Source organism: Carassius carassius, chromosome 36, assembly GCF_963082965.1.
Source record: "Carassius carassius chromosome 36, fCarCar2.1, whole genome shotgun sequence".
In the NCBI taxonomy this organism is placed as follows: Eukaryota; Metazoa; Chordata; class Actinopteri; order Cypriniformes; family Cyprinidae; genus Carassius; species Carassius carassius.
Window position 1 is genome coordinate 15,113,630 of NC_081790.1, and position 106,228 is coordinate 15,219,857.

At 38.8% G+C, this 106,228-nt stretch overlaps 8 protein-coding genes across 9 annotated transcripts; 4 read left to right on the forward strand and 4 right to left on the reverse strand.

The window, feature by feature from the left end:
- The first annotated feature begins 14,926 nt into the window (after positions 1 to 14,926).
- caln2 (calneuron 2) lies at positions 14,927 to 54,848 on the forward strand. 2 transcript variants are annotated; one of them, XM_059526432.1, is made up of 6 exons: positions 14,927 to 15,383; positions 22,708 to 22,829; positions 34,044 to 34,187; positions 36,315 to 36,427; positions 50,598 to 50,754; positions 52,612 to 54,848. In XM_059526432.1, the coding sequence occupies exons 2-6, from the start codon at positions 22,715 to 22,717 to the stop codon at positions 52,737 to 52,739; spliced, it is 657 nt and encodes a 218-aa protein (XP_059382415.1). In that variant the 5' UTR covers positions 14,927 to 15,383; positions 22,708 to 22,714; the 3' UTR covers positions 52,740 to 54,848. The 2 variants fall into 2 exon arrangements, with proteins under 2 accessions (XP_059382415.1, XP_059382414.1); XM_059526431.1 differs by lacking the exon at positions 14,927 to 15,383 and adding an exon at positions 15,990 to 16,265.
- A 2,025-nt stretch (positions 54,849 to 56,873) lies between these two features.
- Positions 56,874 to 59,011, reverse strand: sdf2 (stromal cell-derived factor 2). The gene is made up of 3 exons (XM_059526434.1): positions 58,798 to 59,011; positions 57,516 to 57,712; positions 56,874 to 57,419 (listed from the first exon to the last, which is right to left on the reverse strand). Exons 1-3 carry the CDS (start codon positions 58,970 to 58,972, stop codon positions 57,123 to 57,125), a joined length of 669 nt encoding a protein of 222 aa, XP_059382417.1. The 5' UTR covers positions 58,973 to 59,011; the 3' UTR covers positions 56,874 to 57,122.
- A 334-nt stretch (positions 59,012 to 59,345) lies between these two features.
- On the forward strand, positions 59,346 to 71,311 carry supt6h (SPT6 homolog, histone chaperone and transcription elongation factor). The gene is made up of 37 exons (XM_059526433.1): positions 59,346 to 59,487; positions 60,202 to 60,312; positions 60,455 to 60,610; positions 61,377 to 61,450; positions 61,532 to 61,712; positions 61,819 to 61,900; positions 62,030 to 62,285; positions 62,415 to 62,516; positions 62,609 to 62,722; positions 62,806 to 62,895; positions 62,986 to 63,128; positions 63,208 to 63,356; positions 63,438 to 63,548; positions 63,848 to 63,977; positions 64,095 to 64,245; positions 64,633 to 64,787; positions 64,893 to 65,088; positions 65,190 to 65,329; positions 65,563 to 65,680; positions 65,788 to 65,864; positions 65,953 to 66,088; positions 66,186 to 66,323; positions 66,680 to 66,847; positions 67,018 to 67,145; positions 67,251 to 67,458; positions 67,612 to 67,759; positions 67,922 to 68,064; positions 68,147 to 68,287; positions 68,417 to 68,612; positions 68,695 to 68,933; positions 69,236 to 69,349; positions 69,491 to 69,615; positions 69,697 to 69,809; positions 69,895 to 69,969; positions 70,068 to 70,249; positions 70,352 to 70,548; positions 70,687 to 71,311. Exons 2-37 carry the CDS (start codon positions 60,213 to 60,215, stop codon positions 70,874 to 70,876), a joined length of 5,166 nt encoding a protein of 1,721 aa, XP_059382416.1. The 5' UTR covers positions 59,346 to 59,487; positions 60,202 to 60,212; the 3' UTR covers positions 70,877 to 71,311.
- A 2,619-nt stretch (positions 71,312 to 73,930) lies between these two features.
- Positions 73,931 to 75,331, reverse strand: rab34b (RAB34, member RAS oncogene family b). Its single transcript, XM_059525606.1, is given in 8 exon segments — positions 73,931 to 74,228; positions 74,311 to 74,392; positions 74,468 to 74,519; positions 74,595 to 74,659; positions 74,742 to 74,762; positions 74,764 to 74,835; positions 74,975 to 75,040; positions 75,287 to 75,331. Coding segments are annotated over 8 exon segments (534 nt in total). The 5' UTR covers position 75,331; the 3' UTR covers positions 73,931 to 74,096.
- Positions 75,332 to 78,234: 2,903 nt separating this feature from the next.
- On the forward strand, positions 78,235 to 80,100 carry LOC132116582 (uncharacterized). Its single transcript, XM_059525454.1, has 2 exons — positions 78,235 to 78,843; positions 79,066 to 80,100. Exons 1-2 carry the CDS (start codon positions 78,361 to 78,363, stop codon positions 80,098 to 80,100), a joined length of 1,518 nt encoding a protein of 505 aa, XP_059381437.1. The 5' UTR covers positions 78,235 to 78,360.
- Positions 80,101 to 86,584: 6,484 nt separating this feature from the next.
- rpl23a (ribosomal protein L23a) lies at positions 86,585 to 88,781 on the forward strand. The gene is made up of 5 exons (XM_059526435.1): positions 86,585 to 86,736; positions 87,427 to 87,607; positions 87,876 to 88,052; positions 88,386 to 88,455; positions 88,720 to 88,781. The coding sequence occupies exons 1-5, from the start codon at positions 86,712 to 86,714 to the stop codon at positions 88,732 to 88,734; spliced, it is 468 nt and encodes a 155-aa protein (XP_059382418.1). The 5' UTR covers positions 86,585 to 86,711; the 3' UTR covers positions 88,735 to 88,781.
- A 1,968-nt stretch (positions 88,782 to 90,749) lies between these two features.
- On the reverse strand, positions 90,750 to 94,807 carry tlcd1 (TLC domain containing 1). The gene is made up of 4 exons (XM_059525608.1): positions 94,136 to 94,807; positions 93,323 to 93,405; positions 92,831 to 92,913; positions 90,750 to 91,381 (listed from the first exon to the last, which is right to left on the reverse strand). Exons 1-4 carry the CDS (start codon positions 94,339 to 94,341, stop codon positions 90,998 to 91,000), a joined length of 756 nt encoding a protein of 251 aa, XP_059381591.1. The 5' UTR covers positions 94,342 to 94,807; the 3' UTR covers positions 90,750 to 90,997.
- Positions 94,808 to 98,818: 4,011 nt separating this feature from the next.
- On the reverse strand, positions 98,819 to 104,453 carry nipal4 (NIPA like domain containing 4). The gene is made up of 6 exons (XM_059526437.1): positions 104,166 to 104,453; positions 101,536 to 101,799; positions 101,180 to 101,236; positions 101,005 to 101,095; positions 100,018 to 100,178; positions 98,819 to 99,936 (listed from the first exon to the last, which is right to left on the reverse strand). Exons 1-6 carry the CDS (start codon positions 104,203 to 104,205, stop codon positions 99,335 to 99,337), a joined length of 1,215 nt encoding a protein of 404 aa, XP_059382420.1. The 5' UTR covers positions 104,206 to 104,453; the 3' UTR covers positions 98,819 to 99,334.
- Between the last annotated feature and the right edge of the window lie 1,775 nt (positions 104,454 to 106,228).

The following is a 106,228-nucleotide window of genomic DNA, read 5'->3' on the forward strand; positions in this document are numbered from 1 at the left end:
AGATTGTGGTTAAAGTCATGGGATAAGTGTGTACAGTTTTGAAAACTGTGTTCAAGCTATGAAAAACGAACTAGAGTTTGGTCCACATGAACTGCTGCTCTGCAGACTGTAGTTAAAGTTTTGCACATGTGACTCCAGTTGTGCCCACTGTCGTTTAGCAATCGAAAAAAACTAATATGAAAAAATAATTTTTTTAAATGAAATATATATTTTGGAAAACATGTTTTACTCTAAAACTGTGTGAAAATCAAAGCTAAATAAGTTAACTTCCCATTAATTTCCAGTGCTGACATTTATGACTGTGAAGAGTACAAGTGTATCTATTTTTGTCAGGACCATTCAACCTCTTCGAATCAGGTTATTGCTTATTTGTGTGTGTGTGTGTGTTGCAAAATCATAAGTTGCAAAACCTTTACCAAGTTTCGTACTATTCCAATAAATCTAAAACATTACATTTTCTGGTAAAAAATTAGTGAATATCACCAGAGGGTTAAACATATATTTATAACATACAGCATAACATATAGTTTTAGTTAGCTTTATAGTTCTGTTTCAGTTGGTCACTTTCGATGTCACATCGATGACCATCGAATTGAGAAGCTGGCCAGAGAGACCAATCTACTTTGAGTGTATACTAAACGAGCCAATGGACATTGGCATGTGATAATTGCATAAAGCTGCCGCTCATCAAAGCACGAACATAAATGGGCACTAGGTGAAATGCATATTCAACTTTTCGCTTCAGAGCTGGGTGGGTGTAATTATTCTGCTTACCAACAAGCTTCAGTGTCTGAGAAGTCTCTGAGAGAAAGCCTCTGTGCACGAGTTATGGTGCTGCAGTGGGTAGTTGGATTCTTCATTGAGGGGGTGCACACTACATACTGCATCACCCCCTGTAGCTGGATTTGGTCGAACAGACAGCACTCCTCACAGAGTAACATGCTCAATCGGTGTTGAACTGCTTGAATTGCCACTCAAACTATTTCCGAGGCTACTGGGGCATATGGCAGCTGCTTTATATCAACTTTATATCAACTTTTCAACTTTATATGAGCCTGCTTCAGCACTGGCTCCATGGCCCGAGTTCCAAGAGGGGCGTGGCAACATGGCACTCATCCAGTGCAAATCACACCGGCCTGCCACCAAACTTTCAACTCGTGGTCAGACCTTGTGTTCCTTTGGGCAGGAGTGCCCCTAGACCAAGTGTACAAGCATACTGTGGTACACACAAATGAACTGTGTTCCCCGGATGTTCCAGCTGATTTGGAGACGTTTCAGAGCCGCTCAGGTAGGCTTGTTGCCTCTCCAGAAACCTCTCACTGCCAGCTGTTTAATTCCCTGACCGAGGGAACACTCAACACGGATGCTCTGGCATACAGCTAGCCTGAAACACAAGAAGCCTGCGCAAATATGCATTCCCCCCAGTGAGCCTCCTTGCACAGACTCTGTGCAAAGTCAGGGAGGATGAGGAGTAGGTCCTGTCAGTGGTGCCTTATTGGCCCAACCGGACCTGGTTCCCAGGATTGATACTCCTCATGGCAGCCCCTCCCTGGCAGATTCCTTTGAGAAAAGATTTCGTGCAGATTCATCAGAGACAGGGCACCCTATGGCATCTGCGTCCAGACATCTGCAAACTCCATGTTTGGTGCCTGGATGGGACACGGAGGTCCTAGGTGACCTACCCCAGGAGTTAGTGGACACCATCACTTAGGCATGGGCATCATCTACAAGACATGCTCACACCTTGAAGTGGAACCTGTTCATCAAGTGGTGTTCTTTTCACTGAGAGGACCACCAAAGGAGCTCGATCAGAGCCATGCTTTCCTTTCTGCAGCAAGGGTTGGATCCCTCCACCCTTAAAGTTTATGTTGCTGCGATATCTGCCCACCACGACCCTGTGGATGGTAAGACAGTTGGGAAGCTTGACCTAGTTGCCAGGTTCCTCGGGGGATGAATCCTCCTCCACCGCCTTCAATACCCTCTTCGAACCTGAGTCTGGTGCTCAGAGCACTTCAGCAGGTCTCATCTGAGTTCTTGCAATCAGTCGAGCTTAAGTTTCTGTCAGTGAAAACTCTGCTCCAGGTTGCTTTGGCTTCCATCGAGAGCGTAGGGGACCCGCACGCATTTTCAGCCAACGAATCATGCCTAGAGTTTGGGCCAGCTGAATCCCATATATATCTGAGACCTTGGCCCGGCTGTGTACCCAAGGTTCCTACCACTCCTTTCAGGGATCAGGTAGTGAACCTGTAAGCACTGCTCCTGGAGGAGGTAGACCCAGCCCTAGTTTTGCTCTGTCTTGTCCGTGGTTTAAGACTGTACAGGGGCTGGACACAAAGCATCAGGACCTCAGAGCAGCGCATTGTCTGTTGTGGAGGACAGCAGAAGGGGAAGCTGTCTCCAAGCAGAGAACTGCCCACTGGATAGTGGACGCCAATGCTTTGTGGGGTGACCCCCAACACATTCACTAGGTTCTATAGTCTTTGTGTTCAGCCAGTATCCTCTGGAGTTCTCACCTCAAACTGCTGGGCAAACTCTTATTAGCTCCGCCATCACCCTCGCCCAGCCAGATGTGGAAGAGCATTTGGCACCAGGCCTACACTTTATTTACAGCCGTATCACCCTGCAGCACATCACTGGTTGCCCACTGAAGCTAAGCAGAGTTGTGCTTGGTTAGTATCTGGATGGGAGACCTCCTTGGAAAACTAGGTTGCTGCTGTAAGAGGTGTTAGTGAGGCCTCACTCTGTGATCTGTGTGGGTACTAACAAATTCCCTCAGCAGGCCCTTGTAAATCATTAGCCTCTTAATAATCCCCATCCACTGAATTGGCTCTATTACTCTCTCCTCTCTTTCTGTAGCTGGTGTGTGATTTCCCAGGCAGTCACATTCTGCCTTCCCTGTACAGAAGTTTGAACCACCTTAACATCTTCCATATGAAGAGAGGCCCTAAGGGGTTATCCCATATGTGTAAGTGCCAACTACAACCCACCCTCAGGGAGGATGTGGCTTCCACAACGTTCCCTTTTCCACTGGTAAGGGCAAGTTTTCCCAGTGTAATCAAACTCATACTGAGTGGGTCATACACAAACAGCAGTGATTGGCCTTCCTCGCATAAGCCCTGTCCCATATTCTAATTAGGGATACAGGAGACTTGTACTGACACTGGAATGGGCAGCATCCACGGTGCTTCATTGTCATCGACGTGAGACGTCATCAATGTGACGTCTCCGTTCCCTCCTTCAGAGAACGAGGGTTATGTAACTGAGACATTATTGTTCTTTGTATGAAAGTGCCATAACTTTTTTCTTTTTAATTTCCTTTTCTCTTCTGAATGCTGAAATTATTTTTTGTGGTAATCAACATTGTGCCACAAGTGCTGTTGACTTGTACTGAACCCAGAATATTCCTTTAAGATCTTGAGATGGACAACTGAGCCTCTGTAGTCTAACCACAATATTACCATCGACTTAATTTTTTTCCTTTTGCAAAAAAAGCAGCATGAAAGAACATTGCCAGAGCTATTTACCCATGATCAGACGGTCAGTCCCAAGATAGTCTCTTACAATTATAAGCTCAACAAGACCACATGTCTGGTATCAGTGCACTAATTTGTCATCTTCTTCATTTCTGTAAAGAAGGCGTGACACAGGACAGCTCGGAGGGGATTTAAAAACATTGCCTGACAAGCAAAGTCATTTTGTCATCAAAGTTTGTCTTCATCTGCCACCTCAAAGTGAACAAACAGTGAGAGAGAGCCATTATTTATTCAGAAGGCTTTAGGTGTAAAACTAGCTTGAGCTGTTTTATATTTTAAGGCATGCTGCTTTGATTTTTTAGAGCTGTACGTCTTCCCTAACTGATGGCTCAGTGCCGGATTATAAAACAAATTTTACAACTATACAAAAGTAATTTTACAGCAAACTTGTTCCTGTGAGTAATCTTTCATGTTTCTTGCACTAAACAAACTTTTTTTTTTATTCATTTTTATTCATTCAGTTTTATTCATGCTTGTTATGTCAATTTGTTTTTCAAATTTTGTGGTCATAGACAGTTCATTTAATTTTGACAAAGACAGATCTTTTTTTACCCAAAGATATGCAATCATAAAATTTTGATTATAGCTAGAATCATGAAACTACATTTGTGTGGTATCTCTTTTTCAGTTGTCTCTCTAAATAATAGCAGCTTCTGTCTATCATTTAGCATTCTTATTAACTCTTTATCTTATGTGTTTAAACTTTCATAATATTTTATTGCACATGTAATCAAATAAGTATTAGTGAGAAAGTGTGATGAGGCATGTTCTTCCATGTGAGCAATGAAAAATGTTTTGAGGATAAGAAGGCTATGAGTATATGTGCAGTAGATAATTAATTCAGTTTTCCAATTAAAGTTCTCAGTGGGAGTTTTTCCCCTCAGGGATTTACAAGCTTTAAATGAAGTAGGTAGTGAAGTGTAACTAAATCTGATGGAAAGGTTGACGTATTTTACAAGTGAGAGCACTGAAAAAATATCTGATAACATTTTATTGGCAATACCACAACACTTTAACTTAATTGTTAAAAAAAGATTAATGGAGTAAATGATTGTAAAAAATTAGGAGTTTTAAAAAAAGATTTAAATTCTGTTTCTATTGCATCTGAAATGATGATGGTTTTTGTAATTCTATAGCTGTTTTTATTTTAAACGCTTCCTTTTTTCACTTCTTTTGCAATGAAAGTGATGTATGGCCAAGTATGGTGTGCCAGACTGCTGTGGCACCCAAGGAGCAGTTGAGGGTACAGTCCCTTGCTCAATGGTCTCACCTGAGTCATAGTATTGAGGTGGAAGAGAGCACTGGTCATTCACTCCCCACCGCACAATTCCTGCTGGACCTGAGACTCAAACCCACAACCTTCGGGTTACAAGTCTAACTCTATCCAATAGGCCAAGACTGTGAATGCATCACATTTATATTCTGGAGGCCTAGAAAGAGTGACCCAATTTTCTAGGTCATGCAGCATCTTAATACTGACTGACATGTGGTGCCTGGAATTCTGTGTCACTTGTTGTTCACAGTATTATGATCTGAAATGTTTCATATGTGAATTGTGCGGCTGATTGATCAGCAGATCAGCACAGTGCTCAAACAACAGATTTTTGGCACAAACGCTAAAACTAAACTTTTTGAAACTGGAATAATACTACAAAAAGAAGACTTTGCCTCCCACTGCCAGCAGCTTACATTCCGGAGACGGGAAAACAACTGCCTACATTCAAACAGAAGAGAGAAAAAATGCCTCCTGTTGGATCTACTTGTTGCATGAACTGCTGCAAACTTCTACAAAGGATTGTGATTCTTGAAACAAAGTTATTTGCTGGACTTCCAAAACAGACGGAACACTTAGCAGACCGTCGTCATGGACCCAACAGAATCTCAACAGTTTATACCAAGTGTAGAGGAACAAGCCGAAACTGATCGCCACACTAATCGATGGCACAAACAGGGAGCGAGACCCAAAGAAACACGAGACATCAGATTGTCACGAGTTTCTCGTATTGCTGCCGTAGCTTCCTCTACCCCAGATTCGAGTATGACAAGGCTTGTGAATACTGGCATTCAGCCACCCCCTATACATCTTGAGAACAGATTTGAAGCATTCAGTGAACTCTTTGAAACACTTCGAAGACTCAAAGTTCAGTCGTTCATCAGTGGACCACTCCCAGCAAGGGGAACAAATATGTTTTCACGGTTGCTTGGGCTGAACACATGGCTACAAAGAATTTCATTGACAACTTCAATCTTTTCTGGGGCCATAGACAATTGTTTAAACCGGATGGCCTCCACCCAAACAAACTTGGTGCTAGAGTGTTTAAGGACAATATCTACTTTTCCCTCCGTCATCCTTCAGCAGAGTGTGTCAATCCATTCAGCACACACACACCGGGTCTGAGTCAACATGTGGTTGACATATCCCACAAGGACACTGATAACACCATGCAGCCAAAACAAGCACTGCTAGACACTATCCCGGCTGAGCCCTGCCCACAGAGCTCCTCACAGACTGACTGTGATGTATCAAAACAGCTACAAGATTCAGCACCCAGGGATGACTTTCTGGAAAACAGCCAGGGAAGCCAGGACAACATATCACAGCCACCGGAAACACCAGAGACACAGCCCATCTCACCAGACACATTATCCCTTTCTCCAGCATCTCCACTTCTGTGCTTTTCACAGAAAATGGAGGAATTGGTGTATGCTGGGACTAAACTCTCTCACTCATTTGCTGCAAGCCCGCAGATATCAACAAAAAAACGGCGGGCCCCACAACCACCAAAGCCTGTGGTCCCTGCTCCTGCGAGAGCTCTTCGACCACTGCCTCAACGCCAGGACCCAAACCCTCTTTCTGCTGAAGGTGAACCAAAAACAACTGATAGCAGCTCTCAGTGATATGTGTCGGGTCCCCGCTAAAATAACAGCAACATTCACAAATGCCTACAGAACAAGCGGGAACCCAGTCTGCCTGTAGCTTTCTCTATTTCAGTTTTATCACGTGATAGAAAGTCTAAGGCCATCTCAAGCCGAAGGCCAAACTCATCTAATCTGCGGCCTATTATGCATCAAACTAAGATTGATGTAAAGGCACAAAGCACAGCCATCAAGTTAGCATCTTTAAACATTCGCTCACTAAAAAATAAATCATTTCTAATCAATGACTTTATAACCACAAACAATCTGGATTTTATGTTTCTAAACGAAACATGGCTTGAAGACAGCTGCAATGCAACAGTCCTCAATGAAGCAGCCCCTCTTAACTTCACTTACATGAGTGTCTGCAGGATTGTTAGGAGAGGTGGGGGTGTAGCTGCTCTATTTAAAGATGTCTATCAATGCAAGCAAGTGTCATTTGGTCAGTACTTGTCTTTTGAATATCTAGGGATTGTGCTGAAAGGTGCTCCACACATTCTGTTTATTATTATTTACAGGCCTCCAAAATACTCTCCAGCCTTTGTTGAAGAGGTCACAGAAATGTTATCAATGATTTCCTTAGAGTTTGACTGTTTTGCTATTGCATGGGATTTTAATATTCACATAGATAATGCAGAAAACAAAACTACAAAAGAAATGATAACGGTTCTAAACACTTTTGACTTGACTCAGCATGTGCATGGACCCACACACAAAGGTGGACACACTCTAGACTTAATCATCAGTAGGGGTCTAAACATTTCATCCATTGTTATTAAGGACATAGCGCTATCTGATCACTTCTGTATTTTCTTTGATATTTTGATGTCTGCTACAACTGAATCTAGATCGGTCTCTGTCAGAAGGAGATGCATTAACGAGAGCACAAGTGTACTATTTATGGAGGCTATATCTTTAACACCAAGCATTTCTGCAGACTCTGTTGATACTCTCCTTGATTCCTTTAACTCAAAAGTTAAGAATGTTATTGATGATATTGCTGCAATAATAGTCAGTAAGAAAACAAACAGACAGAAATCAGTTTTGTAGAAGATCAACAGCAGTTCAGACTATGGAAAGACAATGCAGAAAAGCAGAGCGGATGTGGCGGAAGACAAAACTTGAAATTCACTATAGCATCTATAAAGACTGCCTTCATGCTTTTAATGTGAAACTAGCCACAGCTAGACAGAATTTATTCTCAAACCTTATAAACAGTAACTTAAAGGGTTAGTTCACCCAGATAGCAAATTTATGTAATTAATAACTTACCCTGATGTTGTTTCAAACCCGTAAAACCTCCGTTTATCTTTGGAACACAGTTTAAGATATTTTAGATTTAGTCAGAGAGCTCTCAGTCCCTCCATTGAAGCTGTGTGTACGGTATACTGTCCATGTCCAGAAAGGTAAGAAAAACATCATCAAAGTAGTCCATGTGACATCAGAGGGTCGGTAAGAATTTTTTGAAGCATCGAAAATACATTTTGGTCCAAAAATAGTAAAAAAAACAAACAAAAAAAAAACAAACAAAAAAAAAGACGACTTTATTCAGCATTGTCTTCTCTTCCATGTCTGTTGTGAGAGAGAGTTCAAAACAAAGCAGCTGGATATCTGTTTCGCGAACGAATCATTCAGTTCACCAAATCGAACTGAATCGTTTTAAACGGTTTGCATCTCTAATACGCATTAATCCACAAATGACTTAAGCTGTTAACTTTTTTTATGTGGCTGACACTCCCTCTGAGTTCAAACAAACCAATATCCCAGAGTAATGCATGCACTCAAACAGTACACTGACTGAACTGCTGTGAAGAGAGAACTGAAGATGAACACCGAGCCGAGCCAGATAGCGAACAAAAGACTAACTGACCCTCTGATGTCACATGGACTACTTTGATGATGTTTTTCTTACCTTTCTGGACATGGACAGTATACCGTACACACAGCTTCAATGGCGGGACTGAGAGCTCTCTGACTAAATCTAAAATATCTTAAACTGTGTTCCAAAGATAAACTGAGGTCTTACGGGTTTGAAACAACATGAGGGTAAGTTATTAATTACATAAATTTGCTATCTGGGTAAACTAACCCTTTAAATAACACTCGTACTGTTTTTGCCAATGTTGAGAGACTGACAAACCCCCCAAGTCAGATTCCCAGTGAAATGCTCTTAGACAGCAAATGCAATGAGTTTGCATCCTTCTTTTCTGAGAAGATCATCAATATTAGGAAGGCGATTAGCACATCCTCAGGTAATGCAGAGGTCAGACATATTATGCCACAATATCAAAAAGATATTATGTCTATTTTTGAAGAAATTGATAGCAAAATTCTGGAAGACATAGTGCAGCACCTAAAATCGTCAACCTGCTATCTCGACACACTTCCAACATCTTTTTTCAAAAGTGTGCTTAACTGCTTAGAAGCACTTCTTTCTGGGACATTTCCAAACTCCTTAAAAACTGCAGTTGTTAAGCCCCTCCTGAAAAAGAGCAATCTTGATAACACCATTCTGAGCAATTTTAGACCAATATCTTATCTTCCTTTTATAGGCAAAATTATAGAAAAGGTAGTTTTTAATCAGCTGAACAAATACTTAAACTCAAATGGATACCTGGACATTTTTCAATCTGGTTTTCGACCGCATCACAGCACAGAGACAGCACTCATTAAGATAATAAATGATATTCGCTTAAATTGTGACTCTGGCAAAATATCGGTGCTGGTATTGCTAGATCTCAGTGCTGCATTTGACACTGTCGATCATAACATACTACTAGAGAGACTGGAAAACTGGGTCGGGCTTTCTGGGATGGTACTCAAATGGTTCAGGTCATACTTAGAAGGGAGAGGCTATTATGTGAGTACAGGAGAGCATAAGTCTAAGTGGATGTCCATTACATGCGGAGTCCCACAAGGGTCAATTCTTGCACCGCTCTTGTTTAGCCTGTATATGCTCCCACTAAGTCAAATAATGAGAAAGAACCAAATTGCCTATCACAGCTATGCTGATGATACCCAGATTTACCTAGCCAAATGACTACAGCCCCATTGACTCCCTCTGCCAATGCATTGAAGAAATTAATAGTTGGATGTGCCAGAACTTTCTTCAGTTAAACAAGGAAAAAACTGAAGTCATTGCATTTGGAAACAAAGATGAAGTGTTCAAGGTGAATGCATACCTTGACTCTAGGGGTCAAACAACTAAAAATCAAGTCAGGAATCTTGGTGTGATTCTGGAGATTGACCTTAGTTTCAGTAGTCATGTCAAATCAGTAACTAAATCAGCATACTATCATTCAAAAAACATTGCAAGAATTAGATGTTTTGTTTCAAGTCAAGACTTGGAGAAACTAGTTCATGCCTTCATCACCAGCAGGGTTGACTATTGTAATGGGCTCCTCACCGGCCTTCCCAAAAAGACCATTAGACAGCTGCAGCTCATCCAAAACGCTGCTGCCAGGATTCTGACTAGAACCAGAAAATCTGAGCATATCACACCAGTCCTAAGGTCCTTACACTGGCTTCCAGTTACATTTAGGATTGATTTTAAAGTACTTTTACTCGTATATAAGTCACTAAATGACTTAGGACCGAAATATATTTCAGATATGCTCACAGAATATAAACCTAACGGAGCACTCAGATCATTAGGATCGAGTCAGTTAGAAATACCAAGGGTTCACACAAAACAAGGGGAGTCCACCTTTAGTTACTATGCCGCCTGCAGTTGGAATCAGCTTCCAGAAGAGATCAGATGTGCTAAAACACTAGTAACATTTAAATCTAGACTTAAAACTCATCTGTTTAGCTGTGCATTTATTGAATGAGCACTGTGCAATGTCCGAACTGATTGCACTATATTTTCACAGTTTTTTTATTTTATTTCATGTAAAATCATTTTCTAACTGTTTTAAATTCATTTTAAATAAGTAAATTTTTTAAATAAGTAAAGTTTTAAAATTGCTTGTTTTATTCTTGTTATTATTTTTCTTCATTATTATTTTACTTTCTTTTATGTAAAGCACTTTGAATTAACATAAATAAATATAAATAAACTTGCCTTGCCTGCCTTGCCTTTCATGAAGTAAGTCACATGTCCCAATGTTTTGATCAATTAATTGGTTGAGGGAATGATTTAATCACTCACTCATAAAGAGTTTTTTTTCTTTGCAACAAATGAGTACATGAAATTAACAGAATTTAATGCTTTTTTTTCCGTTTAAGTAAGAGGTTAAGTGCATCACCCGAGTATTCAAAGTGCACATTTTAGGGGTGTATTTTTTGCATAAGTATGCGAATTGGGACTTTATAACAATTGCGAAGTAATTATTCAAAGGAAATACCTACTCAGACAGTACACAATTTTTATATAACCAATGTTGCTACTTACTCATGTTACAATGTAGCCTGCAGAAAGAGTCCATGAATATCCTATTAGTTTATTTTTAGAATAAGGATTAGTTTATTTCTAGAATTTCCGTTTGCGGCTCAAGCCCCTACCCCTTTAATCGCCAACACTAAAGTGCCCTTGTGGTCCTGTCTGTGTGCCCCCAGATTGGAATTTTGACTGCAACTGTGCCCTAGCAACATGGCTTAGACCCTGCCCCTCCGGAGGTCTGTGCACGTCTGGGTAGAAAAACCAACTCAGTGTTTACAAAGCAAACATGCAAAGAAAGTCAAACAACCTTTACAAAAAACATAAAACAGCGATGCTGGACAATTCTGAAGTTGGAGGAGAAAAATTATATAGTGTTTTTTGCCCTACCCTTCCTTTTTGAAATGAAGTTAACTACTAAACACGCATGACCTTTCCAATGTGATTATGCAATGTGTGAAGTCGCAGACACACATCGCAGAGCTAGTGCAAGATGAGCATTTTTTTTTTTTATGTTTCATCTCACAATTCTGACTTTTTTCCTACATTTCCAAGAAAGAAAAATCACAATTGTGAGAAAAGGTCTGAACTGTAAAAAGTCACAATTCATTTGTAAAAAAATTTATCTCAGTCCTTACAATTCTTGCTTTTTTCTCTAAATTGTGAGTTTACATAAAGTGATGTCATCTTTATCCCTAGAAAGTGGCTTGTGTAAGGATTAATGTTCCATTCACTGGGAAGAGATAACTTTCATCTAAGAATTATTAATGCCCCTGATGACTATATTTAGCTATTTATGTATTTGTTGGTTTGCTTTTTTACCCTCAGCCAGTCCTGCCGCACTTTGTTAGTCATTTGATACATAATTCATTTATGCAACATGTATATGTGTTGAAGCAAGTCAATTGAATTTTCTGGCTCAAGGACAAAGGCTCAGCAGACTTTCTTCTGTGCTGAATCCAGGCAAATTCATTTCAGTGATGGCAGTAAGAGTAAATAAACAGATGGATCTTGTGGTGATCGTGAGTGGAGTAGAAACAAAAGGAGAAGGGCCTTCACAGTTGGTTTGCGAGTGAAGAGAAGTTGTCAAGGGTGTTGTATAGGGCTCTTATGTGCAATGACTTTCTGTATATTTTATCAAAAATCCAAGCCAACTTCCTGTTAATGCCCCCAAAAGGAACATTTGGACCCTGGCCCAGTTTCTAAAACACAAACAAAGCGAAAATAAATAAACAGGGTTACATGTAGTTCAAGTATGCTGGAATGCTATGGAGTCAGGATTGCATACACTTAAGAATTGAAAACCTAGAAGTGACACTTCCTGAAATGCAGAGATGCTGACCTGCCACTACAAGATTGCTCCAAAGAGACTTATGCAATAACTGTAAATTGCTTTAGATCTGCTAAATTACAAAGATCAGTAATTAACAGTAGAAAACAGGTATTCAAAGATGTTGTAAATAGTTTAAATTCATTAAAAAAATGTAATTTAATAATCAATTATAATTAATTTAAACACATTTTCCTTTAAATTAGTTTAAAAATGCATGTATTTGAATATTAATTTGCATGTTTGATTTAAACATGTTGGCACTTGAAATGATGATATCATGATTTTTTTTAACTATCTTTCTTTTCGTTATTCTTCCACAATTCCCGTGAAAACCTCTAGAGATCTCTTAAATGTTGTCACTTTATCTTTTGCAGTGTGCTTGTGTCATTTTTATTAAGTGACAGCAACAAGACCCACTTTCACAAGATTAAAAGGGATCCATAGCAAATATTGTTTTTTATGCTCTGTATCATTTTTGTGCTCGACTTTACTGGCAGAGATGGATAAAGAAAAGAGAAATGGTGCATTTGCTAAGATAACTGTCTTCTTGTTTTAAAATGATTTTATCTTTTCATTGTAAATTCAAATTTATGATTAACATTATTGTTGCATTTATTTGTAAAATCTGGCTTCGTGAAAAATCTTCCATTCATCTTTTGTACTGAGAGGATCTCATTCTGATCTTATTAAACAGTTTACTATGCTCAGGGATTGAAGATTAAGTGTATATAATGCAAAGAGAAGAACAGAATATATGACTTGCAGATTTAGCACATTTTTAGGAGGGGTAATTTCCATTCCAAAGGCCTTGAAGCATTTTAATGAAGCCTGGGTGAATTGAATTAGACCTGATCTATGAGGTAATGACAGCATCCATATGTTACATCTTGTTTTATGCAGCACATTCTTCAACTCCAAGTGTCATTTACAAACATTTAGTGTTTATGGTGTGTGTGATGGAATGGGATGGAATGGTCTACGTCAAACCAACCATGACTTTTCATTCACATGGAGTCTTTCAATACAATACAAATCTTAAAATGACCTCATGAAATATGCAGGATAGATTCTCTATTGAAGCTTCAAACTTCTTGATGGAAGCTTGACCTAAATGTGGTGAATCAATAACTGTGTAGTCAATTGAAACATTTATTGTTTAATTTATCTTAAAATACAATTTTTTGAGGAACTTTTGCAAAATCTAAAGAACTCTTTCCCTCGCTAAAGAACCTTTAGTGCAAGGTTCTTCATGGAACCATCAATGCCAATAAAAGAACTTTTATTTTTAAGAGCATCGTTCTGTAGTCAACATTCATATGAAGAATAGGTTTATCTTTTCCCATCTGCAGTAGTAGCAAGCACTTCAATGCCATCTCAAGGTCATTTGTGATGCTGCTGTTGAACTGATTTCTTCATGCCAACATGGCTTCAATTGCCAATTAAACAGATAAAAGCTAAATATTTAATGCATTTGTGTCGCTTCCTTATAGGTTCTCAGAGGACCAGATACATTTCAAATAAACTTCAAGTGAGAAAATAACTAAAGTAATTATCAATGACATTCATTCACGCTTCTGTTATCTTTTCCTTTTTTTTGTCACAAACTATTAAGCAGTGCATGTTTACCCTTTGAGACTGTGTTAATGGTCTTATTTTTAATTAGTAAGAATACACCATAATTGAAAATGCATGATCACTACACCTTTGGGCAATGCAGCCACAGGCTATTGAGAATAAAAGAAGGATAATGAAGTAATTCTGCCACTTTTGAAAGAAAGAAAATACAACATAAAATTCTCACTTTGCTAAATCAATCTTTCAGGATTAAAAATGAGGTAGTTTGTGTCCGACAGGCAGCCACTGTGTCATCAAGACCTTGCAGTGTTCAACAGGTAGAATATATATATACATATATATACACGAGTCCGTAATGAACCGCACAATGGTCAACATCATCAGTTCGACATTGTTTCTGTTTTTTGTTTTTTGCTTCTGAATGCCATTTAGCAGAAGAACTGCCATTTTTCAACCAAAGCATGCTCATTATATGAAATTGCAGGGAGTTGGCTGCCCTGTACTTTTCAAACAGTGAACTATCTTCTCTGAATGATTGTGATAAAAATTGGATGCTATGAGTAAAGTGGTCTATCCTCCATGTCATTTATACTGTACATAAAGGTGCAAGAACATGTTGAACACGTTCCTCCAGCTTTCACACAGTAAGCCCTATAGATTTAGGAGTAATGTAACCTGACTCCAAGATATCAAAATTAACATGTGGTTTAAAATGTGTGATTATTTTGATGAAGGTATAATGAATAAAAATGATCACAAAATGATGTCAACTCTCTCTGACACCTGGTCTCAACTTGTCAGCATAACAACTTACACCAAATAAATACTGAAATAGTATACCAAATTTGCAAAAAAAAAACAAACAAACAAAAAAAACAAAAAACAAAGTTAGACACTCGTCTATGTGTTCATTCTGTCAAATTACAAACCTCAGTAAATAAACACAGCAGAAATGTGGGCATTTTGTCTCTGTCTGCTAATAGTGATACATTACTGATCTATTTTTAACTCCACCCTACACCACTCTCTCTGACACACCTGCTAGATCTCTGAAGGAGGGAAACATTCTGGAGCAGATCGGCTGTACTCCAGCCGTTCAATGGCTGCAGGGCAGCGCGCCCATCTCAGACGTTATCGGCACAATAGATTTATTGCGACATAAAAGATTGGGTTTTTTTTTAGCGTGTTTCCGCAAGACACACACAAGTGAAGGGGGACTCCATTTTTAAGACGCTATAAATCTGCCCGGGTGCATTCGGCAAGGACTTTAAATGCAACACACCCTCGGGTGCGCGGCGGAGAACGCCTGTTACGCACGATGCGAGCGCGAGACGGGGGCATTTCCGAGCACATCTATTAAATGGTTGAACTTTAAAATATACGACAGTGGCTTTTGGAATGAGCAGTTCACCTGATGGATCTTCAAAAAACTCTGCCGCGGTGGCAATGGGGCTGCCACATGCCAACGCGACCGAGAGGAGATAACTGGGGCAACTGAAAATGTCACTGTTTTTCTTCTGAATTAGTCTGTACAGCATACTACATATGAGACCAACGACAACCGTAACTCCAACCGAGAACATTTCACAACACTGGCTTTATAAACGCCCTGAGACTTTGCGAATTAAGAAACAGAGTCTTTGAGGAGGTGAGTGCAATTCATAGGATGTCTACATGCCTAGATGCAGGTGTAAGGCGAATAAAAACGGGGTTATATGATGGCACCTGTTGTGAAAGCAATAGGGTCCAATAAACAGCGTAGAGGGATATTCAAGGGACGATCTTTGGCATTTTTTTCTCAAGGAATTCTGCATCAAAAAAGTTAGTTTGGTAATAAATACTCTAATAATGTAAATTTGGACAATTCACTTGAATCTTAGTTTGCTTTTTTGGCAGTAAATATAAAACTTTAGTAGTACACGGCTTTCTGGTCAATCACGAAATAGCAATAAAATATTTACGAATCTGATCGCTGTACCAGGAAACATTTGGATGCTTTATATTCGGTCTCGATAATACTGTATATATTGTCTTATGCATAATTAAACCTTATCTAATTAACGTCCACATTTAAATTTCGATAATAAAATATTGACAATAAAATGCCACCCAGTGATGCTTAACCTATTTAAATAGTGTTGGTGGCCGGGGCGTTCATTCACGGTAAGAGCAAGGTGATATTTGAAGGACTAGTGATGTATGGCACGAGTGAGTTATGGCTTGTCACTCCAGTCTCCAGGGGCGAGGGGACTGAAGGCTACAAGCCCGCACTCCGAGCTCTTCGCCTGGGCTGTCCGTGGAAACGCAAGCGGCAGGGATTTCGCTCGAGTTTTGCTGGGACGTCAGCGTAAAACGTTCTAATAGTCCAGATATTTTCTTCAATACTACCGATATTATAATAAACGATAATGGGTCCGGAAAAGCATGGGTTAGAATTGCTTTTGCCCAACGTGGATGTGTCCGGTCCGTGTCCAACTTACGGAGAAGAGGAAACGGAGCTGTGCGTCCAGAGTCACTCAGAGCCGTGGAGGTAACGGAGAGGCGTCTTGGGCTCACAGCATGTTGTTTTTAGGTTAACAGAGTTGAAAACTTGTAAAAAGGCCTTTAATGATTTTAAACAGGGGACGAAACCCCCCTTTGTTTTGTTCTTCATTATCAGAGGCAGTTTAGCTGTTATTGAGGGGAGTGCAGTGTTCTGTGCAGATCGTTTACTGGCACTGTGTGAGAGAGCTCTGTTCGTCTCTGGTGTCTTTGAATCATAATTGAGTGTCAGGGACTGATGCTTGATTTTTAGCTTTCACAGAGACCAGACAAACAAAAAGCTTTTTTAGCTGTAATAGCCTATTAGACATCTGTTGAAGGCTGGTGTTTAAGCTGATAAAGTTGCATTTATTTAGGCTTTTTATATGAAAAGTGACAATTCTCATTTTTGAATGTTTTGTCAAGTGAAAATATGCTTCATGTAGTAACCAAATATTTAGTGCATTTATGCAAAGCAAACATCTTTACTGTTTTAACAAGACATTCAGTTTCATTAACAGATTTGATTTTACTGGGCTGAACATATAGAAATTGCGGACAACACTTAACAATAGGGAACACATATTCACTATTAACGATTGTATGACTTTTCCCTCAGTAAACTCCTAAATTTGCTGCTTATTAATAGTAAGGTAGTTGTTAAGTTTAGGTGTGGGGTAGGATCAAGGGATCTAAAATATGGTCATGCAGAATAAGGCATTAATATGTGTGTTATAAGTACTAATAAACAGTCAATATGCTAGTAAAATGCATGTTAATAAGCAACTAGAAGCAAATAAATCCTTAAAATAAAGTGTTACCAAAAGAGCAAACTGGTAACAACTACACATTTCCACTTTTACATGATGTGCCACAATTGTCATGCAGTTGTCTTGGTTTGCTTTAGTTTATCTTTATGGTCTCTTGAAGCTGGTGTTTCAGCCCTAAACTTCACATGCACATTTTATATTGAAAAAGGTGACATTTAAACCAAAGTGGAAGGGTTGAACTGTGTTTTTGATGTGACTGTTATGAACACTCAGTGTTAAGTGTTTCACAGCATGCAAAGGGTCCCTGGAGCAGCTCTGACATTTCTCTGATGCAGCTTCACTCACGATGTCAGATTTTTTACTGCTTCTCTATCTCTTTCCTCATCTTTTTAAAGACAATTCATAAGATTAACATTTGAAGACTGGCATTATTTGTGGACTAAACATTCAGTTTTTGCATTTCAGTCAAAATCAGCTTCAGTTTGCAATTTCAGTCACCTTGTGAAGGACACATAATTCTGTCTCAGATGCCACTTGGGTGATTTTGTCTTTATTCAGTACCTTTGTTAGGCTTATTACCCTTTGTTTGACTGAATGTCTTCTATTGCTTTGGATGCAGCAGCAGTTGACCTTGTGAAGGTGCATCCTTGTTGTTGTGGCACATTATGTGTTTCTGTTTTGGTCTTTAATGAACTGGCTAACATGTAGTTGCAGCATCTGTAACCCAAATGGTAGTGAACCCTCTTTAAAAGGTCCTGGATCAGAGCCAGGAGCAGATGTGCAAAACCAAAAAGCCAAGATAGCATCTGCTACACATGATGTGTAAGAGCCTCACACCTCTTCCAGTACTGGGCGATGTGTTTGTCCCATGAGATCCTATGAGTCAGACTGGATAAAGGATGTCTGGGAAGAATCCATTAATATAGCATCATATGTTATTTATCATGCCAACAGTGGATGTCACTTCCTTTCAGTCTCCTGCTCTTTCTCTGAGCACACTAAGGGCTTAATGTGACTCCAGTTTCACTCAATATTTATTCACATCAGCATTTACACACTGCATGTGAATTAGATTTGGGGCAGATTGGTATGCATATAGGCTTTGGAATAGAATGTTTGTCAAGGTTACTCTGGCAACCTCAGCATAATGCACTTCAGAATCCGTTACCAAAGCAACAACATACAGTACAATTTGGCCCTGGTTATTTGTAATGTGCATGTCTTTTAGCAAGTAAATGCAGAGAAATGGAACAGTTTGAATGACCTTGTGTAGACTATTTTAAATGCATTGTGTTAAATTATATTTTTATTTATAAAGAGCTCCATCTACAGTACCGTTCAAAAGATTTTTTGAAAAAACATCTTTTTTTTTGCTCTTATGTTCTCCCTTGTTGCATTTTATTGATCAAAATGACAGAAAACAGTATTGTGAATTATTATTAGAATTAATTATCAAACTATTTAATTATTTTATAAATGTATATATTTATATTACATATTTTATTTATTTTATTTCAATATATTTAAAAATGGAATCAATTCCTATGATGACAAAGCTAAATTTGTAAAATATTCAAATGTTAATATATTTGAACATTTAATGCATTAACTACATTTTCAAAAATGTCTAATATTCAAGTATTATATCTTTATAACATTAATGATAAGAACAGTGCTTAACAGTTTTGTGGTAACTACATTTTCCAGTTTTTTTTGATGAATAGAATGTTCAAAAGAACACCATTTATTAGACTTTTTTTTCAAACAGTGTCAGTTTTGATGAATTTAATGCTGAATAAAAGTATTAATTACTGATCCCAAAAAATGTAACATTATAGTGTCAGTGTTGGGAAGGTTACTTTGGAAATGTAATAGGTTACAGATTACAAGTTACCCTGTTTAAAATGTAATAGTAGTGTAACTTTTTCAATTACTTTATTAAAGTAATGTAACTAATTACTTTTGAGTACTTTTTGATTACTTTTCTAAATTTGTAAAAAAATTAAATAATAAATGAAAGCATATACATCAACTTAAATACAGTTATCTAATAAGCATGTGACGTATTCTGTGTAATAAACTCCTGAAACATTGGTGTTTTTTGAACTGCTGTCTCTTTGTATATGATGATAGTTTTCTCAAAATAAGTAAAATGCACATGAAGTGACACAGAGCAGTTCTAGAAATTATGTTTATGTGCTCGTGTACTCCTATATTGAGGCGGCAGAGGTTGAAAACACTGCGAGCTTCAGTAGGCCTATGTGTAGTAAATGAAACCATGTCTTTGCCATTAATTTACAGGAGGGGCGGACTGGGAAAAAAATTCAGACTGGAAAATTCAAACTCATACAAACAAATTCATGGACAAAACTATTTTTTGTATGGACCTGACATAAAAAAGGTTTAAATCTTTAATTTGGGGACATGCAAAATAATTAAAAGTTCTCTCCTGAACTGCACCTTCACTTCCATTTTTCTGTTCAGTCTCTTTATTTTGCCCTGTTATCCATCTCTCTCATTACTTTAATACTCAATATTGAACAAAACTATACTTTACAATACAATACTCTACAATACTACAATATCTTTATAGAAAAATCCTAATACTGTACACGAGTCATGTTTTTCCCTTACAAAAAATTACCATGCTTTTATTAGCCTATATAAAAGTTAAATAACCTTGTTTTTTTTTTGTTTTTTTGCAAATGGATTTGTATTTATTTTTAAATAAATACATTTGTAAAATAATTTAAAATTTTTGGTGATCACAGTTAAACAATAGTAACCATTTTCTCTGGATTTATAGTTAAATATTAAAATGTTAATTTTCGTAAGGGTTGTGTTGTTGTCTGTCGTAGCTCCCCCTAAACCTATAAAAAAAATTGGATTTTTTTTTCCAATAAATTCCTACTGTAACATTACAACAGATAATAATGATGTCCTTTATATAGTATTTTGAGTGATGACTGATGAGCAACGTGCTGCTGCTTGATTAAATAAATAAAAAACAAAGACAAAAAAGCATCTTTACAGATGAAACTGACCTGAAACCCTGAACAGTATAGTTCTGCTTCTCTGCTCCAGCAGTACACTCTATTCTCTATTCTCTCTCTCTCTCTCTCTCTCTCTCTCTCTCTCTCTCATTGAATACTCTGAGTCTGATCCAAACCGTTTGGCGGAGGCACGGAGAGCGCGTGAGTCACGACTAACACTTCATGACTTATTAGAGATTTAATTATCAAATGGCGGATTCGCAAATGATCGCTTTAGTACATTCGGCAGGCAATTATACAATAATGATATTAAATAGTGGGGCAAAATCGGCTGCCAGGCCACCGGGAATTGTCCCGGTTCTCCCGGTGTCCAGTCCGTGCCTGATTTCCACAGACACGCAGAATGTGCAAGTCATATATTGCATTTTTGGGGCTTTATATTCACAGACACTAGTCCATGTCATGTTTTGATTCAAGTGTACTGACCTACTTTTGATTTAGTCATCCATAATGTGGCATATTCCGTCCACGGTAGGCATTCCGTTTTTATGACTGGATTCTACGAACCAGACTGTATTTCCGCATCCCAGAAATTATTAGGGCGGTACGTCTCAGAATAGTCAGTGCAATTTGGGAAAGAAATCAGTTAAATCTGTATGTGGATGTGTGTAAATATTCAAATGTAATCCCCTTTGTAATCGTAAAAAATTTCATAAGTAACTGTAATTTAATTACTCATTTTTTCTTAGTAACTGTAACTAATTACAGTTACTATAATTTTGTAATTAAATTACGTAACGCCGTTACATGTAACTAGTTACTCCCCAACACTGTATAGTGTTGATATCCAAAAGTGAACCAACCGACTTATCAATGGCTCTTTGAAATATTCATGTGTAGCTGCCCTTAACTGAACCCAGTATCAATCAAACTACACCCAAAGCTGCCTTCAGCTAAAGCCTCTGTTAATATCTATGGTAATTACAGTAGCACAGATCCCTGTTGTACAGCTAGGGATCGTCCTTGGTGAGCATCTCCACAAATTAGCTGCTTCACTCCCTCTGTCACCTCCTCGTAATTTTCCCTTTATTCACATGATACTCTCTTAACAGAGGCTTTGTGTCTCTGAGTAGAATTAATCAAGGATTCCCCATTATAACTTTGGAAACTTTGGAAAAGCTTGGGGTTTGAGTTATTTTAGATCATTTTAACAGCATCAAAGCCTAAAATGAGTAAAACAGACCAGACACCCGAGACACATTCTAGCACTGATGCCCTGACAGTATTTCAAAACAGTAAGAAAACAAAAACCTAAAGCCTGTGGAAAATGTCTCATCTTTTGGCAGGCTGCTAGAAACAGCTCCACGATTTCCATCCATGAACAATTGTGCCACTACATTATACAGCAACTTATCTACCTTGACACTGTCATTGTTCTACTAAATAAAAGCCCTGTTGTGCTCACAGGGGGAAAAAAAATCAATGGCTTAAAAGAATGAGCCCTCAGACAAACGTTCACAATGGGGCCATAGGTAGTAGAAATGTATTTATTAAAAATCATTAACATTATTTATATTTATAGATGTAATTCAGGGCTCAACATTTTTTTATCATCAAAGTATATGCAGTATACTTGTCAAAAGTTTGGAAATATTATGATTTAAAAAAAAAAATGTTTAATCGCGTCTCTGCTCACTAAGGCATTTATGTAATAACGGTAATATCGTGAAAGAGTATTACAATTTAAAATAGTTGTTTTCTGTTGTGATATATTTTAAATGTAATTTAATACATTTTAAAATAACTGAGTACCAGTAACAACTGAGTATAAAATCAGCATACTAGAATCATTTCTGAAGCATCATGTGACACTGAAGAATGGTGTTATAATAATGCTGAAAATGTAGCTTTGCTATCACAGGAATAAACTACATTAATTTAAAATTGTAATAATAATTCACAATATTTTGTTTTTACTGTATTTGTGATCAAATAAATGCAGACTCTGTGAGCATAAGGGACTTACTGCATAAATACATAAAGAAATCGTGTGTGTGTGTAGTTCTAAAATCTAAAAAATGTGGAAAATCTAATCTAAAAAAAATCTTTTTATTTATGAGTTTAAAGTATTTGTTAAATCCCTATTGAATCTGGAGAAATCGCTCAAGCCCTTTTGACAGTAGTGACAGAAAGAGAAATTTAAAGCCAAATGCTGCTCCAGTGAGCTCATATAAGTGACAAGTGTTTTGTCACATTTTCATCTTTTCTTCTTTTTTTTTCCCAAGTAGCATTCTGGACGCATGAGCTGTATATGTATTTGTGTTGAGTACATGAGGTCCATTTATTCAAGCAGCTTCTTACAGTCCCATATGACCAATAGAAGCAAGACGAGTGGGTGTGTATGATCTGCTGTGGAATTATGTGTGTGTATACATGTGGGCATTTATGTATTTGAATGGTATCCTTACAAAATGAACTTGATTGAACACACCCACAGTTGTAAATACAGTGGTGTATTGTGCACTGAAGAACATGTTTGTCTGCACTCCATCCTTCTTTCTAGGTCTGGTCACTTTCTTTCAGCAACAGACATGAGATCATTACTCACTTTTGGAGGATTCGGTGAGGCTGCAGGCACAGTGGTTGCGTGCTCATCGATTCATTTCACTTGTTTGTTGTTCCTTTGAAGGGTGAAGATGCCTTTTCACCATGTAAGAGCAGGGCTGCTCTACACAGACAACTACCTGAGCACCTCTCTCTCCGAAACTAGTGAAGAACAGCTTGCCAACATCTCCACAGAGGAGCTTGGCGGTGAGTGAGTATGTGTGTGTGTGTGTGTGTTTTGTTTGGATGGCTGCTATTTGTCTCAGTGTAAATGTCTATAATTTTATAGAATATATGTTTTGATTTAAAGTATTGTTTGCCCCAGAAAGGAAAATGTATTTAATTTAATTTCATTGTTTTATTACTCTTCAAATCAAGTCAAGTCACCTTTATTTATATAGCGCTTTAAACAAAATACATTGCGTCAAAGCAACTGAACCACATTCATTAGGAAAACAATGTGTTAATAATGCAAAATGATAGTTAAAGGCAGTTCATCATTGAATTCAGTGATGTCATCACTGTTCAGTTAAATAGTGTCTGTGCATTTATTTGCAATCAAGTCAACGATATTGCTGTAGATGAAGTGACCCCAACTAACAAGCCAGAGGCGACAGCGGCAAGGAACCGAAACTCCATCCGTGACAGAATGGAGAAAAAAAACCTTGGGAGAAACCAGGCTCAGTTGGGGGGCCAGTTCTCCTCTGACCAGACGAAACCAGTAGTTCAATTCCAGGCTGCAGCAAAGTCAGATTGTGTAGAAGAATCATGTTTCCTGTGGTCTTGTCCTGGTGGTCTTCTGAGACAAGGTCTTTACAGGGGATCTGTATCTGGGGCTCTAGTTGTCCTGGTCTCCGCTGTCTTTCAGGGCAGTAGAGGTCCTTTCTAGGTGCTGATCCACCATCTGGTCTGGATACGTACTGGATCCGGGTGACTGCAGTGACCCTCTGATCTGGATACAGACATGATCTGGTGGCTACGGTGACCTCGGAATAAGAGAGAAACAGACAAATATTAGCATAGATGCCATTCTTCTAATGATGTAGCAAGTACATAGGGTATTATGGGAAGTGTTCCCGGTTCCGGTTTACCTAATTAATGCAGCCTAAAAATCCTTTAACGGATTTGGATATTAAAAGTATATTAGTATGTTATGTGTAAGCCAGGTTAAAGAGATGGGTCTTTAATCTAGATTTAAACTGCAAGAGTGTGTCCGCCTCCCGAACAATGTTAGGTAGGTTATTCTAGAGTTTAGGCGCCAAATAGGAAAAAGATCTGCCGCCTGCAGTTGATTTTGATATTCTAGGTATTATCAAATTGCCTGAGTTTTGAGAACGTAGCGAATGTAGAGGATTATAATGTAAAAAGAGCTCATTCAAATACTGAGGTGCTAAACCATTCAGGGCTTTATAAGTAATAAGCAATATTTTAAAATCTATACGATAGGGAGCCAGTGCAGTGTTGACAGGACCGGGCTAATATGGTCATACTTCCTGGTTCTAGTAAGAACTCTTGCTGCTGCATTTTGGACTAGCTGTAGTTTGTTTACTAAGCGTGCAGAACAACCACCCAATAAAGCATTACAATAATCTAACCTTGAGGTCATAAATGCCTGGATTAACATTTCTGCATTTGACATTGAGAGCATAGGCCATAATTTAGATATATTTTAGAGATGGAAAAATGCAGTTTTACAAATGCTAGAAACGTGGCTTTCTAAGGAAAGATTGCGATCGAATAGCACACCTAGGTTCCTAACTGATGACGAAGAATTGACAGAGCAACCATCAAGTCTTAAACAGTGTTCTAGGTTATTACAAGCAGAGTTTTTAGGTCCTATAATTAACACTTCTGTTTTTTCAGAATTTAGCAGTAAGAAATTACTTGTCATCCAGTTTTTTATGTCGACTATGCATTCCATTAGTTTTTCAAATTGGTGTGTTTCACCGGGCCGCGAAGAAATATAGAGGTGAGTATCATCGGAATAACAGTGAAAGCTAACACCATGTTTCCTGATGATATCTCCCAAGGATAACATATAAAGCGTGAAGAGTAACGGCCCTAGTACTGAGCCTTGAGGTACTCCATACTGCACTTGTGATTGATATGATACATCTTCATTCACTGCTACGAACTGATGGCGGTCATATAAGTAAGATTTAAACCATGCTAATGCACTTCCATTAATGCCAACAAAGTGTTCAAGTCTATGCAAAAGAATGTTGTGGTCAATTGTGTCAAACGCAGCACTAAGATCCGATAAAACTAATAGAGAGATACACCCATGATCAGATGATAAGAGCAGATCATTTGTAACTCTAAGGAGAGCAGTCTCAGTACTATGATACGGTCTAAATCCTGACTGGAAATCCTCACATATACCATTTTTTTCTAAGAAGGAATATAATTGTGAGAATGCCACCTTTTCTAGTATCTTGGACAGAAAAGGGAGATTCGAGATGGGTCTATAATTAACTAGTTCTTTGGGGTCAAGTTGGGTTTTTTTTATGAGAGGCTTAATAACAGCCAGTTTGAAGGTTTTGGGGACATATCCTAATGACAATGAGGAATTAATAATAGTCAGAAGAGGATCTATGACTTCTGGAAGTACCTCTTTAAGGAGCTTAGATGGTATAGGGTCTAACATACATGTTGTTGTTTTAGATGATTTAACAAGTTTATACAATTCTTCCTCTCCTATAGTAGAGAATGAGTGGAACTGTTCCTCAGGGGGTCTATAGTGCACTGTCTGATGTGATACTGTAGCTGACGGCTGAATGGTTGCAATTTTATCTCTAATAGTATCGATTTTAGAAGTAAAGTAGTTCATAAAGTCATTACTGCTGTGGTGTTGGGAAATGTCAACACTTGTTGAGGCTTTATTTTTCGTTAATTTAGCCACTGTATTGAATAAATACCTGGGGTTATGTTTGTTTTCTTCTAAAAGAGAAGAAAAGTAATCGGATCTAGCAGTTTTTAATGCTTTTCTGTAGGATAGGTTACTTTCCCGCCAAGCAATACGAAATACCTCTAGTTTTGTTTTCCTCCAGCTGCGCTCCATTTTTCGGGCTACTCTCTTTAGGGTGCGAGTATGCTCATTATACCATGGTGTCAGACTGGTTTCCTTAACCTTCCTTAAGCGTAAAGGAGCAACTGTATTTAAAGTGCTAGAAAAGAGAGTGTCCATAGATTCTGTTACATCATCAAGTTGTTCTGAGGTTTTGGATATGCTAAGGAATTTGGATACATCAGGAAGACAACTTAAAAAGCAGTCTTTTGTGGTAGAAGTGATGGTTCTTCCATACTTGTAACAAGAAGTAGAATTTACAATTTTGGCTATATGAAGTTTGCACAAAACTAAATAATGATCTGAGATATCATCACTTGGCTGCATAATTTCAACACTATTAACATCAATTCCATGTGACAGTATTAAATCTAGAGTATGATTTCAACAATGAGTAGGTCCTGAAACATGTTGTCTAACCCCAATAGAGTCCAGAATATCTATAAATGCTGATCCCAATGCATCTTTTTCATTATCAACATGGATATTAAAATCACCAACTATTAAAACTTTTTCTGCAGCCAGAACTAACTCGGATGTAAAATCACCAAACTCTTTAATAAAGTCTGTATGGTGCCCTGGTGGCCTGTATACAGTAGCCAGTACAAACATAAAATGGGATTTATCATTAACATTTGTTTCTCTGGATAATGTTATATGAAGCACCATTACTTCAAATGAGTTATACTTGAATCCTGCCTTCTGAGAAATCCTGAAAACGTTGTCATAAATTGAAGCAACACCTCCCCCTTTGCCTTTTAGACGCGGCTCATGTTTATAACAGTAATCTTCGGGGGTGGACTCGTTTAAAATAATGTAATCATCAGGTTTTAGCCAGGTTTCTGTCAAACACAGCACATCTATGTTATGATCAGTGATCATATCATTTATAAAAAGTGTTTTCGTAGAAAGGGATCTGATATTCAATAAGCCAAGCTTTATCATTTGTTTATCCGTATTGCATCTGTTTTTTATTTGTTGAACCTCAATTAAATTGTTAATCTTAACTTGGTTTGGAAGTTTTTTGTATTTTCTAGTTCGGGGAACAGACACAGTCTCTATATTGTGATATCTAGGTGAAAGAGTCTCTATGTGCTGAGAATTAACTGACCTCTGTGACGTGAGGCAGCTAGCAGACGGTCGGTTTAGCCAGTCTGTCTGCTTCCTGACCTGGGCCCCAGTTAGTCAAGTATAAACACTAAGACTATTTGCCATATTTCTAGAGAGAAGAGTGGCGCCACCCCAGGAGGGATGAAGACCATCTCTTTTCAACAGGTCAGGTCTGCCCCAAAAGCTCGTCCAATTGTCTATGAAACCTATGTTATTCTGTGGGCACCACTTAGACATCCAGCCATTGAGTGATGACAATCTGCTATGCATCTCGTCACCACGGTAAGCAGGGAGGGGACCAGAGCATATTACAGTGTCTGACATCGTGCTTGCAAGTTCACACACCTCTTTAATGTTATTTTTAGTGACCCCTGACTGGCGAAGTCGAACATCATTAGCGCCGGCATGAATAACAATCTTACTTTATTTACGTTTAGCATTAGCCAGTACTTTTAAATTTGCCAAGATGTCAGGCGCTCTGGCTCCCGGTAAACATTTGACTATGGTGACTGGTGTCTCTATATTCACGTTCCGTACAATAGAATCACCAATAACTAGAGCACTTTCACCAGGTTTCTGAGTGGGGAGAACCTGTTTAATGTTTTGATCGGAACAGAAGAGTGGTGTTTTGACCCACAACTACGCTGCCTTACTGTCACCCAGTTGCCCTGCTGCAGGGGCTCTGTTGCCGGAACCGAACAATGTACAGGAATCCCTGAGCTAGACGCATCCAAAGCCGTATCTAGAGCCCTAACATTCTTACTGTCCTCAATTAAAGTTTGGATGCGTGTCTCTAATTCTGAAATCTTCTCTGTCAGCCTAACTAATTCCCTGCATTTATCACATGTGAATCCCTCATCAGCGACAGAGATAGATAAACTGTACATGTGGCAAGAGGTGCAAATAACAATAGCAGGAGAAGCCATTACTCACCGTGCTTAATAAAATATTCTTACTGCTGTTGTTTGATGAACTTGTGAAAAACTGGAGCGAGAGAGAGGAGAGGAGAAAAGAAAACAGCGATAGGTTCGAATGAAAACGCTAATGACAACCTAATAGGTGCTAACGCTTTGCAGGTGTACTGCACTCACTGATATAAAATAAAAGTGAACGATCAAAATTAATCTGAATAGATTGATCGATAATATCAGAAATATGGTGTCAATTAAGTTATATTTTATCACTTTAAAAACAGAGAGTGATAGTACGATAAAGATTCTAGAGAAAAAAATAAAAAAATAAAAACAGCTACACGGAACTACGACTAGCAACAGAAGGCCAACAGGAATAGAGAAAACACTGTCCAACAGCGACACATGCAAGAACCAAATGTCATTTTGGAAACAATGCATCTGGCACATTTTGAATTGAATGTGAATGCACATGAGATTTCATAGCTTAAGCAGAGGGGAAGATTTTAACTTGATTTTAGTTTGTTCCTCATGCAATGGCAGAAAACTTGGGATATATTGTCCATTTTAGAGTTTAATTTGCCCTGGTTAATAGAAATAATTCTAAATTAATTCATTTAAATGAAGAAATTCCACAGAAAAATATCATTAAATTGGTTTGGAACAATAAGAAGATGGCTACATGTTATAAATGTAGCATTTTTTGGTCAACTTCTTCATCCTCAATGTTTTTAACATGATCATTCAGTGGTTCCTAATAACAGCAACCAAAGGAACCTCAAACTTTTTCAAAAAATTACTGGAGTTTCTACAGCTAAATCTTACAGAATATTAATTTGTAAAAATTTTACAAGATGTAGCTGTAATTCGCAATGCATTATGGGTCAAATAAGGTTTTACAGTTGTTAACAGTATATTTCCATGTCAACTGTAATTCATTTACAGGAAGCAGGTGTTGTCACTGTAGCTCCTGCTTTTTACACTAACTTACTGTAGTGTGGCATTATGGGATTGCACGGGCATCATTCAAATCTGAAATCCAGCCGACTGGAGCAGTGCGAGAATGATTGAAGATTAGAAGCTTTATTCATAATTCCTGGTAAGTTCACTTAATTTTACTTAAGAAATATATGTTACAATAGCCTCCTATCATGACATTTAAACAAGTGGTCTTGGTAGCTAATGTGCAGTAAACTGGGAATTCCTATAATAGCATAGTTCTGCATAAATAGCCAAATTCTGAATTTTTCTCATTTTGGAAGTTAAATTTTCTTATTGAGAGCATTTCAAGTAGTGTTTACCTAACTTTTAACGTAAAGCCCAATGCAAACGATTGTCATAGTAACTACTAACGTTATCTGTCGAAATAACTGACGGCAAAATTTGTGAAATTAAATTTTTTTATATTGTTCAACTGTCCCATATTGACCTGACGCCTTACTATAATTAGTAACTACATGTAAATGAGTAATTGTGTATATTATGTAGTTGTACTCGTCATTAAAGCTCGTCTGAGTCATTTTTTTGTGAAAGACATCTTTATATTTATATAAAATTTGAGTGAAGAAAAAAAAAACAAGGAAGCATCAAAACGTGAGACTGATTATATTAACGTTACATTCAACACCAAAACAAGCTTAACGGCACACATAAACTCACGGAAAATACATGAGGTAAATGTTCAACTGTTGAGTTTATTTATAACATATGATATAAGGAGCATAACAAGTTTTGCTGAGTATCACGATTACAATTACATAGTTCAATAAACAATTAGTTAACCAGTTAACATCCTTACTTTTTAGATACAATATTGACTGTTGGTCCATTTCACCGAATGAAACGAAAATAGTTCCAAACAAAAACCAAAGCAAAACTATTTTGCTCATCCTCAAATCAAATCTCAGCTGTGTTTTTGCTGAATGATTCAGCATTTTGAACGGATCGTTAATGGCAGCTTAGTTTCATGTTTAAAAAAGTATCATTGCAACATTTTTCCAACATTTATTAATTGTATATTCAAAAAATTGTGTAAAACATTAATGTCATAACACAGTTGTAATTTTGCATTTTTGCATTGTACACCATGATTGGTGGTACAGTTCTACAATGTGATATTATAATTTAATTTATAATGATAAAATGTAAGAGTTTGTTTATTTTAAAATATATGCCTATTTGGGTGTTTATTTTGGTATCATTTATGTAAATGCATTTAAAGAAATCACAAGATTATTTTCTTTATTTCTTGTAGGTGCAAAGAATAGCAGCTGATACGGAGAAACGATTGATGCTTCAAGACTAAAGCTGATTATATTAGGTAATGTATTCATTCTTTAAATCATTTGATAAACTTGTAAATTAGATTACATTTTATATTGAAATACTGCATTGTAGGTTACATTATTGCTTATATTTATTCATTTCAGGTGCACCCAGTGGCTTTTGACTATTTGAGGGTCAGATGGTTGTGAATTCATACCTCAACTTTGTAGCAGGATTTGCAGTCTTATTAATTTTAACTTCAGGTAACATGTTTTACTTGAGTAATTTCATTTGCAAGAAAGGTTACTTGTTTAGTTAAAGGGATATTCCACCCCAAAATGAAAATTTTGTCATTAATCACTTACCCCCATGTCGTTCCAAACCCGTAAAAGCTTGGTTCATCTTCGGAACACAATTTAAGATATTTTGGATGCGAACCAGGAGGTTTGTGACTGTCCCACTGACTGGCAAACAATTAAAAATGTCTAAGTCCAGAAAAGTATGAAAAGCATCGTCAGAATAGTTCATCTGCCATCAGTGTGGTTCAACTATAATTTTACAAAGCCATGAGAATACTTTTTGTACGCAAAGAAAACAAAAATAACAACTTTATTCTACAAAGTCATTATTTTTTGTTATGTCAGCTGCACCACACTGATATGCTGTTTATGTTCAAATCAAAGCGTAAATAAACACAGCTGACACAGAACAGCGTATGCAGTTTATGTCCAGCAGATACTCTCCAAAATGGTGCTATGGTGATGCGAAGAAATGTAGAGGAGATGAATTGTTAAGTAAAGTCATTATTTTTGTTTTCTTTGCATACAAAAAGTATTGTCGTTGCTTCATAACGTTACGGTTGAACCACTGATGGCAGATGGACTATTCTTATGATGTCTTTCATACTTTTCTGGGTCTTGACATTGTATTTTAATTGCCAGTCAATGGGACGGTCACAAACCTCCCGGTTTGCATCCAAAATATCTTAAAATTGTGTTCCGAAGATGAACAAAGCTTTTACAGGTTTGGAATGACATGGGGGTAAGTGATTAATGGCAAGATTTTCATTTTGGGGTGGAGTAACCATTTATGTACTGGTAAATGCTGATTGTATTGTATAAGTGGCATTTTGACATTTATTTTATTGAGCTAGTTTCATTCAATACTTAACTTCATTCTGATGCTTCTACTTGTTTTTATGTGCAGATTTTTTCTTGGAATCACAACACTCACTGGATACAAGATGGATACATAGAGGCAAAACTAGTGGAAAGGTCTCAGAGAAGAGGGACAACCCTCATGTGTGTGCTCATCTCAGAAAGTTGATGGACTTTCAGTATGTATTTATTAAATTGTCTTTTGCAGGAATATTCTTAATTTAATTAAACATCAGCTCAAACAACAAAATTTGTGCTTTAATGTTGATTCCAGCATTTTATTTTAATCCTTTTCTTTAAAACATTTTTTTAACCAAAATTATACAAATTCTGTTGATTGACCTTCATTTTTATAGAAAGTTAATGTTCTACTCAGAATATGGCTTATTTTTTTTGTTTGTAGTTATTTTGTGATGCTATGTTATTTGTATGATACGATTTTAACTCTTGAAAGACTGAACATTTTATTTTACCAGTAAAAGCCTTGCAATGTGTTTCTGCCAGTTTTAATAAATACTTATTTCCAACATCATTGACTTGGTTTTTATGAATTTGTAAATGTATTAAGATAGAGCTCATGATAATGTATTTATAAAATTATTCTTTACAGCATTTTCATTGTTAAGTTTTTACAACATCATCTTGGATTTAGGGGTATTTACAAGATCTTATTTGCAACTTTAGTTGCCAGGTAAATACTAAAATTTAATACAATTACAAAAGAATGCTGAAAAATATATTTACAGGATTTTATCTGCATATTTTGTTTCCAGGTAATTACAAAATATTGCTATAAAATAAACTACAATATTAATTAAATGTTACTGTAAAAAATACTGAATTTACTGTATTTCACATACAGCAATTAACTGTAATTTACTTTGCAGTAATATATACAGGGTTTTATTGGCAACTTTTTTTGCCAGTAAAATCCTGTAAATTCTACAGTACATTTTTACAGTGCAGGGTTAATTTGCTTATGCCTGTGTGTGATAAACATTATAAACCCATTACAGTCACTGCCCCACTACAGTCCATTGTAACTGGAAATCTCACTTTCCTCATCTGGATTATCTTGCCGGTCATGTGTTGAGGCAGTGCCTTAGGGCACACAAGAAAGAAAATCGATGGTCTGACTGCTGGGTTAGAGGGGTGTCATGAATGCAGTGGTTGATTTGAAGAGATGTTTGAACTGTGAAACCCTCAGATGGAATTAATGTTTGCAGCACCTCCTTTGAAAATGATTGTTTTGACAGACCAGGAACCGAGGGCTGGCCACAGTGGGAGGTTCTGTGGTCTGCATATTCATGAAATGAGGGATAAAAAGTGAGAGTAGCAGTTCAGACGAGATCTGTCTTTGCAGATTGAGGGAGATAAAGAGGACCTTGTTAAATAATGAGCCACTGACTGAATCAACTTATCAATTCAATTAACTCACACTGAATGAAATCTAGTTGCCCTGCTATAAGCCTTTGGACATTTGTCTGAATCTGGTAAAAAAAAGTCACATGTAAGGCATAAAAAGAAGCTAAAATATCATTAAGTCAAGACAAAGAGGCTTCTAAGAAAATGGGGCATGTGGAGAGGATTGGGTTTTGCTAATGGCAGAGGAATTAACCCACATGTCCTAATGAGATTGACGTTTCGTTCTTTTATGCTTAAGGTTCCAGGGCCACCCAATGCTTTATTTTTTAAATACCAAGAGTAAAATACTTTTTTTTAAATGAATTAACCTATGGTAGTTAATTCCTCTGCTTAAATCCCTCTTTTTATTATGTACTTTCAGAAAGGTCAGTTATTTTGGGTGTGTTCACACTTTGGCAGGTTTGGTTCAATTAAAATGAACTCTGATGTGATTGTTTAATTAGTACGGTTCATTTAAATAAGTGTAAATGCTGCCATTTAAACCTTGGAGAGCAGCAAACATGTCAACTGAGACCCTGAAGAACTGAGAACTGAATGATGCAATACATTGTATGTGTAACTTTTACACATGGAGTTCTCATCCAGTAAAAATACAACCATATGCACATACAATGAGCCCAATTAGCCCAAAGCAACACTGTTTTGGATGTCTGGTTGGTTCCATTGTAAATTATGTGTCATAAAAGCATTCATATTAGGTTTATGCCTTTTGTTTTGTTTTCTTTAGGCTCTGTGTTAAAAATGGCCATGTGAATGCTTATTTATTTGATTTTATTTTATGTTAGACATCAACTAAACATTTTTCACGGTGCCTAATCTGCCTATTTGAAGTATATTATCAAATTTTGTTTACAATCCATTCTTACAAGATTAAGAAAAGTCTTCAAGTATCTAAAGTATCAACCTGACACTTCAAGGTTAAATATGTTATGAGCTATTAATACAAGACCATTAAGGTATTTCCGATGCCAACAGATTTATTTAAAGGAATGCAAAAAACATCCAGGCTTTGTAAAATGCAGGAAGCGCTCAGTTCAGCATATTACAAGGCAAAGGCTCCTCTACCTCTTTATACCAAAATAACACCAAGGTGTGTCTTTAAGATGGCAAAAAGGTGTCATACACCTCAGAAAAGATACGAGATATATGTGTTATTTTAGTTGTTGCCATTTGCGATTTGGTGTGGGTTGCTTAACCCGAGCTGAACTGAAAAACCGGCACTGATGCCCTTTGAAATGGTGGATAAACATTCAGTCACAGCACACTAAATACACGCCTTTGAAAACAGAACGAGCTGCATTTAGTATTTCTGCTGTTTGTGCGATAGTACACTGCGTTACTGCTGAGAAAAGCTAGCGTTATATAATACATGTCACCTAATGCTTGCCGATGACACGCACATTCCACTTGAATTATAAATGTGTCTATTGAGTTATTTGTGTTTACTGACTGTTCTGCATTTCTGTTTTGTCTCGTTTCTCTGCAGAGATTCGAGAGGCGTTCCGAGTTCTAGATAGGGATGGGAATGGATTCATCTCAAAGCAGGAGCTGGGTATGGCCATGCGCTCTCTTGGGTACATGCCCAGTGAGGTGGAGCTGGCTATTATCATGCAGAGACTGGACATGGACGGTGAGTCAGTCTCTTTCTACATCTGTCTTATTCTCCACACAAACAAAAGAAGCGTCTGTCTTCTGATCATCTGTGAAACAGCTTTACATTCTGTCACAGACGCCTTCCAGTCCTCGCACTGGACAGATATATGATATTCTGAACAGTTCATGCTTAGAAGCAATCACAGAACTGAACAATTTATCCAGCACAGTGTGGCTGTAAATACACCAGTGAGTGAGGTGAATTCTGAGAAACCTGCATCTTACTGAGTGTGTGTGTGTCCGGCTTCAAGGGTCCTCAAGGTCAGGTCACTATTGACTGAATGGTTTGAGAACATGCATTGATTTAACTCTTAAAACCACCTTGAAGTTTGTATTTATTTATTTGTTTCTGTAGGACAGTTACAAGTGTTGAATGTAACTCACAATGTGGGTGTAGGAGGATTTTTTAGACCTCATAATATGAATTTTGATTGATTAAGATCAGTGTTACATCCATTCTATGCTGCAACAAAATAAAATGTCATTTCAAAATATATATTTTTAGGATCTTTATTTGGCATAAATTGTTATGAAGAACCTTAAACATCCATGGGACTTTTCAAATGCAGATAAGGATCTTTATAGTCAAAAAGGTTCTATAGATTTCTAAAATGTTCTTCAAAATGGTTCTTTTAGGAACTGTTCACTGAAAGGTTCTTTGGGAAACCAAACATGGTTCTTCTATGGCATCATTGCTAAAACCTTTATTTTTAAGAGTGTAAGCTGGGCATAAACCATATATAACCTCAGTACAGAATGCAGATATGAATGCACCTCTTTATTTCAGTAATAAATATTTAAGATTCAGCAGTAGACTGGAGACGAAGTTTTGCAGCACAGTGGGAACATTAGCCTGATAACACACTTATCACTTTGAGTTCCACTGTCGCTCTCAGCTGCTGTTGCCTTTCGTATAGCTCAGACAAGTCATTTTCTTTTTTTCAGGAAAGGTTGAGAGAGAACGATCGATAGCTGTTATGCATGCTTACCACTGTTCACACGCCATAATATTTTTGTTTTTGTTTTTAAAAGAGTTCTGGTCGAATGTCTGTCAAGAGCATGCACCTTAAGGAGATGATAAGATTCAGTTTAACTTTAAACTATTAATGAAAAAAGGAGTTAGCAGCTGCAAATTGATCTAAATTTTAATTTGCCTGGCGCATGATATTGGCTTTATTGATTGAAACAGCACAGGAAACCAATGGCAAATGAAATGTGAAAAGAAAAAGATCATTGTCAGTTTCAGATGCAGGCTAATGGTTAGATCAAGTCAATTTGAATATATCAGATCTGTAGCCTACGTAGTAACAAAGACCTAAACAGTTTTATTTAGCTGAAACGCACCAGTAAAAACAGAATAACAAAGCAATCAGCAAAGCAGTGCATGCGGATCCTTTTAAATTATAATAGTTCCTGAGACTTAGGTAGATGTAGATTAGTGATCCCTGAGGGCAATTAATAATTCTGTTCTGTTCTGTTCTTTAACTGATTTTAAGAACTTTAACAAGCTGTTCTCGTGAGGTTGAATGTAAATAGTTTCTAGCGACAGGAAACTGCTTGTGCAACATAACAAATTTTCAACCAGTAAGAATATATTTAATGATTATATTTAACTGCTTGTTTTAAAATGTGTTGATTTTAAAGATTAAACTAAAGGAATAATTCACCCGAAAAGTTGTATATGAGTTTGCTTCATCATCAGAACAGATTTGGAGAAATTTAGCATTTCATCACTTTCTCACCAAGGGACGCTCAGCAGTGAATGGGTGCCGTCAGAATGAGAGTCCAAACAGCTGATAAAAACATCATGCTTTTTTATGTGAACTAATCTTTTAAGTGACCATTAGATTACAGTGAAAGTAATCCAGATATATAAATAAGAAAACATCATATACAAAGATATTTATTCAATATGGACAAATACGGTAAAATAAATAAATAAATAAATAAATAATAATAATTCTCGCATTCAAACTGATAACCAACATGGTACTAATATACACTATCATACTCAAGATCCCTAATTTGTTTTACTTAAACCAATTAAAGCTCTTTTTGTCAAATTCTCTCTGATTCTAAACCAAATCTTCTCTTTCTGATGCAGGTGATGGACAGGTGGACTTTGATGAATTTATGACAATATTGGGACCTAAACTTGTTTCTTCTGAAACCAGAGAGGGCTTCTTAGGAAGTACAATAGACAGCATATTCTGGCAGGTATGAAAAGCATCCATCTGTTTTCTATATCTCAATGTTCTATTGTCGTCTCATTGTATGGGTGTACATTTGTATTCTGAGCAAGCAGATAAGATTACGGGTCACACTTTGCCCTCTCCACCTTCTTCCTCCGTCCCATGACAACTGGTGAATGTGATTCTTCTCAGCCTGTGGGCTTCAAAGTGAGCAGGCAGATCTTACCATTTCAAAGTGAACATCCATTCGTATAGTGAGGAAATCACTTCCAAGAGTTTCACTTCCAAGAGATTTCTTTGAGCATCGGGCAAGGCATATTAATTGAAAGATTTGCCACTTAAAAGGGAAGTATAGATCTGAAATAGTCATCACAGGCATTTGGGCAGCGTTTTCACTCTCTCTCTCTCTTGCTTGGTCTTCATCTCTGCTTTAATTAAATAAGAATTTAGACCGAAAAAAAAATTGCTGACTTCCTGTCTTGATTGAGCAGTGTCTGAGTTAATGTTTGCATGTCAATGTGTAGCGTTTTTCCCTCACAGAGGAAGCCAAGCGATGTGAGTAGGAGTGAGGAACAGCAAGGTCACAGACACTGGTTTTCTCGAAGGTGCTTTAAATGCTCATCTCAACACACCTTTCATGGGACACAGTGACTCATAACTGCAACAGTAATCTATGTAACATCATCACCCCAGCATACCAAGCACCCTCTCCCTCTCTGATGTTATTATGAGGCCAATACAAGTCTAATAATGGCACAATAACAAAACCTCCTGGGAAATGTTGTGTTTTGACAGAGCAGCTGTTATTGGGATCATTTCGGTTTTCTACTTGAGATCCTAAACTTTACTTGCAAAGTTCAGTTTTTGAATATGTGGTTTAGTGTTATTGTTCAAAAGCTTGAGGTCAGTAAAATAAGTGACCCTGGACCACAAAACCCGTTATAAGTAGCACGGGTATATATATATACTCAGAATTCGTGCTCTGCTTTTTTAACCCATCCAAAGTGCACACACACAGCAGTGAACACACACACACCGTGAACACACACCCGGATAAGTGGGCAGTCATTTATGCTGCGGCGCCCGGGGAGCAGTTGGGGGTTCGGTGCCTTGACTGAGGTGCCTTGCTCAAGGGTACCTCAGTCATGGTATTGAAGGTGAAGAGAGCACTGTACATGCACTCCCCCCACCTACAATTCCTGCCGGCCCAAGACTCGAACTCACAACCCTTCAATTGCGAGTCCGACTCACTAACCATTAGGCCACGACTTCCCATGTTGGGTAACGAAGTAAAGTAACGCATTACACTAATAATATTGGTAACTACGCTACTTTACTAGACTATAGGAACGCGCTATCCTGAGTTACACATGCCGTGTTTGCCTGTGTGTAAAGTTCTGGGCCGGGGTTTCCCGATAACGATTGATCTTAGCGCTTAAGAGTGTTTTCTACGAGTAATTTTACGATCGTTCGTTATTATTTGACGTGCGTTTCCCAACATTGCACGTAAAGCAATCGCACGTAGCTGTGCTTCAAGTGCTACCTAGCAGTCGCTCTCCGTTTGTCAAGTGCTGAAATGTCATCTTATAGACGGTTTCATCGGGCAGACGCCTGGCCCTAAGTTAACTTTCGGTCTGTGTTGTATATATTGGTCTGGCTGTGGTGCCTTCTACAAACGCAGTTAAAGTCAAGGTGATGAGTAGACTGAAGTTGGGCTCAGGTGGTTGTGGTGTGGGATGAGTTTCCCATACATTTATTTATTTTTGGAGACTCGCCACGATTTTAAAACTAAACGATTTTCCAAAAGGCTTTGTTGAATAAACATGAGCACGTACTGCACGTTTAATAATAATAATAATAATAATTCCTTACATTTATATGTTTAAATATCAAAACAAGACACAGGTGTTTTTATATCACTGTATTTCTGAAGTAAGACTTGCATGTTAAATGCCTGATGCGTTTGTGAGCTCAGCGCTGCTTTGTTTCCAGCTGTTACTGGGGAAACCTCTATTTCTCGCACTTTAAAGCATCTCCTGCTTAACATTTCTTCCATGTTTTATTTTTAATAGTAAATCCCATTTTTTAACCAAAAAATAAAGTTTGCTTAATTTTCAATATTTAAAAGAAAATCTAAATGAATGTTTTATGCCTTCATTTGATAACCAGAAAAATGTAAATACGCAACAGAATTTCTGAGGGGAAAAAAACATTTCATAAGGCTATTTTAAGAAAAATCGAATAAATGAAGTTTTTTTAATGCATTTAAATAATTACACATGCTAAAAAAAATAAAAAAATAAAACATTTCATAGGGCCCAAACATGTAATCTTTTTTAAACTTTTAATAAATTGCTGTGAAAATGTATAAGTTTTATGATTTAAATTAATTAGACATGCTTTTTGATTAATACAATTAAATTTATTAATCAAAGTTGAGAAAAAAATAAAACAGAAAAAAAATGGAATCCAGAAAAATTAAAATGGAAAACGGAATTTGGAAAAAAAATCCCTAAAAAAATTAAAAAAGTAAAGTAAAGTAATGAGTTGTGAAGTTACTTTTCAAATTCAGTAACTAGTAAAATAATCTCATTACAATTTACAGAAGTAACTAGTAACTAATTACATTTTTTGAGTAACTACCCCAACACTGGTAATATGCATTGCTAAGAACTTCATTTGGACAACTTTAAAGGCAATTTTCTCAATATCTTGATTTTTCAGATTTTCAAATATTGTCCTATCCTAGCAAACCATATGTCAATGGAAAGCTTATTTATTCAGCATTCAGATAATGTAAGAATCATCTGATGTAAAATTTGACCCTTTGTGGTCCAGGATCACAATTTTTAAAAATAAATTAATACATTTATTCAGCAGGGATGCATTGATCTAAATCGATCAAATTGATCAAAATCTTAATCTCATTCATTCATTCATAAAAACCTAATACTAAAACTATAAATCATTAATTATTTTTACTAATTGTAATAATAATAATAGTACCAATATTAATAAAAACTGAAAAATTTAAATAGACTACAATGACAGATTTAAGTTAATGAACGATTTACACTTAATTTATATAAATTTACAGTACAGTACACCAATCCTGTTACCTTTTGATTTTTTTTCAAGGTCAAGTGCATTTTTGCAGGCATTATCTGTAAAGTTCCTGTCAAAAGCTGTTTGCGTCATAAAACTATTCTTATAAATATTAACGCACCATGTCTTTGACATTGAGGTCTGGTAGATTGATCAAGTCCAAAAAGATGTTGATTTTTAAATCTGTAGATGTGAAGTCATAAACCAGTGTGATAGAAAGTTAGCTCTTATCTGTCAGCAGAAAGAAGTTATGTGTGTCCTCATAAGGATGTCATCTCAGTTTGGATTTGCATGCTGACTAGGACATTTTTCATCCCAAGAACCTCGAGGCCCTTTGTGTAACATGACAGACTGAGCACGTATTAGTGGGGAGCGTTTAAAAATGTTTTTAACAAGATTGTCAATAGGGACGTCAGAGTGGAGCCAAGAGCTAGAGGCAATCGTGGATTATTAGAAACACATAGGCATAAACAAGCTTGTTTTCCCCACCTCGAGGAACACACACCTGGGGAGTGTGTGTGGTGTTGTTGCCAACAGCCCTGATTTGACAGTGGAAATAAAAAACAGTCAGCATTAACCAGCATCACTAACAGCACATACTAGCTAAACATGATGTATAATTCACATGTGTATTTATATTGTTGTTTTACTATTGTTTGTATTACTATGTTGTATGTTGTATTACATTACAAGCACATTTCTGATGTATTCTATGATTCTCGAAAAAATAAAAAAGAAATAGGAAAAATAAAAAACTAAATTCACAAAAAAAATTTTTATCGTACTGAGCCAAAATGTTTATATATGTAAATAAATAAATATTTGGCAAATGAAATTTTCATGTTAATTTGTGTTTAGTAATTAGTAATTTAGTAAATCTCAAGAGACCATATTCACATTTATGTACAGAAATCGTACAATATTATAAAATGTATTAAAAAATGATTTTAATAAATATGTCAATAAATGTCAATAAATACCGATAACAAAAATATCTGAGCAGAAAGGAAAAAAATATAAAACTGACTTGATATTGTATGTCAGTGCCAAAAAAGCATGGAACTTCTATGACTCATGAATATTAATTAGGCGATGTAATATCAGAAATAGCTAATTAATAATCAGCCTGGTCTTTTCTCCAGATAGTGTCATCACAAGCCACAAACTTTCCAAAACCACTGGTCTGTTGGAAACTTTGAGCTGGTCAAATAGTCTACAGACATAAAGTAAAAATGTCAACACATTTTTAGCGCACAATATTTAGCCTACAAGTGGATTGGGCTATAATGTCCTAATGGATTTGTTTGTTTGAAATCAGCTCTATGTTTAGTATTCATGCAACAGGCAATACTCCTGTCTCTGTTGTGGTCTGAAATGGAGATTAACATATTTTTTGACAGATAGGTGAAGGAGTGGGTGAATAAACAGAAGAAAGAGAAACTAAGAGAAATATGAAAAATGCAGTGAACCAAAATTATAGAAGCATTCAGGAATATCCCCAACAGTCACCGCAATATTACAGAGTTTGTCTCTTTTTCAGCTCGCCACAGCTGACAACTCAATTAAGCCGTGAATCAGCCCGGCGCTGTCCTCCTCCGTGTCCTGCCAGATGAATGACACCAGCATCTCTCTAACATCGTCTGCTTGTATAGCCAGCGGCATCAATGCTACGCTAGAGCCATAACTGTCTGATAGTAAACTAAAAACCTCTGTGGAGGCATTTAGAGCAGCATCACAAACAAACTCAGCAGGATTGGATGCACAAATATTCACTTTTCAGAGCCATTTGTGCTGACGAGTGTAGAAGGGAGATTACCACTAGGCAGTGAATTTAAAATATTGCAAGCTTTTAACAACACAAGAAGATGGCCACATTTATGCAATCCACAAAGGCTGCATTTTTTTGATCATAAACGCAATAACATTGTGACTCATTATTAGAAATTAAAATGATATATTCTATGAATATATTTTAAAAATGTAATTTAAGTGAGTGACATGACATACAGCCAAGTATAGTGACCCATACTCAGAATTTGTGCTCTGCATTTAACACATCCTTCCCTTATTCCTGTGATGGCAAATCTGAATTTTCAGCATCATTACTTCAGTCTTCAGTGTCACATGATCATTCAGAAATCATTGTAATATACTGATTAGGTGCTAATGAATAAAAAATTGAAAAGGAACAGGCTTTATTTTAAAATTATAAACTTTTGTAACATTATGCACATTTTTACTCTCACTTTCAGGCATTTCAATGTGTCATTGCTGCATTAATAATGTGTGAAGTATTTATGTATACATATATACACGTGTGTGTGTGTGTGTGTGTGTGTGTGTGTGTGTGTGTGTGTGTGTGTGTGTGTGTGTGTGTGTGTGTGTGTGTGAACGGAATGTGTTTATATTATTTACATACAAAAAACATTTATTACACAATGTGACCCCCCCCCCCATTTTAAATTATTTTACTTCAGTGAAAGTTTAGATTTTGCATAATTTTTGAATGAAACTTCAAAAGGATAAATAAATAAAAATGATAATGATGAGCTTTAAAAAATAGAATTTTGCTATAAACATCGCATTCGAAAACGCCCTCACCTGCCATGATTTTAAACGCTATGTAAACATACTGTAAACATTGTGTCAACTTATTATGCAAGTATGATGAACAGCGATAAATGGGCAGATGCTGAAGTGCAGGCACTTGTAGCAAATGTAGCACTGCCAGTTGTCATTGGAAAATCTTTCTTTCTGTTCTTTCAATCGCTTTACATATTCTTCGACATTCCATGTCCATTATTGTGAAACCTGTGAGACACAACAAAAACACAGCTCCGATCTAGCATCCTCCATCCTCCTGTTGTTAATGTTGTTCTTCTTTGTTAACGTTGTTGGACGCTGTGCACAAATGACACGTCCTAGTACACACTGTGGTGCGAATGCAACCCTTTAAATGGTACTGGGAAATAGTTTGCGCAAAATCGTCCCAGTGCTTTAGTACTGTACATTTAGTTCTCGAACTAAAGCAGTGCGAAAGGCCCTATACATGGCATTACAGTTTTTATCAACTGCCAACAGATAAAAAACCTGACTGCCTCTGCTAGAAATCTTATGACGAGCCATAGTTGGATCTTCCATTAGATCAATAATCCAAAACAAACATGAAAATCAACACATAAATGGCTCACTGAACACAGGTTCTGCCATAGCCATCCTGTCTCCCTTATCTGAACCCTATAGAAAATAAGAGGAGAGGCACCAACATGGACCATGGCATTCGAATGATCTGGAGAGATTCTGAATGAAAGAATGGTGTCTAAACTTTGCACAGGCCTTCTTCAACCTCATCATGTACCTCACCTGTGTATTGGAGAAATTTCCCCCCAAATTTCAATTATTTTACTTCAATTAAAGATAAAATTTTCGATTTTTTTAAATAAACGATCAATAGGACCTTTTGATTGCCTTCTTTGCTCATATTTGCCAAGAAAATTCTAAACCACCTGTATATAACTGGCTTTAGTCGCTTTAGTTTCCTATAGTTTTAAGTCATAGTGGGTGCTCCTAATATTAGATGAATATGATTGGTGATCATAACATTTAAAAATCTTATCAATCTTATCACAAAAGAGATTTATTTCTGTTACAATATACGATCAGTGGTAAAACAAGGAATCTTTTTGTTGTAGTTGTTTTCATTGTTGCTATAAATGAACATTCTGACAGGGAAAGTATTTGAATATAAATTGCAGCAGGGCATAATATATCATATCATGAACAAGATGAATGACTGTCAATGCACGGATCACTCAGAATGCAGACCATTTCTGACACAATTTTCCAAACATCATTTGTCTACTACATGTGTACAGAATTTTGGCATTGCAGCGTTACCTTCTCCATCTTGCCTTCACTCAACAACATGTGATCCCATCTCTTCGCTCCCACTGGCAGTCGCAACTCATTTGCATAAAGTGCAACTTTTCTCAATTTTCTCACATTGCTGGACACGCCCACGGTTGCTCGGTGCTGCCGGAAATCACAAACTTCTGGTCATTTTATCACTGCAAATGGCTGCATGTTAAGTTGCCGCTCTTTGAGGAGATAAATGTGTATGTACATAGGTTAATGACACACCTGTTTTCTGCTTGTAATTCTCTCATCTGCAATTATCCTGTTGATTGCCTTCTATCCTCTGAACACTTCAGCTAATGGAAAGGGGATGAAAGTAGGACAGATACATTGCTTCTTTCACACTGGCAGTCATTAACATGATGAGATAACAATCAGGCCCACGAGCAGATGGGTCCTAACTGTGTCAAATGTCACATGTGGAGACTGTGACAGAGACACTGCATTGGTTATGTCTTAAACCTCGTAAACGGCTCATCGACTGTGTGAGTGTTTTCGGCTATGAATGCTGAGCACTGCATGCATACATGCAAAATCACAACAGACTGAGCAATTTAAATTAACCAATATTTAACCAGGTCACAGTGCAAGTACTTGATATAGAGTAGCCGCTGTTAGAGTAAGTAGTTTTTAATATTGGCCAGGTTTCATGGAGATTAATGAAAAGGAGTTCATTCAAAGTAATGGATGGCGGATAAACCCCAGACCCTCCGGTTACAATCGCCCTGCTCCCAAATGCACCATTCACGCCCAAATGCCATCTGTTCAGTTCACAGATCTCAAAGTGACAGTTGCAGAACTGGCAGCTGAATTACAGGCTGTTAGTGCCTTGGAAATGATTTCACAGAAGACAGTTGTACGTGTCTGTGTCTGTGTGCTTGTAGTTCAAGGGTATTATAGTAGGGGCATATCACTGCACTTCCTCAAACGATTTTTCAGTGCTTTTTTGGCAAGCAGTAATAAGATGTTGGAGTCTCTGATAAGACACCACAGACGGTCCGGTCCCCCCTGATGTCTTGACAGAGTGATATAGTATCGATTGGCAGACTGTATGAGATATTCTGAATCATCTCGTCTTGATTAAGGATCGGCTAACATAGATTCAGCTGTGGCTTTGAAAAAAAATCCAGATAAAAGCAGGAGATAAAAATAGGTCTGTCAAATTAACATTTAATTTAATACAGTTAGTTATTTTAAAATGAACACATTTAATTAAAGATTGAGAAATGTTCCCTCAGTGGAAGCAGTTTGAACTGAAGTATTTCCTCCTAAAGGCAAAGTATGTTTTTTGATTCCACAGACTGTCCAGAGAGAAAGATTTAACAACAACAATAATAATAATAATAAATAAATAATTTATTTATATTAAACTATAATTGAATAATAAATTTAATAAATTTAATTTAATTAATTATTAAATCAATTATACAATAATTTTATAATTGAAGTATAATTATTATATATCATTATTAAAAATAAATCATTATAATTATAGTAGTTGTAAATAAAGCAATATTTGACATCTAAATGTTTTTTTTTTCTTTTGTAATTTCTTTACTCATCTTCCACAATAATGTCTTCATCCATTTAATCTTTATTCACAGCCAGGCCAGAGAAAATAATAATGATAATAATAATAATAATAAAACAATATTTTGTCACAATAATGTTTTTGAATTATGTTCAGTTTATTATGTTTTGAGTCCATATACTACTTCTACTACTACTACTACTACTACTACTTATTATTATTTTTATTATTATTAAAGCAACAATATTTTGACTTCTAAAGGGCCTTATAAATAAATAAGCTATAATTAATTATTAATTTATTATTATTATAATTATTAATAATAATTTTAAATAAAACAATATTTTAACTTGTAAAGGGACTTTTTTTACTTACTCGGCTGTCAAAGTAATGTCTTTATAGTATTGTAATTTGGTAAATATTCACAACATACTATTATTTGCATTCAATTTGGTACAATAAGTGTTGCATGAAATTCATTTGAATGTTTTTTAGTAGACTAGCACTAGCAAAAGTATACAAAGATTTTGATTTGACCATCACAAATAACATCAATGCCAACCAGTACATTGAATTTCACGCTGCGTCCGTAGAGTCAGCAGATATGGTCGTTCGCTCTTCTCTCCTCACATTAGTGAAGCTTATCGCTCTATACCAGCATTAATCTGGCTCTGAGTTATAGAGGAGAGCAGGCAGACAAGGAATGGGAGAGAAAAAGAGCCGAGCTCCTATTTCATTGTGACAAATGTGTCTGGACACCTTCAACACGACACTTACTGCCCAGTCCCTCGCTCAGTGGGTCAACCAAAGACCTCAGCCTCTGACAGATTCCTTCATGGCCCATCTCCCCCAGCGTGCAGATCCTCTTAGCCGTGTGACATGAGAGCTGGCACAAACCAGACACACTTTTAACACCACTTCCAGGCTTTGGAGGGGACAGCAATAACAAGGGGTGAACTTGAAATATTAAGACACAATTGCTCTGCTCTAAAACATATCATACATGAAGACTCCTCAAAAAGATAGGCAACTTAATTATGTAGATTTTTTAAGATGCATCTTTTTCTGTGGCAGCATCATATAGATCCTTCCCAGAATGCAGAGCTCAGTGAAAATATCAATTGCAGATGAAGCGAGTGAGATGTTTATTAAACATGAACTTATATTTCATTAAGTCTTAATGTAAACAGTTCAGACTAATGAAAAACTGATCATTTTAATCAATATTTGTGTTTGCTGTGTATTTTTATGCTTGAGTGTAGCTATTAGTTTCCCAACATGCTAAAATCAAACTTTAAGTGGTCCCCAGCATTTGTTTCTACCTTATTTAATCCATAAAAATGTGTTTTGTTGGTGAAAATAAATGCATATAGGTTGATTCAGTGATGTTAAATAATATGACAGTTCCTGTAGACTGAGGCAGTTCACTTGGTTTTTGGAACAGGTTTAGTATATTGTATTTACGAAAGGCATGGTTTGAACACAAACTGTGTAAGTTTAACCAGCAATGTGAGTCATCTCAATAATTTGGCAGTAGAACAGGCATTTTAACTCTCTAAATGAGTTTATTATTATGAATTTGTTTGTTCTGTCTTTCTTTATGAGAGCTCTTCCAAATCATGTACAAATTAATCATGTACCTGGCATTAAAACGAGAATGTTTGGGTAATTGAAACGTTAATCACCTTCTCTGCTGGGTGGTACTTCAGGATTGATTGTCAAAGATGGAAATCAATACAAGCTTTTAGTGCCTGCACTGTAAAATAAGCAACACAGTGAGTGTAAATCTGTAATAATCAGAGGCCACTCAAATGTCTGTCATATCAAACAGACTGCGTGGATTACAGCCAAAACACACACACACACACACACACACATTAGCATTTACTCACACAGTGCAGACCTCCTACAAGATCGCTGCTGTATTGGTGTCATAAATGAAGTCCAACTGAACATGAAAAAAAAGGAACGCATCATGTGACAATATTTTTTTGGAGTGATTTCCCCCCCTTAATGTATCATTTAATTTTCATGATTCATATTAATGTTTTAGTTGGAACCATGCTAGTTTAATACAAACCAGATTCCAAAAACGTTGAGACGCTGTACAAATTGTGAATAAAAACAGAATGCAATGATGTGGAAGTTTCAATATTTTATTCAGAATACGACATAGATGATATATCAAATGTTTAAACTGAGAAAATGTATCATTTTAAGGGAAAAATAAAGTTGATTTTAAATTCTAAAATCAATTAATCTCTAAAAAGTTGGGACAAGGCCATGTTTACCACTGTGTGGCATCCCTTCTTCTTTTTATAACAGTCTGCAAACGTCTGGTCATGATGTCATGATGTTGTAATTGATGCACTATGTGGTCTGGCATTGTTATGTTGGAAAACGCAAGGTCTTCCCTGAAAGAGACGATATCTGGATGGGAGCATATGTTGTTCTAGAACTTGGATATACCTTTCAGCATTGATGGTGCCTTTCCAGATGTGTAAGCTGCCCATGCCACACGCACTCATGCAACCCCATACCATCAGAGATGCAGGCTTCTGAACTGAGCGCTGATAACAACTTGGGTTGTCCTTGTCCTCTTTAGTCTGGAAGACATGGCATCCAAGTTTTCCAAAAAGAACTTCAAATTTTGATTCGTCTGACCACAGAACAGTTTTCCACTTTGCCACAGTCCATTTTAAATGAGCCTTGGGCCTGAGAAAACGCCTGCGCTTCTGGATCATGTTTAGATATGGCTTTTTTTTTTACCTATAGAGTTTAAGCCGGCAACGGCGAATGGCACAGTGGATTGTGTTCACCGACAATGTTTTCTGGAAGTATTCCTGAGCCCATGTTGTGATTTCCATTACAGTAGCATTCCTGTATGTGATGCAGTGCCGTCTAAGGGCCTGAAGATCACGGACATCCAGTATGGTTTTCTGGCCTTGACCCTTACGCACAGAGATTGTTCTTGATTCTCTGAATCTTTGGATGATATTTATGCACTGTAAATTCAAACTCTGAGAAACGCCTTTCTGATATTGCGCCACTATTTTTCGCCGCAGCATTGGGGGAATTGGTGATCCTCTGCCCATGTTGACTTCTGAGAGACACTGCCACTCTGAGAGGCTCTTTTTATACCCAATCATGTTGCCAATTGACCTAATAAGTTGCAAATTGGTCCTCCAGTTGTTCCTTATATGTACATTTAACTTTTCCAGCCTCTTATTGCTACCCGTCCCAACTTTTTTGGAATGAGTAGCTCTCATGTAATCCAAAATGAGACAATATTTGGCATGACATTTCAAAATGTCTCACTTTCATCATTTGATATGTTATCTATATTCTATTGTGAATAAAATATACGTTTATGAGATTTGTAAATTTTTCCATTCCTTTTTTACTCAAAATTTGTAATAGTGTCCCAACTTTTTTGGAATCGGGTTTATAAAAATATGAATACCTACTATATATAAGAGCTTATTATTAATATTAATTGTCAAATGATTAATTGTGATAAATCACATCCAGATCATCAAAATTTTGTTTCCATAATATATGTATGTGTGCTGGGTTTATTTATTATGCATATATAAATACAAACACATGCATGTATATATTTTAAAAATATTTACATGTATATACATTTATATATATTTATATTATTATATTTAATATTGTATATACATGTATTTAATATATACGCTTACCATATTTTTCTTAAACATATACATGCATGTGTTTGTATTTATACATAATATAAATACATGCATATACACAGTACACACTCATAAATATTTTGTAAACAAAAACTTCATTTTGGATGTGAATAATCATTTGACAGCACAAATATATATATTTTTATAAAATATATATATATAAAATTTCTTTATTTATTATTACTATTACTTACAGTTTAAATTATATTAAAATAGAAAGTTAGTTTGTATTTGAATCAATATTAATTTAAATTTTTAATACTATTTCACAATTATTATTATTGTTGTTGTTGTTGTTGAGTCTTCCTCATAGATGCTCATGGATGTTTCTGTGTGGTAGATCGTGGTGGACTCCTACAATATACTTTTCAAACCATCTCATTATGTAAACCATAATTCAGAGAGTAGACTTTTTATTTTCAAGCACACGCTAACTAATTTAGTGTAATTATTCTGACAGAGAGCTTCAACACTTCTGCAACAACTTGCAGTAAATTGCCTCACTTAATTCCATGCACTTATTGGTCATATGAAGAACAAGAGCATTAGAAGTGATCACACCCCTTGTTAACACAACATTCAATCTCTTCTTGTTTTATTGCATCATAATTTTTTGGCCTTTTGGCCATTTTTATAGATTGAAATGTAGTGTTTCAGATTGCTGGTGAGTTTCCATGAGTGTTAGGCTTCGTCACTGATGATACTCTGAGCAATTGAGAGGAAAACACATATAAGATATAAGAAATTATATGATATTACAGAGTTCATAACTAAGACATTAATAGGTCTCTTGCGTATTTTATCCTTTTAGAGTATGGTCAGTGCTGGAAAAAGAGTTGCATTTGGAGTTGGGGGATCCCATGAGAGTGTCTGGATGGGTGTGAATAGCTGAATGACAGAGATGCATGCTCAGTGCCGTCATCTTGCTTCTCAGAAGAGACAATCCCAGCTGATAATATCTCATCGAAGCTTTACGTTCGGCTTTGTGTAAGTGACATTGTCTGACAGGCCTCAGTGATTACATCAGACAAGCGTTGGTTCTGCATCTGAACTGAATCCCCAGGAGCTTCTAAAGGGCACAGGGATGTGTGTTTGTTATAAGAGGTTGTTGGTTGTTAGTTGTTAGCATGGCCCAGTTAACTATTGCTAGTAGATGCCATAACCACACCATCTGAGGGTGAAAGGCTTCCTGAATAGCAGTCCATTCAAAGGTCGCTGTGTGTTCGGATGAAAAAAATATATAATTTCATTATATTGTAGTATAATATGATTTCATTATATTTTCTCATACAGTTCAATAATTGATTGACTCTGCCAAGACAGGATAACATCCCCACCACCAAAAGCTCATTCAAGGCTTCCGAGGAGACCCTTGACACAGAGTTTGCCGGAAAATTGGGAAAGTTCAAGCCTGTCTCTCGCAGTGATTCTGAATTATTAAACCAGCCCAAATTTGCCTCCTTTTCTTCTTCTCCTTCTTTATTCAGCTTTCAGTCAGCATCAGGTCGCAGTGCTGTCACAACAGACATTGCAGTTCAGTGAGGAGAGTCTCTTAGATGAGTGTGTTTCAGTTAAGGATGCTTTTGGTTGCAGACCAGTAAAGATGTAAGGAACTACTGGACACGTCAGCATTGATGTTGAATCACATCTCATTTTGCGTCAGAAAGAATGTCTAGTGTGATGATCAATTTGTGTGCTGTGTTTCTATTCATTGTTCACCACTGCCTGAGCAAGAATTAGTGTGATTGAGCAAGTAAACCCTTGATTAATGTAGTGACTGGCTCGTCTGGTCATTTTCCTCTTTCCCTACTAGCTTCAATTCCCCCGTAATAAATGACTGTAAAATCTGAGCACTGCCCCACAGACGAGCACTGACAGCCCAGTCGTGCTGAGATTTGACAACAGGCCTTTGTGTTTCCACACAGTTTGACATGCAACAGATGTCCCTGGAGGAGCTCAAACATGTCCTGTTCCACGCCTTCAGAGACCACCTCACCATGAAGGACATCGAGAATATTATCGTCACCGAGGAAGAGAGCTTGAAGGAGAACTCAGGAAACTGCCAGACTGAATTTCAGGGAGGTAAATAGCAATGAGAACCATTTCATGTTAATTGACGGATCCTGCAACAGTTTGTTGGACTCAAGTTTACAGACACTGGAAACTTTGCAAAACTCCGATGAGGTGAAGCTTAAAGTTCTGACAGTAACTCGAGAATTGAGTTCTGTATGAATACTTCACATGATCAGCAGAGTGCAGCAGGGAATGGCCAGTTTTTCTGAAGCCAAGAGGTATTTTTTAACACAGGCATTTCAAAAATTCTTCAAGCCTTGAATCAAACCAACTGGCTCGGAGTTAAATCAAACCTTTTTAATTCAAATCAAGGTACTTAATGTATTTAATGAGACGATGAAGTACTCCTCCTATGAAAATAGTGATATTTAACATTATTAACTCATTGTCATTTATGATAATAAAGTACAATATCACATTTAATTACATTTAAATATATAAAAATAGATATATTTACATTTTATTGCAAAGTATGTAACTACAAATAATTAAGTATTTAGAGTATAGTCAATAAAGTCATTTTCAGTGCATCTAAATCTATTGAAATCTACAGAGGCATGTATCATGGTGTAATAAACTTTTCAACTTATAGTGGTTTATAAAAAATACTATAAAATCAACTAATTCAATTCATACAACAATTATATTTCAAATTTGAATTACATTTATTTAAATTTTGTTTGATTATATTTGATTGATTATAATTATAGATTAATAAGTAGTAAGAATGTTGTCGGTATGTCATTCACAATGCTTTATGGAAGTGACAGCGACTTTTCTGATTGGTCGATCTAATGTATACTTTAAAAAAAAGCTGAAATTGCATTGACTTTCAGCTTCTACAGGAGCATGTATTATGTTTAACTGACTTGTAGACAATTATTATAATTATACAAATTAAATTAAATATATTTACAAAATATTTAATTGCAAATAAATAAAGAGTGTTGCATTGTTTGCAATGCAATGACTTAGTAACAGCGACTTCTCTGATTGGTGCATCCAATGAAAAGCTCGCTTTTTTAAATGAAGCTAAAATCACATTGACTTTTGGCTTCTGCAAAAGCATTTACCATCGCTTAATAATCACAGTGTTCATAGTAGGTTCTTGAAAGGTTTATAAGTTATCATTAAAAATCCATTTCTTTATGGATTTTTATATCTGGAGCCAGACAATTAGGCTCTATAGCCTGGTGTGTTTGCCCAGAAACTGGGCATTTAATGAGATGAGAGTTCTGTGCTCTCAGTGCAACATAGGTTTTGTTTGGAATGAAAAGCATCTGGTAAATGAAAGCAACTATAGTGTAATATTTTCTTTACTCCCAGCATTGGTTACTTTTGAATTTCACCCACGTTACTGAACCAGATGTTTTCATCAGCCAACAAAAGTAAAGGGAATGAATGGAATTCAGAAACAGGGAAATTATCGTAAAAGCTGGCATGCAATTATGTTTCAGCAGTTCGATATTTAATCTCAGTATGCAGCACAGAATGACAACACAAATTGAATGGAATTGAATCTGCTGGCCTAAGAAAAAGGTGAATGAAATGTAACAATTTCATGCCTCGAAATCCAATTAGTCTGTCACAGTGTTTTAAAATATATTCTTTATTGGCCCACACTGTGCCCTTAAACGGTTTCACATTAATATTTCTTTCTGTCTGCGTGTGTGTGTGCGATCATGAGTGTGTCAAGTCCAGTGAGGCAGCTCAGCAGAGCCGAACGTTTTGTTTATATTCAAAGCCTCATTATGCACAGAGATCAGCAGCAACTCTGGATCATTGTTTGGATGGCTTATGCTCATTGTGTGCTTTCATCTCTTCTCATTGATGCTCTTTTACAAATGCTCTGTTCTACTCCATCAGTGCATTCGAAAAAGAAGAATCGCCAGACGTGTGTCCGCAAGAGCCTCATCTGCGCTTTTGCAATGGCCTTCATCATCAGTGTCATGCTCATCGCAGCCAATCAGATGTTGCGGAACGGCATGGAGTAGCCCCGCCCACTGTGAACCCTGCTTGATCTGACCTCTCTTGAGAAACATGCATCAAAAACTCCCCTTTCTTTTAGTTCAAAGAGCGTGGGGAGCCCACCGAGCAGAGGATATGAATCCTGAGAATGAGTTTTATATTTATTTCGCCAATTGTGATTTTGACAGACTCTTAAACTGCAGTAAGGGATGGATGGCCTCCATCATCATCTTGACAGGAACATGCAAGGGCTCCTCACTGAATACCATTTAATGCAATAACATCCTGTGTCCCTCCGCGCTGCAGCGTGTTTTTCTCATTCCTGTCTTTGGAAGGCGAAGACTTTGTACTTTATCTCGCTCCAAGTCATGTCAGATGGGAACGATGAGGAGTGATTGGCAGCCTGTCCAGTGGAGCCGCTGCAGGATGTCTGGCATCAAGAGCGTGTGCATGTTCATCTGAGATGCACTGCATGTTTAGTTCGCAGCATTGCAGCGTTGAAGCTTATTTATGTAATTTATTGAATATATTGTTGAAGGGACTGTGTGTATTTTAAGAATAGCATACTACCATAATATCACTTTTACAGTATGCAAAGAAAATCACAAACTACCACATATAGGATATAATCTGCATCACACAGTGCATCTTAATGGTTTGAGTATGATTTTTTTCTACTTCTTTGATTGGATTGTCAATTCTTATGTTATCGGGTTGAAAAAAGGAAATTATCATTTAAAGTGCTTACATTTTCATAACTAAGAGATAGGACGAGAGAGAAAAATTATGATTCAGGAGAGAAAAAAAAACATGAAATATATAAAAGTTTGGTTTAAAATGGTTATTAAATAGCAGCTGCTGAACTGAACATGCAATGTGATCAAATTAAATGACAACGACATAAAATATTACTGTCTAAAACATATATCATCGCATACAGTGTACTTTTTCCACCTACTGTCTACATTAACAGTTTGGGGTCAGTAAGATTTTTTTGGAGGTAAAGAAATTAATTATTTTTCAGCAATGGTGCATTAAAGGGATAGTTCACCAAAAATTAATAACTCATGTAGTTTCAAACCTGTACGATCTTCATTCATCTTTGAAACACAAATGAAGATATTTTTAATAAAATCCGAGAGCTTTCTGACCCTGCAAAGACAGCAACGCAACTGACACATTCAAGACCCAGAAAGCTTTTAAGGACATCATTAAAATAGTCCACATGACATCAGTGGAAGTTTTACTAATTTCTTCTTTGGTTTGATAATCAGATGAGGGAATAAATTACCCAATCTCTTGTTCTGTGTGTCTACTACATGAAAGAAGAGAGTATAATACTCTCTTTGATTTTAAATATAGTATCAAGGTCTTCTAAATGTCTGCATATATTGTCTGGTTAAAATATATGACACTGAACTTCTGCAGAAGTGTCTATGCTACATAGCTGGACTTTTTGGTCCATTTTGAGATTTTATTCACTCTCAGGCTCAGAGAGTCAGTGAATGCAACACAAATTGTTCTGAAACAACCAGAAGTCAACTGGTTGGTCTCTACAATAGCACTTTTTCTTTTACGGTTACAGTCTGTGTGTAATAGAAGTATTCGTCTACCTGTTTGTCTATATATTTATAATGTGTGTGCACATCAGTCCCTTTCCCCCGTGTTCCTTATTATTGTGTATAGCCCACTTACAGCCGTTTGTCACAATCCCCTGTATATTGCATGTGTATTTATGCATATAGTGCCACACAAAAGTCGTCTTTGGACTGTCTGTTCGACTGTGTCATGTTTGCATGTTTAGAACACTAATGCAGTGCTTTTCCAAGGTCTGTACCGCTTGCAGGCGTTTGCTGAGAGCATCAGACTAAATGTCTGAACTCCCATCGTGTCCTTCCTGTGAGCAAATATTTTACGAAACGGTACCAGCATTCTGTGCCAAAATACACTGCAAAGGAAAAGCGGATGATTAAGGAATCGTTTATTGGACAGTTAAGTTCCGGTCAGTTTTCCAGAATGTCACAAAACGCTTGATTGCATTTTATTCTGTCAGTCTGTGGTTTGGAATGAGATTTCCAAAAGAATGGCCCCATCTAGTGGCCTATTCTGAAGATGTGACGTGATAATCGTAGGTAACGAAGGAAGTTGAGAAGTAACACTAGTAAAGAAGAAATGATACAACAATATATCCTTTACCAAAAAAAGGTTGGAACGGGAGTGAAATTCAGTATGAATTCCACACATATCAAAGTGTTGAACCTTGTTATTTTATTTAATAATATAAGACTATTTGTTAAATTTTCCTTTCATTTATCACAAAGGCAGATTAGTGGACTAAAGTTTAGAAATCTCTTTAGTCATTATTCTATGCTTGTTGCCATCTTGTCAGATTCTACATTGTACTAAAATAACCCTCTAGTTTATGGGCATTTATGGATTTATAAATTGGTAAAGGTCTGTCTTTTATATTTGGTTGATTAATATTTTAGTTTTTTTAAATCTTGCAAAGGTTGATGGAATTTTTAATTTAGTTCACTCTTAATCCAGATCCTAACTTCATTGGAATTTGAAGCATGCCAAATAAAATTTTATATGTATGTATTTTTACGGAGTATATCAAAAGGATTATTAATATGCAAAACGGTATACATATTTGCATGCAGGATGTGGATTGACAGATTCAAGCAATATGGTTTCTAAACAAAAATTTATCATTACATAAAGAATATGAAGAAATAAAAGAAAGGTATTTATTGAACATGACAATGTCTTTGCTTTCAATTATTGATATGATGATGAAAAGAATTTGTATTATTATTGTTGCCTGAGCCAGTGGGGGGAAGCATTGGATTTTCTACAAATAAGACTACAATAGTGTTTTAATCACCAATGAACCCAGCTGTACAAATTGAAATAGCTGATTTAATCTATTGTTTTTCTGATAAAGAATAACACTGTTAATGGATAAACAAGTCTTGATCTCTTTAATTTTAAGCATTTACAAAACGTTTACACAAACTGTCTGAGGTAATGAACTCTAAAGGCTGTTTAATACTTCAAAATCTGTACAAATGCTTCTCAGTTGGTAATGTGTGTGTACTGTATTACCAAGTCAAATGGTAGACAGCTGTGAACCCAACCGTGTAAACATAAAATAAAATAAAGTTTACAGGTCATTTCGAATTTTACAGCATCCACAGTATATGTAATCATAATACATGTATAAATATTTAAAAGGCACTTAATGTAATTACAATAATACATTTAGAGACAAAAAAGGATGATTTTCTTAGGAAAAATGACTTTGCCAGAGTGTTACTAGAGTAATATTCAGGTGTGCAAATGTGATAATAATGGCTGTATAGATGCTTTAGTTTTAAGTAACTCAAAGCTTCCTTTAGAGAAACAGAAAAAAACTCATTACATAGCACCAAACAACTTTAAGTCTCTCAATGAGAATAATGTTAATACTGCTGCAACATAAAGTAGCATCGATGCTGTATTGTTTCCACTCTGAGGTCAGCATCAAGCAGTTCGAGTGAATTCCAGCTGGTTCGGTAATGCAGTTCATTCATATTTGTGGTTTTAAATCATGTCCCAGGTTTTAATTATTATTATTATTTTTTTTTTTGATAACAGTTGTGGGCCAATTTATTATTTAAGGAGTTTTTTAATATAATATACTTGTAAGATGCAAATGGATGGCCATTTTTCTTTTTTAATGGCCATTAAATATTCTCAAAAGGTGAGTACATTGTGTTTCAAGTTAAAACTTAGCTAAACTCTGATTGAGCTTTTGCCTTATAATTATGAAATCTGTAAGCCTGGAATTAATAAAAACAAAAAGCTTGAAAAGCTTAAATGGCTTCTTTCTGCATTCCAAAAATCGAAATGTTTGTTTAAACAAAGAAATCTCTTTCGATTATAACATTTAAATTTCTCTTTGTCTTATTATACACTACTGTTCAAAAGTTAAAGTCAGTGAGAGTTCTTTAAAGTTTTGAAAGAATGCTCTCATGCTCACCAAGGCTGCATTCATTTATCCAATTGCAGTAAATGCGTCAATATTGTGAAATATATATTTTATTTGTATATCTTAAAATAATTTAATCCTGTGATGGCAAAGCTGAATTTTCAGTAACATGCATCTTTCAAAAATCTGCATATAATATGCTTATATAGTGTTTAATAAACATTTCTTATCATCAATGTTAAAAACAGTTGAATGCTTGTTGTCAAAACCTTAATAATCCAAACTTTTGAACAGTAGTGTATGCTGTGCAATATAAAATCATGTGCTTAAAAGAATTAAAAAAATAAGCATGAGCCACAATTTGATTCTAAAACTCTTTTTCCTAACAACAGAACTGTAAAGAGTCCAGAAGAGTCAGCTTGTATGAAGCGTTTCTCTAAAACTCAGTGTGCATTGTACTAATGAAATCCCTGGATCCGATCTCACTGGGTTTCATGAAGATGCCCTCCATTGTTTTCCAGTAGCTGTGGGAGCTGCTGACCATCATGCCGTGCACTTCTCTCTGGCCGTGGATGGGTCTGCCGTATTGTTCTCCCGTCACAGACAACAGAGCCTCGGTGGCCGTGTGCCGGAACCGAACTGACTCATCCTGCTGCCAAACAGAGCCTGCACACAGAACGGTCCACTCGTCCAGATGGTCACCCTCCCCATTCTCACCAAAGGCACTGACCTCCTAAATAGGAAGAGTTTTTGAGTAAACTACCCACAGCCTTTTGCAACATCAAAATTCTACATAGAGTACCTATACATTACAGTGTGTTTTTAAAACCTGATTTGAAGAAAGAGGAGAAGTAAAGTAGTGGCTGTGTAGATTGCGGCCCGTGTTCACATGGGTCAGTCGGATGTTCTGTCCACACTGTACCGGAGTCCCTCGATGACATGCAACTTCACTGGTGCCCCGCACACTCCAGTAACTGTTACTGTCCTCCACCACAGTCACACCGGTCACCGACTGCTGACCACTACCTGGAATTATCATTAACAGATCATAGACAGACTCTATGCTGCTGCTGCTGCTTTTTTTATCAAGAAAGAAAATCAATACTTTTATTCTGAGGATGCATCAAAGGATGCATTAAATTGATCAAAAGTAACAATAAAGACATTAACGATGTTACAGTTATTTCTATTTCCTGAAAGATTCCTGACAACATTTTTTACAGGTCCACAAAATATTAAGCATCACAAATGTTTTCAACATTTATAAGAAATGTTTTTTGAGCAGCAAATCTGTATATCAGAATGATTTCTGAAGGATCATGTGACATTGAAGACTGGAGTAATGATACTGAAAATTCAACTTTGCCATAAAGCACTGAATTACATTAAAATATACATATGTTTTTTAATGTCTTTTTAAAACTGTTGTTGTGTGACCCTGGACCACAAAACCAGTCATAAGGGTCAACATCTTTTGTTGATCGATCCAGGAACATGTTGTACTTGGTCAAATCACGCTCACCGTTTGTTAGGAGGGATAGGACACTATTTGGCCAAGATATACAACTACAGTAGACAACATTTAAAGTCGATCAAAAAAGTTTAATCAAAGTTGTCCTAAGACAATAACGCATTTAGGTTTTAGGTTTAAGGGCAGCTTTGATAAAAGGTTTTGATCCACTTCAAATGTTGACTACTGTATTTGAAAATCGGGAAAATGAAGGTGCAAAAAATTATAATGGTGTAATAATAATAATAATAATAATAAAATAAATCGAAATACTGAGAAAATCGTCTTTAAAGTTGTCCAAATTAAGTTCTTAGCAATGCATATTATTAATCAAAAATGAAGTTTTGATATATTTCCGGTAGGAAACTTACAAAATATCTTCATGGAACACGATATTTACTTAATATCCTAATGATTTTTGGAATAAAAGAAAAATCGATACTTTTGACCCATACAATGTATTGTTGGCTATTGCTTCAAATATACCCGTGCTACTTATGACTGGTTTTGTGGTCCAGGGTCACATATTCTATAAGACGTCTCACGTTTATATCTCTGTCATAGATGAGGCGAGCAGACTTGATGAATGACAGTCACTCACCAGATCCATAGCGCACATCATGAGAGTGTAACCTGACGTTGTGTTTCACATTGAGCAGCTTTACCACCGACCCACACGTTACAAACTTCATTTCACCGCCGGAGGAGAATGTAAACATACATGACAATAACACTGTTAAAGGCAACTGCGCCCGAAAGAACCCCAAACTATCCATGACTTGCTTTCGAGAGACTAATCACTATAAACCCTAAAATTTAGAGCGCCGTCTTCAGGCTCGGAGATACTACTTTGGCAAAAACGATATTTAAGTTGTTTATTTCTTTATTAAAATGTATTTAAAAATAGCTGAATTTTGGTTTTTATTTCTCTTGCACGAAGAAAGGTAACTATAATTCGTCCCTGAGCGATAATTATCCGTAACATTTCAAAATAAGGTTTCAACTTTCCAACTACATTAGCTAACCTGAACTAACAATGATATATTATTCGAACTTATATATTAATCTGAGTTAATTTGAACATTTAAAAATGCATTATTTATTAAAAAACAGCAAATGTATTCTTCCTGACCGGAAGTTAAATGTGTATACCGGAACTAGAATCCGACGTAACTAACTCTCAGCCATTTTTTTGTTGTTACTACCAAGCCTCTTCAAAAGTGACGCTTGCCTCGTTCTTCGTCTCAGCGCTTATTTTCAAGTCTTTAATCGAGCTTCCTCGAAAGGAAAAGTAAGCGCGCTTTCGTGTTCGATGTCTAATTTCAGCTAGCTTGAAGTGTTTTGTAAGAGTCGTGTTATTCTAGGGGTTGTTTTTCTTTGCGCTTACGCTAGCTGTTAGCAAGAGGGCCTTGATTTCTTCCACAGCCGCGGACAAAGTCGTTACGTAATCATTTAAAAAACAAAAAAAAAAGCTTTTTATGGTTTACATTCGATTCATCGCTTGCTTTATTAGTGTTTTTTAATAGTATTTTCGCGTCCCAAATTCCTTGGCTAAGCTAAAATCCAGCTAACTTAGGCGCATGGATCTCAACCTCACCGTTATGTGTGTTTTGGTATATAATAATTCCTGAATTTATAAAGATTAAGTACTCTGGTGTTATATTATAACATGTAAACATCTTAGCATCTAAATCATATTAAACAAATCAATTGTTGTTTTGAAAGTCTTATGTATTAATAATCAAGTTAAGCCACGAGTGAAGCTGATCTTTGTCAGTCTTTTGTTTCTGCTAGAGATGTGTCAGATGTATGACCTGTTTTGTTATTATTATTATTAAACTGGTTTTTCGAGAGAATTGTAATGATGCCATTATGTCAATGCAATATTTCACTCTTTATTACAATGAATACTCCTAATCCTTTGAATGTTATAGTATATTAGTCGCAGCCATACTGTATTTCTGACAGATCCTTGTAATAAACAAAACTTTGCATTTTCACACAGGCCTTGCAAACATGTCTGACTTCATTGAGAGCGAGGCTGAGGAGTCGGAGGAGGAGTTTGAGGAGAAAGACCTGAAGCCCAAAAAGCAGCAGAGATTTATGGAGGATGATGGTACGATTTATTCCTACTAAAAGACAGAGATTTTTAATATGATGGCATGAATACGAAGGCGCTGAACATTAACAGTTTCATCATAGTTCTGTTCTTGGAACATTGTGTCATTGGTTGTGTTCTGTGTTGTCGATGTCTCCAGAAGAGGAAGAGGAAGAAGAGAATATTGAAGATCAGGATGAGCATGGAAACCTGAGAGGGCTCATTGATGATGGCGATGTGGAAGAAGAAGAACCCCAGAGTCCCAGAGAGGATAGTGACTCTGGTGAAGAAGTCCGTCATCGCCGGAGAAAACGAAGTAGGTTACTCTGAATTTAAAGCCATGTCAGTAAATCCCTCTGCGTTCTGGTGTTTGTCAATTCACTAGTGCATAATGTTGTTCTTGATAGGACCAGAGGAAATCAAATATTTAAAGCATTATTTTTCTGGAGGTAACAAATAAAGGAATAGTTCACCTAAAAATAGATTTTTTTAAAGTTTACTCGCCCTCAGGCCAGCCTGTTTGCTTCTTCGTTGGAAAAGATTTGGAGAAATTTACATTGCAAAACTTGCTCACCAATAAATGACGTCAAAATGAGTTCAAACAGCTGATAAAAACATGACCGTAATCCACATGACCCCAGTCCACCAATTAACGTTTTATGAAGTGAAAAGCTGTGTGTTTATAAGACAAAAATCCACAATTTTAATTTTAACTTAACCCATTACTTCTGGCCAAAATATGAGTCCATGATCTGCCATAACGCTTAACCACTGAAAAAGTCAACATATTGAAATATGTGTTTGGATTGGAATAGTTTTGGACTCTTTTTGTGTATAAACAATGCTTAATCTGTGCGTAATTTTCTCCTGATTCAGACAAGATGGGTTTTTTTTTTCACTGTAATATGGATAGAGAACTCATATTTTATCCAAAAGAAACTGTTTGAAGTTAAGGTGTTTGATGAATTATGATTCCATAGATTGAAAAAAGAAAAAAAACATAACTGTTGATAATAGGCAAAATTAAATACTGGTTTCTGTATTGTTTTTCACACTAAACAATGTCTCTTTGTATCTGTCAGGTTTTAATGACTATCTTGATGATGATGATCTGGACCTCATCGAGGAGAATTTAGGAGTAAAAGTGAAGAGAAGGGTGAGTCTCCAAACTTCCAGCCTCTGCTAAATTTTCAAATTTGTAAAACACCGTTTTGAACTCATGAACAAATCTGTTCAGAAAAAGAAATACTCGCGTGTGAAAACCATGGATGATGAGGGGGAAGATGATGAGAAAGACCTGATCGCCGATGAGATCTTCACTGGGGAGGGTGATGGAGATGGAGAGTTGGAGGAAGGAGAGGCTGTGGACACACTTCACCCAAGAGATGACGAAGAGGAGGAAGAGGATGAAGAATCCGGTAGGAAATAGGTTTACCCTATACATCATGGGTTTGTATTGATATTTTAGAGTTCTGTGTAATTATGTTGATTTTTTTTTTTTTTTTTTTTCTCAATGTTTGCTAGATATTGATGATTTCATTGTGGATGATGATGGGCAGCCTATCACTAAAAAGAAGGGAAAGAAATTCTCTGGCTACACTGATGCGTAAGTGATGTAAACAGTCAAACAGTGGTTTGTTTATGAAAATATAGACTTCTCTATGTGCTATGAATGACTAAATGGCCTTAAACCCATGACTTATCTCTAATATTGCTCCTTTACTGACATTTTTAGTGCCTTGCAAGAAGCTCAAGAGATATTCGGTGGTGACTTTGACTTTGCCGAGTTCGACACTGAGGCATATGATAATGCAGAAGAGGAAGAGGAGGATCAGGAGGATGAGTCATGGGATCGGCCAAAGAAGCAGACCAAGAGAAGGGTTGGCCGCCGTAGCATATTTGAGATCTATGAGCCCAGTGAGCTGGAGAGCAGCCACATGACTGATCAGGACAATGAGATCCGCTCTACAGACATGCCTGAAAGATTCCAGGTATGGAGCAGTGTTGGCCTGTAAAGATTTCATTTGCAGTATGCTGTCCAATGTGAAGGATATCAGAAACTTCTGCATGCCCTGTACCAGTGGGTTTCCCTTCAATTCATAACCTCTTGTCATTTGCAGTTGAGGGCCATCCCTGTAAAGCCTGCTGAGGATGATGAACTGGAGGAAGAAGCTGAATGGATTTACAGGAATGCCTTCTCCACACCGACCATCTCCATGCAGGTGCGAACAGAGTATTTGTATAACATGACTTTTGTTAGCATACTGTAATGGCGCTAAGCTAACTTTTAAGCTTGTTTTGATTTGCATTGCAGGAGAGCACAGACTATCTAGATCGTGGGACAACCACTAATTTCAGCAGAAAGGGCCCCAGTACTATTGCTAAAATCAAAGAAGCTCTGAACTTCATGAGGAACCAACACTTTGAGGTATAGTCAAGGGGAAAAGCAGGGTGTAATAAACTCGACCGACTGCTCATCTGGTTTTAACTCCTCTCTCTTCCATCTTACAGGTTCCCTTCATTGCATTCTACAGAAAGGAGTATGTGGAACCAGAGCTGAACATTAATGATCTGTGGAAGGTGTGGCAGTGGGATGAGAAGGTAAGGGCTAGTCGAAATGTTCTCCGAATGCAGTGAGGTCGCTGCTTTTTCTTTAGTAATGTAGAAATGAATGATGGCTGTCCTTCTCAGTGGACTCAGCTGAAGACCAGGAAGCAGAACCTGACACGTCTTTTCCAGAGGATGCAGTCTTATCAGTTTGAGCAGATCTCCGCTGACCCTGACAAGCCACTTGCTGACTCAACTCGTCCTCTAGACACTGCTGATATGGAGAGGTACGAGTACAAACCTAATGAACGTTCTAATATTTTATGCTTCGACCACAGTAATCACACCACCTTTCTGCTTTCACAGACTGAAAGACGTCCAGTCTCTTGATGAGCTGGGAGACGTCTACAACCACTTCCTGCTCTACTATGGCCGAGACATTCCTAAGATGCAGAATGCAGCCAGGGCCAGCAAAAAGAAACTGAAAAAGATCAAGGAAGTGTCAGAGGAAGATGGTACAGCTTTGTTTCCTTTGCATAATTTGTTCAAATAATGAGCAACCATGCATTTGACTAAAACTGTTTTTGTACTGCTAGGGGAAGAGGCAGAAGTGGAGGAGGAAGAGGAAGAAGAGGAGCAAAAGGGTCCAGATCTAAAACAAGCTTCCCGTAGAGATATGTACAGCATCTGTCAGAGCGCAGGCCTTGGTTTGTACATAAAGTACAGAAATAAGACAATATGCATCTTTTATTTTTTTTTATTTATGCTGGCAGAGTCAAATGTGCCAAACATATTTCCTGGCAAAATTGTTAAAAGAATGTTATTTTTTAGAATATAAACTTACAACAATATATTGATTCAATTTATACTTACATTTTCTGTTATAATATATTGATACATACTGATATTGTACATAACTAAAATGCAACTCCATGAAAGTGAGGAATTCATACATACCTTTCTTGTAAAATGATTGCATATGGTGACTTTTTTTTCATTCTCTCAGACGGTCTTGCCAAAAAGTTTGGTCTGACCCCAGAGCAGTTTGGAGAAAACTTGCGAGACAGTTATCAGAGGCACGAAACCGAACAGTTTCCTGCAGAGCCTTTGGAGCTGGCCAAGGACTATGTGTGCAGGTAATGCATCTTTGCAGACTTGTATATTTTAATTATTAAAATAGCTTCTTTTACCCACCGCTTGTTGGAGTAACATAGCAGTTTTCATATTTATTCATAACTAAATTTTTTTCAAAGCCAATTTAACAACCCGGAGGCTGTTCTGGAAGGTGCTCGTTACATGGTGGCCATGCAGATTGCCCGTGAACCTCTGGTCAGGCACGTGCTCAGACAGACCTTCCAGGAGAGGGCCAAGATTAACATCAAGCCAACTAAGAAGGGCAAGAAGGTTGGTACTTAATGTTAATTTAGGAGTTAAAGACATACTTTGTAATATGTAGGACGTGACCATTATGTATTATACAATTATTTTATTAACTGTTGTGTTTTGTTTATCTTCTACTTTCACTTACCATATTCATCAAGGAAAGGGTATTAGCAGAAAAGCAACCTTCCCACCCCAGCAGAGCTCTGTTGTGTTAGAGCTTTAGCTAGAATGTTCAGTTGATATTATGTAGGTGTGTGTGTTGTAGGCATAGTTTCTGCTGTGCTACAGTATTACCGTAGTAAACTTGTCCTTCGATTCAAAGCCAGACTGAACTAATGTGCCAATGGCTGCATTGTCTGCTCATTTATCAGTAAGTCCACATCAGCTAATATCCGTCATGTTTCCTAGGATGTGGATGAAGCACACTATGCCTATTCCTTCAAGTACCTGAAGAACAAGCCTGTGAAAGAGCTCAATGGAGATCAGTTCTTGAAGATGTGCCTTGCTGAGGAAGAAGGCCTGCTCGCCATAGACATCTGCATCGACCTTGTGGGAGTCAAAGGGTATAGTTGTGTCCTGAAATGTTTAGCTTTAGATCAAAACCCGAATTGAGTTGTCAAGGGTTGTATACAAGAAATACAGATCAGTTTTTTTTGCCATATCTACAGGTACGGAGGAGATCAGACCTACTTTGATGAAATTAAGCAGTTCTACTACAGGGATGAGTTCAGTCACCAGGTGCAGGAATGGAACAAGCAGAGAACTCTTGCTATTGAGCGTTCCTTGCAGCATTTCCTGTATCCTCAGATGGCCAAGGAACTGAAAAACAAGCTGGTTGCTGAAGCCAAGGACAATATTGTTAAGGTACCACGTTAATTGCATGTATTATATTACATTTGAAAATACTTTGAGTACCAAACTGTGGTCTAAAATAAGTTGATCTGAGTTTCTTGTTTTTTTGATAGTCTTGTTGCAAGAAGCTGTATAACTGGTTGAAGGTGGCTCCTTATCGGCCTGATCAGCAGGTAGAGGAGGACGATGACCTCATGGATGAGTCGCAAGGAAAGGGTATCCGTGTTCTTGGGGTGGCATTTGCTTCTGGCAGGTACATGTTTGTTCTGAGATAGCAAATAGATTCCACATGATTTTGAATTGGGATGCACAATAAAACCTAATAGTACTGAATATTTATTTTTTATATTAGGTAATTTAGTGCTGACTTAAAATCAATCTCAACAAAATTGGATTTCTCCTGTTCTCCTATAACTTTATATATTATTGGTCGTAACATCATTATAATTATCAGCTTATACTTATGAATGGTATATGTTTTTATAGAGATACACCAGTGTTCTGCTCCCTCCTTAATGGTGAAGGAGAGGTTGTGGACTTCCTCAGGCTTCCTTATTTCCTGAAGAGGAGAAATGCATGGAGAGAGGATGAAAGGGAGAAAAAGGTGAAGAAACGGAAGCCCTGCGGGACATTTACTATTCCGTTGTTTGTTAATTCCAGTTTCCATCAATATAGACACATTTGAAACATTCGATTGTTGCGTTTCCATAGCTTCAAGATATTGAAAACCTCAAGAAATTCCTCCTTAGTAAGAAGCCACATGTCGTTGCTGTTGCTGGGGAGAATCGGTGTGTTCAATATTTTGTTTTTGTATTTAAATATCCTATATCCATGTTGGACCCCCACATGTTGATGCTTTTGTTTGGATGTGTGTAGTGATGCTCATATGGTGATGGAGGACATCAAGCGCACCATCAGTGAGCTGGAGCAGGACTCCTCTCTGCCTGCTGTGGGAGTGGAGCTGGTGGACAATGAGCTGGCTATGCTTTATATGAACAGCAAGAAGTCTGAGGTCAGTGCAATGAGATAAAAACATACATTTTACTCATTAACCCTTGTTGAAGGCTCCGTGGCTTTTCTAATGTTTCTTTCACATACTGCTCCTCTAGGCTGATTTCAGGGACTATCCACCTCTGCTCCGGCAGGCTGTGTCTGTGGCTCGCAAAATTCAGGACCCCTTAGTGGAGTTTGCCCAAGTTTGCAGCAGCGATGAGGACATCCTGTGTTTGAAACTGCATCCCCTGCAGGTAAAAGCTCATTCCTGCATCCCTTGACCACCATTTTGCCATTTATGTTTAAATGCCTTTGATTTTTCTCCATTTATTTGTGTGAAATTCCACCTTGAAATGTCTGTAAGTGTTATTTTAAAAAGTACTATTTATTATAGCTATTTATTTTTTTCCTATTTTGAATAGTTTATTTTAAATGTAGTTATTTTAGTACTTCAGTAGCTTGTCTTGTCATTTATGGAACCCATTTTTTTCAAGTTTAGTTAACAGTAACAACACTGACATATTTCCACTAATTGAGTGTCCTTTTAAACAGGCTTGAGATGAACGTTGTAAATCACTTCTCATGCATTATGTTTTTAAACGTTCCTCAGGAGCATGTAGTGAAAGAGGAGCTGCTGGGCGCTCTTTACTGTGAGTTCATAAACCGGGTGAATGAGGTTGGTGTGGATGTAAACCGGGCCATTGCTCACCCTTACACCCAGAGCCTGGTCCAGTACATCTGTGGCCTCGGTACTAGAAAAGGCTCACACTTGCTTAAGGTGAGACCTTCTCAATAAGATCATTATTCTCACATTGGATATTCATGCTGTTGTTTCCACCTAAATAAAGTCCCTCTGTTAGTCTAGCCGATGGGGTTGAGTTTTTATGATGTTCAGCCAAATCTCAAGATATTGAAATAATCATCTGTATCTTTCAAATGTTCCCTTAGATTCTAAAACAGAACAACACTAGGTTAGAGAACCGAACCCAGTTGGTCACCATGTGCCATATGGGACCCAAAGTCTTCATTAACTGTGCTGGCTTCATCAAGATCGACACTGCCTCTCTTGGAGACAGGTAAGATGTTGTATGCAATGTTTGAGAATGGCCTGCAGCTCACTTTGAATTGTGCTGCATGCAGCCAGAAGTTGTATCAAAAGAATGTCTTCTTTCATTCTGTAGTACTGACTCCTATATCGAGGTCTTGGACGGTTCTCGAGTGCACCCTGAAACATACGAGTGGGCACGTAAGATGGCAGTGGATGCTCTAGAGTACGACGAGTCAGCAGAAGATGCCAACCCAGCCGGAGCGCTAGAGGAGATCCTTGAGAACCCAGAGAGGCTCAAGGACCTGGATCTAGACGCCTTCGCTGAGGAGCTTGAGAGACAGGTCAGCTTTGTCATAATGTTGCGTAATTCACTTGCATAAACTTTGATAGCGGAGGCATTTATCCAAAGCTGCGAATCAGGACACAAGCGGTACTTGACTTAACCCAATGGTTTTACCTGTGTACTTGTGTTATTTATTGTTTCTTTCTTTCAGGGTTATGGTAATAAGGGAATTACACTGTATGACATCCGAGCGGAGCTCAGCTGTAGATATAAAGATTTGAGAGCCCCGTACAGGCCTCCCAACACCGAGGAGGTCTTTAACCTGCTCACCAAGGAGACTCCTGAGACCTTCTATATTGGTAAATAATACCTGATCGTTTTTAGGTATTTTAATAGTAATCTGTAGTTATAAACCTACAGATACATATTTTCAAGTATTCTGTGACATTTGTGGTGCTCCCTCATTTGTTTCAGTCTTCATACTGTTGGTAATATTTTTCTAAATGTCTGTGCACATATAGGTAAACTGATCACATGTGTGGTGACTGGCATTGCTCACAGACGGCCACAGGGTGAGAGTTATGACCAGGCCATCCGTAATGATGAGACGGGTCTCTGGCAGTGTCCATTTTGCCAGCAGGACAATTTCCCTGAGCTCAGCGAGGTGGGTATTGGTTCTGTTACCTTTTCAAGAAATTACATTTTATCTTTTAGTGAAATTACTTGTGTTATTGTTGTTTTCTTAGGTTTGGAATCACTTTGACAGCGGCTCCTGCCCTGGGCAAGCCATCGGAGTGAGAACTAGGTTAGATAACGCTGTCACAGGCTTCATACCAACAAAGTTTATTAGTGACAAAGTGGTGAAGCACCCTGAGGAGAGAGTCAAGGTGAGCAAATCTCATCTGGCGTTCATTTATAAGCAATATACATCCTAAATATGTAGCCTTAAAAAAGATATGGAAGTTTGGAGATTTGTTTGTTTACAGACTGACTTTTGTCTGGTTCTCTGCTGATAGGTTGGCATGACTGTGCACTGCCGCATCATGAAGATTGACATCGAGAAGTTCAACGTGGATCTTACCTGTAGAACATCTGACCTGAGTGACAAAAACAACGAATGGAAGCTTCCCAAAGATACCTACTATGATTTTGATGCTGAGACAGATGATGTGAAACAGGAAGAGGAGCAAAAGAAGAAGCAGCAGAGAACCAGTCAGTATATTGACCAAATCTTTTTTCAGAACAGGAATTTTATAATGTTTAAGTGACATGACTTTTTGTTTTCGGTCTTCAGCTTACATTAAGCGAGTGATCGCTCACCCGTCCTTCCACAACATCAACTTCAAACAAGCGGAGAAGATGATGGAAACCATGGACCAAGGTGATGTGGTGATTCGGCCCAGCAGTAAAGGGGAGAACCACCTGACGGTCACATGGAAGGTGGCTGATGGGATCTATCAGCATGTAGACGTCCGTGAGGAGGGTAAAGAGAATGCGTTTAGCCTTGGACATACTCTTTGGATTAACAATGAGGTGAGCTGTTGTGGTGTCACACAAACTATTGGGTTTGGGTCTTTTTTTTTGTGAGTGTTTTTGGCTGCATTTATTGAAAAATGGCAGTATTGTGAAATATTGTTACAGATATTTAAAATGAATTTTGTGTTAATGTTTATTTTTAAATGCAACTTATTTCTGTGATGCAAAGCTGAGTTTTCAGCATCATTATTCAAGTCTTCAGTGCCACCTGATCCTTCAAAAATCATTCTAATATGCAGATTTTTATAAGAACAGCATTTTTAAACTAGAAATCTAATAATAGTCATGGTTGTCTGTAGGAGTTTGAGGATCTGGATGAAATCACAGCCAGGTATGTCCAGCCCATGGCTGCATTCGCACGAGATCTGCTCAGCCACAAATACTTCCAGGAGTGCAATGGAGGTGATAGGAAGGTGTGTTATCATTCTGAGAGCGTACGCTTTTCCTTTTCTTTTTATCTCGAGTTCTACTTTTTTCTTTTTTTTTATATATAGATGAAGTGGCCCTTATAAATTGTACAGTTGTGCATTTATCCTTTCTTGCCTTTTGTACAGAAAATGGAGGAGGTTCTCATAAGGTCCAAAAAAGAGAAGCCGACTTTCATCCCCTACTATGTTTCAGCTTGTAGAGACCTGCCAGGCAAATTTCTGCTGGGTTACCAACCTAGAGGGAAGCCAAGGTAACACTCATTACCCTACCACAGCAGGGCACAGCTCCCATATATATCATGCATTTGTAAATGTTTGCCTTTGTTTTGTAGGATAGAGTATGTAACCATCACTCCAGATGGCTTTAGGTATCGCTCTCAGATGTTCCCTACAGTCAATGGTCTTTTCCGCTGGTTCAAGGACCACTACCAGGAACCTGTGCCAGGTTAGTAGTCTCTATCTGCACTCCAGCTCTGGCCTAGCGTTCTAATTTGTCCTTGTAATATAATGTTTTTGTTGTCTCTCTAAAGGTGTCACACCAACCAGCAGCAGAACGAGAACACCAGCATCAGTGAACGCCACACCTGCCAACATAAACATTGCCGGTATGTCAGAAATGCTGATGTCTTCCCTGAAAACAACAGGAATTTTTTTTAATGAAGTAATGTGTTTTTAAAACCCATATCTGTCCCCTCGCACTCAGACTTGACTCGAGCCGTCAACGCTCTCCCGCGAAACATGACATCCCAGATGTTCAATGCCATAGCGGCGGTTACAGGCCAGGGCCAGAATCCCAACACGACGCCAGCCCAGTGGGCCTCCAGTCAGTATGGTTACAGTGGCGGCAGCAGTGCAGGGGGTGGCGGCAGCAGCAGCGCTTATCATGTACAAAACCTTCACCTATGCACTCAATCACCTATTTAACTCACTGAATCAAAACCAGGCCCACTAATATTTCACATTCCTTCCTTTTCCGTTTTTTTCAAGGTTTTCGCAACACCCCAGCAGCCGATGGCCACGCCCATGATGACGCCCAGCTACTCTTACACCACACCTGGCCAGCAGCAGGCCATGACCACACCCCAGTATCCCAGCAGCACCCCACAATCCTCACACGGACACCATCAGCATTCGTCCTCCACACCATCGTCCTCGTCATCGAGAGTGCGGACACCACAGCCCAAGTGAGTGATGCCTCTGCTTTATTGAAAATACAAAACCATGTCACATGATGAATTGTCTGTGTGTAAATTCAATTATGACTTCTGGTACATAATCCATTACAGAACAAAGTACTAAAACTCCATTTGTGTTCCCTGCAGGGCAAGCTCCCACACCGCCGTGGATTGGGGTAAGATGGCTGAACAGTGGCTGCAGGAGAAAGAAGCCGAGCGCCGGAAGCAAAAGACGCCCCGTATGACACCTCGACCTTCACCCAGCCCCATGATCGAGAGCACGCCCATGTCCATCGCTGGAGACGCCACTCCCCTCTTGGACGAGATGGACCGATAGGAGTAGGGAAGGGGGGTGTTCAGACATCTCATATAAAACCCAATCCATCCACATCCCATCTCTCACCCTCCATCTTTTGCTCTTTCGCTGCTAGCAGTATTTCTTTGAGTCATTCAGAGCTACTGATACAAAGACAAACACTTGAAATGTGGTGACGACAAACAGATTTAGGAAATGGACCTACAATAAACGTTTGTCACGAGGGTTTTCTTTTTTCTTTTCTTTTTTTTGAAGTATGTGCTTAACGCACCTTTTTCATTTCAGTTTTTTTACTAAATTTAAAAGGATAGGCTTAAAGCATGAGACGTTGCATTATTTGTGCCCATGAGAGCTGGTAGTTAATCAACGTTAAGATCATAAGTTCAAACCCACTCAGAGAGCTTTTCTTTTTGTATCTGGCTTAAATGTTTAAATAAAACCCTGTTTCAGTATGAACTAGAGCACTGTAATGATTCGAAAGCTGTGTTCTGTTGAGCTGTTACGCAAAGATTGAAGCACTGGGAAGCTTTGGACATCTATTTAGTAACTCATTTATCAGCTGAGACTGAAGTATGTGACTTTAAAAGCGATCCTGTAAATGTCATGTTTTTTTGTGATTTATTACAGTGAACAGAAAATGCATTTTAAATTCAGAACATTGAAGAATGATGTTTTTAAGGTCATCTTTGAGCTCTCGGAGTTCAGAATGAGATCTCACTTTTCATAATGTGCTTATACAAGTAAACTGAACTATTGTGCTTAAAGATACTGAGGCCTCTGATCAGTTTTTTGCTTTTTCAGTTGGGGGCTGTTGGTGTTTGTGAATGTCTTCGCTGGGCCAGACTTCTTCGATGTTTGCACACTTGCTGTTTTTAACAGTGTTTTCCTTCATGTACAATCCTGTGTATCGCTGTAGACAGAAATTGTAACATTTAAGCAAAGTGAACTTTATGAACCGGCTCCTTATACTGTGACAGTATTTCAGTATAGAGAATCTTCCGAGTTCTGGGAAGTGTTTCTGATCTGATCATGTGTTCTTTTAGCATTGAGGCTGAACTATGCTTTTAGGTCAGGATGGGACGTAAGCTCAGTGTCTATAGCATTCTGTTCAGTGTGTTTCACTGCTGACATCCATTTCTTTCCTTTGATAAAAGTTGTCCAAATGAAACCTTTCTGTTTCGTGTTTTTATCTGTGTAACATTACTTAATCATCTATACTGATTTCACTTAGTAAAGAAGAGTGTTTGTCTTCAAGCTTCAGACCTTAGGCAATTAATTTCAGACTGTGATTGTAAGATATGACTAAAAGAGATCCTTGTCACATTGGTTGGAATATTAATGCCTTTGCTTAAGAGACACAAGCAGTTTCCACAAGCTGTCAAATGTAAAGCAAAGCTACTAGTGGACAAAAATACTAAGAATTAAATTTTTGACACCTTTTTGTGATTTTAGGCTTTATTCTCTCTTGAAGAATTGAACGGACATTTCACACACACAATATAGTTCTGTTATAGTGGGATCTTGAACTGCTCATTTTAGCTTGGCAATTTTTGCATAAGTGGTACTTCTCCATTAACATCTTAACAATCCTTCCGTTTAGCTCACAGTGGGAATCTGGTGCCTGTGGTAATGAGTGCTGCCATATGTATCATATTAGCCAGAGAAACTCATGATTCAATGAAAAACAAGTTCCATATTTACAAAACATCTACCGGTACTCAGAACTGCCTGGAAGGCATTGAATGTGACCTCTTAAGGATTCTGCACATAAACTGCTGTTTGCTAAGACAAAAATGTGTCACAAATGTGAAGGCAGAACTCATTACCGTCGAATTACAGGGATTTGCATCGCTTTATGTAATCAGCTTGAAATGCCAGTAAGTAATGACACCAAGTATTTATAGACAGATTTACATATTTAAGCTTCTTTGTTACTGCTTGGGACATAAATTCACATATTTTGGGATAAAATGTCACTCACTTGATCCTGGTTATTTGATGGTCCATGAAAAACTCAATTGCAGTGTGTCCACATAATAATGCATTGCCATTTTACATATTGCATTGTCATTTTGCATATTACTTTCCAAATTGAATATTGCTACCCATATGCTTACTTATAATAAACAAGTAATACAATGATGATAAAGAAAAACGCTTTCCAATTAAAATCTAGGAAAACACATGAAATATATCATGGATTTATTAATACACTTCTAATTACGATTCTCATCTCACTGGCCAAGTCCTCTGTTTGTATTCTTTTTTTTCATCTGCTCAAATATGTGTGTCAGGGCATTATGGGACATCAACCCAAAGTCTGGATTCTGGGAACATTTCTATTGCTATTTGAAAGTTACACTTTTACTCAATGACAGCAGCTGGATTGCCTCTTCACATTACAGTTGTTAGAGATTTCTGTGTAGAAAAGATGCATATATCATTTTCTGTATGACCATGGTCAAATATATCCAGGGTAAGACATACAAATAAAATGTCAGGAATTAGCCATATTTTGATGTAATGAACCAACTTACTGACAAAATCACTAGATTGTCTAGAATTGTTCCTCTCCAGCTCAGATTATACAGTGGCCTCAAATGTAAGTGATGCAACCCGTAAAAGAAATCTCTCACACTTTCCCGATAGAGGACAACAGAAATAACACACAAGATGTCATATCATACGTTACTTACACTACAGTCAAAAGTTTGGAATCATTATGATTTTTATGTGCTTCTGAAAGCAGAGTCTCTCATGCTCACCAATGCTATTATTATTTGATCAAATATACAATAAAATGTTAATATTGTGAAATATTGTTACAGCTTAAAATAATTGTTTTCTATTTGAATATATTGGAAATTATAATTTATTCCTGTGATGCCAAAACTGAATTTTCAGTCATCAGTGTCACATGATTCTTTGTTGTGCTGATTGGTGCTCTAATAATAATGGTTCTTAACACTTCCTAATATGTTGGTAAAAACTGTCATTTATTGTCTGGATTCTTTGATAAATAGAAAAAACAACATTTATTCTGAATAGAAACATTTTGTAACATAAAAATTTTGATCAATTTAATTCATGCTTGCTGAATAAAAGAATTAATATAATGAATCATGATAACTCACAATAATACTGTGCTTACTGAATTTTCTTATGTGACTAAAGTATTTATGAAAACATCCAGATTTTATTTCTGACATCAGCTCAGACACACAAAATAGTTTGATTGCAATCAAAACAGCTGCTGTTTAAAGTCTTTTAGACATGTTTCTCTCCCTGACAGCGCAGACACGGCCCAATACTCTGCTCTGATCTCTTCAGAGTAGAACGGCCTCGTGCTCCATTTGGGCCAACTGATCGGGTGCTATGGGAGAGAAAGATTCAGCTAGACTGGGGATTGTCAGGATTTTTAAAGGCTTTGAAGGGATCAACTGAAAGTAACTCACACTAAGATCCTTCTTGGTTCCCACGAGGAAGAGGAGAACGCTAGAAGGGTCATTGTCTCTCATGGCATCCTCAAGCCACTCTCTGAATAAACAGAGACAGACTTGATTTGTGACTATTCAAACTGTGTTTGAAACCAAACAGGTGGTCGTACTGTACCTTGCATGATCCAAAGAGTTATAATTGCTCAGGTCAAACACAACAATGATGGCTGGAAGACAAAAGATAACATAGTTTTTACACAATCACACAGCAAGGGTATGCTTAATGTAGTCTGTTTTATTACCTTGAGCTCCCCTGTAGTATGTGGATGCAACACATCTGAATCTTTCCTGACCTGCTGTGTCCCACCTCAGAGAGAGAGAGAGAGAGAGATCTGTGATCGAAGGATGCAGCCATATGAATGACTGGTAAAGTAATACACAAAACTCACAACTGCAAACTGAAGGGCCCCCTGAAATCTCTCCATCTCAAAATCCACTCCAATAGTCACCTTTTATGTCCTGTCACATGTGTCTTTGCAGAATCTCTAGGACAGAAATATTAACACATCATTCAACCTTTTTATTCACAGGTATGGTTGGGATGTTATGTTAAAATGTATGTTTTATGTAAAGCACAATGAGATCTGAAGTGAGGATAAATTAATCAACATTAGACTCTTACCTGTTTATTAAACAGGTCTTTCCAGCTCCTACATCACCAATAACAATGACCTTGGTTACATTCAGTCTGGAGATGTAGATTTGCAATAAAATAATAGTCATTCAGAGTGCATTACACATCTGTACTATATACAATCAAAACCACTCTGGCTTTCTAAAGTTTTGTCTGCATTGTGGGGACCAGCCAAAGGTCCCCATAAACAAACTAAACACTAAAAATGTCAAAACAATAGATTTTAATGCAAAGTCCCCACTATAATAGCAAAACAAATGTTCGTATATATGTGTGAAAGAGAGAAAAATAGTAACTTACACTGTTTTCTGTCCTTGACATGACTTTTTAACAGCATCCCTCATAAAGTACTGAATAATAGCCCAAAATAAATTTGTTAGGTTAGACCTTAAAAAATGACAAGAAAAAACAAAAAGTAAGATTTATGTGCCCAGCTACATCTGAGTAAAATATTATGCTAATTAACAGTGAGTGTAGTTTCAGACATTACAGTGCTTCACTCGCACTGACCCTTATTTCTGCCTGAAAGAATGAAAAGACCGAGCTGAAGGTTGAGCGATTCGACCAATCAGATGAAAGGAGCGCTTCAGCTTCGCCCACAAGTGCGAATGAAATATTGAAGCCATAAACCGAAATGATCAAAACGTACACGGACCAACTGTCTTGTCCATGTTCTCTCACTTGAATCCTCTTCTTGAGATTTGAGTCTCAGACCTTCTGCAAGCCCCACCTTGTTCACGCAGTGATTGACGTGTCGGGAGGGGGCGGACATGTGATCGGCTCGGAATGCATTTTCAATGTGCACATTGAATTTTGCTACATTCATTGCGGGACACTGAATGAAAATGCAATCGTAAGTGTCTTGACTGTGACTGTTAATGCATTTAAGAAAACGTCTCCGGTTACTCACGTAACCTTAGTTCCCTGAGAGGAGGGAACGAGACATTACGTATGGGGAAATCCATTTCCCTTTCATAGGTCACTTCGATGCTGCGGTGACGTCACCACGTATGGGAACACCTTCGGTGTGACGAATGTCTGAAGCCCTATACCATCCCGCCAATCCTATTGGCCAAATAGCGCGTGGCACCGCCCAGTCATGCGTAGGCATATATATACCTGGTGCCGCGCGCCATTTACCTCAGATTTCATTCCTTCAGTACGAAGCGAATCTTCTGTGCCCTATTGTCTCGCGTTCTCAGCGATCGTCACGAGCAGTATACTCCTCTCCGCGGACGCGATGAGTTTCAAGAAGTGCAAGGACACGTGTACCAGGTACATCGTTCAGGGGGACACTCATGACAGGTGCGTAGTCTGCCTAGGCTTACACCACGCACAGGAGGCGCTTAGCGGCCTTTCTTCATGCCCCCATTGCGATGGCCTGCGACTCAGGGTCCTTCGCTCGAGGGTAGATGTGTTCTCCGATGTCGCCGTGTCTAACCCCCGCCACACCACTTCTGCGACTGCCGAGGCACCGCACGAGGTGATAGCTTGGGGTGACACGTGTGACATGGAGCTCGAGGACAGTTCAGCGATGGAAAATTACTCTCCACATCGCTCGCTCTCCCCTACCCTAATACACAGGAAAACTTTTGAACCTGTCGTTTTCTCCTGTGAGGATTTACGGCCCACACCGGGGGCATGTAGTGCCATCTCCTTCGGTTGTGACCGCCATGATGACGACGTTCTTTCCACTGCGGCCTCGGGGTCCGAGGACTTCGCGGCCGACACGAGCCCTCTCCCTCCTAGTGGACAGGAGAGGCGTGTTTCCCCTTCCTACAGTGAGCTGTTGGATGTGGTTTCCCGTGCAGTGGGTACATTGGGGCTGGAATGGGAGGTTGAGAAGGCCGAGGCCCAACCTTCTTCGAAGCTGGACGACCGTTTTCTAACTAGTCGGACACCTGCGCAGCCCCGGAGGCCTTTACCCTTTTTCCCGGACCTCCACCAGGAGGTTTCGAGGTCCTGGAAACAGCCGTTTGCGGCGCGCATCACGAACGCTGCGGCCGCGGATTTCGCCACCATTTCGAGCATGGCGAGTCACGGCTATACAGCGATACCGCCGATAGAAGAGACTCTCGCCGAACATCTTGCGCCTAATTCGGCCGCGGCGTGGAAGTCCCGCCCCCTCCTCCCCTCGAAGGCGTGTCGAGTCACGTCTAGCTTAGTGGGAAAATCCTATATGGCCGCTGGTCAAGCGGCTGCTTCGCTTCATTCCATGGCGGTCCTTCAGGCCTACCAAGCGGAGCTGTTAAAAGGATTGGACGAGGGGGACGGCATTACACCTGAGGCGGTCAAGGAACTACGGCGAGCAACTGATTTGGCGCTTCGTGCTACCAAACATACTGCTCGAGCAGTGGGCCGTTCCATGGCTGGATTAATTACGGTTGAGCGCCACCTCTGGCTTAATCTCACCGATATAAAGGAAAAGGATAAATCTTTCCTCATGGATGCCCCTGTGTCTAAGGACGGTTTATTTGGAGAGGCGGTCACTTCAGTGGTGGAGAAGTTCACAGCAGCGAAACAACAATCAGCCGCTTTCCGCCAGCTGATTCCCCGCAGACCCAGAGAGGTTGAACGCCGTCAGGCACCCGCGCGTTCTCGCTCAACCTCCTCTCACCGCCAGCAAGTGCCCTCTCGGGAAGAGCCTTCACCTATGGCAAGGACCCCTCGCAAGGACTGGGGCCCTAGGGTTGTTCCACCGGCTCAACAACGCCAGCGAAAAAGGTTGAACCTGAGTTCGACGGCCAAGGCCTCTCGTTCTCGGGCACATAACAGCAGCTCCTGATTTTTTCGCTGCCTGCCAGGGACTGTGCCCTCCGCTAGAGAGCGCTGTTGGACCGCTTTCGCGCATCCAACACTCTCATTGCAGTCCCCACGCTCAAACCCTGACTGTTTCGCCGCAAACAGCGCCTCGAACAGCATTGGAGCCAACTGTAACACCAATCGCTTCCTCAGACACTATGCACGATCCAGTTTTCAGAGCTCGAGGAGCGCTTCAAAGGGTCTTCATCGAACGGCCCGTCATGACGGCTTGCTCAGCCGCCGCTGTTTCGCTAGCGGCAGAGCCCGATGCTCAATCTGTTGGCCTAATTCCTGCCGTGGACACGTTTCAGGATTACGTACAACGAGATACAACGCCTGCTCTGCATATACTTCCCCTGTGCACGAACACCATGAGTCTTTCGTGCCCGGACATTTCTATGTGTGCAACAGCGTTGCAGGAAACGAACATGTTGAAACCGCTAATATTGTTTCGGGCCGCGTGGGAACGCTTGCCCGGCATTTCTCAATGGGTGTTACGCACAATTTGTCACGGATACACCATTCAGTTTCGGAAAGGCCCGCCCCCTTTCCGCGGAATTCTCTCCACGGTGATGAAACCGATGGACATGGCGGTGCTGAGACAGGAAATGTTAGCTCTACTGAGCAAAGGGGCTATAGAAGAAGTACACCCCTCTCAGATGGAGTCAGGGTTTTACAGCCGTTATTTTGTGGTACCAAAAAAGGACGGCGGATTACGACCCATTCTGGATTTACGCCGTCTAAATCTTGCACTCAGGTCGAGCAAATTCAAGATGCTGACGGTAAAATCTATTTTGTCTCAGATTCAACCAAACGACTGGTTTGTCACGATCGATCTGAAGGATGCTTACTTTCATATTCAGATCATCGAGAGACACCGGAAGTTCCTCAGATTCACTTTGGAGGGCAAAGCGTATCAGTACCGCGTTCTTCCCTTTGGCTTAGCGCTAGCTCCCCGTACATTCTCAAAATGCATGGACGCAGCTCTGGCCCCGTTGCGGCTCCGGGGCGTCCGTGTGTTAAACTATCTGGACGACTGGCTGGTGTTAGCGCACTCTCAGACTCAAGCACACTCTCATCGAGATATTGTGCTAAATCATTTACACAGCCTGGGTTTACGCACAAACTTCCAGAAGAGTGTATTAATCCCCTCTCAACGGATTACCTTTCTGGGAGTAGATTTGGACTCTCGCGCGATGACAGCAAAGCTTTCTGTCCCGCGCGCTCAGTCGATTACGTCATGCGTTCAGCACTTCAGGGCGGGTCACACAGTGACAGTGAGACTGTGCCTCAGACTACTAGGTCTAATGGCGGCGGCGCTTCCCGTGATTCATCTGGGTTTGCTTTACATGCGCCCGTTTCAGTGGTGGACGAAACGACAGAATATTTCACCCCGTTGTTCTCCGCATCGAACGATCTCGGTGACGCGGAGGTGTGTGATGTCGTTAAAGCAATGGACATCAGCCGAATTTCTCCTCACCGGGGTTCGGCTGGGAATTTGTGCTTCCCGAGAGACTGTCACGACAGACGCGTCTTTGACCGGGTGGGGAGCTGTTTGTCAGGGGCGCCCAGCCCACGGAGTGTGGACAGCGGCACAACGCAGCTGGCACATAAACAAATTGGAATTACTGGCGGTTTTTCTGGCTCTCCAGTATTTTTCGAGTCTACTGACCGGCCGTCATGTGCTTCTCAGAACGGACAACACTGCGGTCGTGGCTTATCTGAACCATCAGGGAGGATTACGTTCTCGCCCTCTGTGCAGACTGGCGAGGCGGATTCTTCTTTGGTCTCACGACAAATTTCTGTCGATCCGGGCTGTTCACATCCCTGGACGACTGAACTTCGGAGCGGATTTATTATCCAGGCAGACTCTGGAACAAGGGGAATGGAGATTACACCCCCAAACGGTGAATCACCTATGGCATATTTTCGGGGAAGCGGAAGTGGATTTATTCGCGTCGAGCACGACTACGCATTGCCCGCTATGGTTCTCCCTAAGCCCTCCATCACCCCTGGGTCTGGATGCGCTAGCTCACAGCTGGCCCAGGACCAGCTTGTATGCGTTTCCTCCGATTCGGCTGGTCCCAGCGGTATTATGCAGAATACGGCGGGACAGAGTGGGACAGCTGTTGCTGGTGGCTCCGCGATGGCACACACAGCCGTGGTTTGCGGATCTCATCAATCTGTTAGCGGGCTCTCCGGTGGAGATTCCCCTCAGACGGGATTTATTATCGCAAGCACAGGGACGGATCTGGCATCCCAGACCAGATCTGTGGAACCTGTGGGCGTGGCCTCTGAGCGGAGTGAGTTGATATGTCCCGGTCTTTCTGCTGAAACTACCGAGACTATACTGAACTCTAGAGCAGTTTCTACGAGACGCTTATATGCTTTCAAGTGGAAACTGTTTATGACATGGTGTGAAACTCATGATGTGGATCCAGTTTACTGCCCTGTGGCTTCAGTACTGGAGTTTCTTCAAGACCGTTTTTCGGAGGGATTGACACCAGCCACCCTGAAGGTTTATGTGGCAGCTATCTCAGCTCACCATGAGCATATAGGTGGTGTTTCAGTGGGTCGTCATCCACTGGTTTCTCGCTTTATACAGGGAGCGCGACGGTTGAGGCCTTTCCGCCCTGTGCGAGTTCCTTCATGGGATTTATCCATTGTGTTACTGGGTTTGTCAGGGCATCCGTTTGAGCCCCTGGAAACTGTATCGGATAAGCTCCTGTCTCTGAAGACACTTCTTCTCATGGCTTTATCCTCCCTTAAAAGAGTTGGGGATTTACAGGCTCTCTCTGTCTCACCCTCGTGCATGGAGTTTGCACCAGGCTCTGTGAAAGTGTTGTTGCGACCTAGGCCTAATTATGTTCCTAAGGTCGCGTCTAATCCTTTTCATTTTCAGCAGGTGGTCCTGGAGGCCTTTTCTCCTGCTGTGACAGAGTCTGGAGATCTAAGTCTTTGCCCTGTGAGGGCGTTGAGGACTTATGTGGATCGCACTGCCCCATGGCGTGAGTCTGACCAGCTGTTTGTCTGTTTTGGACATAAGAATAAGGGCCATGCAGTTACGAAACAGCGCATGTCCCATTGGCTGGTGGAGGCTATTTCCTTGGCCTATGAGGCGCACGGGCTCGCTTCGCCCTTAGGAGTAAAAGGTCATTCCACAAGAGCAGTGGCTTCTTCTCAAGCCTTTCTCAGTGGATCTTCTATGGATGATATCTGTGCTGCGGCAGGCTGGTCCTCACCGAGCACTTTTATCAGGTCTTACAGTCTGGATGTGAGGATGGCCCCTGGCTCCCGGGTTCTCTCCGCTTGAGCAGATGCTTCCTTGGATCCAAGCTATCAGGTACGTCAGGCGTGATGGTATAGCGTTCCCATACGTGGTGACGTCACCGCAGCATCGAAGTGACCTATGAAAGGGAACATCTCGGTTACGTATGTAACCTTGGTTCCCTGAATAGGGAATGAGATGCTGCGGTTCTGGCCGTGCCGTACCTTGATAGTTTTCTTCCCTTCTCGTCATGAAATCTGAGATAAATGGCGCGCGGCACCAGGTATATATATGCCTACGCATGACTGGGCGGTGCCACGCGCTATTTGGCCAATAGGATTGGCGGGATGGTATAGGGCTTCAGACATTCATCACACCGAAGGTGTTCCCATACGTGGTGACGTCACCGCAGCATCTCGTTCCCTATTCAGGGAACCAAGGTTACATACGTAACTGAGATGTTCCTCGAAATTATGAAGTCTGATTGAATAACTCTTTTGCTTGCAAATAGCCAATGGCGCCCTCGCCCTCACCTGATTGGCTGACAGCCATCAATATAGGTGACGGCGGGCGCCAAAAACCTCAGAATCTTCGACTGAACGAGAGTTATGAGGCTGGAAGGTTTTCCACACGGCAGGTTACATAATGTCTCGTTCCCTCCTCTCAGGGAACTAAGGTTACGTGAGTAACCGGAGACGTTCCCTTATCGAGTCGGTCTCTCGACATTACGTATGGGGAACAATAAAACCCCCGCCGTGTGGGAAATACTGTCCGGCCCAGCTCACATCGAGCCACAGAAGAGCATACACTAGTTCTTACAGCGCATTAGCTCTAGGTCGGGTACCAGACCTGGTTGAACCCCCTTTTGGCACAGAGCCAAATCAGCTCTTACACCATCGTAACCCAGTGCACCTAGATAAGCAACACTGGTGTGATATGGGGAAAATGCAGCAATATGTTGGTGCTTGGGAATACACTGCCGGCTTATAATGCGGGCATAATAAAGGTGCCACACTAGATAGTGAATGAATACCTTAACCGCAGCTATTACTAAAACAACTGACGCTGTCTATATGACCTGGTCGAAGCCATGGCTAGTGCACGCGCCAGGCAAGGCGTGCCATAACCTAGTCCAATGACTGCTCAACTCCCTCCTCCTGCACTGACAGCACATGTGATGCGAACGAGGGAATGTCCAAATTATAGAATCTCGCAAACGTGTTGCAGGACGACCAGCCCGCTGCGAAACAAATGTCCTGAATAGACATGCCTTTCGCCCAACTCCATGACGACGCCAAACTCCTTGTGGAGTGGGCGTGCACTCCGTTTGGGCAGGCGGTTCCCCGGGAAGCATAAGCTAGTTGCACAGCCTCCACTATCCAGTGTGATAGCCTCTGCTTCAACAGCGCGCTGCCCTTCTTGGCACACGCGTAGCAGACGAAAAGCTGGTCTGAAGTTCGAAACTGGCTAGTTCTGTTCACATAAGCACGTAGGGCACACACAGGGCACAAAGCGCACTTCTGCGACACTGAATTACTGTCCTCCTCGGGGCAAAATGCTTGAATTGTAACTATCTGAGCTCTGAACGCCGTTGAGAGTACTTTAGGCGAATAGCCGCGTTTGGGTAAAAGTCTGACCATACAATCGTCCGGTCCAAACTGCATACACGCGCTGTTCACTGACAGGGCATGCAAGTCTCCCACTCGTTTCCCGCAAGCTAGCCCGAGCAGTAGCGCCGTCTTAAATGAGAGCACTTTAAGGTCGCTAAACGCGGCTGGTTCAAAAGGTGGGTCGGACAGCGCACTAAGCACTAACGACAGGTCCCAGACCGGCATCTGACGAAGGCGGGGTGGATTAAGCCGCCTAGCTCCCCGAAGAAAACTCGTTATCAGGGGGTGCCTCCCCACTGAATGGCCGTCTAGCAAGTCACGAAAAATGGCGATAGCGGCCACGTAGACTTTCACTGTAGATGGGGTACTGCCAGCATCCAGACGTTCCTGTAGGAAGGTCAGAATAATGAAGATATCGCAGCTGCTGGGGTCTTCATTTTTGTCAACACACCAGTTAGCAAATACTTTCCACTTCAGAGTGTATAAACGCGTCGTGGATGGGGCTCTAGCCTCTGCTATTGTCTGCAGCACTCGCTGATATACTCCACGCTGATCTGCCACACATGCAGGTCCCAAAGCTCTGGGTTGGGGTGCCATACGGTGCCCCTCGCCTGGGACAAGAGGTCCCTTCTCGGCGGGATCCGCCACGGGGGAAACCGCGACATGTTCACCAGTTCCGGGAACCACGACTGGTTGGGCCATTTGGGTGCTACCAGGATCAACGCACATCTCTCCTCCCTGATCTTTTGCAGCACCAGCGGCATTAACTTGACTGGGGGAAAACCATACTTCCGTCCCTTGGGCCAGCGGCTCGACAGCGCGTCTCCCCCCAGGGGGGATGCTGTCAGCGAGAAGTACAGCGGGCAGTGGGCGTTCTCTTGCGACGCAAAGAGGTCGATCTCCGCTTTGCCAAACAGATTCCAGATCATATTTATCGTTTGCGGATGGAGCCTCCATTCTCCGTGGGCGAGGAGTCTGTGTTTGTGTTCCTCGAGAGTGCTTCTCGACCGTGCGATGACTAACCAGTCGTCGAGATAGTTCAGTATGCGCATTCCACTGAGCTTCAGGGGAGCGAGCGCTGTATTCATGCACATTGTAAATACACGGGGAGCCAAAGCGAGCCCAAACGGCAACACTTTGAACTGGTACGCCACCCCCTCGAATGCAAAATGCAGGAAGCGCCTGTGATGTGGGGCTATCTGGATGTGGAAGTATGCATCCTTTAGATCCACTGCAATGAAGTAATCGTCGGGCTGAATGTGCGCGAGGATCTGCTTCACAGTTATCATCTTGAACGTGCGTTTCGCGGGCGCTTTGTTCAGTAATCTCAGGTCTAAGATGGGGCGCATACCTCCGTCCTTTTTCGGAACTAGAAAATAATGGCTGTAGAACCCTGAATTTCTCCGTTCCTCGGGCACTATCTCTACTGCTTGTTTGGCCAGGAGAGAGGATATTTCTGCTCGTAGCAGCGGGGCGCTCTGTTCTGATACTTCTGTTATAATCACACCGCCGAAGCAGGGTGGTCTGCGAGCGAACTGGAGCGTATAGCCACGTTTTATCGTGTTGATCACCCAATAAGATGCTGCGGGGAGTGGGGCCCACGCGCTCAGATGACTCAATACAGATGGTATTAATGCATGCTGCGGCGGGGGCTGCGCGCCAGCCACCGGGGAAGCATTGACCGCTATATGAATGGCAGGTGACTCGTCCGCGGCTTCTTGCACGGGAGCATACAAAGCCACCTCCTCGGGTTTCCCCGAGCTTCCGCTTTGCGAAATGTCTCTCGGGGGAGAGGCTTCGCTTATGTAGCGGGTAATAGTAGAGGGAGGAAGAAAGCTCTTTTGCTGAGGCATGTAATGCATGTTTATTGAAACAGAACACAGCGGTTTCATTATCACAACATTCACATCGTTGACGAACTCTGGGCGGGAACACGCCCTCTTCGCTGCGGGTCCGATGAACACGTCCCGCTCTCTCTTCCCCCTGGCACGAGCATCAGGAACGCTGCTCCTTCTTGCCCGCCGGGCGCCCTTGGCTGCTAGAGGCCGGTTTAGCACCAAAACGGGGCTTCCTGGCCTGCCTCTGGCAGAACGGTGGCTCTGGCTCACGACGCTCTACCGCGCTCGGGAACGCGCGGTAGGAACTGCCTCTTTTCGGCATCGCGCATGCCAGACAGCGTCAGCCACAGATGGCGATGCAGGACCACAAGGCTGCTCATATTGCGGCCGATTCCCTGTGCGACCGTCTTCGACGCCGCGAGCGCTAGATCCGCCGCCGTGCGCAGCTTCCTGAGCGACTCTGGGTCCGGGCTTCCCTCGTCCAGGGACCCCAGGAGCCGAGTTTGGAAGACCTGCAGGATTGCCATCGTGTGGAGGGCAGATGCTGCATGTCCAGCCGATATGTATGCCTTCTCGGCGATGTGAGCAGTAGCTCGACATGGCCTAGAAGGCAAAGAGGCGGTTTTCCAGCCGGGAGAAGACGCCAGGTGGGCCGCGATAGCATCCTCGACGGGAGGCGGTCGCGCGTATCCCAATTTCTACGCCCCTTCCACCGTCGTCAGCAGCTGGGTCCCCTGTGCATGGGCTCGGGCTGAGTAAGGGGAGCGCCATGACCGGGTGAGTTCCTCGTGGACCTCAGAGAAAAAAGGCGCGGGTCTCTGCGGGGCTTCAGCCTGGCGGCCCGCGCCGAGGAAGGAACCGTCCATCCATCTCTTAGACGGCAGCTCCTTGGGAGCTGTCCACTCCAATTCCATATCTGCCACCGCCTCCGTGAGGATCGCCATAAGCTCGGCATCCAGCGATGTGGGGGCAGCTTCAGATGGGGCCTCGGACCACGCTCCCGGGTCTGAGGCATTAGTAGACATGGCGTCGTCCTCGTCATATCAAAACGAGACCATTTCCCGCGCTTCAAGTGGAGGGCCGTAAATGGCCTCAGAGTATGAGAGGGGATCTTCCACGTGAGGGTGGCGTGGGCGTTGGGCTGACGCCAGTACCTCGACAGAATCCGTCGACGGAGCTCTCTGCAGTCTCCCGGTTCTCGGCTCGACGGCGGCGGACGGGGGAGAGGCAGGAGATACAGGGCCACCGTTGCGGGTAACGGCCAGCCTTGCACGAAGGATCTTGATGGGAAGCTCCTCACAGGCACGACATTCCGAACCTTCGAATGCCGCCTCTGCGTGAGCCCGACCCAGGCACAGCACACACTGCTCGTGTGCGTCCGGGAAATCAATGGGCCCACCAAAACACACATGCGGCAAAGAGACATTATAAGAGAAAAATCACCGGAACGCAAGAGGGGATAATTTTCCACAATTTTCCGCTCTGTATGCGTGAATCCACGGCGAAACCAGACTCAAGTGAAGAAAAAAGATTCTGAGGTTTTTGGCGCCCGCCATCACCTATATTGATGATGGCTGTCAGCCAATCAGGTTATGGCGAGGGCGCCATTGGCTATTTGCAAGCAAAAGAGTTATTCAATCAGACTTCATAATTTCGAGGAAATGGATTTCCCCATACGTAATGTCGAGAGACCGACTCGATAAGGGAAATAGCATTTAAATTATCATTTTGCCACAGTTTTTGCTTGAACATGTTAGACATATCTAATAATTTCTGTCATACATTTTCATTTTCATTTTGCAACTTATAAAGCGTTAAAATTAGTATTCATTTTACATATTAAAAATGGTGTATGAAATGGCAAATGAAAATGATGTAATTTAATTTTCATTTTCATTTTGCACCAAACGTTGCACAAATGTATTGGAAAATGTAAATGTAAATGTAAATACAGAAATGCATTGCCATTTTACATATTACATTCCAAATTGAATAATGTTACCCATATGCTTTCATACTTGTCGCTCTCGCCGCGTGACTGTGCTCAACAGAAACCCCGGTCTTCAGTTGCTGCGCTCGATATTTACAGCACGTAAGTGAACTACACAACCCAGAATGCCTGGTGGTGTTCTCGCGATGACTGCGTGAGTTAACGTGAACCCCTGCGATATACTGAAGGAAACCCCTCTGATTCTTCCTTTCCCAACATGGCACCGAAGGCGAAGAAGGAAGGTGCGTTAGGTTTATTGATTTTATGGTATAAAGATAAAGTTTATTGTTATTATGAACAGCTATGTTTTCGCTTAATTGTAGTAGATATATGTATGTTTCTCTCTAACAGTTTAATTATGCGTCTGGAGTGAATTAACATTGTTTCTAATGCAAGAAGTGCCGGATTGAGAAGTCCTTCGTCACAACCGCGGCTAGCAAGCTAATATAATTGAGCTGCATCCCCTCTCAGTCTCATTATATAAGACTCTCCAAAGTGTTAAATCCAGTTTAGCCAGTTGACATAAACTGATTGTTTACGTTCTATGTGGATTGTACAGAGTAAAATAAAAGTAAATGACAACTCAATAGCTTGTCTTCGTTAACTAGTCACACACACGTGGCTACCAATATCCAGCTTTTTTTCATACATTACAAGTCAGATTAGAGAATAAAAGGGTCTGTAAATAAGCCCCTTAAAACAATATTGTTTTTACATTGTGAACATTTGTGCGTTTAATAGCCGATGTCTGAATGTAAACACTGTAATATCCATGTTCAAATGACATAAAGTATCTTATTGTGAAAGTTCTTTATTTTATTATAATGCAATTAAATGCTTATTAGGGACGTGAAAACGGACAACTTTATACTCATTCATTGTATGTCTCATAGACTGATTTTTGTTTAATATTGTCATAATTTTGTCAACAGCTGTACCGGCCAAGACTGAGGCCAAGTCCAAGGCCCTTAAAGCCAAGAAGGCTGTGCTGAAGGGTGTCCACAGTCAGAGGAAGAAGAAGATCAGGACCACCCCGACCTTCCACCGGCCCAAGACCCTGCGTCTGAGGAGGCAGCCCAAGTACCCCAGAAAGAGCGCTCCACGCAGGAACAAGTGAGACTCTTTTAATACTTTTTTTAACTCTAAAATCTAGAGTGCATTTGTTAAACTTAAGTTGCATTACGGTTTACAAATATCAGGTAGTCTTGAAATCAGACATTTTTGCGATCAAAGTATGAAATGATCTGATTACGACTTTTTTTTTACACCGATGCATCCTCATTTCACCAATGAGATATGGTTGAGGCTAAAGCATAAATATAATTATAGTTTTTACGGAAATTGTCTGAATTTCAAATCCAAATCTCTCTGGCTCTGTCAGGCTGGACCATTATGCCATCATCAAGTTCCCTCTGACCACTGAGTCAGCCATGAAGAAGATTGAGGACAACAACACTCTGGTCTTCATTGTTGACGTCAAGGCTAACAAGCATCAGATTAAACACGCCGTCAAGAAACTGTACGACATCGATGTGGCCAAAGTCAACACACTGATCAGGTAGAACTTGGTTTATTCAACACTTAAATGATTATATTATTAATATTAAAAACAATTTACATCAAAATGCTTCAGAACAATCTAGATGTATACAAGTAGTATTACAAACAAATAGTAAAAGTTTTTAATTGAAGTTCTTGCAGCTTGTGTTAGTTTATAAACAAGCAGTTGTCAATTGCAATAGAAATATCTAAGGAGCCTTCAAATATGGATTAACAATAAAAAGAATAATTATTCTCAAATGCAGTGTTCTCAAAGGAACCACTGATACAGAGGAAAAGCATGGTCAGATTTATGATGCTTTCTGAATACTTTATTTATTGCTCCCTGCAGGCCTGATGGTGAAAAGAAGGCATACGTTCGTCTCGCACCAGATTACGATGCCTTGGATGTTGCAAACAAGGTAAATTTAGTGAATGTACATCAGGGACCTTGAGTTTAGTTCCAACCCTAATCAAACACATCCGAGTATGTTCATACTTGTATAAACAATAGATGTTGTCAGATTCATGAAGCTAGATTGGAGGCTGAGGGAATCATCAACCTCTGCAAATGTAAACTATGCTTCTGCCTGAATTGTGCATTCAAAAGAACCAGAGATTTGCATTTTCTTTTTTGTAAATCATTTGTGCTTTGACCTGTGCTGATTCTTCTCTTTTTCTTACAGATCGGCATCATCTGAAGTGCTCTTGGTCAGATGTACAGAAGAATAAATGTTTGTAAAAACAATTTTTGTTCTTGTGGCTTTATTTGTTTACATTTCTAGAAATTAAAATAAGGTTTGAGAATATGAGTTTGGTTAAGTGTATTTTTTTTCACACCCAAAAGTGTTCAAGTTATACTGACACTAAAAGTAAACCAGAGCAAAGCAAATTAATATTAAAATTTTAATCACAGCAGATGTGTATTAAATGTCTGAATAATTGTAATTAAACAAATTGTTTAATTTTTACAGGTGAAATGAAAACTGAAAACCTCGAACTGAAACATGCTAAATAAAATGCAGTATTAATGTGAGCCAAAGCTAAGATTGCTCAATTTTATTATACCAGGCTCTGTATGAATACCATAATAAATATAACATGTATATTATAGGTTAGGCTTAAAGCAGTTCATTCTCCACAAAGGGATTCTCAGTCTGAAAAAGGTAGAAGACTCCTGAATTACAGTGCAAGCTTAATTCAGTCCCTATAACAAAGTCTTGTATTATTGGACATGGCATTATCCTGTAGATAGTCATAAAAGGCCAGGAAATAATTTATATTCTCGTTTAATAAAGCAATATTAACCTTTTCACATGTTAAACTTTTATATATAAAAAAAAACATCCTTTCAGTGAACTAAATCTTGTTCCACTGTTTTCAGGGAATTAATGAAGTGTTACAGTACTGAGGTAGATGTGTTGCTGAAGCAGCATCACGTCTAACACCTTAAGACAAATAATTGAAGTGTCTTTGAAGGTTGCATATCTGTTTATGAGGCTGAAATAGAAATGTATGAGGCCGATGTAGTTTCTGTATTTGGATGCAAAGCTTGATATCATTTCTTAATAGTATAATCTGACACACTTTACGTGTAGTCACTATTTTTGGGGAAAATGCTTTATATAATAAGTCATTTACATGGTTTTACATCACAAAAGGTGACATTTCCTAGATGTCCACTAGATACTCCACTGCTTCCTATTGGTTCAACATCACCCCTGCTTTGAAAGTTGTCTTAGTATCTTTTTACGTTGTTTTTCATTATTAATGACTAAAAATTATTAATATACAAGTAAAAGCAAATTTCACTAGTTACATATTTCAAGTGTTTTTTTTTCTGAAAAAATATCTGCCAATGGTGTTATGAACTAATCCCATCGGCAGAATTGTTTTCTGTTTTTACTGTAGTTAAATGTGATTTTTTTTTTTTTTTTCCTTTTTTGGGAAAAACAGATTTAACAATATTAAAAGGAATAGTTCACAGAAAATGGAAATTAGCTCAAATCAAGTATGCCCTTAGGATATCCAAAATATAAATGAGTTTGTACTATCAACGAAACAGATTTGGAGAGAATTGTGATTGTAGTAAATCCATCAAGTCATTTTTTAATTTCAACTTGATGCTTCTGGCTTCAGTGCAAATCCTCTATCATTGCTTTCTCCAGTGAACAAGTCATTTTGTGTGAATCAGGAGTGAAATATGCACAGATCAACAATTGTGAAAACAATCCAAAACTGTTCTAAACAAATATGTCAGTAGATTTTGATGTGAGAGGACAATGAGAACATCTTTATTTGGAGGAAGCATTATTATGGATAGAGGATAATGGGCAGAAGGAACAGTTTAAAATGCCTTGATGGATGTTTCTTACAAACACGGAGCCTTTTTGCTTCACAAGACATTAATTAATAGATTGGAGTCGTGTGGATTACTGGCAGAATATTGTGATGTTTTTATCAGATGTAAACTCTCATTCTGCTGTCTGACGGCACCCATTCACTGCAGAGGATCCATGATTGAAAGGTAATGCTACATTTCTCCAAATATGTTCCAATGAAAACCAATGCATCTACATCCTGGATAACCAAAAGGTGAGTAAATCTTTGTACATTTTCTATTTAAATTAAGGTCATGTTTTTGCTTAAGTAAATGTTTCTTGATGTAAAAATGTCTAGATATTTTACTGGAAAATAGACACTGCCCAAGAAACCACTTATCGCAGTGTAAAACCCATTTGTGCTAACGGATCCTTAAATGATTGGCTTAACCCTTGTTAGATTTTTTTGAAGAGTTGAAGATTTATTCTAAGAAGTGAAAACTTTTTAAATGTCTCTGATTCACATCAGACTCTCTCTGGTGAGGTTTGCTCATTCTGTACAGGCATTTTCTGGATAAATGTGTTAACAGTCACTTGAATCCAGTCTTTGGTTTAGGACCGAATGACATCAGCCTCTGATGGTTTAGTCCTCAGCAAATTTACGAGCACTATTGCGAGAACGCCCCTTGCTGAAGAAGTCGGTTCGGAGGAGGCGGTAGAAATAGATGAGAATCATGATGTTCATGAGCATCATGGTTATCAGGAAGTAGAGGGCATGATCCAACGTCGAGTAGTGGTGTATGAGGTACCAGGTGAGGTAAAACTGTGCTCCAAGCCGGAAGGTCACGTAGGTCACCACATTGAGCAGTTTGTTGACGGTGTAGATGAAAGAGTTCTGGGCCACCTTAGCCAGTTTGAGCAATAAACGAGTGTGTAGGAACACACTGTTCACCTCCACAAACAAAGCCACCACTGAGCCTGCCACATACTGATGAGTGAACACAGCATACAGGAAACACCAGATCACCTACAGGAAAACAGAACAGAGATTTGGAGAGCCAGTGATAGTTTACACAAACAATGAATTTTATTCTGTGATTAATTACTCATCCTCATATTGTTCCAAACCCATAAGACTTTTGTTCATCTTCAGAACACATTAAGATATTTTTGATGAAATCCGAGAGCTTTCTGACCCTCCATAGACACCAACTACATTGTTAAAGGCCTAGAAAGGTAGTAAAGACATTGTTAAAATAGTCCATCTGAAATCAGTAGTTCATCTATTATGTCGTGATGCTATGAGAATAGGCTACTTTTTTTGCACAAAGAAAACAAAAATGACTCTTCTGAGTTAGACATTTTTTACGATGTCCTTACTACCTTTCTTGGTCTTGAATGTGTCAGTTGTGTTGATGTCTTTGCAGGGTCAGAAAGCTCTCCGATTTCATCAAAAATATCTTTATTTGTGTTCTGAAGATGAACAAAGGTCTTACAGGTTTGGAATGGCATGAATGTGAGTAATTAATGACAGAATTTTCATTTTTGGGTGAATTATCCCTTGAAAACAACTACTAGTTATTGCTATACATCACAGTAAGTTTGATTACTTTACAAATGCATTATTATAACTGTGAGGATGTAGTTAGTAACACTGTAAATCTTGCAATGTTTCATATATTTTCATTGGGGAAATAAGCATATTTATAATAGTAAACTTTCTTATCTGGGGATGAAATTACAGAAAGCTGGTTAGTGTTTCTAATATATGAAAGTATAAGAGAGTGACAGATAATTCAATAACTTTCTTCTGACCAACATAATCCATCTCTCCATAATTGATTCCCTCTTTTGTAAAGTCATAGAAGCGCTATCATGGATTTTGTTTTTCTTTGGCTATTGGAGCAAATGGTGGAACTATTCTTATAGTTTCTGTTTACCACTATAAAAGTTTACCAATCTATGATGACTTTCACTTCTGAGAACCCTGGAAATGTGAAAAGGGTCTTTTTATTTAAAAGTGATTTTGGATATCTGTTTTTATTAGGGATGTACAGAAATGAAAAATCTGGGCCGAAAGTGAAAATAAACATTTAAAAGTGTATTTTGGATGTTTTTGTCTAAAACATGGCATGAAAAGTCAAATAACCCAAAGATTTCCCAGTGCATGACAAATCACTGTTTCTGTCTGTAGTGTTTTCCACCTCATTTGCTTTTGCAAATATGTCTCATCCTACTAGAATTGCATTGCTTTTTTCAGGTTTAAGGTAAATTTTCCTCAAGTATAGTGTGAATAATGTGCAGTCAATCACTGTAGCATTGCAAACACCTCACTTCAGGATTACGCTTGAGCCCACTCTAATAAATCAATAACATTATGACATTATCCAGTTCTGACTAATAGACTTTTAAATGGCTTTCACTAACCTTTTAAAACATTTTTCATAACCTTTTGTGATAAACTGTATTGACTTACCATAACATGGTGAAGTAAAAACTCCCAAGATGCTTTGGCATACCCACTAAAGATAATGTCAGCAGCATCCTGAATGAAATATCCTGTTGATGGAGATCAATGCGGAAAAAGACAAAAATTTGGTATAATACATATATATTGTATATACATATACATCTACTCTCAAATGCTCAGTCACTTTCTTGTCTTGTGGATTCATGCTGACATTTCTCATGCTATTAAAGTATGCAGGTGCCTCTCATCAACATGATTAATATGTTTGCAAATTTAAAAGCAAGGTACGGTAGCTTATATTAAACAACTCCAGCTTTAACTATTAAAAGACTGAGAGAAACACAACTTTAAAAGATGTGAATTCTTTTCTACAACACCATTCCAAAGACCTGAGTCACAAACAGCTCAAACTCTTATCAGGAGATCAGGGTTTCACAGAGGCCGGACGGGCTCCTACACAGCCACAAGACACGAGTTGCATCATTTTGTACTACTGACCAGATGAGACGACGACTAGCATGTATGCTGATGGGGTGTAGGTGGAGTGGATTTCATGCACCATCACAGGATGCTGTATGACGCTGTCGGGACATAGATTCATGCAGACTGTTGATCATATTAACCAGAAGATCAAAATAATACTGCGCTTAACTGACAAAACACAGTGGAAAAGTCCACTGATTATCAACAAAAAAACACCCACAATGGTGAAACTCTTGCTTGGTTTGAGGTCTGAAGTGATTTATACTATGACAATTACAATGGGGTCATTTCTTTTTAGTTAGTTGCACTCTCATTCTCTCATTCATTCCTGTCTAGCACGTTTTTCCAGTTTCTAAACTGAGAGATCTGTAACTGAAGGTTAAGTGCTGTTCATGAACATTCAATAACTTGCGTTTAAAATGTTTTAGGACAATTTATAGAAAAACAACACATTTGTCATATTTACAAGACAAAATACTGAAGAAAACAATTGTTAAAAATGATTTATGAAATTCAAAATTGTATGAAATATTAGAACTTGTGAAGAATACATCATATAAAATTCTAAAGCTTTATTTTTGAGCATAAATCTTACAATATTTTAATTTTTTTCACGCTTACAAAAAATAAGTTAAAGTTAAGTTAATTAAAATTGTAATTTACAAATTAACTCAAATTATGCAATAATATTTTAATGTTAAAATATTGATCATGTATATATATATATATATATATATATATATATCAATCAAATAAAGTGATTTCAAGGGTTTCCTAACCCTTGCTGTAAAACAAATCACTGAAAAGAATGAATGAAAAACAACTGACCAGGCGACGGCCCAGATACCAGTCAGCAGTGAGTGGACGAGTGACACTGAGAGGTTCCTCCATTTCCACGTCCTCCAGGGGTCTGCTTTCACCGTTCCGGGTCTGGGCACAGTCTGCAGGAACCTGTGAACGATCCTGAAGATTACAGAACAGCACAAGACATACAGGGCCGGAAGCTTCTGGACTATATTCAGCCATGTGTCCATCCTCCAAACTCTTTATTCTGCGTCTCTCCTCTTCTCAGACAGCGAGTCCTTGTTGATTCCTTGCAGATCTAAATTTTCTGTGCCCTATCCGAAAGAATCCACATGAATTGCATTCAAGTTCTTGAACAAGTCCCTGCCTTTCTTGTTCTCCTTGTAATTGGTGACAGTCTTCCTTATACCAGTACTCATAGAATTTATTCTCCACCTTCTCGTCCCTTCCTCCACGTGCTGGTGCCTGTCATAGGTGTGGTATCTGTTATAGTACCTGTTGGCAGAACACTGATTGGCTGATGATATAGGGATCTGCGTGAGTGTTATAACAAGGAATGATGAGTGAATCTTTCACTTCAACTTTTTGTGTCCATCTCCCTCCCTGTATTACACGATCCAGCAAAACGCACCATGCATGTAGTGATAGAGTCGCATCAGCTGTGTGTGTGTGTGTGTGTGTGTGGGTGCGTGGAGAGCACAACAGAACAATAGAGGCCATTTAAACTCACAGTCATACTGTTGTCCCTAATAAATGAAATGGCCAGTGTCCTGCAGCTGGATCAAATGACTTCACTCACACTGTCACAGCAGAGAGGAATGACTTACAGAAAACTGTTTGTTGTGTTTGATCAGCTTTCAGATGGGATATGGGACAACTTAGGACTTGATCCATAACAAAAATCATGTTTGCTGGCCATGCAATTTCACTTAACATTTCACTCAACTTATAGAGTGGCCCCTAAAAGGATGCTTTAGTTGCACATGAATGTATTAGATATATTTAGATATAAAATACCAAACCATGTGGCATCTACAAAGAAATGATGCTAAATCAAAAGAAACAAATACAGTTTTCTGGTGTTGCAATGATTTATGACACCTTATGGCTTCCCACTAAAGTTAGAAAACCATAAAGCATCACAATAATTTAACAACAACAAATATGCCATTATCATATATCATGAATTAAAATTATGGGTAAAACATTTCTTTAATGTTTTTGAGAAGTATCTAAAAATACAGTAAAAACAGCAATATTGTGAAATAATAATACAATTTAAAATAACTTTTTTCTGTTTAAATATATTATTTCAAATGTACTTTATTCCTGTGATATCAAAGCTGAATTTTCAGCAGCACATTATGAAATCATTCTAATATTTTAGTTTAATATAGAATTATAATGGCATTCATATTTAAAGTTTCAAGTGTTTAAATGTATTTGTGAATTGATTCAAAAGTTGTGAATGTGTTCTAAACGTTTAGGATTTAAGTCCATTTGAATTACAGCTCTTTCAGGCACGCTATGCAAAACTCTGAGAAATATTTTTATTGGATAGTTTAGGCAGTTTTGAGACCTGTATGACTGGAGTGATGTGTGGAGTGTGACATCTGCTGGTGTAATTGAAAAAGACCATTTTGTACTATGGGCTTCTGTTCTTGCAATGAACTATGGGAGATTTCAGTAGGAAATCTGAATAAATAGAGCAAACCGTGAAAAATCCTGCATAGATTACTTTGAAACTTTATATAACACTTTGGATAAACTTTAAATTCTATCACGCTACTGTAGGCTACTTTTATTCATATGGCTTGGTTTTCTCAAACAAATGGCATTGTAATATTAAATACAAACATTTTACACTGATCACTTTGTGGAGAGGTATTAATAATAATAATAATAAATTAATAAAATGTAAAAATCACTGGCCTAAAGACTTTGATCTTTCCTGATGAACCCAAATGTAACGAAAGAAACTGTCACACAGGTTATAAGTTCTATTGACAGAGTCATTTGACCCAGTGCTCTTCTGGTCAGTGCTTTAAAAGGTAAATACAGTCTTGTCTGTCGTGACGTTTGGAGCTATCCGGTTTACAGGAACACTTCTCTGGCCACACAGACTCAAATATTCCCTCCATTCAAAGATTGCTTGTTTTCCAAATCTGCGGAAAGTCCGTCACTGAATGTGATGGGCCTACTGCTTTACGGTAGAAGCAACTGAAAGCATTAGCAAATAGGGTGATATCAGCTAAATTGGGCCACTTTTTGGTAAATCGTTTGGGACAATAATACAATACCATATATGCCTATTCCATGTGTATTTATGATTAATAATGACTGTTTTTTATAATTTTGTATTGAAATTATGTAATTTCAAATATAAATATTTAGGCCCTAGAGTTCTTGAAACATCAGATGTGCTAACTTTTTTTGCATGAGCAGTTTCAGGTAAAATGGGCCAGCTGTTTCAGGTACAATGGGCCGGTCAAACTGCAAAGGGAAATAGTAATTTTTCATCAATTAAAATTTTAAAACACAACTGCTTATACAGCCACATAACATTTAAACTGCATTAAACAAACATATTCATATGTGCCATTAAAAAAAAAACATTTGATGTGCATTTAAAAACAAACATTTTGGAAAAACATAGATCAGTGAACTGATGTCAGTTGTGTGTATGTGATTATCTTTGTATGTGATTACCTCCCTGTTTTATCTTTGTATCCTTTCCTCTCTGGTCCTTGCTCTTCCTCTCTTTTCTCTCTTTCTGTCTCCTCTCATTTCCTCTGCATTCCTTTCTCCTCACCTGTTCTCCGACTTTCTGTCTCCTCTCTCATCCTTCCTCCCCCCACTTCCTCTCTCTTTCCTTCTCCCTCTCTCCTCTCCTCTCGCTTCCTTCTCGTTTGCCTTTCTCACTGTAAATAAAATATCTACTACCATTATTACTGTTGGGGGGTCATGGTGAGTGTGTGTGTGAGAGAGTGAGGGTGTGTCACACACACACACACACACACACACACACACACACACACACACACACACACACACACACACACCATGACCCCCCAACAGTAATAATGGTAGTAGATATTTTATTTACACACAAACACACACACTCAAACACATGTGTATGTGTGTTTGTGAGTGACACAGATGATGGCCCATTTTAGCTGAAACCATGTGGCCCATTTTACCTCAGTGGCTAAAGGTAAATTGGGCCGCCAAGAAAAACATCACTTTTTCAAAAAATATGTTCCTATACCAAACTAACAACATTATTTCTGATTGATGCCATCAAGACAGATATGCATAAACCAGTTGAATCACCTGTTACTTGTCAAGCACAGTTATGACAATAGTTTGAAATATTTTGTAGTCATTGGTTCTAAATTCCAGAGGGGCTAGGACCTCCAAACCTTAAATCGCCCATTTTACCTGATGGCCCATTTTACCTGATATCACCCTATTTAAAAAAACATAAACCCTCACAAAAGGACTGTAGCTGAACTTTCCGTGGAATCCTGACAGCACATATCTAATCATGAATCTAGTTTGGTCAATAAGCATTATGTATAAATCAGCAAATCTGGTAAATTTAGGCATCACAGTCTCTATATGGATTTCAGCTTCCTAATGCCTGTGTAAAAAAAAAAAAAAAAAAAAAAAAAAAAAACAATTACCCTGTTTAGGTGATCTGTTCACAAGTGGTCAGGCAAGACACCTTCCATGTACTTACATGTGTTTTATATGTATGAGCAAAAGCAAAAGTCTTAGGCCAGTAGTATTTTCACCTTTGGGTTTTGGAGTCTGACAGCAGCCAGTGCTCCACACAGAGATCTGATCTCGTCATCATCAGTCTGTCTGGAACAACACGAAGAAACAGAACAAACTGAGACAGACTCAATCCAGAAGAACTGTGGCAATGTCTCCAAGACACATCAAGGAACCTGCCTGCAAAGCTATGTGAAAAACAATGCGCAAGTGCACCTAAAAGCTTTTTTTTTAACGCATAGTGTGGTCACACCAAATGTTGATTTAATTTAGTTAAGTTAATAGAAATTAATTAATCAAATCTATTAATGGGATTATTTTTGAAGGCATCCTCACTTTACAGCATTTTTACACAAGTGCCTAAAACTTTGCACAGTACTGTAGCTTTGCAGGTTTCTTGATGTGTCTTGGAGACATTGCCACAGTTCTTCTGGATTGAGTCTGTCTCAGTTTGTTCTGTTTCTTCGTGTTGTTCCAGACAGACTGATGATGACGAGATCAGATCTCTGTGTGGAGCACTGGCTGCTGTCAGACTCCTTGTGCAAACAAAAATCTCACTGGATTATTACAATTAATGGCAAAAATAATGTTTGGAAATGTAAACTGATATTTCCTACTGACACACTAAAGCAAAACATACAAATAAATGTTTTTTTGTGTGTGTGTGTGTGTGTGTGTGTGTGTGTGTGTGAAAATACTAGTGGCCTAGTAGACTTTCGCACAGTACTATATTTAATATGACCACTTGTCTTCTGATTTACCAGAAAAATGTGACAGTACACAGCTTACACAAATGAACAGGCTGTAATATAATATAATATAATATAATATAATATAATATAATATAATATAATATAATATAATATAATATAATATAATATAATATAATATAATATAATATAATATAATATAATATAATATAATATAATTCATGTACTATAAACATTATATATTCTCATAAATTGGGGTGGGGGACACAGAGGGTGGGATGTCTGTAAATCATCTGATAGTATTTTCTAGACAAACAACACTACATTTCCTGTGAAATATGAAACCTATAATCTTTATTTTCTATTCAAAAAGTATGTAAATATTTACTGTTTCAAGGTCACTCACACAGTTCCATCCATGCGAATATTTTTTTTTTTGTATATGACATGCTTCATCGGCAGTTCTCTGTAGCAAAGATTTGAAATAACGCTGCGTTATGTTTTGTTTAATGCAGTTTCAGTCTTTAAACATTTCCGAGGTTGCTAAAAGTTCATTCAAATCTTGATTAACAGCTAAATAATATAAAAAAAATAAAAAAGAATATCTGCGTCATCACGGTACTCAGCAGCAGCCAATCCAAATCACTGCGTCATAGTACCACAGCCTTCAGCAGTGAAATCAACAATTAACATTAAGATTGATTCATCTAAACTGTATATCAGATCTGATACAATCTCAGCTGATGACGAAGACTCTGGGCCCGTCCTCTCTCATAGGCGGCAGGCTCTCTATGTTCTCTATCAGGATGTGCTTGTCCTCCCTCTTCAACGGTCTTTCTGGCTGAAAATGGTTGCTTCTTAGATCTTCAAAACACACGTTCAAGTCTTTGAAGAGGTGTAACATGCTCACCCCGATCACAATCACCAAGAAGCCCCCGATGGTGCCCACCACATCCACCCCTGACATGGCTCCCCATTCTTTAAAGAGAATCACGGAGGTGCTCAGGACTACAGTGGTGAAGAAGACGTAGTAGATGGGGTACACCAAGAGTGTATTGAAGGTATCCAGCGACTTATTCAGATAGTTGACCTGGATGATGATGGATCCAATTAGGGTCAGCAAAAGAATCCAAGTGAGAGGGTGACCGACTACGGAAAGGTCAGAGAACATGGTGCGGATCGCAATGCCGAGCCCCTTGACCGAGGACACGGTGAACGATCCGAGCAGTGAGCAGATGCTGATGTAGACTAATATGTTGGTTTGACCGAAGCGTGGAGAGACGTAGAAGATCAGGACCAAACAAGTGACCAGCAGGATGCTGGCAAACACCAGAAAACCTTCAGGAGAAGCAGAAAAAGCTGTTGGTATCCATTACAACATGTTTTCAGTTCTATAACTAATGTTATCTAAACACTAACCCGGATCCAGCAGTTTTTCTGTCATTTCTGTAAGCGTTGTCACCTCTTCCTCTTCAGGTGCATGTATAACCATTATAGTGCTTCCGAGTATGCTGAGCATGCAGCCAATTTTTCCAAGCAGATTCATTGTTTCTCCAAACAAGTAGGCGGACAGAACTGCACTGAATAGAGTAAATAAACATTAACATTAGTACCTTTCCATTTAGTTCTAATAGAAACACAAGAAAAAAAAAGAAAAGAAAAAAGAAAAACCACAAAAGGCCAAAAACAGAATCAATGCATTTGTACTGAGAAATAGACATTCAAGGGATTCATCTGTGGTCTCATGACTTCAGCAGATAAAGATGGAAATCAGTGTGTGAGATAGTCTTGGTACATGTTTATAATAATCATATCATGATGAATTGACTGCTTGTTATTGTAAAGGTTTTCCCATTATATACAATGTATCTATACCCTGTATCGAATTTACATATTAATTTGTTGTTGGGGCAACATGTTGTGAAAAAATAAGTCTAATAATTGGTGTAATAATTGCCATGATTTTCATAATAATATCTAATATTTCATAGTAATATTGAAATATAATTTCTTTCCCTATTCATTTGTTTTGTCTCCCAAAATGCACAATAAAGTCTTAGTTAATGTCAGCCATGTTTAAAGAACAAGGAGTGGTCATGGTGAAACTTCCAAACATTTGCTATCTCTGGAAAGCCGTGCATGTGCTCTGTACAGCACATCCAGACTTAAGACTGTGGCATGTAGAGAAATTCATTAAAATATAATGACCACTACTAAGGACTCAGGGTCTCAGGAGGCTATAGCTCAGATAAAAATGTGCTTTATTTGCGTAAAATGAATTGCAATTCAGGATGTTTTACATTACAGTCATAAATATTTTAAAATATACTAGTCCTCTCACTCACAGACGTGTAAAGTTTACACAGCATTGTGTGGAGCGAGGGTAAATAAGGGCGGTGCTGTTACCTGATAAGAACACTGAGAGCTCCTAAAGGGGTCACCACTGTGGCTGGAGCAAACATGTACGCCGTGAAATTTGCCACTTCACCACCACCCACTGCGAAAAAACAACTTGATATCATCCAAGTCTGTCGGAGGCATCAAAGAAAGATGACTGACAGATGCTTTGCATTGACCTTACTTGTCAAAAGGCCTCCCCACCACAGCCAGTCCTTCAGGTACCCATGACCTCCCTCAGCTAAACAGACAAGCATTTTCACATATTCAGTTTGTTAAAGAACAGAAAACAGAGCCTGCTGGTGATTCTGTCTTTATTAGCTAAGCACAAACAAAGAAGGAACCGGTTTCAAGTTTCAACCAATGTCACACTTCAGTCAAGTCAGATAATTATCATTAAATCCAAATACCCTCATAAACAAAACCAGTCACTCACTCAACATTCTGAAATAGAAACATCTAATAAGGGTTATTTCATCAGAATTTGATGGCACTTTTGAAGTCTTTGTATTATGTAAATCCTGATGTAAATGACCTGACCTGCTCTCGTCTCCCCAGTACTGGCCAAACGCAGCAACGCCTTCTTCTTCAGGATAATGCTTCCTCCTATTAGAAAAGCTGAGAGCACGGCCAGCGTCAAGCCTGTCCAGAAATTGTAGTTGCTCCATTTGTCGATGGTGAGAGCTGCTGCGTTGACTGTAGAGTTTTTATTGAGGTTGTCTACACTAAAAGACGTGTTTCCAAAACCCGTGTCAAACACACAAACACAGGCGGATGTGGGACAGAAGATCCTTATTACTGAACCTTATTACAGGAACAAAGGGGAACAACATGTTACAACAATAGGTTACATTACCACAGTATTTGTTTGGAGTAAAATACCTAACAAAATTGTTCAAAACAAATAATGGCGCTCAAAAAATTGCTTATTCAAATGAAATATTTTGTTATAAGAAACATTAAAAAAATAAAACACTTTAAAAAAAGACATGAAACAGCTAAGTCAACATTGCTAAAACCACAGAATTTCATCACAGTATGGCAAGAAAGGGCAATGAACTCTTCACTGTAATTTTGTTACTTTTTATTCAACATTTTAATACATATATAATTGTTATATAAATTATTTATTACAGAATTTTGGTTTGAAATTTTTAAGTTTAATAAAAGAACTGACAACAGCTGCACAACTAGTTTAAATTTTAATAAATCATAATTCATGGCCACCATCTTATTTCTAAATCGCATACATTTATAAATCACCTTTTAAAGATAGTTTACATACAGTCATGGCCAAGAGTTTTGGCAGTGACATAAAATGTGTTTTTTTACAGTTTGCTGCTTAAGCTATTGTGGTGTTCATTCACTTTGTTTCTAGATTATTGTGTAGAGTGACCAGATGCATTTTAAATCAATGATAAAAGCTTATTGGCCAAAAAAAAAAAACTTTTCACAAATACATTTTTTTTTTTTACTGTTTATGATCTTGACAAAAAAATCACCAGCTAACATTAATTGACTAAGATCAGCAGCACATGTGAAAGTGTGAATGAGTACTAGTCAGGTGAAATCACTATCATACTAAATAGATTGTAAGAGAAGACTGATTTTAAAAGGAGGGAAGAAGCGCTTCCAGTCATTGTGTTATTGTTAGCAATGGGTACCTCCAAAGAAACACGTGCAGCCATCATCACTTTGCATCAAAATGGCCTCACATGCAAGGAAATAGATACAAAGAATATTGCACCTAAAAAAAATCATTTACCAGATCATCAAGAACCTCAAGGAGAGATATTTGACTGCGGTGAAGAAGTTTTCAGGACGTCCCAGAGTGTCCAGCAAGCACCAGGACCATCTCCTCCTGAGGAGTCAGGTGTGAGAGCATCTGTACACACAGTGAGGCCAAGAGTTTGACATCAGCCTGGTGTCAAGAAGGGCAGCAAAGAAGCCACTTCTCTCCAAGAAAGACATCAAGGACAGACTGAAATTCTGGATGAAGTACAAGGATTGGACACAGCAGAAGACTGGTGCAAAGTTATTTTCTCTGAAGCTCCCTTCCGACTGTTTGGGACACCTGGAAAATTGATTGTTCAGAGAAGAAAAGGTGAACGCTACCATGAGTCATGTGATGTGCCAACAGTGAAGTATCCTGACACCATCCATGTGCGGGGGTTGCTTTTCAACCAAGGGAGTGGGCTTTCTCATAATTCTGCCCAAAAACACTGCCATGAATAAAGAATGGTATCCAAACATCCTGCAAGAGGGACTTCTTCCAACAATCCATGAGCAATTTGGTGATGATCGATGCTTTTGACATCACGATGGAGCTCCATGTCACAAAGCAAAAGTGATTAAAGAAGTGGCTCAAAGATCATTACATTGAAATTTTGGATCTGTGACCAGACAACTCCCTGGATCTCAATACCATAGAGAACCTGTGGTCAGTCTTCAAAAGGGCGAGTGGACAAGCAGAAGCCCACTAATTGGAAAGAATGGATCACCATCAGTCAGGATTTGGCCCAGAAGCTAATATCCAGCATGCCAGAGTGAATTGCAGAGGTTATGAAGAACAAGGGTCAACACTGTAAATATTGACCCTTTTTTTTTGCCAATAAAAGCCTTTAAAACTTATGATATACTTTTTTTTTATATGTACCATACAAACATGTGGAAAAATAATCTACAAATACTGAAGCAAACTTTGCAAAACACAAAATGTATGTCCGTGCCAAAACATTTGGCCATTTTTCATCATTTATATATATATATATATATATATATATAGATAGATAGATAGATAGATAGATAGATAGATAGATAGATAGATAGATAGATAGATAGATAGATAGATAGATAGATAGATAGGGAACAATGGAACCAAAGGTACAGGCATAAACAATTATCTGTCATTAACTGAGAGGCTGACATCATACAACAAGTACTGTTTGTCCTTTAAACAAAGATGTTATCATGTCAATAAACATGATGTCATTCATATCGTTTCCAAAGAACATATTGATGAGTCGAAACTAATAACTACTATAACATGCAACTATTACAAATAACCAACCAAAAGCAGTTTTCATATTACATTCACACAAACACATAATAAAATCATATTGCAAGTTAAGTTATGGTAGTCTTTGAAGAAAACGACAACAAACTCTTACCATTGATACATGAATCGGATGGCAGGTGTATGTCTTTCATTGTTTCACCTACTGTTATTTACACGACGGGTTAAAACTTATCGAAATGAAGCCATTTAAAAACAGAACATTTTGTATCAGAATAAACTACGAGGTAAACCTATTTCGTTCGGACTTCGCCTCGGTTCATTTGAATATGCCAGAATACGCGTTCTGCGTCGGTACCAACCCCGCGCGTAACTTCACAGCACAGTGGAGGAAAACACGACACCTGAGATGCGCCACGAGCAAAGCAGGTACACTGTCACGCCCGAACAGCGCCTTAGTGACTCGGGCATGCGTAATAACGAGCCAGCAGTTACCAACTGCACTTCACAGTAACGGCCTTCCTGGTAATACCATGAGCAGAACTCAAACACACGTTAAACTTCCTATTTAAACAAGACCTTTATATTGATTGATGGGGGAGGACGTGTGTACTGTCACGAGCTGCCTTTAAAACTACATTTTACAACATTAACTTGTAGGATAGCTAAATGATACATATAAAATTGAAAGTTAGACATATAAGCCTACATATAGCATAGGCTTATTATATCCAATAAAATAGCCTAACTGTTATTTGCTTGCTTATATTGTAGCCTAATCTCAGAACAGCAGGTACCTGATCCTGCTATGGTATGCACACAAGTTTCTCCAGAAAGCTGGAGAACCAGTTTGGCTTATAACGGGTTTGAGCAGAGATAAAGAAGAAAGAAATGCTTACATTGGCTGTCAGGTGTTCTTTACATATTAAAAGAGACAGTTTAGCAGCCTTACTATATTTTGGTCACTGCATGGGCTTAAGCTCATTAAACTTTAATCTCCCTCTGTGCTATTCGATATGTTGTCGTTTAGCAAGTTCTGCATTCCATTTGGAGAAGGATCATAATGTGCTTTGTTACTCTTATGAGAAAGATGAACTTTGAGACATGAGTTGTTGTATGTGCAAATCAATTTGAACATTCTTTGTCACGTTAACATTTTAATAACGTGACCTGTTCGAACTAGATTGGTGAGCAGTTATTCTGTTGCGCTCGGGTGTGCAAAAACCAGTTTTTAAATAGAGCACCTGGGCCGTTCCAGGCCGCCTGGAGACTGCTAACCTAGAGCAAGTGTGCTTACACAAACCTCCCTTGACACTGGCTGCATAAGCACAAACTCCACTTAACTGCATAAGGTGATTATTGAGGGTGCAAATGTAAGGTTAAATGTTATGAATCTTGCAGTCATAAAAGGTTGCCATGTTGCAAAATGCAAATATATGAAAGTGAAAGTGAAAGTGAAAGTGAAAGTGACGTGACATTCAGCCAAGTATGGTGACCCATACTCAGAATTTGTGCTCTGCATTTAACCCATCCGAAATGCACACACACAGAGCAGTGAACACACACACACACTGTGAGCACACACCCGGAGCAGTGGGCAGCCATTTATGCTGCGGCGCCCGGGGAGCAGTTGGGGGTTCGATGCCTTGCTCAAGGGCACCTAAGTCGTGGTATTGAAGGTGGAGAGAGAACTGTACATGCACTCCCCCCACCCACAATTCCTGCCAGCCCGGGACTCGAACTCACAACCTTTCGATTGGGAGTCCGACTCTCTAACCATTAGGCCACGACTTCCCCTATATGCATATATGCATAAAACATTTAAAGAGAACCTGGCAGACTAGGTATACCACTGTTCTACTAACATGTTTGACAAAACATCCAAGGCATTTTGACAAAAACCTTTATTTTGTGTTCAAAATGATAGAACAGTAACCAATGTAACACAAAAGAAGATTACAACTACACTTTTGGAGGGTTATAGCTGTCAGAAATTAGTAGTGTAGAGGCCCTTGCTTTGAATGACTTAAGCACATCTGCAGCTACAGGAGATCAACAGTTTCTCACACTGTGAGAAAACAATGTTCTTAGCTTCAAGGAACTGCTCTACCCATTTTGCAGCGTGATGGTAGAATTGCATTGCATAAAAATTATAGGCTGATGGGAGATGCTTGCAGGGAAGCTGTACCGCATGCTGCAGAAGGAGGTTCTGATAAA

Bases quoted from the DNA above. Each gene is read 5' to 3' on its own strand.
- caln2 (XM_059526431.1), top strand. From the start codon at position 16,144: ATGGGTCCGGAAAAGCATGGGTTAGAATTGCTTTTGCCCAACGTGGAT. The intron at 22,830-34,043 runs GTGAGTGAGTAT...GTTTCTCTGCAG, and splicing joins CTCCACAGAGGAGCTTGGCG to AGATTCGAGAGGCGTTCCGA. The intron at 36,428-50,597 runs GTATGAAAAGCA...GTTTCCACACAG, and splicing joins TAGACAGCATATTCTGGCAG to TTTGACATGCAACAGATGTC.
- sdf2 (XM_059526434.1), bottom strand. From the start codon at position 58,972: ATGGATAGTTTGGGGTTCTTTCGGGCGCAGTTGCCTTTAACAGTGTTA. The intron at 57,713-58,797 runs GTGAGTGACTGT...TGATAATTCCAG, and splicing joins TGATGTGCGCTATGGATCTG to GTAGTGGTCAGCAGTCGGTG. The intron at 57,420-57,515 runs GTTTTAAAAACA...CTTCCTATTTAG, and splicing joins CTCCTCTTTCTTCAAATCAG to GAGGTCAGTGCCTTTGGTGA.
- supt6h (XM_059526433.1), top strand. From the start codon at position 60,213: ATGTCTGACTTCATTGAGAGCGAGGCTGAGGAGTCGGAGGAGGAGTTT. The intron at 61,713-61,818 runs GTAGGAAATAGG...AATGTTTGCTAG, and splicing joins GGAAGAGGATGAAGAATCCG to ATATTGATGATTTCATTGTG. The intron at 69,970-70,067 runs GTATGTCAGAAA...CCTCGCACTCAG, and splicing joins TGCCAACATAAACATTGCCG to ACTTGACTCGAGCCGTCAAC.
- LOC132116582 (XM_059525454.1), top strand. From the start codon at position 78,361: ATGAAACCGATGGACATGGCGGTGCTGAGACAGGAAATGTTAGCTCTA. The intron at 78,844-79,065 runs TCTCAGACTCAA...CACACAGTGACA, and splicing joins ACTGGCTGGTGTTAGCGCAC to GTGAGACTGTGCCTCAGACT.
- rpl23a (XM_059526435.1), top strand. From the start codon at position 86,712: ATGGCACCGAAGGCGAAGAAGGAAG. The intron at 86,737-87,426 runs GTGCGTTAGGTT...TTTTGTCAACAG, and splicing joins ACCGAAGGCGAAGAAGGAAG to CTGTACCGGCCAAGACTGAG. The intron at 87,608-87,875 runs GTGAGACTCTTT...TGGCTCTGTCAG, and splicing joins AGCGCTCCACGCAGGAACAA to GCTGGACCATTATGCCATCA.
- tlcd1 (XM_059525608.1), bottom strand. From the start codon at position 94,341: ATGGACACATGGCTGAATATAGTCCAGAAGCTTCCGGCCCTGTATGTC. The intron at 93,406-94,135 runs GTCAGTTGTTTT...ATGTCCCGACAG, and splicing joins GGTATCTGGGCCGTCGCCTG to CGTCATACAGCATCCTGTGA. The intron at 91,382-92,830 runs GTAAGTCAATAC...GTTTTCCTGTAG, and splicing joins TTTTACTTCACCATGTTATG to GTGATCTGGTGTTTCCTGTA.
- nipal4 (XM_059526437.1), bottom strand. From the start codon at position 104,205: ATGAAAGACATACACCTGCCATCCGATTCATGTATCAATG. The intron at 101,800-104,165 runs GTAAGAGTTTGT...TCCTGTAATAAG, and splicing joins ATCCGATTCATGTATCAATG to GTTCAGTAATAAGGATCTTC. The intron at 101,237-101,535 runs GTCAGGTCATTT...TTGTCTGTTTAG, and splicing joins TACTGGGGAGACGAGAGCAG to CTGAGGGAGGTCATGGGTAC.